The 144,179-nt window shown below is 39.3% G+C and overlaps 1 protein-coding gene across 1 annotated transcript; it reads right to left on the bottom strand.

The window, feature by feature from the left end:
* Window positions 1-79,990: 79,990 nt before the first annotated feature.
* Window positions 79,991-143,375, bottom strand: LOC124723056. The gene is made up of 2 exons (XM_047248235.1): window positions 142,074-143,375; window positions 79,991-80,315 (listed from the first exon to the last, which is right to left on the bottom strand). The coding sequence occupies exon 1, from the start codon at window positions 142,518-142,520 to the stop codon at window positions 142,104-142,106; it is 417 nt and encodes a 138-aa protein (XP_047104191.1). The 5' UTR covers window positions 142,521-143,375; the 3' UTR covers window positions 79,991-80,315; window positions 142,074-142,103.
* Between the last annotated feature and the right edge of the window lie 804 nt (window positions 143,376-144,179).

Raw genomic sequence — 144,179 nt, 5'->3', positions numbered from 1 at the left:
AACGCACATTGCAAGCATGTATTCGTCATCGCCATACTGGCATCTCACCCAGCGTGATGGTATGGGGTGCCATTGGTTACACATCTCAGTCACCTCTTGTTAGCATTGATGGCACTTTGAACAGTGGACATTACATTTCAGATGTGTTACGACCCGTGGCTCTACCCTTCATTCGATCCCTGCAAAACCCTACATTTCAGCAGGATAATGCACAACCGCATGTTGCAGGTCCTGGACGGGCCTTTCTGGATACAGAAAATGTTCGACAGCTGCCCTGGCCAGCACATTCTCCAGATCTCTCACCAATTGAAAATGTCTGGTCAATGGTGGCCAAGCAACTGGCTCGTCACAATACGCTGCATGGGCAGCTGTACCTGTACACGCCATACAAGCTCTGTTTGACTCAATGCCCAGGCATATCAAGGCCATTATTACGGCCAGAGGTAGTTGTTCTGGGTACTGATTTCTCGGGATCTATGCACCCAAATTGCGTGAAAATGTAATCACATGTCAGTTCTAGTATAATATATTTGTCCAATGAATACTCGTTTATCATCTGCTTTTCTTCTTGGTGTAGCAATTTTAATGACCAGTAGTGTAACTCATGTGCACCAAATACCTATATTATATAGGTGCATTATTCAAGAAGAAAATATCCATTAGTGACTCTTAGCTCCATGGAAATGTAGGAAATGATCATACACCCATCAGTTTTCTGATAAATCCAATTATCTAGACCAAAGGCTATGCTATAAAGCAGCCTGTCATTGTCATTTGCTTCAGACTGCAATTATCCAGCTTAATCTATAACTCTGACTATGCTGTGAATAATTCTGTCAGCACAACTGAGATTTATCACACTCAAACCTTGTTTCTAACACAATCCAGCAATCTGTTGTTCACTTCCAAAATAGCATATGTTCACACATATTCTTTAGTTTTTGCAGTGATTTAGCCATAAAATGAGTGACATCACTTATGTCAAAGGATGCCTTAGAAATAAATGTCACCAAGGGTTATTTTTACAGACTAAGTTGCTTTTCTTATGATGTTATGAATGTTAGCCATTCAGCAACATATACCCTGGGAAATATCAGATGGCCATTGCTACATTTACATGTGGCACAACTTCAGAGAGAAAAAAACTGAATTTAGAAAGCTGCTTTTTTCTCTTGTGTTTATGTGTTAAGGCTTGGTAATTCCAGCTCAGTTTCTGGCCTTTATCCTACACCAGTTATCATTGTAAGGTACTCTTTATTATCCATAAAGTTTCCAGCAATCTGTTGTCTGGCTATGTATTGAAATAGAGTCTCACATTATTGGAGACTTAGCTTTGTAAATGTAAATGAGAAACTCTGTATTGTCAGTTCAAAAGAAAAAGCACTGCAGTATATGCAACACCCAGTACCACAAACATTCAATGGCTACAACTACACCCAGAGAAACAAGGAAAATAACCAACTCCGTTAAAATCAATAATTCTCATGGAGCTGATAACATTCCAAGCAAACTATTAAAAGCATGTTCTTCTGATACTGCTAATGTACTCTGCCAGATCCAATAGTTAACGTATCACTCTCATGAGATATCTTTCCAGGTGGTCGGAAGTATACATTAATAAAACTCTTCAAAAAAGTTGTTAATAACTATCAACCAGTTTCAGTACTAACTTCCTTTCTAAAAGTTTTGCAAATGCTATTGTATTTAAGAATAGCTGAGCTTATCTGCAAAGATAAGATGCTGTGTCAGTTAGAGCTTGGATTCTAGAAGTATCTGTCCACTTAAAACACCATCTGTCATTTCACTATCCATGTTCTAAAATATCTGAATGACAAGATTTTACCTACCATTACATTTTGTGATCTGTCTACATCATCTCACTTTGAAAATCACAATACTTTTTTTTAGAAAGTGTATGGCTTTCAAGGTATAATAGATATGTGACATCTTGAGATTTCGAGTACTGTGCCAGATATCAGCTTCATACTTGCATGATATTTGAACACTGCTCATCGAGTGGAACAAGTCCACTATTTGTACCTAATCCCCCCCACCTCTTCCAATTGTCAGTTCCAGGCATTCTATCAGTGGTCCAACACCACTAACAGCATCCTAAGGAATTCTCTGTTCAGTTTGGAGCATATGTCTGTGCACTGGTGTTCCGTTTTTGGACTGCTTTTATTCCATATATCCTCTTTGTGGTCTACTTCCCCTACAAACAACATTAGGAGTTCCTCTTCAGTCTGGTGTGCAGGCCAAGCTCTGCCTGGTGCACTGGACTGAAGAGGGAACACCTAAGAACATTTCTAGTGAGAGCAGACCCTAGAAAGAATATGGGGAATCGCAGAAGACTGATAACAGAATGCCAGACCACAGACAGGTGCACTGAACTGAAGAGGGAATGCCTAAGGATGGTGTTAGTCAGACTGGACCACAGGCAGAATTCCTGGAACCGACAATGGATGGGGGGGAGAGTATAGGTACAAATACTGGATCTGTTCCACTCAATAAACAGTCTCAGGTAGTACTTGATGAAAATAATGAGCCACATTGTCAAAAATCGTGCAAGAATGATTCTGGTATCTGACAGAATACCCAACACCTCAAGATGTCAACAAATTGCTGGGAAACTCAGAAGAATTACAATACATAAGTGGTTCACTTCATATTTAAGAGATAAGAAACAAAAGTTCGTATTAGTCAGTTCATGCATTTCTTACAACAAATCCTCTTCTGATTAGGGACAGATTACTACTTGTGTTGAACAGGGTTCACCTCTGGGGCCTCTATAATTTTTATGTAATTCAAGAGTATTATTGTTGGTTCTCAATAGATGGTCTGTCACTTAAATCAGGAAAAAAAAAAAAGTTCATTCAGTTATGGGCATGACATAATATGTCAACATTTATAAAAGTATAGCATAGGGATTGAGTGGGTCAAAGCGATCCTTTGGGACACCAATAGCATCACATCAGAATACACCTTTATTGTCCAAAATTTTTAAAGCTATTGGCATATGTTGTTAATTGCTACTGGGTTTCTTTCCGTTTCCGTTTTTGAGACTGATTACACATAGGAAAAAGTTCAAAAAAAATTAGTACAATAAATAATTAATACTAACTATTAAGATAAACTTGCATTGCACATGAGGCAAGTGCAGTAATATTTTGAAAGCATATTCCTAGCAGTATATCCACTGTCAATTTGAATTAAATATGTATCTATTATTTGACCTTTACATTTTAAGAAATTCTGTACGTTGCTTAGCTTCTTGCCATATATTTGAAGGCTGTTTGTTGTTGGGCTGCCGTAACTTCTACATAGATAACCACATTGTTGCATCTACAGGGAAGGCTGATAATTTACTACAGTCAATTTTCCCTATACTTCATTAGTAGGTCTACTCCATTATTCCATTCATTGTTGCCTCATAGTGCGATATAGTTCATCATTATTTCACTGCTGATCTCGATACTCTTCATTGTTCTTTACGAACAACAAATGTTCTCTAAAGAACAACACTTCACTTCTCTTTCTTGCATAACAGACAAGACTGTTACTTGGGGAATTGTTACAGTAGTATATCACAGCTACTTTGAGTCAGTAATAAGGTATGGAATTGTATTTTTACTAAAACTTCAGAAAATCATCCTTAGAAATATGCACAATATAGGGCAAAGAAAATCATTCTGTCCACTCCTAAAAAATCTAAGTATATTAAGTGTTCCCTCACTATACGAGCTGATTACCTTTGTACAGAGTAACCCTGATTTATTTGTAGCAAATCATTTTCAACATGATTACAACACCAGAAATCAAAATAATTTTATTCTGCCCACCCACCATTTGAAACGTTATACCCAAAACCCACATTATATGGGTATGAAAATTTATAACAAAGTGAAAGGAAGAGAACTGCTCAGCATAAACTCAGAAACACTGAAAAAAATCCTTATATCAGAAACTAGGGCAGAAATGTTACTATTCAGTAGAAGAATTCATAAATGACAACCTGGAAATTTGATCAGGAAAGAGCAAGTATTTAGGAGTGTTAATTTTTAAAAGCTGTTAAAGTCCCAGTTTCTATCAAGATTCTCAAAGACCAAGATCTACAAGACAATAATACAACTTGAAGTCTTATATGGAGCAGAGACCTGGACCATCACCCAAAAGATGGAAAGAAAAAAAGATAACTGACATTTGAGAATGCCAACCTCAGACAGATTTTTCGGCCAGTTAAGGATGGAGATGAATGGAGGAAAAGAAAGAACAGTGATGTTGATGGACATTGTGGCAGTGATCAAAGAAAAAGACTGAAGTGGTATGGACACGTAATGCATCGAGAAGTCCAGATCATCAGGTAGGTAGTTGAGGAAGATATCAGAGGCAAAAGACCACAGGGAAGACCACGACTCCGATGGATTGACCAGGTCAGAGAGGTTATGTGTATACTGGAGCTGTCTGAAGAAGAATAGATGGACCAAGGACGCTGGAGGTGGCTTACTGGTGAGGCCAAAGACCGACTGCAGTTTGTATGACTAACACAGTAAGCAAGTAATTTTTAAAAGTTTGTTATTTTTGAAGAAAAATTATTAATTGCTCAATTAAGTAATTATTCAGTACCATATATTATATTACTGGTACATAAGGAAAATTGGAAACAATTTTTTTGTTTTTTGACAGGTCTCCTGTACATTAAATCAATGGCTTCAGATTGTATGTTACGAGACAATAAACTTCTATTCTATTCAAAAATCTTGTTTTCTGTACACATGCCTGAAGGCCCAACTTCTACATCACGACAAACTTTACTAGGTAAATTCCACTTATACCTTCTTATTTCAGCACAGAACTTCAGCAATATTACCATACACAACTGAAATTTTCTGTTACACCTGTTTCACATTCTGATTGTTCCCATCTTTAAAATTCCCTTAATTATTGTAGTTATATTTTCTGGTATATTTCAAAGATTATATGTCTGCTTATCTTTATTTTTAGTTATTTAGGCTGAAAGAATTACACTAGACTACCTAGAAATTTATAGTCATGAAAGACACAGACACAAAATCTGAACATTAACACATTTTCTGCAGTTTAAAACTAAAACCTCAAAGGTAAAAGAATTCTACAGCAGTTGTAGAAACCAAGAACTGAAAGAAGTGGACTGTGTTAAGCATTTAGGCATGCATTTGGACCAAAATGTATCCTGGTCTTCACACATAAAGTATTTAGCAAGTAAATTAAACAGCCTGACATTTGTAATGAAGATTCTGTCATATTCAACTAGCATGGAGACAACAAAAATAGTTTGCCACAGCTACTTTGAATCGGTTATAAGGTATGGCATTATTTTTTGGGGAAGCACAAGCAAAAAGACTTCAACCTTAAAATTACAAAAATCAATTGTTAGAAATATGTCTAATGCAAAACTGAAAATATCCTGTCACCCACTGTTAGAAAATTTAAAAATATTAAGTGCTCCATCTTCGTACATTTATGAAATGATTATTTTTGTATACAGTAACCCCAAGTTATTCATAGACAATAACTTTAAACATCAATACAGTACTAGGAACAAGGAGGATTTCATGCTTCCCACTCATTGATTAAAGCTGTTTGCACAAACCCCAGAATACATGGGTATGAAAATTTACAACATTATAAAAAAGAAACAAATCCTCAGCATGGAGGTGGGGCAACTAAAGCAAAAACTACAACAATTGTTAGTACAGAAATGTTGTCATACCTTAGAATAATTTCTTAATGATAATATGACAATCTGAGCAAGAAAGCAAGCGGCTGAAATTTTTTTTTTTTTTTTTAATTAAGCTCAGAAGTTTTATGTCTAATAAATTATTGTAATAATTATTCTCTCTTTTTACAGTAATACCGTTGTTAGGCTGCACACAGTCTTTGTAAATTATAGTTTGTTTCTATAATACGCATAAATGGTGATTGTACTATTGATGTGTCCCCTGTACACTAAATCTTGTGATTTAATTCTGTATGTTATGTGACAATAAAAATTCTGATTCTGATTCTGAAGATTAGCTTCCATCCTCTATGAAATTTCAATTTTTATTGTTATTCAGAATCTAATTAAATTCTTAGTCACAATACTAATTGTCCAGCTTAACAATAGTAGAATAACATTATTTTCTCTCAAATTTAGTGAAAGGATAGTAGAAGAATAGAATGAACCAAGAAATGAAGAATGGGAAACCAACAAATGCCAAATAGTGTGTATGCTAAAGAGCAGAGAACTCCCCATATTTGTTTCTCTATAGTTTTCCAGAAATATTCCCACTGTAGCCACAAAGGATATTTGTCCCAGTATTTGGACTAAATTATTCACATTATTGTGTTGTTGAGCAATTCTTAAAAATTTTACAGATAGTTTACGGTTTCTCATCTATCACATTTCACAAACTATATGTAATATATTGGACTTTGAATATAATAGTTGCTATGCCTTATAACAAGCAACCCTAGCAATAAATATAAGGGGCATACAAAAGGAAATGGGCCGGAGTCTGGAATGCGTAAACTGGTGACATGAGGGTAATATCGTGGCATGTGTAACGAGGTGTGGTTCCAACCAGAGCGTGGAAGTTCACAGCCCATTGCTAGAGGGCACGCGTGCACATCACATGACTATACAGAGTTATCAGTAGCATGCATCGACCATCCAATGCTGCCAGTCGCATTGCAAACAGTGACATGGAGACGTCAACAGAAGAGGAAAGAGGTGTTGTTTATTTTCTGACAGCGGAAGGAGTAGGACGACGAATGTCACAAGTGTACGATGAACACTGCATGTACCTTGCAAGGGTCAAGGCATGGCACAAGTGCTTCAGGGAAGGACGGGTGTTGTTAACCAATGATGCACAGTCTGGAGCACCACACTGCACTACTGATGACATCATGCAGCTGGTGGATGCACTCATTACCCTGGACTGCCAAGTGACAGTGAAATCCATAGCCAACATGGTTGGATTGAGTGTCGGAAGTGTTCACACCATCATGAAGGAACGACTGCACATGCACAAAGTGTGTGCCCAGTGGGTGCACCACAGCCTTCAACCACACCAGGAAGCATGTCAAATAGCCCACTGTCTTACTCATCTGCCGTGCTATGCTCGGGAAGGGAATGTGTTCCTGACATGAGTGGTAGCTGGAGATGAGTCATGGTGTCCTCACTTTGAACCAGAATCAAAACATCAAAGTCTCCAGTGGACGCATCCAGGGTCACCACCACTAAAAAAAGCCAAGGCCATCCACTTGAGTGCAGGAAATGTTATTCTGACATTCTTCTTTGACCAAGATGGCCCCCTTCTGATTCACTTCCTGCAGCACGAGACAACAGTGAATGCCCAGCATTACTCACAAACTTTGACCACCCTTCACCAGGTGATCAAATCAAAATGACAATGCATTCTCACCTGTGAGGTCATTCTGCTCCATGACAATGCAGAGCCTCATATGGCCAACACAGTCATGGCACTCCTGCAGAAATTCAAATGGGAGGTCCTCGGCCACCCTCCATACAGTTCAAACCTCTCTCCCTGTGATTATGCCTTTTTGGTCCACTTAAAAAGACTCTGAGTGGCCAACGATTCACCTCGGGCGATGATGTCCAGCTGTACATGCAGAACTGGCAGCCATGGGAATTTTATGAGACAGCCATTCACCACCTAGTGTCACAGTGGGACAAGTGCCTCAACAGTCAGGGTAAATACTTCTAATATACAGGTTCTGGTTTCTGTAATTATGCCTATGGCTCGTTTCTTTTTGAACACCCCTTATACATAACAATTTAGGTATTTCTGCATTTACTGTATTAGATTTTTCCTTAGTTTTCATCAAGACCAGACACTCTTTTTAAAACTAACTTATTTTCCTTTACCATCATGCCTGTGTTTTCTATACATGGCATTATGTTTCAACATATCTTTTGCCATTTATTCCTTTAGTTAATTCAGTTTAATTGGGAATTTTACTTACTCACTAACAATAATTATGGTAGCTTTTTTTATATATAATTTTACAAGGAGCAAGCCCCATCACTTCATTTCACAAGTTGTTTATTATACTTCTGAAAGTAATTCAGAAGAACTGCTTCTATACAGTAGAATAATTTATGAATAGCAGTCTAAAACAATAAAGTTAAATATTTCCCTATGTACCATGAATTTATAGCTAATTTATTCCAGTCCACAGATGTAAATTTTATTTTCCTTGCTAAGAATGTAAAATAACCAAGTTAAGTGTTATCTTAATGCCATAAGTTTTTAGCTGATTTATTGTCATTCTACAGATGCAACTGTTGTTTCTCTGATTATAAGTTAATTATAATATTTATACAAACTGTAATTGAGGCTTTTCTCATTTCCATATGAAACAAAACACCATTGGATGTTTGGTATCAATAATAATCAAATCAAATTACATAGTAGTATATGACTTGTCCATTTGGTCAGTTTTAGCATTTCTGATTGTATTGAATACAACTTAACATATTCCAAAAAACTGTCCAATATTAAAAACGTGTGTGTAGGTTGTGATCCCAACAGCACAAAAGCAATTAATTGCCCCGCAGAATTAGATAGTACTGAATGCATCAAACTTTTTATTGACACTTTTTTGTTTACTCTTTGTAACTTATCACAACTATATAATAAATTCTTTTCTTTTCTCCATAAATTATCAAATACTGCTATTTCTTATAATTTTACAACTATCTTCTCTGTTCCATATTGCTCATAGCTTTTATGTGTTTACATATCTGCATATTGATTGGTAGAACACAATTTACACTCCTGGTCATCTAAAGATTTATGTCTAAATAATAATCATTTGCAAATAGTGTATAGGGTATGTTGAAAGCTCAAGCAACACAGGCTGCCACTTGGGATGCCAGACTGAGAGGGACACAAGAGTAATCACAATTCGAAGATTTCTATGCAGGGCATATCACAATTAGTTGCAGCTGCTTGGGGAGATGAGCTGAGAGGGGTGCCCAAGATTCCCAGCTACAAGATTTGCATACAAGTGTATCACAATTGGTAAAAAAACTCTGGCAAAGGTGAAAATGTTTGAAGGGCAAGGGGGAGGCACCAAATGGTAAGTGAGTTGTGTTGAAACATGTTCTCAAAATGGCCCTCATAGTGTGGCATGCTATTTATTAACCGAAGGAAAATTCGCAGTGTTGTAATATTGCTCAGGTGTTAAGTTTTCATCTTTATGTTGTTCTTTATGTATGCATTTAAAAAATTTCCTTATTAGTTATTTATTTTTGATTCTCTCTTAAGAAAAAAGAATCTGTCATGGTATCTATTTTTATCCAAATTGCTAATTTCCCATCTTCTTATGAGCAGTCTAGACAAAGCATCATCCATGATGTTTTTCTTTTCTTTTATATATTTAGATTATTTATACACTGACTAATAAATGACTGATCTGTAACAAACCTTCTAAAAAATCCAAATTTATTTATTTATTTATAGCTCAAGCATTCCTTTTTTTAGATAAAGGAAAACACCGAATGGCTTTTAATTTACCTGGATCTTCATGTGTATCCCTATTATTAATCATATAACTTAAAAATTCTATTTCCTTTTCCACAAATTCTTATTTACTTAATTTCAAATTCATTCCATCTTGTTTAACTACATTTAATATCTGGCTCACTTCTTGCAATTTTCTTACCAGTTTGAACTGTCTATCAGGATATACTGGAACTTTATTTTAATTCTGGTCACAACATTTTTTTCAATAGCTCTAATAAATACACAGAGAGGTAGCTTGAGCCTAAAGGGTACCACACATTATTGATAACATTTACCTTCATGTTACAGTGTAGTATATGGTAACAAAGTCTTCAGCTAGATATGTATACCAGTAACAATTTTGATCACTTTCCTTTTTTACTATTTAATTTCGTTTTCTGCCATCCAGTGTCACCCTAGCACTTTGATTCTACTGTTCAATAATTACTAATTTCAATACTTTCTCTGCTTCCATCCTTATTATGGCACCTCTTTTTTGATAGAAGGAAACAGTATATATGTTTATAAAGAGAGGCTCTTGTGGTTTTAGTTCCAGTTTACATCCAAAATAATCCACTACTTCCAGTTTACCACAATTTTGTAGAATTTCTTCCAAGTCATACCTTTAGCCATCAGATATTCATTCTATGTTCTCTACTCTTTCCTTTCTTTTCCTTTTAATGTGGTTTCTTGGGTATTAGTCTTTCCATTTTCTATACTGTATCTGAATGGCAAATCCACTTCATTATGTTCTTCCATATCCATATTTTCCAAGAATGTTACTTCAATTGTTTCAACCCCAAGAAACCAACATAAACATTCCTTTAGAAAAATAAATTTTCCCACCCCACTTACACAAGAAAATCTGTTTCCAGGATTATGCCTATACTCTCTAATATCACTGGTATAACAGGCAACATTACCTCCTGTCATATACTCTTTGATATCTTCCACAGGTCAATATGATTTTTACTCTATGTACAGGTATAATAACAATTTCCTCTATATCTTAAATGAATTAAAATAAAAGCTTTGACAGGTTATTCAGATCACTATCTAAGAAGCATTTTGTAGGGATTGCTGTCATATTGCTTCCTATTAATCTTTTTTCATGCAGCAGATCTTTATTAATTTTTTTATTTGAAAATCTATCATCTGAATTTTCTAATTTGGTTTCCTCTTTTTTGCTGTCAGTTAATATAATGGATTAGTCTCCTCACTTATTCCTTGAGTCTGTAAGTCTATTCCTTCCTCAAAATCCTCATTTTTATTCAATTCATTTATCTTTTATTTACCTGATAAATTGTCGTTACTGTCATAACAAAATAACAAACAGGAAAAACAATGACTCCCTTCTCATCCTCCACATTCAAATTGTCAGTACCTTCACTAACACTACTATTTGTGTCAGTCTCACTCTCTTCTTATTATTGCTGCACCAACTCTTGTATATTTTCTGTGTCAAACAACAAAGCAAGGTGGTTTAATTGTTTATAGTTTTTATGTTACTATTTGTATTTCTTTCTACTACTGTTGTCTCTCTTTACGTACAATCTTCTACCACATGATATGGTTAATTCCTGTATCCAATATATTCCTCACATGATAATGGAACACAGGTACATTAGTTATTTGCATGTTCAGTAAGTCACAAATGGGATCTCTCATCACGATATGGAGTGACACACACACACACACACACACACACACACACACACACACATATTCAGAAATTCTTCTGTGGAGTTGTCAAGCAGATATTATTTAAGCCTGTTTTTGCAGTTAATTTTATTACGTTACATTCTTTAGGTACATGACTGGGTAGGTGCTCAAAAATTTTTATGACTGAAATCATCAATCCTTTCTGCACCAGAGTAAGGCTGAGTGATAGTTAGTTGAACTGTTTCCACTGGGAATATAGTTAATAATAATCATACATGGCGTTACTTCATATTGTTTCACAATCTCTAAATTGTCATTTACATTGTCCCCATTGATCTGAATACCTTCTTTTATTGTTGGCTCTTTAATTGCCTTTGCCATAGTGTGAGCCACAATTGGAGTAGTATTCAGTTTCCCTGCTTATTTCTGTGAATGTTCCTCTCCACATTTATATCATTGCTTATTGTGTGACTATCCATATGATTTGTTCAACACTCTGCCTCCTAGCCTGTTCTATTATTTTCAGAATTATATCCTGGACTTGTCCTGCTTATTTATGTTCACTTGATAGTCCATTTTGGGTGGGTACTGTGTATTTTGATTCCTTCCACTGTTCTTGACTGTAGAACTTACTCATTTTACTCTACCATAATGACTCAAAAATCCACTTTGATTAATCCTAGGTGTTGTAAGTAATAATTTTCTTATTCTGTGGAGCAGTTTTTTTCCTGAACCTGATTCACAATGTAGTGCTGTATCTAAATACTTAATTTTATCAATCCAATATTGACAATAACCTTTGATTGTGTTGTACAGGTGCCCATCCTGACATCACACCATCCTCTCCTCCCTTTTGTCTGCTGTTTATTTATTTTTATTTATTTTATTTATGTACATATTCCTGACATCATTTAATGCATGTGAGATACTAGAATGTGGAATGACTTATAGAATATACAAATGTATTTTCATAGAACATTGTAGTTACTTTACAAAAACAGACATAGGACATAATAGTTATTTTACAAAAACAGTTGCAGGTAAAGTGCATTACATAAGATATAATTTTACAAAAAAAGTTGCAGAGAAAGTACATAATATAAAGCTATAACAGAAAAAAATAAGCAAAGTGATAAAGACAAGGAATAACACATGTTTAAAATCTGACAAACATGCAGTGAATATGTATATCCAGATTTTATGCTTCACTGTCGAAAAATCTGTCTGATGAATAAAAAGCATTTTCAAGTAAATGTATCTTTAATTTATTTTTAAATAATGCTTTGTTACTATGTACACATTTAATGGAGTGTGGCAGTGAATCAAAACCTTTAACACTGAAGTACTGTACACCTTTCTACACCCAAATTAGATTTTTTACTTCACAATGGAGATCAGCCTTTCTCCTTGTGTTGTGATCATGAAACATTTCATTCATTTCACTGTGGGCAGAACTGTCAACCACAAAATTCATAATAGAGTAAATATGTTGGGACCTTGTAGTACGTATCCTGAGCTTTTTGAAAAGATCACAGCAGGTGGTTCTCGGGTGTACTCTGCACAGTATTTGGACCACATTCTTCTACTGCAAGAAGATTTTCTTTGATGAAGCTGAACTTCCCCAGAAGATACTTCCATAGCACATGATGGAGTGGAAGTATGCAAAATAAGTGTATTTTGTGACACTGATGTCTCAAATTTGTGAGATTGTCCTAATGGTCAAAGTAGTGCAAGACAAACATTTTATGTTTGGAGGATATGATGTTCCCAGCTGACCCTACTGTCTATAAGGAGACTTAAGAATCTGGCGCAATGTACCCTTTCTATATGCTGACTGTCATGTCAAATAGGAATCTCTTGTGGGACTTTGTGATCAAAGCTGAAGTGGGTGTAATTGGTTTTGTTCTCGTTTTACTGTGAGTGAGTTTACTCTAAACCAGGTTAAGAGTTCTGAAGGTAATTTGTTGTCTTCCAAGGAGACTAAATGTTTCTCAATGTGGGTAACCATTACACAGATGTAGGCAGCAACATATCAAATCTGTTATAACTGTAAAGATATACAGGGTGTTACAAAAAGGTGCGGCCAAACTTTCAAGAAACATTCCTCATGCACAAATAAAGAAAAGATGATATGTGGACATGTGTCCAGAAACGCTTAATTTCCATGTTAGAGCTCATTTTAATTTCTTCCACCTATGCTCAATGGAGCACATTATCATGATTTCATACGGGATACGCTACCTGTGCTGCCAGAACATGTGCCTTTACAGGTACGACACAACATGTGGTTCATGTACGATGGAGCTCCTGCACATTTCAGTCAAAGTGTTTGTACGCTTCTCAACAACAGATTCGGTGACCGATGGATTGGTAGAGGTGGACCAATTCCATGGCCTCCACGCTCTCCTGACCTCAACCCTCTTGACTTTCATTTATGGGGGCATTTGAAAGCTTTTGTCTACGCAACCCCGGTACCAAATGTAGAGACTCTTCGTGCTCGTATTGTGGACGGCTATGATACAATACGCCATTCTCCAGGGCTGCATCAGCGCATCAGGGATTCCATGTGACGGAGGGTGGATGCATGTGTCCTCGCTAATGGAGGACATTTTGAACATTTCCTGTAACAAAGTGTTTGAAGTCACGCTGGTACATTCTGTTGCTGTGTGTTTCCATTCCATGATTAATTTGATTTGAAGAGAAGTAATAAAATGAGCTCTAACATGGAAAGTAAGCGTTTCCGGACACTTGTCCACATAACTTATTTTCTTTCTTTGTGTGTGAGGAATGTTACCTGAAAGTTTGGCCGTACCTTTTTGTAACACCCTGTATAAACTAGGAAAATCAACCCATAGACTCTATAGAGAATGGGCAAAGGCTTTATTCAGTAGTAACTAGTCCAGTGATAGAAATATAGTCCCCCTATTTTCCCTACCTTCTACTAAATCAAGGTGAATTGTTTGTCTCATGTGCCAAGCACTACTAAAGTTAATGAGCAACAGTTGCAGATTATACCACACATTCCTAATAGCATTCCATAACATAGAAGTATGACAGTTACAATGACATGGGACCAGTGTACTGCTTGTTTCTTGACCATGCATAATTTTACTGGCAGAAGGGCTTGCATCAATGGTGTACAATAATACTTTGGTGTGTGATTCCACTGGTTAATGGTAAATAGTTTGAAAGAAAATATCTCTCAGTTAACAATATTTATTTATTTATTTAGCTCATTGATCATATGCATTACAGTGTACAAGACAAGACATGACTTGACTTAAATCTAGTGATTACAGAGAAAAGTAACCAAGATTATATGTAGGCCTACTTATTACAAATTAATGAAATTACCAGTTACATACAGGGTGTAATGGGTGTAAGTGCAGATACTATTACTGGTGACTGAGTGCAGTGTAATGAACAACATAACATCAGTATTTACTTCACTTGCAGATTAATAAAAATAATTATTGATATTAGGAGCAACATGTTTTTAGGCTGGTTAGTACCTCCACGTACATGTGGCAAGAGCAAGCCAGCTAGTCAGATTCTGACATGTGGATGCATGGACACAAAATTGTTAGTCCATACTGACAGGCATAGTCCATTTAGTAGTGCAGTTACAACCATGCAGAAAACATAAAGTTATAAATTTTGTGATGTGGCTGTGGGAGAGTTATTTGACACCCAGAAAAAACAACCAACACACTGATGTGTGTTATGGAACACATACAAAATAATATGCATTTAAGCTTGTTACACCCTGTTAATTGAAGTGTAGGTATTTGTTTACTAAATAGAAGCATTGGTAGTGTACATACAGATCTTTCAAATATATTTATATGTACAGGGTGAGTCACTAACTATTGCCACCATGAATAACTCTGAAAGTATGATAGGAGCTGAAACGTTTGTGGGACAAAAATGGCATGGGACAACGGGGGGCATAATATGATGTTGGTTTTTCTGTTGCTAGGTGGGGTCACTTCGGAGATACGGAGGTCAACTTTGTTTTTTTTTTTAAATGGATAACCCAACCCAACCCAACCCAACCCAAAACCCAAAACCCAACCCAAAACCCAAAACCCAACCCAAAACCCAAAACCCAACCCAAAACCCAAAACCCAACCCAAAACCCAACCCAAAACCCAACCCAAAACCCAAAACCCAAAACCCAAAACCCAACCCCCAAAACCCAAAACCCAAAACCCAAAACCCAAAACCCAAAAACCAAAAACCAAAAACCAAAAACCAAAAACCAAAAACCAAAAACCAAAAAACCCCAAAACCCCAAAACCCCAAAACCCCAAAAACCCAAAAACCCAAAAACCCAAAAACCCAAAAACCCAAAAACCCAACCCAACCCAACCCAACCCAACCCAACCCAACCCAACCCAACCCAACCTAGTTTGGCACTTGTTTTCTTATAGTGGCTATCGAGACAAATCCAATGATGTGTAACAGTAAGGTCTTCGAAGGTCAATGAAGGTCACAAAGGTGGCATGAACGTCCATTTATGGAAGGTGTTCGAAGTGATGACCATTGGTACCAATGCAGTGCTGCAGTCTTCCAATCATGGACTGAGTGGTATTCCTTATCATATCGGCACTTATTGAAGCACATGCTCTGAAAGTTTTCTCTCACATTTCTTCAGGTGTAGTTGGAGCGTGTTCATAAGCAATGTCTTTTATGAATCCCCACAAGAAAAAAATCCAGAAGCATCAAGTCTGGTGAACAAGGCAGCCGTGATACATCTCCTCTGTGTCCAATCCAATGATTTGGGAATTTTCTCTGCAACTCATTTCTAGCCATCAGCAAAAATTTGCTGTACACCCATTGAGTTGATACCAAATTCTGTTCCTTGTTCCTAAAGGTATTTCTTCCAATAACAGAGCTAATGTTTCTTGCAGGAATGTGGTGTACTTCCTCCCATTAAGATTTCCTTAAATGAAATAGGTGCCTATAATTCTGTCCTCCAGAATCCCACACCATACAATTACCGACCACGGTTTTTTTGTGCAACTTGCTGTGGCCAACATGGATTTTCAGTTGCCCAATAATGCATGTTATGCAAATTAACATTTCCATGGTTCATGAATGTAGCCTCATCAGTAAATAAAATCAATAAATGTGTCATCCTTCTGAATGTGAAGTTGAGCCCATCAGCAGAATTCTATGTGACACATACAATCCGTACCAGTTAATTCTTGGTGGAGACTGATATGGTGAGGATGATATTTGTGGTGATGCAGAACATGGACAACACTACTCTGGATCATGCCAGATTCCCTTGTAATTTGACGTGAACTAACACAAGGATCTCAAACCACAATGGCAAGAGTACCAATCTCCATTTCCTCGTTAGTAACATTCCCTTGTCGGATATGTTTCCAGTGCCTTAAAGATCCAGTTTTTCTCAATTTCTCATACACATATTTAAATGTACAATGTGTAGGGTGAGTACGTTGAATATATCTTTCAACATATAAGTCTCTAGCTCTCACTAAATTTTGTTGACATTCACCATAAATGAGAAGCATATCAACTTGTTCTTTGAAGGAATACGTCATTCACATTTGCTTCATTTGACGATACTAGTCTTACCATTTCTATTAGTGTTGTATTGTGAAACTGCCAAACGGTGTTTACACGTCAGTGGCACGTTAGATGGATACACCATATTCAGTGAATATTTACTATTTGCATGATAAATGAGAGACAATTGTCAGAGCATGTGCTTCGATAAGTGCCGAAGTGATAAGGAACACCACTCAATCCATGATAAGAAGATTGCAGCACTGCATTGGTACCAATGGTTATCACTTCGAACACCTTCTGTCAATTGACATTCGTGCCACTTTTTTGACCTTTGTTGACCTTCAAAGACCTTACTGTTACACATCACTGGATTCATATCCATCTCGATAGCCACTATCAGAAAATAAGTACCAAACTATAGCATCCCACTTTAAAAAAAAAAAGAACTTCATATCTCTGAAGCAACCCCATCTAGCAGCTAAAAACCAACGTCATATTATGGCCCCGGTTCTCCCATGCAACATTTGTCCCACAAACTTTTCAGTTACTATCATACTTTCAGAGCTATTCTAGGTGGCAATAGCTAGTGACTCACCCAGTATTATACATTTTAAAACATGTAGTAAATTGTTCAATTGCTTTATTCCCATATAGCATGTACATTGCTGATACCAACTTGTACTAACTGGGATTACAGATAAGTTGCATTTTAACCCAATACTATGATTATGTAAGTCACAATTTTCTCTTACATAGCTATCATTGCCAATTACATTTTTTGAATAAACATTAATGTGTCCATCTTAGTCCAGTCAACTAAGGAAAATTACATAATCGCAAATTTTTGTAGTGGCACAAGGGAGTGTCATAAACAACATAATAAAAATTCCCAGTGGTGGCATGTAAGTATGTGGGCAGAACTGCATTTAGAGGTCATGCTTTTATGTTTTTCTTGAATAATTTTAAAATCATGGCTTCTAAAGAAAATGTTTGCAGGTAAAAAATCATATTTTATCTAGGACTAATAATTATGGCATTGTAGGCGATGGGAAAACCACAAATTATTAAAAACAGCCTTTTAATGGTGTAAAATTAATGTTTACTGTTACATGATGTGGGTTTAGAACAAATGATGTGTATCATTCCGTGGGAGCACACAGACGAATAGTTGCACGTGCACAGTACAGGGGCAGCAGCAGAGACTCTAGTGTGCACACAATCATTTACTCTTTGCTTTGTGTTTGTTTTTGTCTTAGATGTTGTATGTTAATGTCTGGCTCATTGCTTCGCAATCAAGTTTAACATTAAGAATATGAACAAGTCTATATCATTAATAGAATGGAGCTATGTAGTGGCTACAATTCCAAAACTCAAAGTCTGCTTCCTAAGTCATTATCAGAAAAATGAAAAAAAAAACTGATGCCATTGTTAACAGTGCTCATATAAATGGAAATTATATTCTATTCTCATTAAAAATGACTCTAAGTATAAAATGCATTTGCACAAGTAAATAAAGTAACTATTTTGTGAGCTATAAGGTCCTTAAATATGAAGATGTCATGTTTTGGAACTAATTATTGAATATGTCGCCTCTTGGCACCAACAACAGTGAAAATGTTGGGCTTTGGAACTTCTAATAAAGCCATATGTCCAATTTTGGTTAAGAATGTTCATTTTATTCAAAATTTTGTACATAAAAACATTTAGTAACATATGTCATTCTCCTAAATTTAGGCCCTTTTTTATGTTTTCATTAGTTAATAACAAGTTGCACAATATTTCTATGCTCAGATTATTTTCATCTTCCTGTGGTTCACAGATAACACAGTCTGGATGTGGATGCACATTTTGCTCCTGCTCCTCCTCCTCCTCCTCCTCCTCTCCCCCTCCTCCTCATAAACACAATCTATCATATTTCTGTAAAACACCAAGGATTCCATCTGTCTTCAGCTACCTCCCAAATGTTTCCCCAGTAATTGCTCAACATCATGCGGTTTTTCTTATTTGATGATGGAAGCATGTATGGGAAATTCCGTTTTTTTCCATGTTAGAAAGTCTGTTTCCCCATTTTAGTATTCCTCTGTATACATTCAGGTCACTTCTGTAGTACTGGTCATCTGTTACTACAAATGCATTTTTCAACTTCTTTATCATAATTCTCTTGGGAAATTTCATTTTGAAATGCCAGGCACTACATAGTTTGAAAGCAGTTTGTATCCTTGTTTTCCAATCATAAACTGGACAGTCCACATAATTTGTTTTGGGAACCATAGTTACTTAATATATTGTTGTATTCTTGCTGTTTAGTAATGATGTCCATTTTCTTTACCTCCTTTTCAGTTCTTCCAAATACTCAGTCAGGTGGGATAAAAGAGTGGCCAACAACTGGAAAGACCAAGAGAAATCATGTCAATAATCATGCTGTTTTTATTTTTTCATGTGCAGCCTTCAGCAATTACCCTAATATTTTTTTTATCACAAAGTACTCAAGGTTGTTTAATTTGTCATAAAATGCTGACTCAATTTTGTTCAATCCCTAAGAGCAGCATGATTCTAGCCAAACATACATGTGCTGCACTTAGGCATGGTACATACTTTTTTATATTTGAGGTGAATAGTTCCAAAAGTCGACATCTAACATTTTGGCTTGAAAATGAGGTATGACCATTTGCTGTTTCTTTATCTCGAAATATGTCTGAAAACACCAGTGCACTCTCAGAGTTCTTTCCAAAACTCGACATATGTTCCAGAATCCAACATCTTTTCACATAATGATATTTATTTTACACAAGTTTGTAATACGACATCTTTATTATGCGCTTTCCACTGAAGGGAACATTAACAATTGAGCATTAGCTAAATGTCAGGTTATTATGCCGCATGACTGCCACATCCACACTTGTCTATCATCTCTCAAAGTGACTTGGTGTGTTATCCTGAGCTTATAAAATGAAATCTCATGTGCAAAAGGTGTCACCAGTAGGGCCAGGATGTGGAAGGAAGAGAATCTGTGATACAACTAAATGAACAAATACAGAAAACAAATAGAAAGGTAAGCACCAGGTATTTTGTATTGTTGTATTTTTTTTTTTTTTTTTGACCTGTTTACATATGACCATTAAACTGAATTTTTGTTTATGTTCTAATGTGTTTTTATTCATTATTGTAGGCACTCCTTGAAAACAGTCCCAGAGCTCCTATTTGTAAGCATAAAACAGAAGCTTTCCAATACAGTCTCTTATCTGTATGTGATATAAAGCATTTTCATAAAGTGTTTTATAGTGTTCCTAAAAAGATGGTTCAAGATGCATTCATTCTGAAATACACAGCAGTTGATCATCCAAGAACACAGAATAAAACACTACAAGTAACAAAAAGAAGAAAAAGCAGTCTCCATTAAGTATTTTGTAAAAAGAGCAGTGAGGTATCCAGTGACGAAATCACTTTCTGCCCCTGTATGCCGGCAAACTTTCTGCAAGTGGCATTTAGAAACTGGGCTATCACCAGTATAAAAAAGAGGAGGTGATAGACATAGCAAGAAAGATGAGATCATAAAGGTGGCTATGAAAAATTTCATCAAATAGTCAGGTACTGTAAGTGAACTCCATAAGTGCAGAGGCCACCAGTACTTGAAAAGTGATCTGAATATTACCAAACTCTGGAGAATGTCCAATGAATCAGTTGCACATGATATTAGAGTAAATAAGGTTTATTTCTGACATTATTTTCATATAAATTATAATACAGGCTTTGAAAGTCCACTTGTTTGACACTGGAAGAAAAAGTAAAGGGCTCTAAACCATCCCAAGACAAATTAAAAGTGATGAAAAGCCTGAGCTTTCTGTGACATTTTGTTAAAGGAAGAGACCAATGAACTCATTCTTAGTTATGATCGCCAAAAAGATCTGGTACTGCTGACAGTTCGAGATCAGACCATTTATTACTACTGGCAATTGTACTTGAAAAATTTCACTATTTGTGTTGGTTCACCTAGTGGTTTAAGCCCTTTTAGAAAATACTATTAAATTTTGACTTATTCCACAGAAAAACTAACATGTACCTCAGGCATTGCCCCTTCTTTAAGAAATTATTCAAACAGTCAAAGTACACAAGAGGTATACATCAGATAGATACAATTTATGCTTAATTATGAACAGAAGTCCTTTCTACACCCCTTTTATCAACCAATGTTCAACCCCTCCTCATGAAAAGCAACACTACAAATTGGTCTCCTTCTTACAACAATTATCTGAGCAGCAAAAAACACACAAGGAATACAAGGGAATACACTATATTAATGGCCCTTGCCCTTTTTATCATAAAACAATCTAATAATCAAAACTTCCAACTCTATAGACCATTGTATAATAAGCAACTCAGCAGGTGTCACTCTTTCAAGAACACACAGTCAATGCTAAGCTAGACATCAGGCAGTGACCTTTTTTTTCTTTTTTTTTTTTCAAAAAATAATCAGAACAGTTAGAAAAGACAGGATATGTTAAGCTACCATGAGTTAAATTCAGTAAATACTTCACAGCTGAACAGATAGGAAAAGAAATTTTACGGGCATAGCTAACATCTAGACAAGAATTCAGCAAGCAAGTGGGTTAAGCGGCATAAATGTACAGTGGTAGACAGTCAAGGTAAGCAGGGCATGTTATAGAATTTACTTTGCCAACCAGTTGCTAAGTACATACATACATATACATGATTATAAGCTGTCCTGAAGCTGAGCCATGACTTACAGCAGCATTAAAGTAAATTTCTGTGGTGTCTAACCAGCCATTGGATTTGAATATGAATTTGTTCACCTTTGAACATTTTACATGTTACTGGTATAATTACATTGTTTGATCAAAAGTATCCAGACACCTGGATGAAAATGACATACAAATTCATGACACCCTCCATCAGTAATGCTGGAATTCAATATGGTGTTGGCCCACCCTTAACCTTATGACAGATTCCACTCTTGCAAGCATACGTTCAATCAGGTGCTGGAAGGTTTCTTCATGGAGTGCTGCACTGGGGAAAGGTATCGATGTCGGCCATCAGATCACCACATTGTGTACCATGATTCATCACTCCACACAACATTTCTCCTCTGCTCAATCATCCAGTGTTTATGCTCCTTACACCAAGCAAGGCATCGTTTGACATTTACCAGCACGATGTGTCGCTCATGATCAGCCGCTCAACCATGAAATCCAAGTTTTCTCACTTCCCACCTAACTAACTGTCATAGTACTTGCAGTATATCCTGATGCCATTTGGAATTCCTGTGTGATGGTCTGGATAGATGTCTGCTTATTACACATTAAGACCCTCTTCAACTGTCGGTGGTCGCTGTCAGTCAACAGACGAGGTCGGCCTGTACACTTTTGTGCTGTACATGTTTCTTCATGTTTCCACTTCACTATCACATTGGAAACAATAGATCTAGGGACGTTTAGGAGTGTGGAAATCTCATGTACAGATGTACGACACAAATGACACCCAATCACCTGACCACGTTCGATGTCCAGGAGTTTCACGAAACACCCGATTCTGCTCTCTCATGATGTCTAATGACTACTGAGGTCGCTGATATAGAGTACCTGGCAGCAGGTGGCAGCACAATGCACCTAATATGAAAAACGCATGTTTTTGAGGGTGTCCAGATACTTTTGATGACATAGTGTATTTACATATAAAGCTAAGATACATACAGTACATAAAAATATATTTACATAAGTGACCCACTAGTAGATAAGACCACAGTAACTGAACCCAGCTCATCCCTTCATGCTCTTGCACCCTGTCCACACTTAATACCAAGCAAATTTGCACAGGTTTCTACAACAGAGGAAACACATAGTGAAACACCATACAACTTTAATGTCCCCTGAAAACATTACAACATAGCCACATTCATCTACACAAACCACTGCTTATAGTCATTTCGCTATATGCATAAGGCACTCATGCCTTTTTAACACAACACAATCTAGAACAAGCAATTTTGCAGTACTGCAAGCAAGGGCAGTTGCTTGTCTCAGTTCCACAATAAATTCTTAAAACTGCTCACAGAGTAATAGTGACCCTTCTCAAGCAGAGTATACATCGGCATGAGGTGTCTCCCATCAAAAATTAGTCTGATACCCTGTAACCTCAAGAACTTAGCCTAAACAAACAGAACAAACAGACTAACTAAAATCAGAATCAGAGTACAATGCATAAGCCTATTCATCCAGCTTGCCACTTCACTTCCTGAGCGGACAGCAACACAGCAACTTGCTCATCCACAAGTAAGCCCAACTAGCTGTTGGCAGATAATGAAAACTTTCTGTACAGGTTCACAACATGGGCCCAGCAACCAACCACCAGCTAGATATATAGTTCTCTGTGGAACTGAAGAAGGGTGGTTAGCTGTCAAAACAAGAGCAGATGGGTTTTTTGACTGCAGTGTGTATTGAAAATCAATGCACACTGATTTATACCTGCTAACTATCAGCTGTCATCAATCAGTGCAGAAGAACAGAGTGCTAAGGACATTGGACCACAGGACACACACCTTGCCAGACTAATATAGTTTGACATCATAAGCAGAGCACCTAAACCCAGTCTTCTACAAAATATATACACAGTCAGAATGATTGAGAAGGCCACTCAACCAGCCAGTGGACAACATGACAGAGAAGAAGGGCAAGATGAAGCAAAGACTGTGGCTTTCCTATCTTATTTTGGATCTATTTCTGCCAATATCAAGAGGATTCTCAAGAAACATGAGATTAAGTTGTGTTCTGGCCATTTCCCAAAACAAGAGGTCTACTGGCAAATGTGAAATATTACCTAGGTTTACTAAAGCCAGGAATTTACAATATACCTTGCCAGTGTGGCATGTTGAATAGTGGCCCAACAAATACCACTATGAACATTTGATGCCAAGAACATCAGACACACAGCTGGCTGAAACAAGCAACTAAATCAGTCATTGTGGAGCACTGTCTGGAACTTAATCGTAACACGATTATGAAAAAATGAGGGTTCTAGTGTAGACCTCAACTATTGTGATAGTGTTATAACAGAGTCAATGGAGGCAAAGGTGGCAGAGTAACAACTCAGTAGAGCCTGGGAGCCTGTGGTGGAATTGCTAAGAACACAATGGTTGCAGCAGCAGAACTCGACAAAAATAATAACTGAAAATGTGGAAATAGTGAATGAACCCCAAACAGAGCACCAGGTACACCATATCAAGAACAGAATGCCAGATCTCTGTCAGGCACACCAAACCAAATACAGAACATCATCTCACCATCAAGTGAAACTGAAAAAAATGGAACATCTCAGGACAACTCCATTGGGAACAGACTGCAGACAGAGTTCCTAACATGAACCATGGAATAAATATGAGATCCATTCCACTCAACTAGCAGTCTCATGCAGCACCTGATAAAGACAATGAGTCACATTGTTCAGATATTGTGCATGTATGACAATGATGTCTGGCAGAACACCCACACCTCAAGTTGTCAAGCTTATTGTCCCTTATTTCTTGAAATTCATCAACCCAACAGCACAAGATACTATACCCCTCTACAAAAGATACAGAATGCAGGGGTAGGGTACTCTGCAACAATATCTCCATTACAGGCACTCTTAACTCCTGTCTCTAAATGCATCCTCGTATCCAGCAGAAAGGTGGCTTGTTACACTGCCTTTGTTGATGGACAAGGGAGTCTTGTATGACTTGAACTTTGGACTTTTTTTCTTTACTGGGTTTGTGCACAGAACAACTGAAGGACACTCATAAAAAAAGAGAATTTTTATTGCATAACATCATTTGACATTGTTGTGCCTGCTACAGTACTTTCACAATCATATATAACTAAACATCAAAAACAGTGAATGTAGTTGGTAAGTATTCAAAAAATATGATACAACTTCCAAGGTTATTCATTTACTTAGATGTATCCACAAATAATGTAAAAAATGCACACAGTAGTTACTAGAAGTATGATAAAATATAGACTTAAAAACTTCTGGACAATAGAACTTTCTGCACTCAAATGCCTCATCAAAAGCCACACTTGATATGTTCCCAGCAATTCTTATGGACTGCACTTGATCATCACCTAGTGCCATTGCATCTTCATCTGTATGGATACCACATGACTTCATCATACATGATCAATTAACAGAAATTTGCTCAATTTGTGGATCAACAAGAACTAGAAATCAGGTGATTGTGGGTCAAACAATATATTGTGCACATGATGCACTATGAGGTGTTACTGATGAATGACAAGTGTCACTTAGTGACAGCAGATGGGTACTGAAATGATTTTAAATGTCATTGTTGTCAGTCTAATCTACCCACAGTGAAAACTGTATAATACTGAAAAATGATGGACTACACAAATTGTTTTGTGGTCCGTATTTGAGCTGAGATCACACAAAATCTGTCTAGAACTATAGTAGTCATGTTTTGTATGCTTCCCATGGATTATGACTAAGGCACTTCAGGTTGCTGACTACACTTAAACATTGGACCCCACCCCCTTTCCCATACCTGTTTACAGCAGCAGTTACATCACTTTTATCACTGAAAGTGAGTCCCAGAAATGTTATTAAATTTCTACAGCTCATAATTGTCATTCATGCAGATTTTGGATAAATTAAAAACATGAGGGGAATTGTTAAAATTTGAATATATACTTTTTCTCTCATGAAGAATTACCCACTGTTCTGGATGCATAAATGCCAATTACAACTGTCAGGTAGTGATTCATGTACTGATGGAAAAGAAAAAGTTAGAGAATAAAATATTCACAATTAGGGAGTACTTAATAGTTGTCTTCACTGTGGTCCATAGCCATTTATGATTTAGCAAAATAGTGTCACCAGTATAGGCCTAGTTTGTTATCTGCAGATTCCATGCATCATAACTGTGATCTCTAATTATGATGTGGAGTGAGGCAGTTTACAATTATACAACACTTTCTCAGTGAAAAGGTGGTAATATGCTGACCACTTATATTAATATTAAGGTATCTTAGGTTTTTTTTTTTTTTTTTTACATACAACAATTCATACATGGTGTTTGCAATTAAACTTTTACTGCTTGAGCTAATGCAGACCAAAACCAATTTACCATATCGATGTCTAACTTTACAGGAATTATGTTCTGACTGTGCACTGCAGGATTTCTGTTGTTAGTAGTGTTAATCTCTGGTGCTGGTACAGTCATATAGGATTGAAACACAAACATCAGTGTGCATTACAGTTTCAGACAGTCAGCATGGGTCTGAACAAGGTAAGCAGGACTTTATTCATAAAGCTGTTTTGCTGAAATACAGCAATAGTGCTGCTGCCCTTCCTGAGTCTTGACCCATTAAAAGAATACAGAGAGGCCCTCTTTTCACATTGGGGTTGAAGAACATGATTCAGAAGTTGGACTTAACTGGCAGTTTGGAAATTGCTGCTGGGAGAGGATGGTTGCCAATTGTTCCACAAATTGTTGAAGTGGTTGCTGTCACCATGGCTGAGAATGGTGGACATAATGTGTGATCTCCAAGCACTGTGCAAGCTGTGTCATGACAACTGAACACTCCATGGTCCACTATTTGAAAAATTCCTGTGAACACTCTCTAATGTGCTTCCAGGCTGTCGTGCATACAGATGGTCATCACATTGGGAAATATTTATAGCCTGGAAGGTAAACATAGTATGCAATTAACAAGTGTTACCCTCTAATGTAGAAATTAAAATGTGATTCTTTCAATGGTTTATCTGTTAATTCTCCTCTGCAGGACCTTACAAATGTTTCCACAAAGTTGCAGTGTCCTACAATCACTTGCTTTTGATAAGGGCCCTCTCAAGTAGCAAAAGTGTGAAATAATCACCCTGTACTTAGCTACATTCACTCACTCCCCCCCCCCCCCCCCCTCTCTCTCTCTCTCTCTCTCTCTCTCTCTCTCTCTCTCTCTCTCTCTCTCTCTCTCGCTCACACACACACACACACACACACACACACACACACACACACACACACACACACACGCACACAAATATATATATACACTCCTGGAAATGGAAAAAAGAACACATTGACACCAGTGTGTCAGACCCACCATACTTGCTCCGGACACTGCGAGAGGGCTGTACAAGCAATGATCACACGCACGACACAGCGGACACACCAGGAACCGCGGTGTTGGCCATCGAATGGCGCTAGCTGCGCAGCATTTGTGCACCACCGCCGTCAGTGTCAGCCAGTTTGCCGTGGCATACGGAGCTCCATCGCAGTCTTTAACACTGGTAGCATGCCGCGACAGCGTGGACGTGAACCGTATGTGCAGTTGACGGACTTTGAGCGAGGGCGTATAGTGGGCATGCGGGAGGCCAGGTGGACGTACCGCCGAATTGCTCAACACGTGGGGCGTGAGGTCTCCACAGTACATCGATGTTGTCGCCAGTGGTCGGCGGAAGGTGCACGTGCCCGTCGACCTGGGACCGGACCGCAGCGACGCACGGATGCATGCCAAGACCGCAGGATCCTACGCAGTGCCGTAGGGGACCGCACCGCCACTTCCCAGCAAATTAGGGACACTGTTGCTCCTGGGGTATCGGCGAGGACCATTCGCAACCGTCTCCATGAAGCTGGGCTATGGTCCCGCACACCGTTAGGCCATCTTCCGCTCACGCCCCAACATCGTGCAGCCCGCCTCCAGTGGTGTCGCGACAGGCGTGAATGGAGGGACGAATGGAGACGTGTCGTCTTCAGCGATGAGAGTCGCTTCTGCCTTGGTGCCAATGATGGTTGTATGCGTGTTTGGCGCCGTGCAGGCGAGCGCCACAATCAGGACTGCATACGACCGAGGCACACAGGGCCAACAACCGGCATCATGGTGTGGGGAGCTATCTCCTACACTGGCCGTACACCACTGGTGATCGTCGAGGGGACACTGAATAGTGCACGGTACATCCAAACCGTCATCGAACCCATCGTTCTACCATTCCTAGACCGGCAAGGGAACTTGCTGTTCCAACAGGACAATGCACGTCCGCATGTATCCCGTGCCACCCAACGTGCTCTAGAAGGTGTAAGTCAACTACCCTGGCCAGCAAGATCTCCGGATCTGTCCCCCATTGAGCATGTTTGGGACTGGATGAAGCGTCGTCTCACGCGGTCTGCACGTCCAGCACGAACGCTGGTCCAACTGAGGCGCCAGGTGGAAATGGCATGGCAAGCCGTTCCACAGGACTACATCCAGCATCTCTACGATCGTCTCCATGGGAGAATAGCAGCCTGCATTGCTGCGAAAGGTGGATATACACTGTACTAGTGCCGACATTGTGCATGCTCTGTTGCCTGTGTCTATGTGCCTGTGGTTCTGTCAGTGTGATCATGTGATGTATCTGACCCCAGGAATGTGTCAATAAAGTTTCCCCTTCCTGGGACAATGAATTCACGGTGTTCTTATTTCAATTTCCAGGAGTGTGTGTGTGTCTATATATATATATATATATATATATATATATATATAATGGAGGGAAACATTCCACATGGGAAAAATATATCTAAAAACAAAGATGATGTGACTTACCAAACGAAAGCACTGGCAGGTTGATAGACACACAAACAAACACAAACATACACACAAGATTCAAGTTTTCGCAGCCAACGGTTGCTTGTGTGTGTGTGTGTGTGTGTGTGTGTGTGTGTGTGTGTGTGTGCGTGTGTGTGTGTGTGTGCGAGTGTATACCTGTCCTTTTTCCCCCCTAAGGTAAGTCTTTCCGCTCCCGGGATTGGAATGACTCCTTACCATCTCCCTTAAAACCTGCATCCTTTTGTCTTTCCCTCTCCTTCCCTCTTTCTTGAAGCAACCGTTGGTTGCGAAAGCTTGAACTTTGTGTGTATGTTTGTGTTTGTTTGTGTGTCTATCAACCTGCCAGCGCTTTCGTTTGGTAAGTCACATCATCTTTGAACTATCTTCATACTGAAGAGTGATTGAAGACACTTTTAAAAGGATAACTTCATTAACAAATGAAACTCAATTTTAATGCCCTAATATCCACACAACTACACTCCTGGAAATTGAAATAAGAACACCGTGAATTCATTGTCCCAGGAAGGGGAAACTTTATTGACACATTCCTGGGGTCAAATACATCACTTGATCACACTGACAGAACCACAGGCACATAGACACAGACAACAGAGCATGCACAATGTCGGCACTAGTACAGTGTATATCCACCTTTCGCAGCAATGCAGGCTGCTATTCTCCCATGGAGACGATCGTAGAGATGCTGGATGTAGTCCTGTGGAACGGCTTGCCATGCCATTTCCACCTGGCGCCTCAGTTGGACCAGCGTTCGTGCTGGACGTGCAGACCGCGTGAGACGACGCTTCATCCAGTCCCAAACATTCTCAATGGGGGACAGATCCGGAGATCTTGCTGGCCAGGGTAGTTGACTTACACCTTCTAGAACACGTTGGGTGGCACGGGATACATGCGGACGTGCATTGTCCTGTTGGAACAGCAAGTTCCCTTGCCGGTCTAGGAATGGTAGAACGATGGGTTCGATGACAGTTTGGATGTACCGTGCACTATTCAGTGTCCCCTCGACGATCACCAGTGGTGTACGGCCAGTGTAGGAGATCGATCCCCACACCATGATGCCGGGTGTTGACCCTGTGTGCCTCGGTCGTATGCAGTCCTGATTGTGGCGCTCACCTGCACGGCGCCAAACACGCATACGACCATCATTGGCACCAAGGCAGAAGCGACTCTCATCGCTGAAGACAACACGTCTCCATTCGTCCCTCCATTCACGCCTGTCGCGACACCAGTGGAGGCGGGCTGCACGATGTTGGGGCGTGAGCGGAAGACGGCCTAACGGTGTGCGGGACCGTAGCCCAGCTTCATGGAGACGGTTGCGAATGGTCCTCGCCGATACCCCAGGAGCAACAGTGTCCCTAATTTGCTGGGAAGTGGCGGTGCGGTCCCCTACGGCACTGCGTAGGATCCTACGGTCTTGGCGTGCATCCGTGCGTCGCTTCGGTCCGGTCCCAGGTCGACGGGCACGTGCACCTTCCGCCGACCACTGGCGACAACATCGATGTACTGTGGAGACCTCACGCCCCACGTGTTGAGCAATTCGGCGGTACGTCCACCCGGCCTCCCGCATGCCCACTATACGCCCTCGCTCAAAGTCCGTCAACTGCACATACGGTTCACGTCCACGCTGTCGCGACATGCTACCAGTGTTAAAGACTGCGATGGAGCTCCGTATGCCACGGCAAACTGGCTGACACTGACGGCGGCGGTGCACAAATGCTGCGCAGCTAGCGCCATTCGACGGCCAACACCGCGGTTCCTTGTGTGTCCGCTGTGCCGTGCGTGTGATCATTGCTTGTACAGCCCTCTCGCAGTGTCCGGAGCAAGTATGGTGGGTCTGACACACCGGTGTCAATGTGTTCTGTTTTCCATTTCCAGGAGTGTACATACAACAGAAATATTTCTCCTGAGACATTGCCTGTGACATGTCTACATGATGAACACTAGGGTCATGGTAGATGGTGGTGTGAAGACCTTGGACATTACTGGGACAGTACTGCTGGCATGCGATGGCTGACATGCTGCTGGTGCAGACCAGCATTAACTGGCCCAGGTCTGCCAGCATGTAGTGCTGACATGAAACTGCTGTTACTGTCAACTGGTAGCACTGGAACTGAACAGCTAGTGCGGTCAGACAGATCTGCTGGTACTGCCGACTTGAAGCGTAGGGCATAACTGACTTTGCACGATCTGGTGGTGGCCTAAAGAGTTGTGAGCAGATGGGTATCTGTGTGGTGCTGTGAGGGCATGTGACCTGGCATAGGGAAAATGTGCACTGTCGACAGGGCTCTCTGCTGTGAAGGGCACACCGCATCTCAGCAAGGTTGGTGCCCTAGACACTGTGGAGACAGCATGTAACTCTGTGGTAAATAGACCAGGCCATACAAGGAAAATATCTCAATGTTTATGAGAGCAATTTACACGTCCTCCTGGCAGGGAGTCTGCCTGCATGACCTGCCTGGTGTTTGAAGGAATTGGCTACCAACCAGACACATTCCTCTCTCCTTAAAAAGAGATGGTGCTGCCATCTTGAAGATGAGCCACACTCCTGGGGGGAGGCAGCTCACCACCAGCACTGACTGTCCAGGGAACTGGAATGGTCAACAATACAGTCAGCAAAAAGAAAACATGTGCCTGGGAATTGAGCAGAAAAATACAGTTTCAGAACCTTGCATTCCACACGCACTGAAATTGTGGGGAAAAATCAAAAGGGAAAGATACCACACTGCATATATAAGAGCATTGGAAAGCACATAACCTATGAATAAGAACGCAAGAGACAACTAACAAGACTGCTGAGCATGGGTGTAGGACCTGTGACTTTTGCTACATAAGAGTAGTACAGAAACTCTGTAAAAGCTCAGCACCAGGAACATGAAAATACAGAAATGAAACACTAATTAACACAAGAAAATGATTCCAATAAAACAAGCATGCAATTTCTATGAAGGGTAATGGTAAATGTCGTCCACCACAAGCAGTAATGGAGGTGGGCTGGGTATCGGAGGAGCTTGTGGCAAAACATCCAAGAAGGTGCAACCCAGGACCAAGAAGAACCCACAGTTGGGTCAGCATCATCATTACAAATGGTGAGACAGATGGCTGGGTCAGCATCAACAATTGGAGTAACCACGTGGGCGGCTGCAGTGATGCCATCGGGAATGACTAGGCTGGCCACATGGGTGGTGAGAGGACCAGCAGTGGCAGGGCTGGCATTGAACACACTAACAAGACAGTTGGCATCAGAATCAACAAGGCTGGCAATTCAGGAGGGCTGGTCAGAATAGGTCCACAATTGCACAAGTATTGGTCGGGACATGGCCAGTGATGGACAAATGAACAACAGGCCCAAAGTCATCACAGACACACTTGGAGACAATGGTGGGCCCAATCAGCACAGAGTTGGTAATGGCATGATGAATGAGAAGGCTGGAAGTGGCATTGACAGGATGGTCAATGAGTCAAGAGCCTGCCAGGACAGGGTTGCCAACATCTGACAATAGGGTCAACATTATCACACACAGGCAAACAATGACACTAGGGCCATCCGTGACAGGGCCAGCAATGTGCAGACTGATTACAGGACTCATGTAATCACAGACAGGCTCAGTGACAACACTAGGGCTGACAGGGTCAGTGCTCACAGGAGGGCTGACCATGACAAGGTCGGTAAAAACGGGACTCATGCTGACAACAAGAGCGTCAGCATCTGATGGTGTCACTGGCATGGGCTGGGCCAAGAATGGTGTTACTGCCATTGGAGAACACTGAGAACAATACACAGAGTGCCAAATGGCACTACAACAACCTTGTAAACAACCAGACTGAAGTGGACTCAGTTTTCCACACACATAAAACTTGGATGCCCTGTACAGGTACAAGCTCATTTGAATATTGTGAAAAAAGATCGTCTGACATTAACTTAAGATGTGGCACATGTATTGTGCAGCTGGAGGCAACTGACATAACAAGAATGTACATTTAACTGTTCCACCAACAAATCAAAGCCTAAGTTCTTTAGGTGTGAATCAGAGAGAAACTGACAACACAAACAAGAAATTTCTGCACCTGAAACTGGCAAGAAAATGAGCATCCATATCTTTGATGCCATAGGCAATAAAACGCAACTCCAACTGTTGACAGTATGGGTCCCAGACATCTTTCTGACCATAAAACACATGAAAAAGTGGTGCAATAGGGGAGTGGCATATTGAGATGCAGTGGTAGTAGCCAAACCCTGAACTGAGTTACACTGTCTAACAACTTCTGAATTTGCTGCTACTGCAAGTGAAGAGCTTGAGACAATAGCAGCTCTGATGATGCGACAGACATTATGATACATGTGAACATGCAAACTGAGTGAGCAAACACTGTCATCAAATTGCAAACTCAAAGCATGCAACACTGAAAACAGCTTAGATTAGCAGTGCGAATGAGAATTCACACTGGTACACACTTTAATGAACCGCGTGAGACTACCAGAAAAGACAATAACTACTAAGAAACTTGCAGCATAGACTGAAAATCATATCCAAGAGTAAGATTTGTGAATGCAAAGAACACTGCCTTTTGACTGGGGAAACAGAACATGTGGGAAAACACTACCCCAGAAAAACTAACTAGCACACTATGAACAAACAAAACCTGCTCCAGCAAACAAACCAATACACAGAAAAACTCTAAAACCAGACCAAAAGAACACTGAAATACAAAAACAGTGAGAGATGATGTCAAAACACACTTTTATCATGTCACCAGTGAAGCATGGCATATGAGAGGAGAGAAGACAACAACAACAACATACTTTAACACACGTGGACACAGATTCATCATAACTGACATATGGCAGATGAGAAGAGAGAAAGTAATGTCAAATCCACATATCCCTCATGGGAGAGACAGGAGCCTTGCCAATGAAGAATGGTGGATACACTAGAACAACACTGAGAAAACCCTTTTCCTCTTACTGAGATGTGATCAAAGACACTTTCTCAGGAATAACTTCATTAACAAATGAAACTCAATTTGACATTCGTCAAAAGGAAAATCTGTGAAGTCAGTGTCAGTGTTGCTCCACATTCGCCACGAATCCTCTGCTGAATCACTAGAAACATGCACATTGTCACTGTTTTCTTCATCATTGTCACTTGAATTGTTTTGAAACGAATCACTATCATAATCAAAATAATTTTCACTCTCGTTTTCACTTAGAGATTGCTCTAAAAGATCTAAAAATCTCTTCCTCAGAAAGGACTGTACGTGAAGAACTAGCCATTTTGAGCGCGTGGACTCAGACGTAATAATTACAATCTTTGAGTTAACACAGCTGCTACTGTTCGACACCGAGTTAACACTAGTTCTCCTAGATGGCAGCACACTGCAGCAATAATGCCTAGTAGACTCAAAATACATCTGAGAGCTTCGAAAAGTCGTGTCGAATGAGGCTCAACATTGGAGTGGAAAACAAATTTCGCGATGTCGAGTGGCACTCGACATTGGAGTGGAAAGGGTTAACGTATTAGCGTATCTTGCAACTTTTGCTGCCATGTGATTATTACAGTCCACAATCAATCTTGGTGAGTAGCTGCACTTTAATTATAATCATCTGGTATTATGAGAAAGCTATGGAGAATGATAAATTACAAGACTCTAACAACTACTGTTCCATTCATACTAGGCAATGACCCAAGTCCTACTAAAAGACAATATCAATCTGTAGCTGCTTTCAAGTAAAGGTGAGTAATAATTAGTTTATTTATTTTGAATACTTACCTCCCCTACTGAAAATATCACATGCCACATTAGTGTTGCACTTAGCTAGAAGGGCACTGTTACAAAATAAAATCTATGCAACATATAAGCATTACTGTGAAATCTTTTGTGTGTATGAAATATTTTTAAAGTACCACTTATTGGGAAAGCTCAAGTATTTCATTGATTTGCTCATCTGGGATTTATATACGTATCGCGGATGCAAAGAGGAAGACAGGATGTTTCACTTTCAAGAAAATTTCATTTTAATTTTTAAGTGTTGACTGGCACCGATATGATGGTGAGAGGACTGTGTTGTGAGTAATGAGAGATTTCAGGATCCCGAGCGTCAGGTAGAGCTGAAGGTGGTGTAGTGGCATTCAGAACAGGCGTTGCCGGCACACAAGGCCGAAGCTGGTCCGAATGACGCACTGCAACGCCTGTGTCTGTCTGGATTTCATACAGGCATTGGCCACGGTGTCGTAAGATGCGTCCAGGGCTCCATTTTGGCCGCCTGCCATATCCTTGTACTCATACAAGGTCGCCGGTGGTGAACCGGCCAAGTGAAGGCACCCGCGGCCTTGAGGTGGAAGGTTGCAGAAGATGAAGTAGCGTGCAGGGTTGTCAGCCGTGTGAGAGGTCAACCGGGCTGTGGTCGCCCATGGGGGTGAAACGGTAAGAAGCCAGAAATTGGAGAAGCGCATCATCAGCAGCAGAAGAAGTCAGGCGTTTCCTCATCTGAGCCTTAAATGTGCGGACCACTCGTTCAGCCTCACCATTTGACTATGGATGGAACGGAGGGGCCGTGACATGCATGATGCTGTGACGGGCATAAAAATCTACAAAATTGGAAGAGGCAAATTGCAGACCATTATCAGTAACAAGAGTAGAGGGAAGGCCTTCCAAGGTTAGGCTGAGGCTGCACTTGGGAATGTACTGCGGCCACGTCAGCTGGCAGGGACACGCCACACGCTTCGTCAACAGCACACAGAGCTTGTATTTCCCCGACGTCACCCCATGCCTCTATTCACACTCCAGCAGCGCGAGAAATTTCAAAAGACTGAGCGATGGATAGGACTTCATCTAGAGTCAGATTTGCCAACTGAAGGGCATGTTGGCTAACTTCTTTGTCGGGCGCCGACCGGATAATAGCATCCCGTACCACGGAATCGGCGTAGGATTCTTTGTGAATTTCAGTAAGAAATTGATACTTTCTACTGAGGTCATGAAATTCAGCAGCCCAAGAGCGATAGGATTGATTTGGTTGTTTTTGACAATGATAAAAGGCAACACGAGAGGCTACCACATGCATATGCTTTTGAAAATAAACGGACAGAAGTGAGCACATTTCAGCAAAGGACAAAGACACAGGATCTTTCAAAGGAGCCAATTGTGACAACAACCGATACGTTTGAGGTGAAATCCATGAAAGGAACAGAGACTTACATGTTTGGTCATCCGTGACATGAAATGCCAAGAAGTGCTGTCGAAGACGTTTTTTGTAATCAGACCAGTCTTCTGCCGTCTCGTGGTAATGAGGAAAAGGAGGTAGAGACAACGACGAGAGACGCCCCACATTTGATGCCGCAACGAAATCACGAATCACATTTGTGAGAAGCGTTTGCTGTTCTATGAGACCTTGCAATAGTTGCTCTAAAGTAGCCATGGAAACACGTGGGTCAACGGTGAAAAAGAAAAAATCCCATCCTTGTCGCCAATTGTTATAACTTCAAGTTGAACAAATATATTTCAAGGACGATACAATACATGAAAGTCACAGATCAAGTAAACAGAGTAAGGCGTGTGTGTCACTTTAACAGTCAAATCATAACTGAGTCCGAGTCTAGCGGCCGCTGGCTGGCTGGCCGCTTAGGTGGTGCTGCTGCTGCATGGCTGGCAGACAGCGTCGCATGTAGAGGATGCGCGTAACTGCGCGGCAGCAGTTTGAAAGATCGAGGAGTCAGAACAACTCTATTGGTCAACATCAGAGCCAACATCTTGTTACATCAATAACTTTCTCACCATCCACATACTACTTCCTGTGGAGTGCATCTTTCATTGAGCCGAACAGCTGGAAGTCATAACGTACAAGATCCCTGCTGTAGGGTGGATGAGAAAGAATAATAGAATGAAGTTTTGCGAGCTTTTCTTGTGTGCACAGAGTTGTGTGAGGCCTTGAGTCATTATGGAGAAGGAGAAGCTCATTTGCATTTTTTTGGTAACAAACATACTGAAGTTGTTTCTCGAATTTCCTGAGGGTAGCACAATACCCTTCAGAGTTTATCATTTCACCATGAGGGAGGACATCAAACAGAATAACCATTTCAGAAGACTATCACCATGACTTTACTGGCTGAGGGTGCAACCTTGAATTTTTTCTTACAAGGAGAGGTGGCATGGCGTGAATCTGTGAACTGCCGTTTTGCTTCTGTTTCAAAGTGTTGAACCCATGTTTCATTGCTGGTGACAAAATTGTTATGATCAGCCTTGTAAGGTGCAAAACTCCCTGCATAGATGGCCCTTAGTTACTCTTTATGGTCTTTTGTTAGGTGGTGAGGAACCCAGCGCGCACACACGTTTGTTACCCCAACTGGAGAGTGTCAGCAATACTAACAGAGATGTCCAGTTGAGCAGCAAGGTGTTTGATTGTGATCCACTGATCACCTCAAATCAGTGTGTCCGCACATTCTAATAGCTGTGTGAAGCTGGCTGGCATGCACGATATTGGTCAGGTTTGTGCAACCTTGTTGCAATGATGACAGATGCCTTGCCCAATGATTACAGTGCTTTTGTTCATTGCCAGGCCTCCGTATCCATTCTGCAAGTGCCTATGAATATCTGTGACGTGCTGGTTTTCTGCAAAAAGAACCTCAATGGCAGTTCTCTTCTTGGAATGCATCTCTGTTACAGATGATATTTTGAAGGTTATGCATAGTGCTGCCACCTATCAGAGCTTCTTGAAACTACAGGACTGAAGCAGGAATATTCTATGATGTCCCATACAAATTCTGCATTTTTCAGCTGACATTGACTAAGAAAAAAATGTGGGGCATTACTTATATAATTATGGTTATTCCTCATTCTGAAGATACTGTTTTCTGGTGGATTCCAGCGGCTAGAGGAAGCAATGAGGTGCTGGAGTGCAAGACTCACACATCCACTTCATCATTGGACTTACTTGAAGGTGCTTTGCCAATCTTCTTCTCAGGATAGCATGCTGTGACGATCTGCCCAACTTCTTCTCCGAAGATATGATGCTGTTTGGAGGAATTTTCTCTACTCTTAAAATGATTGCGTGCAATCAGTATACTTTTAAATCAACCCTACTACATTTCACTCTCACAAACAAAACACCACATATTTGGTAAATCCAATGACTTCCAGTCTGTCAGAAACTACTGATTACTTTTACAATAAATACAGTTCCAAAAATCTCTCAAAGTTCTCTCAAGTCCACCAGCCACAATTCTAGCGAGTCAGTAAGTAAGTGTAAGTAAAAATAAGAGTCTTTTCTTTTCTTTCACACAATTCAGCTGTTTACAATAATGACTGATGTAGCACCGTCACGGAGTAAGGTGCGCTTGCTCTTAGTGCTTGTCATGTAGCTTCTGTGACAAACACGGCAACCACTTGCCTGCACTGATCGACCATCACTGTTGTCGTATCCTCTTGACACATGTCCACCCTGCACACACAGAAAACTGCTGCGAGGTAGACACTCTCCCGTGTCTCACACTCGCACATAAAATATTGGGTGTTCGAGATGGTGGAAAGCCGAGGGTCTCTAGAATTTGCGTCGAAATTCTCGAGGCACTACATATCCCTCCCCTTAGCTCAAACACTCGATATTTAATACATATTCAGTATGTACATTGACACAAGATAATAATTCGTTACCTTCTAACAGTGCCGTGCATATTTGACCACAATTACAAACTGTGAACCTTTCAATCCATGTTGGAGTTATCTTTGTTTTCTGTTCCTCTTCCATTTGTAAATTCCAGGTGCACATAACTTATGAATATTCTGCTGCTTTGCTCTTACTTCATGTACCACTTTTTCTAAGTATGTACTAAATCATTACTTGTTATAATCTGGAGGAACTCTGGGTAAAATAAAAGTGTCCCCTTCTTGGACATTTGTAAACTTGACAAGGCTAGTGGAATAGAGAATTCAAACTTACCAGAATAATCTCTATAAAATTGTGTGACTTCTGTCATGATGCTGTCCTTCCCTTTAGGAACAGTACCTATAGCTTATATGAGTTGATCCTAGGAGTACCCTTTCTCCTTCTGTTTTGGTAGGTACGTCCCTTTTAATTTCCTAAGCTATGGTACAGGTTGATCCCCTTCTTGGTGACCCTGCCTGCACAGTATAGGTCAGCCTCTCTTTGGTCTGCCTATGTGCCCTTTTTTCCATTCAATAAATGGTGGGTGCACCCTCCTTCTCCTTCCTGAGTAGGCCTCCTGGTTCATTGCCTGAGCATACATCTTTATGAATACAATTCTTAAATACTCTCTGGTAAAATTACACTCTACTTTACACTCATATTCCACTTTATAATACATCATCTTATGCCCTAGAGTCCTCTTTCACTCCTCACTTTTACTGTATAAATAGATATCCTGCAATTTCATAAGATACAATGCCTTTCCGCCAAGGACCATCATGGCACAAGTAAATATATATTTTAGAGTGAAAAAAAAAAAAAAATAATAAAAAATAACGATGCAGAACTGTCACATATCCAAAATGTAATATGTGAATCGATTCAGATGTACATGTATCAAGAGCAACAAAAATAACAATGCAGAACCATCACATATCCACAATGTAATATGTGCATCGATTCAGATGTATATATATCTATATTCCCCTACATCCCTTGGCAGTTCTGACATCGCTTTAGGTTTCTAGCTCATAATTTTTATGTTTGTGTCTAAGTGCAATTTTGTGCGTATGTTGATGTGTGTTTGAGGAGCCTGATTCTTCGGCCTACTTATGTAAAATAAGTTGGAGGTTACAGGAAACCATGGAAAGTAAGAAGGACTTCAGCAATAGAAGTGTATGCATATGGAAAGAGGGAAAGATAGACCGGTACTCAATAGAGAAGTAAGAAAGGAAAAGTAGAAACGGTTGCTAAGATCAAAGAAGTGAAATAAGATAACCCCAAAGAGAGGAAAAACTTTCCAACTCCCGTTCCCCACCGGTACTTGAGTGAGAAGCCAGAGGAGGTATGATGTTAAACATCTCCTACAGAACGGACATTCTCACCTTCACCTTTGAAGTCCTCGAAGAAAGATCTTAGCAACTCCTATGGAATGGAAAATGGTGAAGAATCAGTTACACTTGTCGGCGAGGGTCATTTAAAAGTTATGGTGTGTGTGTGTGTAGTTTTAGTCATGTTTGTACCTATACTACCCACCTTTCCAAAAGTGATACAAACCCTCCCATTTACTTTGCATCTCACAAAAGGTATAAAATTTCTCTATAAAAATAGAAAATTATACACTACGATAGCACAATTGTTTATTCATTCAGTTTACACTATTTTTCTTACATACATAAAGTACTTTGCTCAGTTTATGATATCTAGATATTACTTTGCTTGAATAGTACGATGATATTACCTTTATGCTAGTACTATTTCCTATTTGTTTCATTCCATGTTTAGATATCACTGCTCATTCGTGAATCTCTTCAATTAGTCACTATCTTGTAGTCATATTTGGTCACTTAAATACTAATATGATAGGATAGTGTAAGAGGTTATGAATAGATTACAGAATAGTTGAAGATTTGAAGGGAATTTAGTGTGGGAAACTAATGTGGAAGTAACACCGAAAACAACTCAGGGACCAACAGTCGTCACTCCACCCATTAACACAGAATGTTAACATCCCTGGAGTACAGATGTGACTCCTCCTGGATCCCATGGATCTGACATTAACCTCACTTGATTATTCACAGACCAATATTTCTCATTAAATTTCGCGTGAAAGTTTCCGCACAATGAAACAATTACCATTTTATTAGGAAACACAAAACTAAGTAAAGTTATTCTATTTTCTACTCTGTCATGGACAAGTTTGAATTCTTCATCCATAACCTTGCTAGGATCATTAGGATTCAAAAAAGCAACAGTCGAAATGTTTCCGGAGATTTTACTCTCGGTAATTTCTTGATCTATAATTATCTCAAATGGTTCCGCCAGAATACTTACATTTATAATGTCAAAGTTGGCTAATTTTTCTTTAAAATTTTGTTCTACATTGTTTATTCACAAACTGACAGTTCATATACTAACACCTGGAATACTCGATTGAATAATCGATATTAATTCCTTAGGCCACTCTGTTCTCTCTTTTAAGACAGTCATTTTCTGGTTTACAGAATTACATTTAACATTACATAAAGTTTCACAAGATTCTAATTTTTTGATGAGATTGGGGTCTTTATTATTACATTTAGCGTCGAATTTAGTTTCCAAAGCAATCGTGCCTTCACACAGATTACTCAATTCTTTATTCTGAGTGTCTACTTTGACATACAACAAAGTGATGTTTGTTGCTTGGCTTTTGCGAATTTTATTTGAAGCCTGTAACTGAGAACTTACAGATTCTACCTCTTTACTTAGAGTTGCACTTAAAGCTTTAGTCTGGTCTTTTATAGTTGCAGTCTGGGTATCTATTTTAGTACCGATTGAGTGTATCAAGTCTAGGGTTTTCTTGAAATGATCATCTAAATCTTTTCTAAAAGCATTTAAAAATTCATCCTGGGCTTTGAAATGATCATCTAACTTAGCATCTAATCTAGTTAGAGCTTCACTCTGGGCTTTAATTAAATTTACTATTTCAGACAAGTCATGCCATTCTTCAGCAATTTTCATAGCCATGGCTGGTTCTGACTTCTCCCCAACTGGTTGTATATTGTCCATGCTTCTATAGATTTTTGCTCTTGTGAGCATCTAATACTACAGGGTGGTGCACAAAATGTGTCACCATTTTGTTTTTGAATATAAACTTTATTGTCAATACAATTTGAAAGGAACATATACTACAATGAAGAGCCGTCCATGGAGATTATTTCTAACTCAGCACATGCTCAATATGTCCACCATTTCATTTCCTGACTTCCTTCAAATGAACACTGAAGTTAGTGATTACCCTACAGCACATGTCTTCCGTAATTTCACTGCAAGCTTGAAGAATAAGTCTTCTGAGGTCCATTAAATCACTTGGATGTTTCGGGAAAATTTTTTCCTTTAGGGTCCCCCAAAGAAAAAAGTCACATGGATTAAGGTCTGGACTATTGGGGGGCCAATTTTGTCCATCATTGAAGCTTAGGCAAGGTTGCTTCACTTCCAATACTGTTCCTTCCTATACAAATTTATCGTACAACCTGCGAATGGTCTTATTGCAAGGGACCCATCGTGTGTTAAACTGTTGTCGAAAATGCCTCTGAGTCACAATAAGGCCTTTTGTTTCATGAAAAAGTAACACCATTGCCGATCGTTGCTGTGTTGTCAGTCTTCCATTGTCAGCCATTGCTGCTTACTAGTCTTCTAGCGGCAGTATCGTGAATTACATGTCATTTCGTAACTCATTTGTTTTTCCAAGCTCTGCTGATACTGCTGTAGAGATCCCAGAGGGATATCTAATGTGCGTCGTAAATTGTGAAAGAAACAATTGGTAACACATTTCATGCGCTATGCTGTAATTTCAATTATACCAATTACACAGTAAAAGTTTTCATCATAGTATTTTGTAACACGTCTTACTAGAATAATAAAGTTTTTATTTCACACTCACCTGGCATAGAATTTTATGCTGTGTCTATGAGCAGGTGCAGTATCAGCAACGGTGAATAGCACAGGCTCCGGCAGCTTCGAATGGTTGTTGCAGTGTCGGCGAGAGGACGCGAAGTCAGCAATGGTGAACGGCAGTTGCAGACAGAGACGGTGGCTGGTTACCATGTTGGTGTCATTGGCAGGATACTGCATTGACGTCAGGGCTGGTTACTGCATCAACGTCGGCTGGTTACTGCATCAGTGTCGGCTGGGTCGACGTATGTGTGAGGACTGTTTACTTCCTCACACCAAATCTTCTTAATTGAACTATTCTCTGCGTCTTCCTTTGTTCAGAGCTTATTAACTTTTTTGCCCTTTTTTTTCTTTTAGGTAGAATCCAATTCTGTGTAATGGTTTCTTTGTCTTGTTACTCTCAGTTGCTACGACAACTCAGTATCTTCTTATCTCAATTTCTGTTGTAAAATTCCTCCTTTTTGAGTCGTGTGATGGTCACCATGTTCTGGCAGTTTCCTGCAACTAGAGGAAGTAATGAGGTGCTGGTGTGCGAGACTCACATGTCCTTTTCATCACTGGACTTATTTGGAGGTGCTTTGCCGATCTATTTCTCAGGATAGCGTGCTGCGACAATCTGCCCAACTTCTTCTCCGAAGATATGATGATGTTTGGAGGAATTTTTTCTACTCTTAAAAAGATTGCATACACACAGGATACTTTTAAATCAACCCTACTATATTTCACTTCCACAGACAGAACACCACATAACAGTTTCACATCAATGAATGATATTTCATAAATCCAATGACCTCCAGTCCATCAGAAACTATTGATTACTTTTACAATAAATACTGTTCCAAAAATTTCTCAAAGTTCTCTCAAGTCCACCATCTGCAATTCTAGTGAGTCAGTAAGTAAGTGTAAGTAAAAGTAAGAGTCTTTTCTTTTCTTTTACACAATTCAACTGTTTACAATAATGACTGATGTAGCACCGTCTTGGAGTAAGGCGCACTTGCTCTTAGTGCTGGTCATGTAACTTCTGTGATAAGTGCAGCAACCACTTGCCCATGCCAATAGACCATCACTACTGTCGTATCCTCTTGATACAAGTCCACCCTACGCACACAGAAAACTGGTGCGAGGTTGACACTCTCCTGTTCCTCACGCTCATACGTAAAATATTGGGTGTTCGAGATGGTGGAAAGCCGCAGGTCTCTAGAATTTGCATCGAAATTCTCGAGGCACTACAGTTTTGTTGTGTACACTCTCTGGGTTTCTTAATGTGACACTCTGCATTCTCTATTTAGATAGTGTGAAAACCAGTTGCCACAATGTCTCTGCTTCCCTAGGAGAATACTGTGGACTGCACAATCAAATGCATTTGAAAAAAGCAGCTCTATGATCAGCCCCAGAGGACCAAATGATGCTAACAAGCTGCCATGTCATCCTGTGCCAATGGTGGCATTTTGATGTGGTATGGGGTGTATGGACTCAGCATACTGTTCTCCCACCAGTTATCAGTTTTCCAGACCTTGGAACCATTACTTCTCATTCAAGTAGCTCCTCAGTTGGCTTCATGAGTATCAGTGCACCCTGTTCCAGATGTCCCACCAAGAAAAACATCCCTAGCAGTACCAGGAATTGAACCCATGATCTCCACACAGCAGGTGGACAAATGTTTTTGAAGAGTTGCAGCAAATATCAGTTCGCAATATTTTGTCACTTAAATTTCATATGATCTGATTTGTGAATTGAAAACTAGCATGCCCTATGAATCCTTCTGCAGTACAAATTACGATGGACTAATTATCGTATTTTGGATCAGGCATATTATTTTTCTTGTGTAGGTCATCTTTTCACTACCTTAGAGGAGGAAGTAAACAGCAAGACTATTCAGCAACTTTTATTTTGTATCTATACTTTATGGTCTTCATTGGACCACTCTAGTCAATTAAACAAAGGTTTGTTAATATTCAGTAATAAAATTCAATTCTTTAACAATTCAATAACACAGTTGAATAATGCAATGGCTATACAAAGGATTATTTTAATTTATTGTTGTATAAAGGATTTTTCTGTATTCTGTATGCCCAATATTTCTTCATTCTTTCAGATATGTTTTTTTTTCCTTCATTTGAAATCACTATTCCTCCAGTCCTTTTGTTGATCTTCATTTGTAATTGGATTTGTGTATCTTGCTGTATTTTGGTTTTGTCTGTATTCTTTTAGATCATCTACTGTAATTTTGAGTTCTCTTGTGTCTTTCTTAAGGTCTGTAATTCTGTGATGTTGCTCTTTCTAGTCCACAGTTCTTCTATTATTCTCTCATTAATTTTATTTTCTGGTTTTATGATCAGATTTCCAAAGAATGCGTTTCTTCTTCCAGTAACTTTCAGGTTTGCAGCCGGATCCCATCAACATTCTGCCACCATATTTTGGCCAAGAGACATCCGGCCATCCTCAGGTGATTAGATGAAGTAATGAAGAGACCTGATGCAGTTATGGTATTTATAGCATATTCTGCACATGTGAATTGTACTGGCAGGTTACGGCGCAGGTGTTAGGAGGTGACACGCATGAGGCAGCCGAGTAGTGTGTGATGCCCTCAGTGGTGAAGAATGAACAGTCTAATCACTGAGTATCGACTGAGCATGTCAATTCTGCTGTGACCGCATAATTTTAATAATTGGATTCCAATTTGTATCCAGCTGAAAGCTGTTATTGTGATTTATTAAATTGTCAGCAAGATGTATTATCATGGATTCTTTAATTACAGAGTCCCAGAAGCTGGAAACCGGCGCTAAAATTTTGGTGTTATTGTATTCCATTGAATGTCCCATGGAAATGCAATGTTCTGCTACTGCTGATTTTAAGGGTTGCCACAGATGGGTGTGTCTTTCATGTTCTACACAACGTTCCTGGACCATTCATGCCATCTGACCTATAAATGCCGCACCACACTAACAGAGAATTATATAAACACCTGCCTTCCTCAATTGTAAATCATCTTTAATGGATCTGACTAAGGCCCTGCTCTTTGCTGGTGGATGGAAGATGATATTGATATTATTCTTCCTAAGCAATCTGCCTATATTAGAAGATACGTTCCCGGCGTATGGAAGGAACACAGTTGATTTACAGTCACGTCACCTCAGAGCATTGCTTCTTGTCATTATAATTGTGCATGGCCTTCTGTATTTGATGCAAAGTATAGCCATTCTATTTAAAAACCTTCTCCAGATGCACTAATTCTTCGTGAAGGCTATCACCGTACAATATTACATTCGCCTGATGAATTAAAGTATTGAGAACACCAGCAGTTTGTGCGGAGTGATGGCAGCTGGATGCCTGAAGATATAGATATGTATGTCTGGCTTTTCTGTACACCGAATGTCCCAAAGACCCGTCATTCTAAAAAGGGTAAAGTCCCATCTTTCTCAATCTCCATAGTAAACTTGATGTTCTCATGTAAAGAGTTTGAATGACAAAGGAATTTTTCCAGTTCTTGACTGCCATGAGGCCAAACAATGAAAGTATCATCTATATAACACCAAAAAACTGTAGGCTTTAAGACGGCAAACTCACGAGCTTTCTCCTCAAAGTCTTCCATAAAAAGATTGGCCACCACAGGGGACAAGGGACCCCCCTGGCGACACCGTCAGTTTGTTGAAAAAAATTGTTAATAAATAAAAAATACGTTGAGGAGAGAGTATGCTCAAACAAAGCCATCAAATCATCACTGAACAAGTTACCAATAAGATGTAACCAGTCAAATAAGGGCACTTTGGTAAAAAGTGAGACCACATCCAATCTAACTAGTAAATCCAACCTGCTCAGCTTAACAGTCTTCAAATGATTGATAAAATCCTTGGAATTATCCATGTGGCGGCAGCACTTACCCACATACAGCTTGAGTAAGGAAGCAAGATGTTTTGCAGTTGAATAAGTAGGAGCACCAATATTACTCACTATCAATTGTAGTGGAACACCATCCATGTGAATCTTGGGCAGCCCATACAGTCTTGGTGGAACATCATTGTGTGGTTTTCTGATATCTTGTTTAGGTAAAGAAATATCGTTCAAAAGAGAAGCAGTCTTTCTGGATATATGGCTCATTGGGCCCTTATCAATTTTGCGGTACATAGAATCACTTAAGCTGTTGTTGTGGTCTTCAGTCGAGAGACTGGTTTGGTCTTCAGTCCAGAGAGTGGTTTGATGCAGCTGTCCATGCTACTCTATCCTGTGCAAGCTTCTTCACCTACCAGTACCTACTGCAACCTACATCCTTCTGAATTTGCTTAATGTATTCATCTCTTGGTCTCCCTCTACGATTTTTACCCTCCACGCCGCCCTCCAATACTAAACTGGTGATCCCTTGATGCCTCAGAACATGTCCTACCAACCGATCCCTTCTTCTAGTCAAGTCGTGCCACAAACTTCTCTTCTCCCCAATCCTATTCAATACCTCCTCATTAGTTATGTGATCTGCCCATCTAACCTTCAGCATTCTTCCGTAGCACCCCATTTCGAAAGCTTATATTCTCTTCTTGTCTAAACTATTTATCATCCACGTTTCACTTCCATACATGGCTACATTCCATACAAATACTTTCAGAAGCGTCTTCCTGACACTTAAATCTATACTCAATGTTAACAAATTTCTCTTCTTCAGGAACAGTTTCCTTGCCATTGCCAGTCTGCATTTCATTCTCTGGACTGAAGACCACAACAACAACGACAGAATCACTTAGTTGACTATATATCTCCATGTTGCAGGATTCCTTTGTTGAAAGGACTGTAGCATTACCCTTATCAGCAGGGAGTGTGACTGTACCAATATCTTCACGGAGATTGCGAAGAACAGCTCTTTCTGCTGGAGAGTTGTTGCTCTGTTGCGGCACACATTTCAGCAAGATATGACATGATTCCCGTCGAAGTTCATCTGCAGAATCTGCGGAAAGAGGTCTAATAGCCTCCTCAATAGAACTAATGAAAGCCATTAAAGGAGGTGAAGAAGGTGTAGGAGCAAAGTTTAAACCTTTCACAAGCACTGACATTGTTGCATTGTCAAACGATTTCTCTGTGAGATTCACAGTGGATTGTCCAGAAGGGACTTCTTGCGGTTTACGTGTTGCGAGATGATTAAACTTAGTACTTTGTCTGTCTGTACTATCCCTGTGGGCCCAGTCCACCTTGGCCGAAGTTACACCATCAATCCAATCGCATCTAAGGGAGGAGCATCTTGCCACAATCTTCAGATGTAAATAAAATAAGTCTTTGGAAATCACCTCTAACTCTCAACATGTAAAACAGATTCGTTCTCTAACCAAGGCCATACTTGCCCTGCACTTAATCTTATTTGCAGCAATGCTATTAATAAAATGAACAACTCTAGCAAACATTGGAATCAAATTATTTTCTCTACATTTCAATAAGAAATTTAATGAGCACAGTAACCTGGCTCTTTTCTCATGTAATTTATCCAGTCTGTGGATATCCTGAACCATCTCCTCCCCACAGAGGTATTTTTAGCACAGTTTCCACCTTCTGGGACTCTGTAATTAAAGAATCTGTGGAAATATGTCTTGCTGACAATTTAATAAATTGTGATTACGGCTTTCAGCTGGATAAAAATTGGAATCCAATTATGAAAGTTATGTGGTCACAACGGAATCAACATGCTCAGTCGATACTCAGCGATTAGACTGTTTTTACTTCACCACTGAGGGCAGCACACACTAATTGGCTGCCTCACGCATGTCACCTCCTAACGCATGTGCCATAACCCCCCAGTACCATTCACATGCGTGGAATTCGCTATAAATACCATGACTGCATCAGGTCACTTCAGTACTTTGTCTACTCACCTGAAGATGGCCGGACATCTCTGGGCCGAAATATCATGGCAGAATGTTGATGGAATCTGGCTGCAAACCTGAAAATTACTGGAAGAAGAAATACGCCGGGAAAATTTCAGAAGTCACATCAATGTGTTTCTTCCTGATCATGCACATTACCTGTTCTATTTTCCTGTATAATCTTTTGTTTGAGCTATTCTCCAATGCCCATTAACTTTATATTTTTTATTTATGCATATCATAATTATTCTTCATTCTATCTTAAGTTTCTGTCAATTTCTGCCCTGTTAGTTGTTTTGAATATTGTTTCAGCTGCATATGTTATTCCTAGTTGTGTATCTGTCTTATAATGTTTTAATTTTGCAGCTATTGACAGTTTTTTGTATGTGTTTTTCTAGTAATGTAGTTTGCTATGCTCAGTGTTTTTATTATATATTGCCGTATCAGATTCTCATTTAGGTTGTAGTTTAGGATTTCACTTAAATATTTATATTTATCAATAATTTTGATTTCCGGTTTTTCTATTGTACTTTCATTTGCAACTGGTGGATGAGTTAGCATAATCTCTGTTTCTTCAAATAATATCCTAAGGCTGATTTTTCTGTGCTGTTTCTTGTAGCAATTTAACTTCTTGTTGGGTTTCTTGACCATTGTTAGCTAGGAAAGCAAGACCATTAGCAAATCCCAAGCAGTTTAAACTTATATCATCTTTACAGTTTCTAATTTTTATATCCTTTGGTTTATGCTTGTAACATTCTCTTATTACAGATTCCAGGGAACAGTTGAATAGTAATATTGACAGGATATCAACCTGTGTTTTTATGAGGAATAGTTCATAAATTCCTCCTCTAAACTTTACTTTTGTGTTGGTTAGAGTAAGTATTATCACTTTCATTAGTTTTGGATAAGTCCTAGATTCCTTAAAATTTTTGATACTGAAGATCTAAGGAGACAATCATATGTCTTATTAAAGTCTACAAATGTTATTGCCAGAGTTTTGCTCTGTTTCTTGTAATATACCATAATTAATTTTAAACTAGTGATCTGCTCTGCACGTCTTCTTCATTGTCTATAACCTCCTTGGTATTCCCTAACTCCTGTTCCAGTTGTTCCTTGATGCTTCCACACAGGATCTTGGATAAAATCTTGTATGAAAGCCTAGGAGAGAGATTCCTCTGTAGTTGTCCAGATTACTCTTAGCCCCCTTCTTGTATAGCTGATGGATGATGGCCATAGCCCAGTGCTTGGAGAATTGTTCAGTTATCCAAATTTTTGCTAGAGCCACGTGTGATGAGGGTTTGATTGTGTCACTTGAATATTTTCACATTTCAATAAAACTTAATCTTCTCCATACGCCTTTTTCTACATATACATCTACATCCATACTCCGTAAGCCACCTGATGGTGTGTGGTGGAGGGTACCTTGAGTACCTCTATTGGTTCTACCTTCTATTCCAGTCTCGTATTGTTCGTGGAAAGGAAGGTTGACAGTATACCTCTGTGTGGGCTCTAATCTCTCTCATTTTATCCTCATGGTCTCTTCATGAGATATATGTAGGAGGGAGCAATATACTGCTTGACTCCTCGGTGAAGGTGTGTTCTCAAAACTTAAAAAAAACCCGTACGGAGCTACTGAGCTTCTCTCTTGCAGAGTCTTCCATGGAGATTATCTATCATCTCCGTAACGCTTTCACAATTACTAAATGATCCTGTAACGAAGTGCGCTGCTCTCCATTGGATCTTCTCTATCTCTTCTATCAACCCTATCTGGAACGGATCCCACACCGGTGAGCAGTATTCAAGCAGTGAGCGAACAAGTGTACTGTAACCTACTTCCTTTGTTTTTGGACTGCATTTTCTTAGGATTCTTCTAATGAATCTCAGTCTGGCAACAGCTTTATTGATGATTAATTTTATATGGTCATTCCATTTTAAACCACTCCTAATGCCTACTCCCAGATAATTTATGGAATTAACTGCTTCCAGTTGCTGACCTGCTATATTGTAGCTAAATGATAAAGGATCTTTCTTTCTATGTATTCACAGCACATTCACTTGTCTACAAGGAGATTCAATTGCCATTCCCTGCACCATGCGTCAATTCATTGCAGATCCTCTGCATTTCAGTACACTTTTCCACTGTTACAACCTCTCAATATACTACAGCATCATCCGCAAAAAGCCTCAGTGAACTTCTAATGTTATCCATAACGTCATTTTTATATATTGTGAATAGCAACGGTCCTACGACACTCCCCTGTGGCACACCTGAAATCACTCTTACTTTGGAAGACTTCTCTCCATTGAGAATGACATGCTGCATTCTGTTATCTAGGAACTCTTCAATCCAATCACACAATTGGTCTGATAGTCCATATGCTCTTACTTTGTTCATTAAACAACTGTGGGGAACTATATCAGATGCCTTGCGGAAGTCAAGAAACACGGCATCTACCTGGGAAGCCGTGACTATTGCCCTCCGAGTCTCGTGGACGAATAGCGCGAGCTGGGTTTCACACGATTGTCTTTTTTGAAACCTGTGCTGATTCCTACAGAGTAGATTTCTAGTCTCCAGAAAAGTCATTATACTCGAACATAATACGTGTTCCAAAATTCTACAACTGATCGACATTAGAGATATAGGTCTATAGCTTTGCACATCTGTTCGATGTCCCTTCTTGAAAATGGGGATGACCTGTGCCCTTTTCCAATCTTTTGGAACGCTACGCTCTTCTAGAGACCTACAGTACACTGCTGCAAGAAGGGGGGCAAGTTTCTTCACATACTCTGTGTAAAATCGAACTGGTATCCCATCAGGTCCAGCGGCCTTTCCTCTTTTGAGTGATTTTAATTGTTTTTTTATCCCTCTGTCATCTATTTCGATATCTACCATTTTGTCATCTGTGCGACAATAGAGAAGGAACTACAGTGCAGTCTTCTGTGAAACAGCTTTGGAAAAAGACATTTAGTATTTTGGCCTTTAGTCTGTCATCCTCTGTTTCAGTATCATTTTGGTCACAGAGTGTCTGGACATTTTGTTTTGATCCACCTACCACTTTGACATAAGACCAAAATTTCTTAGGATTTTCTGCCAAGTCAGTACATAGAACTTTAGTTTCAAATTCATTGAACGCCTCTCGCATAGCCCTCCTCACACTACATTTTGCTTCATGTAATTTTTGTTTGTCTGCTAGGCTTTGGCTATGTTTATGTTTGCTGTGAAGTTCCCTTTGCTTCCATAGCAGTTTTGCTATGTTGTACCACGGTGGCTCTTTTCCATCTCTTACGATTTTGCATAGCACATACTTCTCTAATGCATATTGTACAATGGTTTTGAACTTTGTCCACTGATCCTCAACACTATCTGTACTTGACATAAAACTTTTGTGTTGAGCCGTCAAGTATTCTGAAGTCTGCTTTTTGTCACTTTTGCCAAACAGAAAAATCTTCCTACCTTTTTTAATATTTCTATTTATTGCTGAAATCATCGATGCAGTAACAACTTTATGATCACTGATTACCTGTTCTGCGTTGACTGTTTCAAATAGTTCAGGTCTGTTTGTTACCAGAAGGTCTAATATGTTATCACCACGAGTCAGTTCTCTGTTTAACTGCTCAAGGTAGTTTTCAGATAATGCACTTAAAAAAATTCACTGGATTATTTGTCCCTGCCACCCATTATAAACGTTTGAGTCTCCCAGTCTACATCTGGTAAATTAAAATCTCCACCCAGAACTATAACATGGTCAGGAAATCTACTCGAAATATCTTCCAAATTTTCCTTCAGGTGCTCTGCCTTAACAGCTGCAGAGACGGGGCCTATAGAGACATCCAATTACCATGTTTTCTTTGAGTGCTTTTTCTGCTCATTGTTTGGAAGTCTAATTTATTCGGTTTGGTTCTTATCAGGGCATTTACATTGATTTGTGAGAGTTATTGGTGTTCTTCACAGCTCAAAAGTTTATTAAATGCTTTTGCCATGATTTTAGCATTTTCTTTGTTACTGTGTATCTTTCTTCCAATCTCCATCTTTCATTATTAGTGTAGGGTGTTCATATTGTTGTAGCTGTTTCGAAAAAGGTTTTGTAGTAAAAGGTACATTCAAAAAGGAATGTGCGAGAGGCTGTAGAATGAAAACTACTGAAGGGATCATAATGCCATTGCCTACAGAAGAGGGTGTGGTCTCTATAAGAGTGCTGATCCTCTAAACTATGCACTAGAAGGACACAGGCTCGCACCCACATGGCAACAGAGCAAGCATGTGCACACATTGACTATACACTGTACTTAGACATGGAGACTTCAAAAGAAGTTCATGTCCACTGCAAGAGTCATGGCACAGCATAAAAGATTCCAGGATGGAAAAAAATGTTATGTACCAATGATGCACAATCTGGAACGACACTCCGTATTAGGGGCACCACTGTCCAGCTGGTGAATGCCATCATTATTGAAAACCAGCAGCAGCCATTGTGCCAGAGGTCAAATTGAGCATTAGAATTGCAATGAACATGCAGTGCTCTCCTTACACTTGTGCCATTACTTGATGAATTTCTATTCCCCCCTCTCCATCTGGTGTCACAAAACACACTACAGCCCTTTGATGTTCTTTTGAAGCTTCCATTTCACTATTTTCAACATGAATGAGTGCACATGATGTTTGACAGGTGCCCATGATTGCTCTGTGATAAGGTGTCCACAGATTTTTAGAGGATCAAATTCATGACCTTTTCATGACTTTTTCATTACCTCCATTATTATATTCACGACTTCATGAAGCTGTGTGTGGTACGATGACAAAAACACTTTTATATGAACCTGAAAGCTGGTTGAAATAAAAGATGAATGTAATAATTCTTATATTACTCAACTGTATATCTGCATGAATAATGTAACTGCGTATGACTTGTAATATTTCAATCATCAAATGCTATAAAAATATTAAACTCTTACATAGGATGGCGTATGACTATTTTCAGACATATTTATCATCACATCAATTAAAATACAAATTGTTTTAAAGTAGTAATGTTGAAAACTTACAATTTTCCTTAAGACAACAAACAATTTTGACGTACAAAATGTACATCAAATGTTAAACTTCACAGTAAAAGAATCAATGTTTAAGTTTCATAGCTAAATTTGAAATTGCAGCATCTAAAACTTCAACTTCTTCTTTTGTCATTTCTATAATCATTCTTTTTTATTTTTGAGTTCTTTTATTTCTTGAATTGTCCTTCTTTTAAGATACTTCCTCAGCAACACATGAGATGGCAGCACTGTCATGGGACAGGTCATGCATCCTCCTACCACCACCTACTCCAGTTCAGTTAGGAACATCACCTATCCTAACAAAGGCAGGTCTACCTGTGAAACCAGTCATGTGCTCTACAAGCTAAGCTGCGCCCACTGTGTTGCAGCATTCTATGTGGGTGTGACAACCAAGAAGCTCTCTATCCGCATGAATGGCCAAGAAACAAGTGGTCCACCCTGTTGCTGAACATGCTGCCAAGCATGACATCCTTTATTTCAATGACTGCTTCACAGCCTGTGCCACATGGTTCCTTCCCACCAACACCAGATTTTCTGAACTGCACAGTTGGGAACTCTCCCTGCAATACATCCTATGTTTCCGTAACACTCCTGGCCTCAACCTTCGTTAGTCACTGTCCTCATCCATCCAGCCTCTCCCCTGTTCTCATTCCAGCACTGCACAGACGTCATTCCACCATCACACTCAGTCTTTTTACTTCTCTCCTTCTCCACTACTTCCCCCCCTCCCCCCCCCCCCTCCACCCTTCACTGCCCACCATCTAACCTGCAGCACTTCACTGTCTGCCATCCCCCACCATACTATCCCTCCCCCTCCCCACCTCTGCTGTGTGTGTGTGTGTGTGTGTGTGTGTGTGTGTGTGTGTGTGTGTGTGTGTGTGTGTGAGACGAAGGCCTTAATGGACAAAAACTTTATTCATTTACGACAGTCACTTTGTTGTGCCTACCTGCAGCTCAGCACCTCCACTATATGGTGAGTAGCAACTTTCCTTTTCATGCTATTGTTACATTCCTTACTGGATTTTTCATTGTTTAATTACTGTATCTATTATTTTTGTATTTTTGTTACAAATTGGGGACATGACCCTCTGTCTTGGTCTCCTATAAAAAATTCTATATCCTTGTAATTTCAATAGGTATTCTGTCATGTCTTTAGGTCTCACTGTTAAAATTTTGTGTTTATCTAATTTGTCTGTGAATTTTTTAAGTTTTCCAGTTTAAGTAATGAGCTTATTATGTTGTTTGTTGTTATATAGTTTATTTGTTTACACTGAATCTTCTTTTTGTGTGTTAAATGGCATTTGGGTGACCAAAAATGCTCTGATCCATTGTTGTCCTCAAGTTGACTAAACCTGAATCATTATAGTCTTTATCTGCCATTTTAGTGTCTTTTTTTAATAAAGTCCTTTCAGTATTTGACTTACAAAAGTTATTAAACTGAGTTAACTCCAATAATTTACAATTATGGTTGTTAACCACAGAGTTGTTATTTCATTAAATAATACATAGCATTCCCCCCCCCCACTCACCATGAACCATGGACCTTGCCATTGGTGGAGCCACAACGGAGGGGTATCTGTGGAGAGGCCAGACAAACATGCAAACATGTGGTTCCTGAAGAGGGGCAGCAGCCTTTTCAGTAGTTTCAGGACCAACAGTCTGGATGATTGACTGATTTGGCCTTGTAAACTCAACCAAAAAAGCCTTTCTGTGCTGGTACTGCGAATGGCTGAAAGCAAGGGGAAACTTCAACCACAGTTTTTCCCGAGGACATGTAGCTTTACTGTATAGTTAAATGATGATGCCGTCCTCTTGGATAAAATATTCTGGAGGCAAAATAGTCCCCCATTCAGATCTCCAGGCAGGAACTACTCAGGAGGGTATCATTATCAGTAGAAACAAAACTGGCATTCTACGAATCAAAGTGTGGAATGTCAAGTCCCTTCATTGGGCAGTTAGGTTACAAAATTTAAAAAGGGAAATGGATAGGTTAAAGTTAGATATAGTGGGAATTGGTGAAGTTCAGTGGCAGGAGGAACAAGACTTCTGGTAAGGTGAATACAGGGTTATAAATACAAAATCAAATAAGGGTAATGCAGGAGTAGGTTTAGTAATGAATAAAAAAATAGGAATATGGATAAGCTACAATGTACATTATTGTAGCCAAGATAGACACCGAGCCCATGCCTACCACAGTAGTACAAGTTTATATGCCAACTAGCTCCGCAGATGATAATGAGACTGAAGAAATATATGATGCAATAAAAGAAAATATTAAAACTGAAGAAACTGCAAAAAGGTACGAATTTCAAGAGGTGGGACCTGAATAAACTGAAAGAACCAAAGGCTGTAAACAGTCTCAGAGAAAGCATTAGGGAATGACTGTCAAGAACAGGGGAAAGAGATACAGTAGAAGGAGAATGGGTAGCTTTGAAAGATGAAATAGTGAAGGCAGCAGATGGTCAAGTAGGTAAAAAGATAAGGGCTAGGTAGAAATCCATGGGTAACAGAAGAGGTATTCAATTCAATTGATGAAAGGAGAAAATATAAAAATGCAGTAAATGAAGCAGGCCAAAAAGAATACAAACATCTCAAAAATGAGATCAACAGGAAGTGCAAAATGGCGAAGCAGGGACGGCTAGAGGACAAATGTAAGGATGTAGTAGTGTGTATCACTAGGGGTAAAATATATACTGCCTTCAGGAAAATTAAAGAGACCTTTGGGGAAAAGAGAACCACCTGTGTGGATATCTAGAGCTCAGATGGAAAATCAGTCCTAAGCAAAGAAGGGACAGCAGAAAGGTGGAAGGAGTATATAGAGGGTGTATACATGAGGGAATACTATGGAAATGGAAGAGAATGTAAATGAAGATGAAATGGGAGATATGATATCGTGTGAAGAATTTGACAGAGCACTGAAAGACCTAAGTCGAAACAAGGCCCCAGGAGTAGACAACATTCCGTTAGAGCTACTGACAGCCTTGGGAGAGCCAGCCACGACAAAACTCTTCCATCTGGTGAGCAAGATGTATGAGACAGGTGAAAGAATAGTAGAATATAATAATTCCAATCCCGAATAAAGCATGAGCTGACACATGTGATAATTACTGAACTATAAGTTTAATAAGTCACAGTTGCAAAATACTAACATGAATTCTTTACAGACAAATGGAAAAACTGGTAGAAGCTGACCTCAGGGAAGATCAGTTTGGATTCTGTACAAATGTTGAAACATGCAAGGCAATATTGACCCTATGACTTACCTTAGAGCCGAGCGGGATTAGCCGAGCGGTCCAAGGCGCTGCAGTCATGGACTGTGTGGCTGGTCCTGGCGGAGGTTCGAGTCCTCCCTCGGGCATGGGTGTGTGTGTGTGTGTTTGTCCTTAGGATAATTTAAGTTAAGTAGTGTGTAAGCTTAGGGGACTGATGACCTTAGCAGTTAAGTCCCATAAGATTTCACACACACAGACACACACTTATCTTAGAAGATAGGTTAAGGAAAGGCAAACCTACATTTCTATCATTTGTAGACTCAGAAAAAGCTTTTGACAATGTTGACTGGAGTACTGTCTTTCAAATTCTGAAGGTGGCAGTGGTAAAATACAGGGAACCAAAGGCTATTTACAATTTGTACAGAAACCAGATGGCAGTTATAAGAGTGGAGGTCAATGAAAAGGAAGCAGTGGTTGAGAAGGGAGTAAGACAGGGTTGTAGCCTATCTCCGATGTTATTCAATCTGTATATTGAGCAAGCAGCAAAGGAAACAAAAGAAAAATTTGGAGTAGGAGTTAAAGTCCAAGGAGGATAAATAAAAACTATGAGCTTTGCCGATGACACTATAATTCTGTAAGAGACAGCAAAGGACCTGGAAGAGCAGCTGAACAGAATGGACAGTGTCTTGAAAGGAAGATATAAGATAAACATCAACAAAAGCAAAATGAGGATAATGGAATGTAGTCAAATTAAATGAGGTGATGCTGAGGGAATTAGATTAGGAAATGAGACACTTAAAGTAGTAGATGAGTTTTGCTATTTGTGGAGCAAAAGAACTGACTATGGTCACAGTAGGGGGGATACAAAATGTAGACTGGCAATGGCAAGTAAAACGTTTCTGAAGAAGAGAAATTATTTAATATTAAGTATATATTTAAGTGTCGGGAAGTATTTTCTGAAAGTATTTGCATGGAGTGTAGCCATGAATGGAAGTGAAACATGGACAAAAAACAGTGTAGACAAGAAGAGAATAGCTTTCGAAATGTGGTGCTACAGAAGAATGCTGAAGATTAGATGGGTAGATCACATTACTAATGAGGAGGTATTGAATAGAATTGGGGGGAAGAGAAATTTGTGGCACAACTTGACTAGAAGCAGGGATCGGTTGGTAGGACACATTCTGAGGCATCAAGGGATCACCAATTTAGTACTGGAGGGAAGCATGGAAGGTAAAAATCGTAGGGAGACACCAAGAGATGAATACACTAAGCAGACTGAGAAGGCTGTAGGTTGCAGTAGTTATTCGTAGATGAATAGGCTTGCGCAGAGTAGAGTAACATGGAGAGCTGCATCAAATCAGTCTCTGGACTGAAGACCACAACAACAACAACAACAACATAGGATTATCACCACTCCTCCTGCTATGACTCAATATTTTTGCTATTTGGTTAGTTTGCATTTTTATTACTCCTAAATTATTCACATTTTGCCACAGCTACCGTTACCATATTTAAAATGGCAAGACTTTGTCAAAAGCCCTCCATGAGTAGCTTTCCATAGATATTGTCTCTCCCAGTATTGTAAGTCTTCTATAGCTCACAAAGTCCTGTCTTTGTAGGGACCTTTGTTGTTTACCCATGTTCCTAATTACATACTTTATTTCCATTAGTATCCAGCTGCATAATCCTAAATTTTGACATTTCATTATCAAATCATTTGTCAACCTGAAGCACAATGTGGCACACACAGTGTTATATGGGGCATGCCATTCCCTTCTTCTGGGGTAAAGCCAATTCACATACAGTTAAATTATAGAATAACCTAGAGAGTAACATAGAAGCTGAACAATGATGTTACTGCTGTAGTTATTTTTGGCATGTACAAAGAACCAGCAGTACCAGGTATCTAACACAGACTGTTCATCATGATACTCTCATATCAACTTACAGACATGAGTATAATACATGGCTTGTTAATTTCACAGTTTTTTCAGACCAACTGAAATTATTGTCACTTTCAGCGAGTCATTTTCACTCATCCACATATGTGAGATGTGTGTGATACAGAGGATATATTGATGTCATAGCCCATAAATGTGATTTGGTAGTGGACAGTCAACAGTTATACGTTGTAGATTAACCAAGGTTTATCTACAGACACACAGTAGTCACCACATATAACACTTACCTTGACTTGACTCCACAATTTTGCCCGTTAGCCACACCAAGTGCAATAAATGTTACTGTAGCAGCTCACAAATAACTCATAAGGGCAAATGTTAGAGATGAGGAGTCACTACAAAACAGCCCTCCAGGTCCTATTCCGAATTACTAACTGATCAATTTGATACATTTTACAGGGTTTATGACGAGGCCCTAGAAACACCACACAGTTGTATTAGGAATTTGGGAGTGTGGTCATAACTACTGATATGTAAATTAAACAGCCCTTGAGGAGCCCTGTAACCTCTGGAGGGCGCATCAGCAGGTAGCAGAGAGGGGAATGTCCCCCACATATGGGTGGTAGGGGGAAATCAAATACCTCCCATGGACCAACAGGCACACATCAGTGTCTGACCAAAGTCTTATGAGCCATTCCCTGAAAATATTTCTAGAAGTCATGCATCAAAGGTTATAGGAAATATTTTAGAAATTCATTGGTGAAACTATAAAAACTTTAGATACAAGAGAAGCAATAGTTGCACTAAAATTTTAGTTCAAAAAAATGCTATGATTAGTATAAAAAAGTAGGGCTTAATTTTATTGTGGCACACATTTTCAACTGTCCCCATTGACTTATATCTACGCCAGTATGCAGCTAGGGATATTCATTTCACTGCAATTACAAGCTATTTTGGCCAGCTATTGGCCAAAAGCAGTGCTCATACCATAGCTGTAGTTCTCTTATCCCCATTTTCCCACTCTTGCTTGCTGTGACGTAAATATCCCCTACTGCCCTTGTTAGATCACACACATGAGAAAGAATTATAGGGGGTAGAGCACCTCCAACTTCTCACAGCACAATAAATAACTTTCTAGCCAATCTACCATCCAGACTAACAGTTGGCATATTTGTAAATGAATGCATTAAAGCACTGATGTTAGTTGATCTTGATACAATTACCTGGGTATCTAATTTCCAAGGTTCCTTTCATATGCATTTCCTCTTCAAATCCCAATTGATCAGAGTTGAAAACCGATTCCTTACTGAACAATGGAATAAGTTTGTCTATCTCATCTACAAATTTTTGGGCCAATTCTACAGTTTGCTGTGCATCATCAAGTTGACACTTTGCTTGAAATTTCGTTATCTTACATCTTCCAGTTCTGTAGCAATGTTGAATTTATGCAACCATCCACTGCTTACCTTGAAATCACTGTAATCTAAGTCACTCACAATTTGATGTGCATAGCATATTAGGTCACTGCCATGCACATCCTGTAAATTGTATCAAGCATCCTTGAAATGTGCAAACACAAGTTTTTGTAATAAGTGTGCCTTGTCCTCCCTTGAATATCAGTAGTTTTTCTTATACATGACATTGTCATATTGCTGCAGACTTATTCAAAATCTGTACGCAACAGTTTTTTTACTGTGCTGCGAATGGTCTTCCACATACGTAATTCTGTTTAGAACCTGCTCCTTCAATGGTTGTCCTTTACTACGTTTCAGTGGAGAGGGAATTTGTGGCTCCCTGTCTGCCAAGGATGATGAACTACATGGCTCATCACCTGTTTTAATATCATTTTCTATTTTTAAGCACACATTGTCATCACTGTATTCCTCATGTACATAGTCCACAGAGTCGAGTGGGTACACCACACCTTCCACTGACTCATCTTGCAGAAACACTAATATTTCATCTGCCACTTCTTTTTCACCCTGCAAAATTCCTTGGGTTCCTTTCTGACAAAATGTCAATATCAGCAACTGTTGTTGTAGGTACAATGCAATGTTTTCTTTGTTTATCATTCCATTGCTCTGCTTTGTATCAACACACCACTAGCACTGTAGAGATTTACTTGCTGACTAAGCAGAAATGTTAACAATGTTTAAAAGAAAAAACTAAATACCTAGGACATAACTTACTGAAGATAAAATATATACTTCTAAAATTGATAACAAAAGGGAAAATTGAGGTTAAAAGAAGAAAAGCGTAAAGAAGAAGAATGTTTTGGTTAGATAATATAAAACAGTGAGCGCAACTCAGCTGTTAGCAGTTCATGGAATAATGATGCATCGTGGGGTTGCCAACATCCATTAATGAATAGGTAGCAGAAGAAGAAATCAAACAGCTGTTGCATCAGACAACATTCATTAATGTCACTTACCACGGGCAGCTGAGGAAACACAAAGAATTACGTGCTAACATACTATGAGTTAGAACTGACATGCTTAGCACAGAAATTGCAACACATGAGTGGCATTGAAATGAAAACCGAATACCTGCAACAATGCAACCATGGAATGACTCTATTCAAAAGTAATAATAATAATGTCACGTGACGAGGGCCTCCCGTCGGGTAGACTGCTCGCCTGGCGCAAGTCTTTCGATTTGACGCCACTTCGGCGACTTGCGCGTCGATGGGGATGAAATGATGATGATTAGGACAACACAACACCCAGTCCGTGAGCGGAGAAAATCTCCAACCCAGCCGGGAATCGAACCTGGGCCCTTAGGATTGACAGTCCGTCACACTGACCACTCAGCTACCGGGGGCGGACATTCAAAAGTAATCACCCCATGCATTAAGACACTCATCCCACTGGGGGATGAGAAGATCAATTCTTGTTTCGTAGAACACAGTTGGCTGCTGATGGCTCCACAACCAAACCAACTCTCTCATTTCCTCATCCACCTGAAACTGATATCCACATGTCTTTCTTCAGGTCACCAAAGATTTAAAATCACACAATGACAACCCAGACTGTACAGAGGATGTTGCAGTGTTTCCCTACCAAAGTCCTGTAGCGCAGCCTTGATCCAAATGGCAGTGCAGGGGCTAGTATTATTGTGCAACAGAATGATTCTGTCCAACAGTATTATTTTGACATCATGAGGATAAATGGCAAAGCCAACAGTGGAAACATCCCCCCCCCCCCCCCCCTGCCAAAGAAATCCAGAGCTGTTCACACAAGTCATGATGACCTCCTTCTCTAACTGCAGGGGCAATCTGCTCATTGAGTTCCTTGGATGTGGACCACAATCATTGCGCAGTGCTATGAAGACACTTTACAGAAACTGCAATGTGCCATAAAGTCAAAACATCCAGGAATGCTGATGGATGGAATCATCCTGTTGTATGATAATGTCCGCCTCCACACTGCCAATCGAATGATGACTACATCACAGTGATTTAGTTCGCAAACACTGCAACATCCTCCATATAATCCAGATCTTTCACCATGTGATTTTCACACCATCGGAGAACTTAAGAAAGACATACATGGACGTCAGTTTCAGTCAGATGAGGAAGTGCAAGAGTGGGTGTGGTTGTGGGTCAGTCAGTGGCTAGCCACATTATGTGAAATAGGAATTGATCGTCTTGTCTCCCAATGGGATACATACTTCTTAATGTGTGTCATGATTATTTTTGGATGGAACCATTCCATGATCCCATTGTGGCAGGTGTTCAGTTTTCATTTGACTGTTCCTGATATGTCCCACACACAGCTTCATACTAGACTCTTCTGCATATCTTTGTCAAATGAAGTGCCATTAGTAAAAGCAGGCATGTCACTTAACAGCCAAAATGCTTTTGTGGATATCATTTTACTAATTTCTTTCTAACCAACAATTATTCCATCTATCAAAATAGTAAATACAAACAGAGCAGAGGTATGGTCATGGAAAATAAGATAATAACTTTCACATGAACCACTTATAAATAATTAAATCAGTAAGTAGGGAAACAAGTTATGTCAGATTATTTATTTTTTAGGGTTTTGAAGAATCTGCATTTGTTAGACCTAACTAGATACATTCTAGAACGATATGCAATACAGGCAACAATCATATTTTGCCTTTCAACATTATGAGGTGAAATGAATTATGTCAGCAACATAGTCATTTTCTTCACGTTGCACTGACCATTTCGTACAGTTGGTGCAACAGCTGTAGGAACATTTCATCTGTCAGAAAATACTGCAACCCAATTATTGTTTCAATTTTATCTGTGGTTTGTGCAGCCATCCAAGAGAAATCAGAATGAAAGTAGGGCAAAAGAAAGATAGATCAATTTGAATGCCAAATGAAGGGGATTAAGGAAGCAATGACTCAGTTTTATCTACAGTAGCTTTAGATGAAATGATGTTCCAAGAAAAGCACAGACAGTGGCATAATACCATTCCCTGCACAACTACTTGAAGTTGCCAGAGGTGATTCTTGCTCTTGGGGGTCCCATAGTACTGGCACATTAGTCTCAGCCCTATAATGGCCCAGGTTTTACTACATTTAAAATGAAATTTTATAAGTTAAAAAATTCAACAAAATGTTTTTGATGGGTTTGAGTTCAGATGCAAAATGCAGAGAAAATGTAGTGTTCCAACAAAAGAAACAATAGATGCATTTCAAACACACACTGTGTGACTGGTTAGTTACCCACCCATTTTATGATATAAAGGAATTTATCAATTTTAATATGGTACTGTAATGTTAATAACTAGCCTGTATTTTTTTTTAATTATCAGTTGTACTGTACCATGTGTACCTTGTTGTCTACTGCCATAGTGTTTTAGTGACAGTAAAATAATAATAATAATAATTGTTACTATTATTATTACTATGCCAACAGAAATTTTATAATCACATTCAAGGGTCAAAATGTATTGAAATTCTTCCACAGTCTTTAAAAACTATGAATGAAAGAAATCATCATATACATATATAAAGAGCACCTTTTTTGCCACATGGCAAACAAAGATGGCCGAGAAGAACAGGCTTTGAACTTTGAAATTTAAGAAAGAACATTTCTTTAATATTTTATGATTTCAAATGATATACATATTTGTAAAAGTCCCTTCTTATGTTTCCACAGTGTTTCACAAAAACGGATCCTCCACATAGGAAAGTATTAGTCTAAGGCAAAACATGCAAACATGTGCAGAACAAAAACCTTGCCCTACTAAAAATTCCTGAAAATTGCAAAGGCCATCGATTCCTAATATGGAATTGCATATTTTATACTTTTAAAGGAAGAATACAGAAATTGACCAAGAAAAACACTCCTAAGGAAAGTGTGAAATTATAGCAAATAACATGTTTGTCAAAATAGTTCATGGGTGAACTATTTCAACATGAAGTGCACCAGGAGAAGCTGAAGAATCACAAATAATATGTTACAGTGATTTTGACTCAGGGTGAAGATGGAATGGATTTCATTTCATGGTGGCCTCTAGAAAATCAGCCAACAGGTGGGTACTTCATAACAAAGATCAAAGTTGTACCATTTCAAAATTAATATTTAGATATAATCCATCCAACTATAGAACACTGAAGTTTATCCTTTTATAAATAACTGAATCATGATTTCTAATAACTGATTCCTCCCATCTGATGAACCTGGCTTTAAAGGGTATATGAAATGGGATTAGTTAACACCATTTAACATAAAACTGATGATATTTAGAAACTGTTGACATACATATAACTAGATGAAGTACAACTCTTTTACGGTGAAAAATTTAACTGGACAACTCTTTTTGTTTAAGGATCCCATTTACAAGAATGTGATTCTGTTGTACCTTTATACTGCCTGCAGTTAGTGTAAACACACATTCTTAAAGAAACAAAACTCTAATGAGAATAGATCATTCTTGTAATTACATTCTGATTCTTGTTTATTGTTATCACAAATTTTCCATGTAATTTTCATAGTTTATCATATAAATAGATTTAAAAATTTGAAACTTGTCAATTTAACACTTTAGCTACAGAATAGTTTTTGGCTCCTTAAAAAGGAGAAAAGACTTTTATTAGTGGTTGTTACTGTGATTTTCATTTTAAAATATGACATCATCTTCATTAAGAAAAGATAAAATTTGGTTTTATTATAAAGTTTTGTTTTTACTTTTGACATATTTTCATTACAAAAAGATAAAGTTGGTTTTAGTATAAGGTTTTGTGTTAGACTGTTTGTTTGTTTGTTCTAGCCTATGCCTGTTTGTAAACAATGGCTCATGTAATGCTTCCATGCACTGCGTGTGGCACCATAGGTGTTGTCTTATTCATAAATTGGCACCCTGTTTTGATTAAAGAAACTGTAAGAAAAAAAATTAAGTATAATTTCTTAGCAGTGTGACTTGCTCACTCCTATATTTATTATTTTGTTGTACTGATGATGATTATGGTATGCGACAAAGACTACGCTAAAGGTCTGATAGAGGTGCCACCTGCATGAAAATTTCCTCTTGCTGACTGAGGTGGGAAGATACTTTAATGGCAATGCTAAAATTTAAGTACAAGATAAGATTGTTTCCCATCATGCACCCTCTTTTTTTTTTTTTTTTTTTTTTTCTCATCAGTCTTCTGACGGGTTTGATGCTGTCCACCACAAATTCCCCTCTTGCGCTAATCTCTTCGTCTCAAAGTAGCACTTGCACCTGACGACCTCAATTATTTGTTGGATGTATTCAAATCTCTGTCTTCCCCTACAGTTTTTACCCTCTACAGCTCCCTCTAGTACCATGGAGGTTATTCCTTGATGTCTTAATGCATGTCCTATCACTCTGTCAACATTCTTCTGTAGCACCACATCTCAAATGCTTAAATTCTCTTCGGTGCCAGTTTTCCCACTGCCTATGATTCCTTACATCATCAACTAACTTCTTTAATGGTGTTAGTATTTCATTATAAAATGTATGAGGATGATGCCTTCTTACAAAAGATATTCCCAACTTAACACTATATCACCCTTCCACCACTACGCCAATTTTCTAATCTTTCTTTACTTTTCATTATGTCAAACTTCTGCAACTCTTTCACTACTCTGCACCCCTTACTGTTACTTTCATATCTGTCTTAGTGCCAAACCTTTCCCATAAGGTATCACTATTAGTGCTTCCTACAGGATTTTATTCATAAGCTGCAATTCATTACTTCAACTGGACTTTCTGTGCTCTTCCTGCCAAAACATTAACACAAATGCTTCACCTCTGGCAGTGGTAACTCACACTCAACTATGTGTTTAGTTCCTCCCAATGCCTGGCACAAAGATAATACTGATCTTGCCAGCTGATGGTATATTATCCAGTTTTTTCTATTTTCCACCCACCTACCCACTCCCCGTCCCACACATATTCTAACTTTAACAATTATTTACACCAATCCAATAAAGAAAATAGTGTTTGTCTTCCCCTTCTTAACAATTGCAATATTAAATTTTTACTTCCTGTACCTCACTGTGATGTCCTTGTGCATTTCACAACCTCTACCTGCATGGGCAAAATTCTGGGGAATGAACATCAGTAACAACACAACAAAAACATATAAATAATACATTTAATCACAACATACACAAAATACAATGAAAGCCACATTTAAATCTTATGAAACAACAAATTTACAACATCAATACATATATTGAGCACTATGAACACAGATACACATTTCTGTACAGTATCATCAAACTTCAAGGTTACAAAAATACTTGCTGAAGAAGATAACACATTATATTTTAACAAAAGTAAAAGAAACATTTTTTGTTGTACTTCAAAAAATTAGTATACACCTTGCTTTAAAAAAATTATTTCTTTGAATACCATAAAATATTGAAAGACTAGAGATGGAAAAGTGGGGAAACTTTGAAGTGTATCAGTATTACAGTGTTAACAGAGGCACAGCCAAGACCTGAACACACACATACACCCTTCTCGTAAGCCATGTTATTGCTACGAACACCACCAAAAGAGGTCATATAAAAACTGTGTCAGAGGAAGAGCTACACATAACAAATTGAGCTGAGACATCTGCATCAACATTTTAATGGTACAATGCAGATCATATTCCTGTTATGGTATTGTGACAAATATTTTATATAATTATTCCATTCATTTCTTCACAATTTCTTTGGTCATCAGCATGTAAAGTGTACAATGATTGATACGACACACATTTAACTCTGAAATACTTAAACATATTTTGCCAATTTCTGGGATTTATTTAAGAGATTCTGTATAAATTACATGCAAGTAAAGCTGCCATAAATTACATGTAATGTACAAGTAAAACACACACTTTGAAAGTTCACATGAAATATGTTGTATGCTTTGCTTGCACCTACCATTTATAAACAATTTTGTATTAAAACACACCAAGAATGACACAGATATGTTTCTGTCATCAGGAGTCTAGAAAAATGTTTGCATCTGCAAATAAAATACTAATTTTTACTTTGAAACACTGTTATTGCAGCACAAGTGCAGCTTAACAATGATCTTCATTAAATGAACCAACTGAACAACTAGAGGCAAGAACAAAACTTACAGTTTGAATGATTTAACAGAAAAAAAACAAGAACAAAAGCGAATATAAATTCATTAATCACTCCTCAGCAATTTTACTGCAGAGTGGCTGCAAAATGACAGAAACAACAGAACAGTTATTAGATGTAATTCAAAATGTGGTTGGCATAGACATCTACAACAGAAGAGAGCAATAGTGAAATTTTTGGCCGAACGTGTAACACATGGTGGGCCACTATCATTGGTTAGAAAGGGCAAGGGCGGGAATACTTCACTTACTAACTAATGATGATGGCCCACCAATGGTAGCCACAAGAATTTTACCCAATAATCCCACGTCTCCTTTTTATAAGAGGACATGGCACTGGTCTACAACAGTGTTCAATCAACAGTGGACACCACAACATCCTGCAGCAGAGGGGTCAAAACTACTATCATTTAGAAGAAAATATGATGTGGTCTAACCACCCAGAAGATTTTAGTTCCAGTGGCAACAGCCACAAGATCCAGCATACATACATTTTAACCACAGAGATTCTTTTATGTATAAATACTGATAAACCCATTACTGGGTAAAATCCTCTTAATCTATCATCCTTACTTATCAGTATTAAAATATATAGTGATAACATAAATATATATACATATACTTTTCTCTTGAATATTTCACTTCCATTAGTCTGTATAAAATGCAGATGATTAAATGTGTGATAATCTAGAACACATTACAATAGTTAAGATACCTAATTTGAAAGTACACATTAAAATACACTGCAGTCCTTACATGATATACATCTTCAAAAATAATTTAGAGTTCAAAAGAATTGAGCATAATGACCACAAATGTGCTGTTTTTATTATATACATCTCTCTTTCTAATGTTTTCATGGATATCACACTTTATTTTTTTTATTTGGCATAACAAGCTTTGGCTTATTACACAAAACTAATGTTCTACTTCTCCTTTTACTCTCAGGAATGAGAGAAAGAGCAATGAAAGCGTTTATGCATTCCAAGTATGCACAACACGGTAAAGACTCTTCTCTATGTGAAATGTCTGAAAGACTAGAGACAAAATAGTACCCACATAGTAGAATTTTTTCAGTAGGTGAGTATTATAGGAAACACAGCCACAAACTGCACACCAATGTCCATCTCTTTGATTTATCTTCAAACAGTCTCCACCCTCTGAGTACAGAAGGTGAGAAACAAGACAACAGTGTGTCTAAATTATTTTCAGTTCCAATAAGGCTCTATCAAAATAACAACATTTAAATATGAACAATAACAGAGATAGATGGGCACTTGCAATTTTCCAGTTATAAAAATGCTATAAACTCTAGTTAGAGAAAAATGACATATTATTTTATCATCATCACTGCCCTAAGGCTTCCACAATGGTTCCTGTTAAATGTAATACGATACCTGTCAGAATTACACAATTGCAGTCTCCAGTTAAAGCTATGAAATATTTCTGACCACAAATCTGAGGTCTATTATAACCAATGATTGCATATTCTCTCACATTTTCCAGTAACAACAATCAGTTGGTCATCACAGAGTATAATTTTTGGTATGCAGATACCGTCCTGCATCTCTTTTCTCTAGCTCTTAATATTGAGTTTTCCAACAACCAAAGTCCAAAAGTTCCCTAAAATGTAAATTATGTTTTGTTCCAGAATAGCTCTGAAATAAAACATCTACTACTGTCATTTATGTAAATAGAAGACACTTTATGCAGTATTGACTCTGCAGTTATGCAATTTATGACTTTTCTAAGTGCTGAAAGGCAGACTATTGTCCTATGTTGTCCTTTAGATTCAATAAAATACAGCATAAATGCTACCGCATTTCTGTGCTATTGCTTGTGCTTCAAATGTTTGACTCTGAATATCTGGTGTCCAAAAAAACAATTAGAACATAAAATGGACACAGGTCTTCAGTCACGCAGTCAGTCTGTTTGTTTGTTTCATATCCCATGTATCATTTGCATGATAAATCATAACAATGTGGAATGAGTTACTTTATACTCACAAATTATTTTGTAAGTAAGGCTACATGCTGATCATTTAGAATGTCTTTTTTATTTGCTTTCTTCTCTTTTTAGGGCAATAAAATTATGACTGAAATGAAATCCCATCTGAGTGCAGCACCTGTTGCTACAATTGGGAGCTGGAGATATACTAGACATGTAGACACGGGCTACAACTGAATAGGAGAGGGAAAAAGAGGTTGGCTGAGCTTCTTGCAGATAATATACTGGAGCCACCACCACAAAAAGCAACATCCCTGTGGTTACTGGTGTCACGGACTTATCTTTTTAGATTAGGATCAGGAGTCAGGCACCCTGTTTTGAAAGAAGTCAAAATAACAGACGAGCACAAAATGTTGAAGAATGCACAGAGAAGTAAAGTTAGCTTATTTCCTCAACATATTAGAGAATTGAGAAATAAAGTAAAAGAGCTTCTTGGGTGGAAAATTTACAGAGCTCTGAAAAGATAGACATCCTGCATCTATCTGAGCATGAAATATGCACAGGGTTAGGTAAGTTACATACAAAAGATTACACCGTAGCAATTTATTCAAGCAGAACTAATACGGGAAAAGCAGGAGTTGTTACATATATTAAGACAGAACACATATTCAAACACATTGAGACAAGTATATTTTGAAGAGATCAACACACAGAAGTTTGTGTTTGTGAATTAATACTGAAAAATAGTTCACTTTTAATTCTTGAATAATACTGAAAAATAGTTCAATTTTAATTCTAACTGCATATAGATCCTCACTGGAAAATTTTGAAATGTTTAAGATAAATCACGATTCTTTACAATGCTACCTGTCAGACAGCAGTAAGCTGTTAACAGCGTGTTGTGACATCAATGCAGATTTTCTAAAGGATTCTGATAGAAAAAGTGATCTGAAACCTCGTGTGGATTTACAATTTGATCTCTGTTATTACATTTCCAACATGGGTAGATAAAGGCAGTAGGACCCTAATTGATAATGCTTTCTCAGTGAAGCTCAAAGCAAAAAAATAACTGTTTAACCAGTAACAAATGCTCTCTCTGATCATGATGCACAGTTATTGAGGATAAATAACATTGTGCCTCACAGTATGGATATTGCTCAGTGGAAATCAGTTAGAATAATTAAGGACTCCAGGGCAATTTTTTTTAAGTAAAGTTTACAAGATATAACATGGGATGAAGTTTAATCTATATCATTATTTGAAAATAGTTTTCAAACATAAGCTAATCAGAAAGGACATTCAAAAGCCATGGATCAGTACAGGGATTAAGTATTTTGGAAAGGAAAAGGGAAATGTATCGGCTGGCAAGAATAAGTAGAGACCCTGCAGTAGCTGTACAATACAAATACTATTCAAAATCAATAAGAAATTTTACTAAGAAATCACGGAACATGCACATAATGTTAGAAATCAGTCATTTCGATGACGACTTACTTCTATATGGAATGTAGTGAAACAAGAGACACGACACCAAGCCACAGAACACGATAACATCACTACTAAACTGAATGGAATGGCTATAAATGATGAGTCACAGCTAGAAAATATATTTAATAATCATTTCTTAAATATAGCAGAAAGTATAGAGACAAACAGTTCAGTCGTATGAATGTATCACCAACTTCTCCTACTGAAATTAAGAAAATTTTATATGCTCTCAAGTATATAAGCTCCTCTGGTTTTGATGGTGTTTGCAATAGAATACTAAAGATTTGTTCCCATACAATAAAGCTGGTCTTATCTGAAATATGTGCTGCATCACTAACTCAAGGAATTTTTCCAGAAAGGCTGAAATGTGCCATAGTCAAACCCCACTTTAAGAAAGGCAATATGAGAGATGTCAATAACTACTGACCTGTTTCATTGCCCACATAATTTTTCCAAAATTTTTGAATTCATGTATTCTAGAATAGTATCTCACCTGAGCAGCAATAATATCCTCAACAAATCACCATTTGGCTATCAGAAGAGTTGCTCTACCAAGAACTCCATTTAAATGTTCATTCATCAAATTTTACAAACATTAAACAGTAAAACAGTGGTGGCTGCTACTTTCTGCAACCTATCTATGGAATTTGACTGTGTGAATCACAGTATTCTCTTAGAGAGAATCAGAGAGAACCAATTTATGATTTATTTTATTTTAAAATTGCATCATAAAGAATACATACCAATGTCCAGAATTCATACAGATGGATGGAAGAGGGAGGGAGGGCAGGGGGCAGGACGGGTGGATAGGGAGGTGAGTAGGAGGGAAGGAAGGGCATGGTGGGGTGATGGGGGTGGAGGAATGGGGGACTGTAGGGAAGGGGAGCAGAAGGAAGTGAGGGGGCACAAGGGGGGGGCAGGGGCAGAAGGAAGGGGAGGAAAAAGAAGGGGGGGAGAAATAATGGGGAGTAAAAGGAAGAGGGAGGAGAATAAGGAAGGGGGCACCAAAGGGAAGGAGGTGTGGAAGAAAAAGGGGGGGGGGATGCAGCAGAAATGGGGAGCAGTAGTAAGGGGAGAGAAGAGGTGCTATATAGCTGTTACGTTTCCTAATAAAAAGATTCCACCTCCCTCCCTCCTCACCGCCTACTTCCTTCCTTCCACCCCCACCCCCCTCCCACCAACCCTCTAGTCCCCCATTCCTACAGACCCTCCTCCCACCTAACCTGCCCTGCCTCCTTCCTACTCACCTCTCCCCCACATCACCATCTCCCTCTTCCATCCATCTCTCAGAATTCGAGGCTTTTATTATGCATACTTTATGATGCAGTTAACCCTCAAGTGGGTGAGCCTGTGTATAAAGTGTGCCAGCCATAAATAACATTGTCCTTTACTGTTCAATTGCTAGTCTGTATATATTCCTTTGTTATTGTTTCTTTTAACACTGCGATAAGTTGTGCCATATGTCCAAGAGAGCAGCAAAGGCATGCGACTTCTCATGGTTAACAGCTTCAGAAATTGTATTTAATATGTACACCTCACATGATGGTCTGTACTTTGCTTGTACTGCTTGCTAGTGTGTGCATTTTTGACCAATTTGCAAGCACTTACTTTTCGGTACGAGTTTCATTCTTGTTGCTACTTGATTTTTCTTTGTCATGTATCTTACTTATGAATTATGCATTGCCTTTTATTGCCACTGTTTCCTGAAGATGATGTATCAAAAAGCGTCACAATAAGTAAATCCATCTGCGACCAAGACATCTCTCAGAATTTATTACAAGTGAAGGTTGAATGGTCATGTACCTAAACTGATGATGAATTTTCCAGTCAAATGGAAAGAATTTCTTCCAGTTAAAAATACAACAAGCAACTATACTGATGATTATATAAGGGTCAGTCAAAAGAAAACTGAACACCCACAACAATGGGACCATGAAATTGCTACATTCAAAAGTAATCACAACACACTTTAAGACATTTATCCCACTGGGAGACAAAATTATCAACACCTGTTTCATTCGCTGACAGAACCACAATCACACTCACGCTTACACTTCCTCATCCAACTGAAACTAGCACCCACACATACTTTTTCAGGTCACCAAAGATGTGAAAATCACACAGTGAAAGACCACGGCTGTACGGAGGACGGTACAGAGTTTCCCAACCAAATTGCTGAACCTCTTCCTATTGGCAGTGTGGGGGGCGGAAGTTATCGTGCACCAGGGTGATTCCATCTGAGTGCATTCCGACGGCCCAAGGCCCAATGGCAAAGCCAACAATGAAAACATCCCATATTTCCCCTGCCAAAGAAATCTCCTCTGCCAATCAAGCTCCTCTAGCTTGGAACCACAATCAATGCGCAGCACTATGACGAAACTTTGCAGAAAATGTGATGTGCCATAGTCAAAATGCCAAGGAATGTTGTTAGACTACATCATCCTGGTGCATGATAACCCCACATTGCCAATCGGTTAAAGGCTGCACCTCAGCAGTTTGATTGCGAAACACTGCAACATTCTCTGTACAGCCTGAATCTTTCATCATGTTGTCTTCACATCAATGGTGGTTGATGAAAGACATGCATGTCAGTTTCAGCTGAACGAGAAAATGCAAGAATGGGTGCAGTTGTGGATCTGTCAGTGGTCAACCACATTCTATGAAACAGGAATTGACTGTCATCTCCCAGTGGGATAAATGTCTTAACATGTGTGGTCACTGCTTTTGAATGGAACCATTCTATGGTTTTGTTGTGGTGGCTGTTGCTTTACATTTGACTGCCCCTCATAAAAGAATTAATGATGAAGGACATACGCAGAATAGACCATGAACACTTTCCCACTCACAATCATAATGCTCCAGATTGACATCTACCATCTTGTTACAACCCAATAATTTACAGCCAGACAACGTGATGACCTGTGTACTGGAACCATATGATCTGCCCGCAGAGTACGCATTATACATTAGTGTAAAGTATTTGCTGAACATATCATGAGTGCAGATTTCAAAAATGTGAAAATCACTTGGTGAAATGCCTTGGCTGTATGGAGGACATTGCAGTGTTTCCCATCCAAGCTGCTGAACTGTAACCTCATCCTGTGGGCAGTGCGGGGGAGGGAGTTATCATGCAACAGGATGATTCCGTCTGAGTGCATTCCGAAAGCCCAAGGGCCAATGGCAAAGCTGCCAATGGCAAAGCTAACAATGGAAACATCCAATATCTCCCCTGCCAAAGAAATCCCCTCTGCCGATCGAGTTCCTCTAGCAGGGAACCACAATCGATGTGCAGCACTATGAGGAAACTTTGCAGAAAATGTGATGTGCCATAGACAAAATGCCCTGGAATGCTGTTAGACTAAATCATCCTGGTGCGCGATAACCACACACTGCCGACCGGTTAAAGGCTACACCTGAGCAGTTTGATTGGGAAACCCTGCAACATCCTCCGTACAGCCTGAGTCTTTCATCGTATTGTTTTCACATCAATGGGGGCTGAAGAAAGACATGCTTGCATGCCAGTTTCAGCTGAATGAGAAAGAGCAAGAATGGGTGCAGTTGTGGATCCGCCAGTGACCGATCACATTTTACAAAACAGGAGTTGATGGTCTCATCTCCCAGTGGGATAAATGTCTTAACATGTGTGGTGACTGCTTCTGAATGGAACCATTCCATGGTTTTGTTGTGGTGGGTGTTTGCTTTTCATTTGACTGCCTTTCATGAAAAATTGATGAAGGAAGTACCCAGCATAGACTAGGAACACTTTCCCACTCACAACCATAATGCTTCAAATTGACATCTACCATCTTGTTCCAATCCAGTGATTTACAGCCAGACAATTTAAAAAATGAAGAGGTTTGTATAAAAGGTGGAAATATTTCTATCCCACATGCTTTTTCATGAAATTGTGGCAATAGCTGAATGAGGAAGATAGTGATAAAAATTGCCACGATGAAGACTGTTGCCATAAGGATACCACTGATTTTAGTGGTCAAATGTCTGATCTATAGTGAAGAATAAAGTGTCAATATTGAAAAAGAGTATAATTGCCAAGACAAGTTTTAAAAGAACAGTTAGTACAAATGAATCACACAATGCTGTTTCTTTTCTAATCATTGACAAAAAAACCTCGAAGTTGAATTAGTATCACACCAAATCAATAGTTGCTCCAGACCTTGCAATTTCCAGTTTTTTCTGGAGCTGCCTCAATGATAGACAAGATACCTGTTATACCCATGCATGAGAAGTCAAGTCCCAATATTGTTAATCACAATGATAAAAGAAAGATTGACTCAGGGCTTGGATGGAGAAGCAGGCATATTGCTGTTTTGTTATCCCAGGGTGTTGGTTAATATGTATGGTTCGTGGTCAGCCAACTTGAAAGGGAAGATTAGTTTTTAACATACCACTGACATCGAGGTCATTAGAGATGGAGCACAAGTGTGGATTAAGGAAGGATAATGAAGAAAATTGGTCATGCCCTTGCAAAGGAGCAATCCAGGCATTTGCCTTAAGCAATTTAGGGAAATCTCGGAAGACTTAAATCAGGACGGCCAGAGGGGGATTTGAAATGTCATCCCTCTGAATGTGAGTCCAGTGTGCTAACCACTGAACCACCTCATTCGGTAGTTGACATGAGAAACAATTTACCCATATGTTTGTTTGAGAGGGTACTGTCAGATACACCAGATGTGATGTGTTTTGACAGTTGCTGTTAATACTGCCCAGGTATCTTATTAAAAGGCTAACAGAGCATGATACATGGAAATACACATATGGATGTAGGAGAAGTATGACACTGAGCCATAATAATAAGTGTGACAGAGAGCAACAGGTGAGAGAAAGAAGGAAAGAGAGACCAGAAAGCAATCTCCACATTATCACCTGGGGCCAATGAAAGCAGGAGGTATTAACATTATGTCATCAAGCGTCAGCAGAGATCAGAGCTCCTCTCCCCACCCCCCTCCCCCACCTCAACCCCCCACACCACCTCAGGACATGGGAAAGACAGGAGGAATCAGATAGGAAAGGATATCAAATTGTGAGGATAGTGGCACTGAGGGGCCAGTGGTCAGTCTCAGTAAGTGAGAGAGAGAAAATAACTTTGAACTTTTACTTTTGTAGTCTGACATTTATCCATCATTTCACACAGAACTGATTACATGCATTTTGAAACAGAAGCTATTGCTGTGGAAATATAAATACTTCGGTGCTCTAAACGGAAAGCTCATTTTGCTGTTTTTCAGTTTTCCACCGTGTGAAGAGTGTGAATCTGAAGCAGCATAAAACAGAAACAGACAATAAAAGTTTTTATTTAAAAACAGTCTAGGATCGCATGTAAGTTGTTAAACACTGCAGTGTTTATTGTCACTGCATAGAGGGCTGTTCCTCGCCGCTCTCTCCAGCTGTCATCATGGAGCTTTAATAGTCTGATGATCATACCCAACAATTGAAACCGGTCACCTGATCAACAAATTTTAACAATTTACAGGCAATCCTAGACTGTTTTTATTTAAAAACTTTTAATTTAATGATCACTGTTTCCCAGGAACAATGTCCCAAATGATACTTATAACTGGCTGTTGTTCACGGAAAGTTTCAGTTGATACACGAGAACTTTCAGCTTTGCAGCTTTTAATCACTGCCTATTGTGATAATGTTTACATGCTCTTCCCTTAACCAAATATCTTATGAAGCAGCAGTTGACTGTAATCCAGTGGCAAACCTCACAGATATATATGAACAGAAGACATCGATATTCTAGGCATTATCTCATAATACTGGGTCATAATTTGAGAGGGGGGGGGGGGGGGGGATGTACAGCAATGATCAAAAGCCTTTCTTTTAATGGACAGCCAAAGAATAGAGTTGAATGGTATATACAGCCCCAATTACAAAAAGTTAAAGTAAACGAAGAGTGCTCATCAAAGCTGCACTGGTGTCTTGTGCAGTTTTCTAGTGTTTTGTGCATGTTGAGTGAATCAAAGGTATGAGCAGCAGAGCAAAAAGGAAAACAAAATGTTAAACCTAAGCTCAGAGAGCAAAAGCACAGACATGTGAAAAATTTGATTCTAGAGTTTCTGAGAAATATAGAAGACAAGACACAACAGGCTATACGAACAAAAGGATGAAAACCTGATTGAAAGAAAGCACAGAAGTAGTTCATTAAATTACTCACACAAAGCCAATAAGCAGCACAGGGAAAGCTAGAAAAGGAGAGGTTGAAAGTATACAATTTATTTTAAAAACTGAAGGCAAACTCAAGAAAGAAATACCAGTTTTTTAAGAGGGAAAATGAGAGGAAAAGTTTGTATGTGAAAAAGAGAAGAAACAGCAGAAGCTCAGCAAATTTTTGCAGGATGGCAAGGAATAATGAGGGGAAATAAAATTATCTTGAAATGCAGGTGAGATCTGAAGAACAAGAAGGATGGAAGGTAATAAGAAAGGAAGATCAGTGTTTAGCATACTGTCAACAACAAAATAATAAGACACAGATATTTGGAGGGTCTAAAGACACAATGGACTAAGAGGAAACAAGTCAAAAAGAATTCAGAAGTTATGAAGTACGAAAGAGACATCATACGAACTGAGTCTCCCCATGGTTCAACCTGGCTCAAGAATGGAAGACCACTGCCAGTAAAATGTCAAATGATTTTTTTAATTGTGCAAAAAAAAAAAAAAAATTAAAAATAAATTACAGTCTGATCATAACTAATGACCTCTTCTACAAGGCAAGATGTAATCTGTGTATGATACAACTACTCAACACAATACATGGCTCTTAAGAATAATTAAATAACGTAAAAACTTATTTCATATGCAACATTTTAAAAGCAACTAGAGACCTCTTTTTCAAACATAATATTCAAAATTCTGGAAATCCCATATATCAAACATAATTCAGTTTTTAATCATACTGATATCAAGTATGGTAACCACAAACCACAACTACATGCATGTATAGCTTCTGAGAACTATGATGATTATGTAATACAATACTTTAAATCAGATTTTCTGAAGATGTGTTCACATGAGAGAACTGTGCAAAATTCTAGTGCATAGTGCATCCGATGGATAAACATTTACAGCTAAATGTCTAGTCCTTAACTGACCTGTAACAGTATCTTTTTTATTTATATTTTACAAAAATAACAAAGTGAAAATCCTGGGAATCTTACTCCACAGCCACACAGTATCCAGAAACACATTTTGTACTACAATAGGAAATAATTACACTACTGCCCACTAGCAGAGCAATCACAGCCATTGGTTTGTCACAATGCTAGTATACTTTTCATTTGACACAACATGAGTACCTTTTCAATTACACACACAAAGGACAACAGTAACAATTGTAACAATTACAGCCTTTTAAATTATTTTTCACAAATTGAAAAAGAACAAGCACTAATAAACTACAAAGTAGTAATCATTCTTTACACATAAATCTTTGAAAAATTTTAGGCAGACTAACAGACAAAGAAAACATCCTATTTCATAATGAAAACAAGTTAACAAAACCTAAATAATTATGTTTTGTCAGTAAGTTCGAGTAACGATACAACAGAATACTTAAGGATAAATAATTTCAGTCATTTCAACAGTTAATAAATCCTGCTAAAAATGCTTGAAATGAGAAGAAACATGAATATCAGTATATATGTTTCTTGTCTTGAGTTTTTAAGAAAAAACAGATGTAGTAGACATCAGTTTATGTACAGAAACTGAGCAAGCAACATTCAGAAGCAAGCATCCGTGTGCCAGTAGTAGAATGACAGGAACAGTTCTTTGTGATGAATCACCAAGAAAGTCATTCAATTTAATAAAAGAGCGTGTTTCTCTCAACAATGCTCAAAATCAAGATGATGTATCTGGTTAGTGAAAAAGTGTGGAGGAGTTACAACTGTTCCAAGCAGCAGATGGAAAATGAGAAAGAAAAGAAGTGACTGATATGAATGAGGAGGAATGCAATCATAACATGAGGGGAGAGGGGGGGGGGGAGAGGAGAGGGAGAGAGGGGGGAGAGAGGGGGGAGAGAGGAGAGGGAGAGAGGGAAGGGGGGAGAGGAGAGGGAGAGAGGGAAGGGGCGGAGAGAGGGGGGAAGGGGGGAGGGGAGGGAGAAGGGTGTGGCAAGTGACTCCATAATCAGTATGCTCACTGATATGCACAAACAGATATAACACTCATTATAACACCATATCAAAAGGAAAAAAAGAACAATAATAATCAGATTAATAGCTTTTGAGAATATTTGCTTTAAGAAATTATTAACTGAAACTGTACTTATTTGCTTTTGGGAAGTTAGCTGCAAAATAGAAACACAGTGTCAGCACTATGCGAAATCCCCTGTAGTTGATTCAAAATGTCTAATCATTGCACTACTTACCACCAGAGGTAGAACACATTAGTTTTTAGGATACCACTGGAGTTACAACAAATTATCAATATATGGCACAGCATAGATCTAAATTGGGAAAATATTATTCTGATTAATATTGTATAGTGATAGCTTTTTAATGTAAATCGTTACCATTTACCATAAATTCTGTCATCCACTCAGTCTGACACAAGACAATTTTTCTAGTCTTCAGCTTCGTAGCTGCTTAAATTCCATAACATTAAGCAACTGAAGTGGCATTCATGGACACCGATGTATATTATATTGTTGTGTTCATCAAATTGTTATAATTACATTCAGAATTAGTACAACATGTCTAGATTATATTCTGGTGCCAGTAAATTTCTGCTTGCTTTGTTTCCTGGGTTTGATGCTATATTGTCACCTTTTACAGTGAAAATTAATACTATCTTCAGTTCTTTGAATAGTCAATTCTGAATTATGTCAACATTGCAATAATCTTTGGAGTTTTTCCATATTAACTTAAAAAATTATGCCTTGTAGTCAGTATATTCTCCAATAGAAAATTAATGCTTTGAAATAATATTCCATAACTCATTTTACATCTTGTGCAAAATATTTAGTACCACTGTTACTTAACAGATATATTTTATCTTAACAAAATTCATAAAGTTCACAAACTTGTATAAGTAAAATCACACAGAAAAGATCACTGTGGTCCCTATTACACTTAATCTTTCAAAGTGTATTCAAGTTTACTGATACTGTACTATACAATTGTTTCTAATACACTATTTTATACATAGGGCAACCACAGCCAAAATATTCCATGATTTGAATAAATAAGACCACTGCAGTTGTTAGAATTTTTTATTGGAAGACAGACAGATAGCAGTTATTTGGCACTGCCAACAGCAACGCTTCCTCCTCAGGCTGTCTACAGTGGAGGTTGGGGCTGGCCTTAGTTCCCAATACATTTTTTTCATAAATGCACACGTATTTGTGAGTCAGAAGTTTTAAATACTTGGACATAAATGTCGGGGATGGCTCTATCTGGTTTAAATAGAAACTTTAATCTCTTGACTTGAAGCACATGAAGACACAAATTGAATTTGCAAAACTGATAATGTTCTCCAACAAAGAATTCTAACAGTTGCAGGGGTCTTGTTTATTGAAATCATGGAATATTTTTTCTAACTATGAATGTTAGGGAAATTAGTAAACTGATCTGGTAATCACACCATCAATCTGAGCAGCACATTTGTGCAATTCTTTGGTTGAGGTAAACACTCAAACAGTACCACATTTTTGTCAAAAATACATATTTAAAAAGCTGAACAATAAAGCAAATGTTTCCTACAAGTTGACATATTTCAGTCTAGATTCGGAAGTCAACACTACATATGGGATTGAATTTTTTTAATCTTTAAAATTAGCAACAAAAATATGAACTGGGAATGGGAGGACAATAAGTTCTTAAGCTGCTCAAACATGAGTAGAAGGAGATGTGGGAAAGTGCATAAGGAACATGAAAACCAATATTGTTTTGTTTTTTTCTTTTTAGATACAAGCATTAACTAATGGAGAAAAGTTTGTTTTACAAATATTCAGTGGGAAAAAAAAACTTTCATACTGTCACTGTGAGCTAAGCAGAGGACTGACAATGTATACTTATTTCTGTATCTTATATTCATGTAGAAGTAAATGTAGAAGACTGTGAAACTTTGAGTACCCTTTCAACATCTGTTCTTCTTTTTCATCAGACACATTGTTGATTCAAACACATGGTGATGTAATGCAGCCTCCTGTTAGGTACTTAATGGGGTGAAATATCTCTGTATCTCCAAAGTTCTCTCTCTCTCTTTCTTTCTTTATTAGAAACACATTGATGATAGGCCACTCAATAGTAATGCAGAATTTCCAATACTAGTTTCGGGTGCATTAATTTGATAGAAAATGAAACAAAGATTCTTGTTGTGCCAGCAGTGAGAAACCTGAAACAAGAAATACTGTAAGATAATAAAAAGAGACAAATGAAAACAATGTAATAAAGATTTTGTGTGTCAAAGATAGACCTTACACAATAAATGAACAATGTGTATGACAATTTCTGTCTTTAATAAATTCAATTATTTTTATGTATTCATTTAATTGAAATATTTTTATGATGTCAGTAAATTAAATTATCTTTATATAGTTGTAGTAGTAGTAGTAGTAGTAGTAGTAGTAGTAGTAGTTGGCTCTAAGCACTATAGGACTTAGTAGTAGTAGTAGTAGTAGTAGTAGTAGTAGCAGCAGCAGCAGCAGCAGCAGCAGTTGTAGTAATAGTTCATTCAGAAATACCAATATGATTGTATAATTTTAGAAAACCAATAAATGTAAATTAACATAAAATCAAAATTTTAAGCTTAATTTTAATCTTCACAATACCTACTCCAATCAAAACATAAACTGACATATAGCAGGCTCCAGCAGATTCAGACCCGACCAAAGGATAAAAATACTAGATTTCACAACTCGAGGTTTCTTCATACACCAAAGGAATGAAATGGACGGCAGGATACAAGACAGTCGAGTATTATGGAGGAAATAATCTGGGGCCATTGGTCATGGGAGAGACAGTGAAATGTAAGAAATAGAAAGCTACACAGTGAAATATCACAAGTTAGAAAGCCTCTCCTTCACTCCAATAAAACACAACATGGAGTGTTTAGAAGAGCATGCAATTTACCTGAGTCATTTATCCATTTTCTGTTTCATTTACAAAAAGCATATGGGAGAAGTGACTGGTTGCGTGTATTCATGTACGCAGTCGACATGTCAGAAATACAAGAAACACAAGCAAACTAGCAGTAGAAACAAGACAAATATTTGAAGCAACGGCAAGAAAAGAAGTAAGTAACAATGTGCTAAGAAACAGCAACAAAAACATGGCACACACTAGAGAAGGTGCTGTGCTATATGGAGAATATGAAACTTTCTAACAGATTGAAACTGTGTGCCAGATCAAGATTTGAGCCCAGAACTTTGCCTGGATATCCAGACCTGGACAGCTGAGTCAGTAAGAGCATTATCTACAGAGGGGAGGTTCCAGATTCAAGTAGCGGTCCAGCACACAATTTTAATCTCTCTCAAAATTTCAAAACAGCACTCACTCCCCTGCTGGATGAGACATTTGCACTGGATTTCTCTATATTCATTCCACTGTTTGTATTCCAGTACAGAATTTCCAACATTATATAGACTCCATGTCTGTTTAGCCCAAATATGTAATTACTTGGTTCATATGTTGGATCATCCCTAAAATTCTGAATGTGGAAGTTTCTGAATCTTCTAGGTAGGGCATTTTCACTGAGTGGGTCAATTTGATTAGTTAAGATCAATTCTCACAGTGACGCAACCAATATTCAGAGAGTTTCAAATAATTATTTCACAGATGGAAGTCAGACAAGCATAGCCTAGTGATGCTTTGATTTGACAGAAAAAAGTAGACAGATGGACTCAATAAACTACAAATCAGGTTTGTGACACTAGTGTTGTAACATGTAGAAAAGATGACAGTTCGCATACATTTAGAGGTGTAAGAATCAATAACTTTTATTCACTAGTAACCATTCACATTAAACAGGCTTTGTCAATGGTACAGTACAAGCATTTCAATGAGCATATCAGAAAACTCAAAACTAAAGTCAATACTGTGCATGTCATAGAAATCTTTTCTACAGCAAAATCAGTTGTCTGGCAGATAGTTTCATTGTTTTATTTTTGTATTTTTCAATAGCATTGATCCGTCACAGAGAGGTAACACATTAGACATTCCAAGGATGTAATTGGTGATTTTAGTTATACGGACATTAGCTATAGTCTAACCCATGTTTCTGTAACATTTCATCTCCTAATGCTAGACACATCTTCAGAGGTTATAAAGTCTTTGTTGGTTGATTTGTAAACTCAAACAAGCTCAGTGAGGCAAACCGTTTATATGTAACAACGCAATGGTCAGGTTATGACATTATTTGATCACTACCTAAGCATGCAGAGTCATGCCAGCATGTGTTATGGAGCTCGTACCGCTGAAGAGTTGGTGCTGTTCATTTTATTTAGCACTTTGGCCCTCAACTTGCGTAATTTCAGTCCTTTTCTGTTAAAGGTGTTTTTTTAACTTCTATGGTGTACGTACAGCCTGGCATAGCATGCATTTAATTGTTCTGAGGACACTCAATTCATCTGAATTCCAGTTTGTATTTGCTGATACTTTTCCTTGGTTCTGGCACCATGTTGGTGAATTTCTTTTCTGGCAATGACTTGTGTAATGTTGTTCCTGACATTGAGAACAGAAACACAAATATACAGTGTCACAATTGTAGTAAAAAGAGAACAACAGGGATCTACAGGACTAGCCTTACATACTGTATGGACACACTTTTTTGGGATCAAAACCTTTAAGCTGAGATCCCAGTAAAGTTAGCCTACTGTGTCTTCATTATTCAGAGACTGTGTATGACTTCAAATATAAACCTCCAATAATTTCCTCTCTCTTTGCTGTATGAAGGAACCTCAATTCAACTAGTTAGTACTGAAGTTAGTTTTTTTTACGTGTGTTAGTCATCCATCGACTGATAAATTCTTTTACTTTTATTTAACTGCTGTTACATTTTGGAATTTCCTTTCTTACTTCACAATTAAAAAAAAGAGGCTGCCAAAATAGTAAATAAAACCAGTCACTCCTGAGCATTGCACTAAGAGCATACAAAGTCACAATTTCAATGACAAATTAAAACTGTGTGCCTGACCAAGACTCGAACTCGGGACCTTTGCCTTTCGCGGGCAAGTGCTCTACCATCTGAGCTACCGAAGCACGACTCACGCCTGGTACTCACAGCTTTACTTCTGACAGTACCTCGTCTCCTACCTTCCAAACTTTACAGAAGCTCTCCTGCGAACCTTGCAGAACTAGCACTCCTGAAAGAAAGGATACTGCGGAGACATGGCTTAGCCACAGCCTGGGGGATGATTCCAGAATGAAATTTTCACTCTGCAGTTTCAAAATCTGGTATTTTCTAACACAGCAGAATTTCCATTCAAAAGGTTTATCTGCTGCTGGTGATTATGGGTTTACAGAGACTAAACATCCAAGGTCATCAATCTCTTACCCATCCCACAGGATAGAATCAGTGTACCCCACCTGTTTGCGTCTTGAGTAAATTCTATGTCCAAGTGTGAGAAAGTTTTCTAAATGTTTGTGTAGGACATATCTGATGCTAAACATGTGTACCAGGCCAATATTCACCAATTTGGATGTGGGAATCTGCATAAAAACCACAACCAGTGTGGCCGGCAGGGTATTGCGAGGCGGCGTGTGTACCTGTGTACTGGCAGGGGTGCTTTAACTTGCACAGCTATCTGGGCAGGAACCTGATATGTTGACATTATTAATTTGTAGATAGTTAAATCTATAAAGATTAGTTTGTGATTAACCAATATCCTTTAACCCTAGATCACCAGCTTATCATTTTGATGATGCACGATTGCTTAATCAGTTATGTTTTTCACATCACACTGCTATACTTCATTGTAGCTTCCTAGCTTTTGAAATGGTTGATTATCGAGTATTCACTGTTGAAACTCACTGGTTTGATTTCACAGTACTAAGTGCTATGTCATAAATTTTATGAGAATTTGTATCTACATATCCAGAATTACATGCGGTAACTTCAAGAACCAGAACTATTTCTAGCAATAACATTGGTTCAGTACATATATAAAACAGTATAATGAGCATAATGTGTGCCGTCAAGCATTTGAATTTTTATTTTATTTTGGATGAGTATTCTGCATGGAGATGACCAAAATTGCACAGAAAATCATGAAAATTCTTGGAAAAAAATAGATGAAAGTGGATTTGACAGTGATTCTAGTTTGAACAAAGAAATTAGAGTCTGATGAAATGGTAATGCCCCATTCAGATCGCGAAGATATTCCAGGGCCAAATAATGACATGAGTCGAAGCAGTCCTGAAGACAGTCTTGTGCTTGGGCAATGTGGACAGAAATGAAAATGGCTTGAGTCTGAAAATTCTAATGAATCCACATCTGAAAGTAAAGAAGATCATACAATTTCCTCACCATCAAGGAACACAAATACCGTGTTGGGGGGAGGGGGGGGGGGGAAGGAGGGGTAATAACAATTACCGCTGGTCCGTAATATCTGCCAGTTGTTCAAGTTGTCACACACCAAACAGAGATGTTATCCTCCTCATTCAGGCGCCCATTCAAAGGGCTAAGCCAGTGAAGACACCTCTGGAGACATTTTCTTTCTTTTTCATGTATCAGATGATAAACGCTATAGTGGCACGTACTAATGAAAAGAAACCGATAGGAGGAAATCAAGAAATAAAACATTGACACACACAAAACCAAACCTGCCTAGCAATAATAAAGGCCCTTCTTAGAATCTTTGTAATAGCAGCAGCTTTTTTTAAAAAAAAACAGTCATCTGTCTGTAAGAGAAATGTTCAATACAGATTAAGTTGGTTCTCTATACAAAGCCACAATGAGTTCTGAAAGGTTTGAATTCTTAGTCTCATGTCTGAAATTTGATAACAAATTTGTCAAGCTACAAGAGAAAACTATTATTTCACACTAATAAATTTGAGAACAGTTTACTCAAAACAGAAAGACCTGTTATAAACCGGAGCCATTTGTTACTGTAGACGAGCAACTGTTGTGTTTTCATGCAAAATGTCCTTTCCACTTTTACATCCTAAACAAACAAAATAGATATGAGATGAAAATAGTAATGACCTGTGACACAAAAACAAAGTACATGATCGACACATCTCCTTACCTAGGAAAATGCAGAGACACAATTGGAATGCCTCTTGGGGAATTTTATGTAAAGTAAATGACAAGACTCTGAGTGTCAAACAGAAACATTATGGTAGACAATTGGTTTACCTCACTGAAACTGGCAGGTGATCTTTCAAAAGATAAACTCACACTGGTGGGCACTATTCACTCCAACAAGCCTGAAATACCCTGAGCTACTGTCCATGAAAAACAGAAACATAGGTACATCTATGTTTCGCTTTGACAAAGAAAAAAACCTCTGATTTCATATACAGCACAATCAAATAAAATAGTTGTTCCGCTGTAAACTGCTTATGACCAGCCCACTGTCAATGGCATCAGTAAGAAACCACACATAATAGAGGATTACAATGCTACCAAATTTGGAGTAACATGCTGGACCAGATGTGCAGCACCTATTCATGTAGCTGGAAAACCAGAAGACAGCCACTAAGTGTATTTTATGGCATGATAAATATTGGGTGTGTGATGTGTGATGCTTGGGGTATCGATACCTACAATAACCAGCAGCAGAGAACCAACAGATTGCCAAGAAAAGACTTTTTATACACTTGGGTGAAGAATTCGCTAAATTCTGGATGACTAAGAGGCTAGAAAATCCCAGCCTACAAACACACTTTTGAGTAGCCATACAATATGTCCTAAACTAAAGCGTCACCATCACAAAGGCAAGAACAACCTACCACTGGCAAGAGAACTCTTTGTCACATCTGCCCTTCTAAAAAAGAATGAGACTCATACATTGCAGAGAATGTCTTAACACTTACTGCAAAGAACACTGAACAGACCTGTGCACAAACTGGTGTAAATGAAGAAATGTGAACTGTAAAAGAACAAGAAATTACTTAAAGATGCGATTTTGTTTTGAGTTATAGCATTTTATTGCATTTTCAATTTCCTGTAGTGTGTTTCTATGAACATCATAAAAAGAAGTAAAAATAAGTGTACGAACACTTCAACTGAAATGTGCAGGAACTCCATCGTGCATGAACCACATGTTGTGTCGTACTTGTAAAGGTACATGTTCTAGCAGCACAGGTAGAGTATCCCGTATGAAATCATGATAACATGCTCCATTGAGCGTAGGTGGAAGAACATGGGGCCCAATCAAGACATCAACAACAACGCCTGCCTAAACGTTCACAGAAAATCTGTGTTGATGACATGATTGCACAATTGCGTGCGGATTCTCGTCAGCCCACACATGTCGATTGTGAAAATTTACAATTTGATCACGTTGGAATGAAGCCTCATCCGTAAAGAGAACATTTGCACTGAAATGAGGATTGATATATTGTTGGATGAACCATTCGCAGAAGTCTACCCGTGGATGCCAATGACTTGCTGATAGTGCCTGCACACGCTGTACATGGTATGGAAACAACTGGTTTTCCCGTAGCATTCTCCATACAGTGACGTGGTCAACGTTACCTTGTACAGCAGCAACTTCTCTGACGCTGACATTAGGGTTATCGTCAACTGCCCGAAGAATTGCCTCATCCATTGCAGGTGTCCTCGTCGTTCTAGGTCTTCGCCAGTCGCGAGTCATAGGCTGGAATGTTCCGTGCACCCTAAGACGCCGATCAATTGCTTCGAACGTCTTCCTGTCGGGACACCTTCATTCTGGAAATCTGTCTCGATACAAACGTACTGTGCCACGGCTATTGCCCCGTGCTAATCCATACATCAAATGGGCATCTGCCAACTCCGCATTTGGAAACATTGCACTGACTGCAAAACCACGTTCGTGATGAACACTAACCTGTTGATGCTACGTACTGATGTGCTTAATGCTAGTACTGTAGAGCACTGAGTCGCATGTCAACACAAGCACTGAAGTCAACATTACCTTCCTTCAATTGGGCCAACTGGCGGTGAATCGAGGAAGTACAGTACATACTGACGAAACTAAAATGAGCTCTAACATGGAAATTAAGCATTTCCGGACACATGTCCACATAACATCTTTTCTTTATTTGTGTTTGAGGAATGTTTCTTGAAAGTTTGGCCGTACCTTTTTGTAACACCCTGTATAACATAGCTCCAGAATGATACATTCCTCTTTTGCATACATTTGTATTTACTGTGTTACTGTGTAAGTTCACCTTCTGTCTAGTTTCATGTGTCTGTATCTCATAGTTGTGTTTGATAAGATTTTCCTTTTTTAAGATGCTGTCTTTTGTGAAAATTAGTATTTCGTATATATACAAGCAAGGCAGTGGCAATATTTTCAGAGTTTTAAAAAGGGGTCTACAGGAATCCTTACAGTTAGCTTTTTTTATCACCCTGATAATCTTTTTCTGCATTTTAAATGTTCTTGTAGTATTTGTGGAATTTCCCCAAAAAATTATTCCATACATAAGTAGCGACTGTATACTGCAGTGATACATTGTCAGCACTGATAAGCAGCTTGTATTTTGAGTGAGGATCCTAACAGCATATGCTAGTGAATTCAATCTCTTATTTAAATTGTTTAGGTGTGCCCCCCACTTCAGATATGCCTGAACATGTACACCTAGAAATTTTGTATGACTGACCTTCAACACATTTTTTTCCTTCGATTGTGAAAACAGGGTTTGCAGGATGGAGGTTTTGTGTGGTATGGAAGTTAACTGGCACAGTTTTTTTCAGAATTTATGGTGAGCCTATTGGTCTTGAACCAGTGTGTTAAGGTACGCATAACATACTGCAGCCTCGTGCAGATTTTCCTCATTCTGTGATTTAATTAGAATATTAGTGTCATCTGCAAACAGTACAGTGGTTCCATCATGTATTTTACTAGCCAAGTCATTTACATACAGCAGAAATAGAACAGGTCTTAGAACTGACCCTTGTGGGACTCCATACTTGATTTTTTGCTCATCATTGTAAAAACTAGAAATTTTTTGTGTTTCACTATCTTTGTGTTTTATTTCTGTAATCTGCTGACTATTACCAAGGTATAACTGGCTCCACTTTTCAGACTGACCTCAAATTCCATAATTACTTAATTTACACAAGAGAATGCCATGATCAATTACATCAAAGGCTTTACTTAGATCCAGAAATATGCCAGATACATGTTGTTTATCATCCACTGATTTTAATACTTCATTTAAGAAGGCAAAAATTGCTGACTGAGTTGACTTTCCAGTTCTGAACACATGTTGGGAGTCACTTATCAGCCTCTCTTTAACTTTGGAAAACTGTTAATCTTCTAAGGAACATTTTTTCCATAATTTTGCTGAAGCCTGAAAAAACTGAAACTGGTCTATAATTAGCAAGATCACTTTTTGCACCATTCTTATGCAGAGGTGTTACTTTTGCAGTTTATAGATTATTTGGAAATACACCACTTTCAAAAGATGAATTTACTACATCTGTTAGTGGTTCCACAATAAATGTTGCACTAACTTTGATAATAGCACCTGGAATCTCATCAACACCCACTGAATATTTATTAGGTAATTCTTTTAGGAGTCTTGACAGTTCCTTGGGTGTTGCTGGATACAGGAATAACGTGTTTGAATGAATTTTTTGATTTGAGTGACTGGTTGGCTGTTAGTCATGGTGTGTATTTATTAATTGATGTGCTATATTTGAGAAATAATTGTTGAAAGCACTAGCAACATGTTTGGGGTCAGTTAGTTTATTTTTATTCATAATCAGCTCTATATTACTGTGATTAACTGGCCCGGTACCCATTTCTTTCCTTATAATTTGTCAGGTTACTTTAGTTTTATTCTTGGAACCACACAATATTTTGTCATTTCCTAGTTATTTTGCTTTTGAAATAACTAGTGTTAGTATTCTTTTGTATCTTTCGAAATATGCAATAAAGTCAGGACTGGTATTATAATTGGAGTACTCATACAATCTCCTTTTATTTTGACATGATATCCTTATCCCTTTTGTAATCCACTTGTTTGTTTTTTGAATAGAGTGCCACATAGTTGTTTTCTTAGGAAAAGCCATTTCAAAAAAATGTTTGAATGTAGCCATAAACTTATCATATTTCTCATTGGTCTCTTTACAGTCATATACATATTTCCAAGTTTCACCCTCTAAGAGAGAACAAAAATATGCCACATTTTTTATACTGAAATTCCTTACAGTGTGTTGTATTCGACTGGGAATTTGGTGTCCTGAAACATTTATTGCAAGAATTTGAGCATAGTGATCGCTAAAACCCATGTTTAAAACTTTTGTGTTATAGGCATATTTGCACGTATTTATCAAGATCTGATCAATAATAGATGCAGAGTTAGGTGTTTCTCGAGTTGGTTCAGTTACTGTTGGACTGATGTTGAACGACTATAGTAAATTTATAATGTCATCTCTGAATTTATTGGATTTCGAGAAATCAATATTAAAGTCACCACATATAATTATATTTTTCTTGGAGGAGTGAATTTCTTCCAAGAGTTCCTCCATGTGATTGTAAAACGCTTTTTTGTCTCCATCTGGTGACCTGTATACACAAATAATAACTGTATTTTGCCTTGGTAGTTCAGCAATGGAGAGTTCTCTATCTTTTTCACAGGACAGTTTGTGGTATTTAGTTAGCCTACACTATTGAATTCAATATTTTCTTCAACATATATACAAGTACCCCCATGACTCTATATTTTCCTACAAAACATGCTTGTAAGTTTGAACTGAGGAAGGTATGTTTGCTCTAACATATCTTGTTTGAGCCAGTGTTCTGTAAAGCATAGTACAGAAACATCATTTAGATCATTTAATATTATTTCTATTTCATTTAGTTTATTTGGGAGTGACTGAACATTTTGATGGAATGTGCATTGCTGCAACAAGTACTTGTTCATCTGTGATGGATGAGGGAAGAGAGTACATGTCTCCTCCTCTCTAGCTGTGTTCCAAATGTGGTCACCTTTCAGTGGAAACTGTACCTACTTAGTACAAGATCATTAGTATTTTGAAAATGGCTTCTATGTAGGCACAAACACAAGTCTCTGCTAAACACTTCAGTTTTTCTGTGTGTATTCCTGAACTCATTATTGTTCCACTGGGTTGCAGGATCATATATTGCAAAGGTCTGCCAGTATTGCTGAGCTCTGTCTAAGGGTGGAGTTTTGGTACTACACATTAACACATCTGAAGTACTTTAAGTTCATTTTTGTAAGATGTTTCACCCATTTGGGTCTTACAAAAAGCTACAGAACTATGCAGTCTGTCCCTGCAGAGCGCAATATGCCTGGGTAAGCCTAGAACAACTGGAGTTCATCTGTTGTGTCAGATTGATTGCCAATAACTTTTATATTGAAATAAAAGTTATTGGCAAGCAACACCATTTATGTTAAGTGCAATATAAACTTATTTATAAAGAGACTTATGCCAGTTAGTTAAGAAAACAGTGAAACAAATAAATTACACTCCACACCAGCCTGCAACAGTCCATGTCGGCCTGACTCTTAAGCACAGTGGTCCTGATGGTGAGTTGTGAGCATTTGGAACACAGTGATTGAGTCACAGGGAAGCTAGTTGGCACAGCAATAGCATTGGAAAGGGCAAATGTATGTCCAGACCATTGGCAGATTAGAGGAAAATCGCAATCAGCACAAAGTGGGACAGAACTTTAATGTCATTTGGAGTGTCTTCTATAGCTGCAAAGCACTCTCATCTCAAAACTGTTATTTTGCGATTAAGTAATCAAAGGCATCCAATCAGCAGAACAATTACTCTAGCTACAACTTTCATGGCAACATCTGATCCACACATGTTTCAGAATCTGTACTTTTGATTATAAATGAACTACTACATCACACACTGCTGATAGTGACAAGAGTATACAACCTCATATCACACAAATTTTGATCTGTAAATAGAATGATCTGTTGATGGACCAGGAAAGAATGTGGTATGCACAAACTGTTTAAACAGAAGTTCAGAAGTACCGTGATATTTGAGAGGTCGCTTCTGGAACAGTATCTTGCATCTCACTGCAATTTGTTGCCTAACTTTCCAGTTGCTGGAATTTTTTTCTCACACTTACAGAACTATTGTACCTTTGATATTGGTATGAAAACGTCAGTGTTGAAAACGAGAATGCCGCAATACATAAGAAGTAACAGTAGCCAATGATGTGTGAAATGAATCTACTGATAATTTTGTTTTATCAGAAGTGAAAGTACGGTGGCAGTGAAATGTTTTAAATTTCTACTGATTTTTTAAATGTTAGCATAAACATAAATGCTTTACATTTGTCATTCATGTAATGAATACAAAAATGGAAGAATAATTGAAAGGTCACCTCCTGGAGATACAGCTTACCACATTTTTGTATCCTGTTTTCAAATATTGGATTGTACAATAGACCCTTCTGACAGGAACTCACGAATCCAGTCACACAACTGAGACAGTACTCGATAGGCACATAATTTTATTAGAAACCACTTGTAATGAACAGTATCAAAAGCCTTTTGGAAATCTAGAACTAGGGAATCAATTAAAGAGCCCATGTCAGTAGCATTTATTACTTTGTGAGAATAAAGAGCTAGTTGTGTTTCACAAGAACAATACTTTCTGAATATGTGCTGACTGTGTCAACAGATTGTTTTCCTTGAGTTAATTCATAATATTAGAATGTAGTATATGTTCCAAACTCCTTTTGCAAATTGACATCACTGATATGGGTCTATAATTCATTTGATTACTCCTACTGCCTTTTTTGAGTATTGGTGTGACCAGTGCAACTTTCCAGTCTTTAGGTACACATCTTTTGACAAGCAAGTGGTTGTATATGACTGTTAAGTACAGAGTCATTACATCAGCATACTCTGAAAGGAATCTAACTGGTATATACAATCTGGACCAGAGGACTTGCTTTTATTAAGTGGTTTCAGTTGCTTTGCTACATCAATGATATCTACACTCCTGGAAATGGAAAAAAGAACACATTGACACCGGTGTCTCAGACCCACCATACTTGCTCCGGACACTGCGAGAGGGCTGTACAAGCAATGATCACACGCACGGCACAGCGGACACACCAGGAACCGCGGTGTTGGCCGTCGAATGGCGCTAGCTGCGCAGCATTTGTGCACCGCCGCCGTCAGTGTCAGCCAGTTTGCCGTGGCATACGGAGCTCCATCGCAGTCTTTAACACTGGTAGCATGCCGCGACAGCGTGGACGTGAACCGTATGTGCAGTTGACGGACTTTGAGCGAGGGCGTATAGTGGGCATGCGGGAGGCCGGGTGGACGTACCGCCGAATTGCTCAACATGTGGGGCGTGAGGTCTCCACAGTACATCGATGTTGTCGCCAGTGGTCGGCGGAAGGTGCACGTGCTCGTCGACCTGGGACCGGACCGCAGCGACGCACGGATGCACGCCAAGACCGTAGGATCCTACGCAGTGCCGTAGGGGACCGCACCGCCACTTCCCAGCAAATTACGGACACTGTTGCTCCTGGGGTATCGGCGAGGACCATTCGCAACCGTCTCCATGAGGCTGGGCTACGGCCCCGCACACCGTTAGGCCATCTTCCGCTCACGCCCCAACATCGTGCAGCCCGCCTCCAGTGGTGTCGCGACAGGCGTGAATGGAGGGACGAATGGAGACGTGTCGTCTTCAGCGATGAGAGTCGCTTCTGCCTTGGTGCCAATGATGGTCGTATGCGTGTTTGGCGCCGTGCAGGTGAGCGCCACAATCAGGACTGCATACGACCGAGGCACACAGGGCCAACACCCGGCATCATGGTGTGGGGAGCGATCTCCTACACTGGCCGTACACCACTGGTGATCGTCGAGGGGACACTGAATAGTGCACGATACATCCAAACCGTCATCGAACCCATCGTTCTACCATTCCTAGACCGGCAAGGGAACTTGCTGTTCCAACAGGACAATGCACGTCCGCATGTATCCCGTGCCAACCAACGTGCTCTAGAAGGTGTAAGTCAACTACCCTGGCCAGCAAGATCTCCGGATCTGTCCCCCATTGAGCATGTTTGGGACTGGATGAAGCGTCGTCTCATGCGGTCTGCACGTCCAGCACGAACGCTGGTCCAACTGAGGCGCCAGGTGGAAATGGCATGGCAAGCCGTTCCACAGGACTACATCCAGCATCTCTACGATCGTCTCCGTGGGAGAATAGCAGCCTGCATTGCTGCGAAAGGTGGATATACACTGTACTAGTGCCGACATTGTGCATGCTCTGTTGCCTGTGTCTATGTGCCTGTGATTCTGTCAGTGTGATCATGTGATGTATCTGACCCCAGGAATGTGTCAATAAAGTTTCCCCTTCCTGGGACAATGAATTCACGGTGTTCTTATTTCAATTTCCAGGAGTGTATTTTTAAGTTACTCATGTTGGCAGCAGTTCTTGATCTGAATTCTGGAAAATATACCGTCTCTATTTCGTCAAGGAACTTCTGAAAACAGTACTTAGTGACTCAGCTTTAGTGGCACTGTCATCAGTAACATTACCATCGCTATTGCACAGTGAAGGTATTGATTGTCTTGCTGCTGGTGTATTTTCCATATGACCCAATCTCTTTGGATTTATGCCAGATTTCAAGACAACGTTTCATTGTGAAGCCTGTTAAAAGCATCTCGCAAAGAAAGTTCACACTAAGTTTTGATCTCCTGTAAAACTCTGGGAATCGTTGGGAATTTTTCATTCTTTTAAATTTAACATGCTTTTTCCATTGCTTCTGCAACAGTAGTCTGACCTGTTTTGTGTACCATGAGGGGGAGGCATCAGTTCCATCTCTTAATAATTTATTTGGTATAAACCTTTTAATTGCTGTTTATAATATTTCTTTGGATTTAAGCCATATCTGGTCTACACTTTCGTAGTTGGTTCAGACGGAATGGAGGATGTATCTTAGGAAGGCATCAAGCAAATTTTTTGTCTGCTTTTTTAAATAGATATATTTTGCATTTATTTTTGGTAGGTTTGGATGTTACAATATTCAGTCTCACTACAACAGCCTTGTGCTCACTAATCCCTGTATCTGTCATGATGCTCCTTATTTGTGTGGGATTGTTTGTTGCTAAGAAGTCGAGTATGTTTTTGTGACAATTTACAATTCGAGTAGGCTCCTGAAGTAATGATTCAACACAATTTTCGGAGAAACCACTTATTAAGAATCTGGATGATGCTTTACACCTACCACTGACTTTAAACATGTATTTTTGCTAATATATCAAGGGTAGGTTGAAGTAATCACCATGTATAATTGTACAAATGGGGTACCCATCTGAATTGAAACTCAAGTCTTCTTTGAACTGTTCAGAAACTGCATCATCCAAGTTGGGAGGTTGGTAAAAGGAACCAATCCAATAATTAATTTATTCCAGTTTTCAAGTATAATCTCTACCCAGAGTAATTCATAGGAACTACCTACTTCAACTTCACTACAAGACAGACTACTACTAACTGCAAAAAACATTGCACCACCAACTGCATTTAAACGATCCTTTCTCAACAATGTTAAGTTCTTTGTAAAAATTTTGGCTGGGCTCATCTCCAGCTTTAGCTAGCTTTCAGTATCTATAATGACTTGTGCTTGTGCTTTATATGAGTGTCTGGAACTCTGGTTCTTTCCCAAATACAGCTATGACAATATACTACTATAATACCTATGGTTCCTAGGTCAACCTTTGTCCTGTGTTTGACCTGCACCCTCTAAGACTGAAACCCTTTTTGTTCTTTGTTGAGACACTCTACCCTAAAATACCATCCACTCCCCTCCGCACAGCCCACATTATCCGTGCAGTCATCTCCTGTGTGTAGTGAACCTCTGGTCTATTAAGCTGGACCCAATACCACACCACCCTATGGCGCAAGTCGAGGGATCTGCAGCTCACTTGGTCACAAAACTGTCAGAACCTCTGATTCTGACCTTCTTATCAGCCCTGTACCAAAGGTCCACAATTGGTCCTGCTGATGATGCTACAGATGTTGAGCTCTGCCTTCATTTTAGAAGCAAGACTGGCAGTGTTCATCAATTCAACTAGTCAGAATCTGTTCCAATCCAAAGCTGCACACATCATTAGTACTGACGTGAGCTATCACCTGCCCCTTCTGCTGTTCATGGCACCCAGAAGGACTCCACATTTGGATGACTTCCCCAGTATGCACACAATATTTCTTCTCCTCCTTGGTAGCCATGTCCCTAAGGGACACCATTACATGCCTAAAATTAGAGCTCCCAACTTTAAATAATCCCACATTCAGTGACTGCCCAGATCTTGCAGGTTGAGTGGCTTCCTCTATAACAGGACAAGCAACTGCATCTGGCTCAGCCACAGATAGCACCTTAAACCCATTTGTCAGATAAACCAGGGAAGCCTCTTGATCCTCCCCCCCAGAAAGTCTTTCACTGCCTGCCTTGGGACAACCTGCCACTCAAAAACTGGTGAGGGTTCAACCTCAGTGTGTGGGCAGTAACCGGGGCATCAACAGTAGTGGACCAGTTGGGCTACATATGGGACATATTGGACCTACCCCAGATCCCCACATCTGGTCCCCTACAGCGATGCCCATTGGCAACAGCCTCAAGCTGGGAGATTAATGCCAGCACTGCCTAGAGCTGTGAGAGAACAGTCACTATCTCAACTTGCATCTGAACACGGCATTCACAGCCACTACCCTTACTAATGTTGGCGGACCTCTACACTGCACAATTATTAAAATGCTAAACTGCGCATAGCAAGCACACAAAAACAGAACAGATTTAAGAATTAAACTAGTAACCACACAGGTAACTGAAAAAAGTTGCTCCTATTTCGAGCTCATAAAAATAATTCACAAAAAAAGGACGCTGGGAAATTTGTTGAAAACTGTTGCAAACAGTCAGGGAATAAGTACTAGGTCTCTCAACACTCCATAGCAATGTCACAAGTATCTTTGTGAGAGTACTGCATACAAACCACTTCACCCCTTTTGAATCCACAAAGTGCAAGCAATGCTGCTGGGAGACTACCAACAGACTCTGTTGATTATAAATCAGCAGCTGCAAGACTACTATTTCTCAAGAATGATACTCTTCACAGCTAGAGCCTGATTCACAAGGCTCCCCCACAGCCCAAGTTCAGATTGAGAGAGGATGAGAAACGAAATCAGCTATGTGATTTTCAAAGGTATCAGCCCAGTATTTGCCTGAAGTGATCTATGGAAACCACGAAACACCAAAATCTGGATGGTCGAATGTGGATTTAAACAGCCGTTCTCCCGAATGAGAGTGCAGTGTCTAAACCACTGTGCCACTTTGCTCAGTTATGTATCTTGAAGGAAGTAACACATTTCTCAACTCTTACTGGAGTAGGGTACAAGTACCTAGGGATTCTGAAAGTTAGACCATTCATGAATCATAATACCTTTCTTGTGTCCCACTGCAGTTTGTTGGGCATTTCAGTCACATTCTTGTGCTTCAGTGACACATTTTGTACCTCTACTCTGAATCTTCCCCCATCCCTTCCACAAACCCAACTTTGTAAGACCTGTTCACTGATGAACATCACCCATGAACAGTTTCAATGAGGATTTTCTAAGTGAATTAAATTTCCTTGAGTTCTACCAATAAATTTCAAGACTGGCCTCTGCCTTCCTCACAGGTTGATTTATGTTGTGATTTAATTGCTCAGGGCACATACCACACATATTTGACTGCTCACAAATTGTGTCATCAAATGGCTTTAGGTCTTTTGTCCCTCACGAATCTTACATTATAATATATTAATTTATGTTGATTATTGGCTGCCATTCTTTATATCAAGTGCTTATCATCAACAAGTCTTCCTGCATTTCAGAACAAATTTTAATGACATTACTCCTATGTACATAACTGTGTCACATGTGAACAACAAAAGAGAACTACAAACGGTTACCTGCAAGTCATTTACATATGTATCACTTCCTACATGTACACTGGACACCATATTCTGATTGCTAGGTTTTCTTCAATCAGTAGTCCATTCATTCTGATATTACATTATAACATTTTCTCTTCACGACAGCAGATAGATGCATTTTCCGTGGACCTGTGACTTCTCACTATGATGTGGAAGGTTTCAGTTAGTTTATAATTACAATACATGTGCACGGATTACATGTCCCCACCTCTCGCCATATGAGGGTATGTTCAGCACTGCTAAACATGATTGTTTTCCGGTCTAGGTGTTATGGTGTGGGGAGGCATAATGTTGAATGGGTGCACTGATTTCCAAAGTACACTCATTGGTAAGTGTTATTGTTACACTATACTCCTTCCCCAAGTGCATCTTTTCAGGCGGGCATTCGACCCCGACTTCATTTTTTTGGATGACAATGCGTGACTGTATCAAACACCGGAGGAAGAGGAGGTGGAGGTCTTGGAATGAGAGGATTTACAGAGGCCGGCAGCACCCTACAGATGCCTGAATTGTTTGCTTTATTTTGATTGAACCACCACTATTAAATTATGTAAATGTAATTCAGTACCCCTACAAAGTACCTAGCATCATAATGGACAAGGTCTCAACGTAATTGTGAGTTGTTTTTAATCAGTCACGTGAGACTGCTCTGAAATAACTGGAGTCACAATCATGAAAAATGCATTTAGCACGTATAAAGTGGCATTACCATACACAAATAAGTAAATCATAATGAGCTGCCTGATTTCAGCAGAATCATAATGAATGACATGGTAGTTTCTAATAGACACAGGTATAGGTGTAACTTGAAAGAGGGGAAGCAATTGCGCCTCCACCTTCCCTTTTTACAAGGATGTGATCTTCACAAACTGAGCTCAAATCCTGACCCACCATACAGATGGACATATCAACTAAGATTAAGTTTGAAGAAAGGCAGAACATGCAAAGCAAGTTTACTCAAAACCATGTCATGTGTCATGAAATCTCAAAACTATTTTAGCATTCACCATGAAATTAATGTGGGTTGCTCCCTCCAGGACAGAGAGTGCACTGTTGCATCACATACTACAGTATAACAATCATAGTGCTGAAACTGATTTTATTTTGTCTGCTGTGGATTGTCTATGCAAATTACTCCATCATAAATTTAAAAAAAAATGTTCACCAGTCGTAGCACACAAACTTGCTGTAACAGCACATGATATAAAGATTCTTAAAGAAGAAAAATGTAGTAGCCCACCAGTTGCTACACCTACTGCGGATGCAAGTTGGGCCACTATGGCAAGCATAGTGTGCACTGACATTCAAATAGAATACCCACAGACACCCTTGGTGGCTGCCAGGGGCAGCACCCTCATCAACCACAGTCAGTGTTTACAAGAAACTGCTTCGCCAACATTTGAAGGTTTTCTGAGTGGTCCACAAGGTTGTCTGTAAAGTTCTTTTCTTATATTTGTTTGGTAAATAAAAACACCTTCTCTTGCTGCACTTTTCTCCCAGTCCAATTTTGCCTTTTATCACTTTTAAGGCATCATCAGTGGAACCTGGAATATAGTTTTGTTTTGACGTGTGTTACTTGTACATTCTAAAACAGTTCATGTTTCTTTTTTATGTAAATAAGCAATTACTCACAGTTCTTCATGTTTCTGGTTGGCATCTGTATTTCTGCCATCTGGTCACATGCTAGAGATGTTACTATGACTGATAGTGCATCATGACAGTAAGGGCAAACAAGATCAAAAGTGGACAGAAAAATGTCTCATCTTGTTTGCCCTTGTTGTCATGATGCACTATGACTGATAGTTCATCACAGCAATAAGGGCAAACAAGATGAAAAGTGGGAAGAAAAATGTTCAGAACATAAGAAAATGCTTATGTTTCGTAAACAGAGGAGTACTACAACATCCAGCATGTGACCAAATGACAGGAAATGCAGATGCCTGAACTAAAAGTGCGAACTGTTTTATAATCTACAAGTATTACAAATCAAAACAAAACTGTATCATTCTAAATCCCACTGATGCTGCCTTAAAGTAAAAGCAAAGGCAAAACACGTCTGGGGCAAATGAAATACAGCACAGCAAAAGAAGCTGCTTTTTATTTACCAAACAAATATTTCTGTGCTTGAGGTGCAGGATGGCCACACAAATAAACTTTTTCTTTTCTTATCATGGATAACCCCTCCCATATGTATCACTTTGCCAGTTACCTCTTCTGCAAGAACCGGCATCATTTGCTTTTGATAATATGTGCCATTTGCTATCTACGTACTACCGCAAGTGTACACATGAGGTCACTGTACGTGTTGAATTATACTAATGTTGCATACAGCCAGAGCAATCTTCATTATGCTTGGGCAGCTGAGATTCATGGGCGCAGTCATAAGTGTCGGTTCATCACGGCTAAGTATCAGGAGTTGTATGCAGACACCATGGTCAGAGACACAATCATTTGTTCATACCCAGATACGAAGGTGCATAAACATGCCCTTCAGCTCTAGGACCCTACATTGAAGGTGGATTTCAATATTGCACAGTCATTCAAGGTCTCCACATTGCAGACCACTAATAAGAGGCTTGGAGTGATGTTACCATTGTTTACAGTGTGCAGCCCCAGAGCGTTGAGCACAGGACACTGGGGGAAGAAGAGGTAGCCACGGTACAAAAAGTCCAACCAGGGTAATGTGGACAAACACGTCATCAGCAGCAAGCACAGCAAATGCCACTTCCTTTGTGCTCCCTTGTTTCGTACAGCATGAGCGAACAGCCTGCCCCAAGCGCTTGATTTCTTGCTGTGTAAATGTAAGGGGAGAAAAAAGGTCCCATAGCCATGGTATGTCAATGGCACAATCTTACATGGACTTTTGTACACACAATGGCGGTCACCATGTCACAGCACCTACCTTCCATCTGCAGTCAGTGAGGCACAACACCTTGTCTGAACATTTAAGACACTCGTGCCCAAGTGCGTGGAAGATTTATGGCTAAGGAGGATCTCATACTTTTTTTAAGTTCTTACAGAATGACACTCATCGTGGCTAAAAGTTCTGCTGAGCTCCTGCACAGCTGTCAGCTGCCAACCCTGCTCAAACTCTTGCAGTTGAGCATGCATCCCCCAGCAGTGCCAGTTTCATCAACGCTTGTGCGTGGCATGCCAGTCTGGACCATGGATTTCAGATGGCACTCTCACTGGATTCTGGTCACCATCCACAGCCAGCATTGTCACAGCATCTTCATGGTTCACACCAAAGATCAACTCGTGGCACACCATCGGAACCAGTTGTGTCCAAGGATGGGTGAAGGCCCTTCCTCAAGCTGTGGGCCTGGTGTCCTGTTCCTCATTGGCCCTGGCCACTCTGGGGGTCAGGCAGACCTCACCTCTAAGGCACTCAATGCTCTGTCAGCACTCATGGTGTGTTTGCTTCCTGCAACCAGTGCTGTCTCTTCCCATTGCACTGAGCAGCTGCCACCATCAGCAGGGACAGAAGCCAGTTCTACATCACCAGAGCCTCTCCTCTCGAGTCCACCATCATCACTACATGGTCCAACACCACCTCATCACGGACTCTGATGTCCAGATGGCTCCTGCCCCTGCCCCCTCCTGGTCGCGTCCTGTCCACCAGCTGCCATGGGTGGCCTCGTCCCAATCACTTTCGTCCATATGCGTCAGTCGGGATGGATCGGGAACTTCTCATGTCTTTGGCTGCCACTGCTGATGCTGCCACCAACACCATGGATGTGTCTGCAGTGACAGCACCATGGACAGCGAGACCTGGTCCTTCCCACTGAAAGGAGGTAGTGTAGTAACCCACTGGTTACTATACCTACCATGGACATGAGTCAGCCCACAACAGCGAGCATATGGCTCTGAGCACTATGGGACTTAACATCTGAGGTCATCAGTCCCCTAGAACTTAGAACTACTTAAACCTAACTAACCTAAGGACATCACACACATCCATGCCCGAGGCAGGATTCGAACCTGCGACCGTTGCGGTCGCGCGGTTCTAGACTGAAGCACCTATAACCGCTCGGCCACCCTGGCCGGCACAGCGAGTATAGTGTAAGGTTAGTTTGCATGTTGAGGAATTTGGGGAATGATGGTGAAGCAAGGTTCAAGGTTAAGAAATTCTGCAAAGTCGACAGGGGATGGTTTGGAGGCAATTGGGGTGGATCACGGTTGGATGGAGGAGTTAACTGAATTAGGGAAAGTCCAATATTGGTCTTTGGTTGAGTCTGATTGGTAGGGTTGGTGGCAAAAAAGTATGTCCACTGTAGGCACCAGGAGAAGGTCTTTAACAAGCCCTGCATGACTGAATTTGGGAGTGGGGCAAAAGGTGAGGCCTTTGGAAGGGACTGATATTTCTGTGGGGCTAAGACTTCTGGAGGAAAGGTTCATGACTGTGTTGCAGGTTTGTTTACGTTCTGGATTCTGTGTGGTGGTGGGAGGGAGTTTTGGAGGGTGAGGTACATCTAGTAAGTCTGCAAGACAGGGTTTGTCAGCTAGGAGGGGTTGTGGAGGAGGTTTGGAGGTTACTGTAGAGGTTGTACTACAAGGTGAGAGTAGGAAGTGAGCAGGATGGAGAGCTTTTTGAGGTGACATTGTGCATGTTGTTTGAGCATGTCTCATAGAACTACTACACTTACCCAACGATCCAAAACTCCCTCCCACCACCACAAAGTATCCAGAATGTAAAAAGACTTGCAACACAGTCATGACCCTTTCCTCCAGAAGCCTCAGCCCCACAGAAATATCAGTCCTTTGCAAAGGCCTCACCTTTTGCCATACTCCCAAATTCAATCATGCAGGGCTTGTTAAAGACCTTCTCCCCTTCTCCAAGTCCCTGCAGTGGGAGCACTTTTTCACCACAGCCCTACCAATCAAACTCAACCAAAGACCAACAGTGAACCTTCCCTAACTCAGTTCACTCCTCCATCCAACTGTGATTCACCCCCACTGCCCCTAACCCAATCCCTGTCAACTTCACAGAATTTATTAACCTCAAACCTCGATTCATTCCCCAAATTCCTCAACATGCAAACAGCAGATGCGCAAAACTATAGGCCTATATCTCCAACATCGATCTGTTGTAGAATTTTAGAACATGTTTTTTGCTCGTGTATCATGTCATTTCTGGAAACCCAGAATCTACTCTGTAGGAATCAACATGGATTCTGGAAACAGCGATTGTGTGAGACCCAACTCGCTTTATTTGTTCATGAGACCCAGAAAATATTAGATACAGGCTCCCACGTAGATGCCATTTTCCTTGACTTCTGGAAGGCGTTCGATACAGTTCCGCACTGTCGCCTGATAAACAAAGTAAGAGCCTACGGAATATCAGACCAGCTGTGTGGCTTGATTGAAGAGTTTTTAGCAAACAGAACACAGCATGTTGTTCTCAATGGAGAGACGTCTACAGACGTTAAAGTAACCTGTGGCGTGCCACAGAGGAGTGTTATGGGACCATTGCTTTTCACAATATATATAAATGACCTAGTAGATAGCGTCAGAAGTTCCATGCGGCTTTTTGCGGATGATGCTGTAGTATATAGAGAAGTTGCAGCATTAGAAAACTGCATCGAAATGCAGGAAGATCTGCAGCGGATTGGCACTTGGTGCAGGGAGTGGCAACTGACCCTTAACACAGGCAAATGTAATGTATTTCGAATACATAGAAAGAAGGATCCTTTATTGCATGATTATATGATAGCAGAACAAAGACTGGTAGCAGTTACTTCTGTAAAATATCTGGGAGTATGTGTACAGAACGATTTGAAGTGGAATGATCATATAAAATTAATTGTTGGTAAGGCGGGTGGCAGGTTGAGATTCATTGGGAGAGTCCTTAGATAATGTAGTCCATCAACAAAGGAGGTGGCTTACAAAACACTCATTCGACCTATACTTGAGTATTGCTCATCAGTGTGGGATCTGTACCAGGTCGGGTTGACAGAGGAGATTGAGAAGATCCAAAGAAGAGTGGCGCATTTTGTCACAGAGTTATTTGGTAAACGTGATAGCGTTACGGAGATGTTCAGCAAACTCAAGTGGCAGACTCCGCAAGAGAGGTGCTCTGCATCGCGTTGTAGCTTGCTGTCCAAGTTTCGAGCGGGTGCGTTTCTATTTATACCTCCCGAGGATATCACGAATGTAAAATTAGAGAGATTAGAGTGCACACAGAGGCTTTCCAGCAGTCGTTCTTCCCGTGAACCATACACGATTGGAACAGGAAAGGGAGGTAATGACAGTGGCACACTGTTGGGTGGCTTGCGGAGTACACATGTAGATGTAGAGCCTTAAACCCACAGAAAGAACCACAGTCCACAATCTAAAATGTGATCCTGACCTTATAATCCTACCTGCAGACAAAGGCTCCACCACTGTTTTGAACCACAAGGATTACCTGACAGAAGGACTCCACCAGCTGTCAAGATAGATCCACCTACAAATCTTGCCACAGTTACCCCATTCCAGTAATCCAACAAGATCTCCACTCACTACTCAAATCCCTAGGTCTATCCCAGAACCTCTCCCAGGAGTCCATCTCTCTACTCACTCCTACCATTCCCCGCGCTCCTACCTTCTACACTCATGCTCATAAATTAAGGATAATGCTGATACGTGGTGAAACAACACTCTGATGGGTGGATTGCGGGTTCAAATCACCTCAAGGTATGATCATGCAGTGCATTTGACCTGCGGTCGTCGCCCAGTGGCGCTGGCAGTAGTCCACATACACAGAGATGTGTTGGTGCATGTCAGAGTACGATGCAGTGAGTAATTGTGCAGACATTTACAGACGTGCTAATGATTACTGTGTGTTGAAAATGGTTCAAAGAACACATATTGACGACGGTATGAGAGGGCGACCGGAGGCCGCTCAAACACAGCAGGTCGTAGCACAGGCCCTCCGTGTGCCACAAAATATGATCTCAAGATTATGACAACGATTCCAGCAGACAGGAAAAATATCCAGGCACTACAGTACGGGATGTCCACAGTGTACACCACCACAAGAAGACCGATATTTCACCATCAGTTCCTGTAGATGGCCATGGAGTACTGCAGGTAGCCTTGCTCGGGACCTTACCGCAGACACTGGAACAGTTGTCTCCAGACAACGAAACAGACATGGTTTATTCGCCCGAAGACCTACAAGATGCATTCCACTGACTCCTGTTCACAGGAGAGCCCATAAAGCCTGGTGTCAAAAACACAGTACATGGTCATTGGAACAGTGGTCCAGGTTATGTTCACAGACAAGTCTAAATATAGTCTGAATGGTGATTCTCACCTGGTTTTCATCTGGCATGAACCAGGTTCCAGATACCAACCCTTTAAGGTCCTTGAAAGGGGCCTGTATGGAGGTTATGGTTTGATGGTGTGGGGTGGGATTATGACTGGTGCACATACACCCCTGCATGTGCTTTGACAGAGGAACTGTAACAGGTCAGGTGTATCGGGACGTCATTTTGCACCCGTATGTCTGCCTTTTCAGGGGTGCAGTGGGTCCTACCTTCCGCCTGATGGACGATAACGCACGGCCTCACCGAGCTGCTATCGTGGAGGAGTACCACCTTGAAACAGAAGATATCAGGCAAATAGAGTGGCCTGCCTGTTCTCCAGACCTAAACCCCATCAAGCACATCTAGGATGCACTCGGCCGACGTATCACTGTACGTCTCCAAACCCCTACGAAACTTCAGGAGCTCAGACAACGCTGGTGCAAGAATGGGAGGCTATATCCCAGCAGCTGCTCGACCACCTGATCAAGAGTATGCCAACCTGTTGTGCGGCCTGTGTACATGTGCATGGTGATCATATCCCATACTGATGTTGGGGGTACATGTGCAGGAAACAGTGGCATTTTGTAGCACATGTTTCAGGATGGTTTTCTCAACTTATCACCAATACCGTGGACTTACAGATCTGTGTTGTGTGTGTGCCCTACGTGCCTATGCTATTAGCGCCAGTTTAGTGTAGTGCCATGTTGTGTAGCACCACATTCTGCAATTATCCTTAATTTATGAGCATGAGTGTATATGATTCCTAAAGTCTATAAAACTAACCACACAGGACGCCCCATTGTGGAAGGTTACTGTGCCCCCACTGAGAGAATCTCTGCTCTCTCAGACCAACACCTTCAACCTATTACCCGAAACCTACCCTCCTATATAAAAGATACCAACCATTTCCTCCACCAACTCTCCACAGTTCCTGTCCCTTCACCACACGGTGCCCTGCTCGTCACTATTGATGCCACCTGATTGTACACTAACATTCAAAATGCCCACGGCCTTACCGCTATCGAACACTACCTTTCCCAATACTCGACGGATTCCAAACCCACAACCTTCTTCCTAATCACCATGACCAACTATATCCTCACCCACAATTACTTCTCCTTTGAAGGCATTACCTACAAACAAATCTGGGGTACCACTATCGGCACCATCCTATGCCAACCTATTCATGGGCCATCTAGAGGAATCCTTCCTAAACACCCAGAATCCTAAATCCCTCACCTTGTTCAGACTCATCGAAGGTGAGGACACCCTATCCTCATTCCTCCATAACCTCAACTTCTCTCCCATTTGCTTCACCTGGTCCTACTCAACCCAACAAGCCACTTTCCTAGATGTTGACCTCCAACTCAAAGATGACTACATCAGTACATCTATCCATATCAAACTTACTAACCACCAGCGATACCTCCACTTTGACAGCTGCCACCCATTCCATACCAAGAAGTCCCTACCGTACAACTTAGCCACTTGTGGTCATTGCATCTGAAGTGATGAGCAATCTCTCTCGAAATATACCGAGGGTCTCACTGAAGCCTTCGTGGATCGTAATTATCCTCCCAACCATTTACAAATACAAATCTCCTGTGCTTTATCTTTCCAGTCTCCCAAAACCTTCCAAAGTCCCACCGTCAGCCACAGAGGAGCGTTCCTCGTAACTCAGGACCACCCAGGACTGGAGCAACTGAATAACATTCTCCGCCAGGGTTTCGATTACCTCTTGTCGTGCCATGAAAAGAGAAATGTCCTGCCCACTATCCCTCTCACAGTGTTATTCTTCCATCCACGAACCTACACAATATACTCACTCCATCTTTACACAACCCCTGCTCCCAATCCTTCACCTCACGGCTCATACCCCTGTAATAGGTCTACGTGCAAGAAGGTCCCATACATCCTCCCACCAACACTTCCACCTACTCCAGTCTGGTCACTAACATCACCTATTCCATCAAAGGCAGGGCTACCTGTGAAATCAGTCATGTGATATACAAGCTAAGCTGCAAGCACTGTGCTCCATTCTGTGTAGGCATGACAACCAACAAGCTGTCTGTCCACATGAATGGCCACTAACAAACTGTGGCCAAGAAACAAGAGGATCACCCTGTTGCTGAACAAGCTGCCAAACATGACATCCTTCATTTCAATGACTGCTCGACGGCCTGTGCCAAATGAATTCTTTCCACCAACACCAGCTTTTCTGAATTGTGCAGGTGGGAATTTCCCTGCAATATATCCTACATTCCCGTAACCCTCCTGACCGCAACCTTCATTAGTCACTGTCCTCACCCATCCAGCCCCTTCCCTGTTCCCATTCCAGCACTATACAGCTGTCATTCCACCATCCCATCTCAGTCAGCCTTTTTACTTCTCTCTTTTTCCACTACTTCGCCCCCACCCCCTTCCCCACCTCTCCCGGCCCTCCGTCTAACCTGCAGGACTTTACTGTCCGGCCCCCCACCATACTATCCCCTGCCTCCTCCTTACCCTCACCCAGTTGCCACTCGCATCATGCACTGGTGCTGATGCTCACAGTGTGGTTTCAGTTGCCTGAGACTGCAGTCTTGTGTGTGTGTGGGCGCGCGCACGTTGTTGACGAAGACCAATGGCTGAAAGCTTTCACTGTGTGAGTCTTTTTGTTGTGCCTATCGGCGACTCAGCATTTCCACTATATGGTGAGCAGCAACTTTCCTTCTCATAATATTGTTACATTCCATCCTGTATTTTCCATTGCTTGATTTCTTCAGTCTCTTCATATCTGCAGAGCTAGTTGTAATATAAACTTTTACTACTGTGGTGGCTATTTGCTTAATGTCTATCTTGGCTACAATACTGCATACACAATGCTGTCCATAGTCGCTTACCTGCATTCTGACTTTCTTAATCATTATTAGACCTACTCTTGCATTACCACTGTCTGATTTCATACTGATAACCTTGTACTCACCTGACCAGAAGTACTGTCCATCCCGAGCTACCATTTCCCTGTTTAGATTTTCTAGCCTGCCAGCATGATTAAGGGATCTAACATTTCACACTCTAACATATAGATTGCCAGTTTTGTTTCCCTGACAACAACCTCCTGACTAGTTCCCACCTGGAGATCCGAAGGGGAACTACTTCACCTCTGAAATACTTTATCCGAGAGGATACAATTATTTAACCACACAGTAGAGCTGCATGCCCTTGAGAAAAATAATGGTTGTAGTTTCTTATTGCTTTCTGCTGTTTGCATTACCAGCATTATAAGGCCATCTTGGTTGACATTACAAGGCCGGACCTGTCTATCATTCAGACTACTACCCCTCTTCAAGAATCACACATTTGTCTGGCCTCTCAACAGATACACCTCCACTGTGGTTGCACCTACAGTACAGCTATATGTGTTGTTAAAACATGCAAGCTACCCCACCATGGCGGGGTGTGGGTGGGGAGGGGAGGGGGTGATATGTGCTATTAATGAATAACACTAACACCGTTAAGCTTGTAACCATTATCATCGTCTGTACTGCGGAAGTTGCAGCCTCTTAGAATGACAGTATTTTTTTGTTTGTCTTCTCCATACACAAAGTTTTTTCTGTGCTAGGAGGTAGAACTCTTCCATACGTGTTCTGAATCAAATCATGCTTCACTGAATTGCAAGAGCCACTGATCAGTGATGGTTTACCTCCTCTTTTATCTCTGCCACGGTCAGTGTCATTGTTGCACATACTGTTGGTGCCGTGGCGAGCACAGCCACACAAACACAATGGTCGGCTACTGTGGCAGAGTTAAGCGGCGCCTGCAACTTAGTACCGGCGCGTTCCACCAGCCAGCGCTAGAGGCGTTCCCGCCAAACATTCAATCAGCCGCAAACTACACATGCACATGAGCCTTTTTCCAGCATCGATGGTCACACTATGATATCACCATCTGCCAATCAGGGATCACCAACGGCCGCCAATCATCACTCCGGAATCAGCGGAGGAAGACTGGAGCCGCCGTGTTAAATAGCCGGAGGATAGGAAAGAAGATGTCTTTCGACCTGCCACGGACTGCTGCCCAGAAGAGACTTCGACGCAGCCAGAACGTCCAGGTGCCACGTCTTTGCTATGCCGGCCAACGACCCTGGACTCTGCATCCGCTGGAAAACATCGAGAGAAAACCCAACAAAGGAACGTAAATTCAGTTCAGTTGCTAATATTTGAATTCAATAAGGTGGCATAATTCTTTGGCTTGTTATAAAATTTTGGTAGGAGAAGCAGCTTTTTGTTTTTGAAGGAAGTTATCTTTTTGTAAAATTAAGCCGTGGCCTTAATCCACCAAATAAAATTTTTTTGTTTGCAAATGTGTGTTAATCTGTGGATATAACAGTTGGCTCTGGAGAAGCTGAGGGGCTCGGAGGCAATTTTCCATTTACAGGTGCACCTATAAATACATTCACTTTTTGTCATCTGGGAGATTTGTTGCTTTTGGTGATAGGTAATTAAAGAACTGTTGCATAAGGGGGTGGAAAATTTTGGAGGCTGCACTATTTGGTTTCTGTCGCTCATCATAGGGGTTTCTTCTCACCTTCAGTTCCTCAGTGTTTGTTGGTTCATTGATTTAGAGTGAATGGAACTAAACTGCAAGGTTATCGGTCCATTAAACAGCAAACCAGGAGTTGTCTTTAAAAGTTCAGTCAAGACAAGGCATTAAAACCAAGAAATGAGAAAGAATAAAGAGGAATAAAGAGGTGAAAAGGGCAGAGACCAGGCTGGGCCAACGAGCAAGGGACATCCAGGGATGAGGGGGCAGACAGAGAGGGGGGGGGGGGGGAGGGGGGAAGGGTGATCCAGCAACCCTTCAGGCAGTCAATGCAGCCAAAAAGCCCTACCTTACAAGGTACAATATAAACCACCTTCGCAGGCAAAATGTAACACCGGATCAGCCTCTTTGGCATCATCTGCTAGCACCAGAGGTAGCATGTCAGGAACATTAAGATGGCACTTCAAAGCATCTGAATTCGGGCAGTCTGTGAGTATGTGGGCCAATGTCAGGCATGCCCTCCATCGGCAGTGAGGGGTTCCTCACATGGTAGAATGTGGTCATGGGTCAGCCACGTGTGGCCAATACGGAGTTGACAGCAGACAGTGGATTCCCCGTGAGAAACGTGCAGGGAAGGCTGCTACGAGGTCGTGGTCTCATTGTCCTCAGTTTGTTTGGGGAGATCAGGGCAGAACATTTTGAGTTTCAGACTTCTGCAGTCGATGGTGTACAAATGACCGAATGTCTGGTTCTAGGACCCCGATTTCCAGAATCTGCTTCCTGATGACCAGCTTGGCCAACTAATCAGCTCATTCATTTACCAAAATGCCAACATGACTATGGGTCCAAACGAAAATGACTGGTTGTCCAGCTTGATGGAGGTCAGAGACACGATCCTGGATAGCAGTAACCAGTGAGTGAGAAGAGAAGCACTCGTCTATAGCCTGAATGCTGCTAAGGGAGTCACTATATATTAGGATACTCTTGCAGTGCAAGAACGAACATGGCTAAGGGCTAGTTTAATGGTCAAAGAGAGAGAGCAATGCAAGAAATAATGGCAATACATGACAAACAATACATCAGATCCATTAGCGTAGAGACAGCAATGGCACTATTCAGAGCCAAAATCTTCCCAATACTGACATATGGCATAAAAATTATTGGACCACATCTTACAGTGAACAACCTAACAACACTACAAAGAGTGAAGGCAACCTAGATAAAGATAGCAATAGGAGTGTCCAAAACAACACGATCGAGACTTGTATACTTGCTGGCGAGGGAACCCCTCCTTATTGAAGACCTTCGTACAATCCTGATGCTACCCAATAGCAGCGCCGTGGAAAGTCTACTTAAAACATTGGAGGAAAAAAGAGAAGACATACCTCCAGAATTTTACAGCACAGGTGCCATGATTGACCGAATATGGACAAAGGAAAACTTCGAAATGAGACACATGATCACCAGATTGGCAGTCCATGGCTTCCAGCACCCTATTTGCAACAAATCATATCATGAACCAAACAAAATGTGTGAGTGTAAACTGTGTCACCAAATTTGCAAACATTACCATATAGAGCTCTGTACCAAAAGGACACGAACAATAAGTGACTATGCAAATCACAATATGTGAAATTTCTAATTTATCTTATTATTATCATTGTACATTGAATTTGTATTGCTATTTGGCTGCAATAAACTTATTATTAAAAAAGGGGGGGGGTGCTCAGTACAGGGCCCTTTGGGAACCCGTTCTCTTGGTTATGGGGAGTACTGAGTGAAGAACCCACTTGGATCTGGAATGTACAATCCAACAGGAATTTCTTGACAAAAATTGGGAGTGGACCCTGGATGGTGATGCCACATCGTGTCATAAAGCTTCTGAAAAAATACAGCGATGAGGTGCAGAGGTTGTCCGGATAGTGGACTCCAGGTGAACCAAACTATCAGCAGTGGAACAGCCTTTGTGAAAACATTCGAGCAACTTACAGAGAATGTCCGTAATGCTGATCGGGTGATAACTGTCCATGTCTAGGGCTTCTTACCAGGTTTCAGTATCTGAAGTATCACACTTTCTTGCCACTGGAATGGAAACTCGCCCTCGTTCCAGATCCGATTAAAGAGGGCAAGGGAGGGGGGAGGGCGTTAGGCTATGACCCAAGGCCATGTGCTACCACTGGTTGAGGCATCAGGGGATCCACTGATAGGTTCTGTGGCACATTGCCTGGGGAGATCTGGTGTCTCAGGTGCCACTGGGATCTCCATGTTGGGCACAGGAGGCCATGCAAAGTCTGGTGGCATCGCGTCCACCAGAGTTTCCTTCGTCTTGGAGGAATTCTGTTTGTCCTTGTCCTGCTACTCCTCAGAAGGCAAGGACTGTGAAGGTGTCCCTGAACTGGTTTCAGGAACAGAGAAAGAACAAGAAGTCTGACAGCCAGCAAACTGTGGTTCCTTCAGCCACCAGCTGGTGTCTGGCTGTGGACCAGCAGGAACCGCCTAAGGAAGAGTCCTGAGGGACCCCTTCCTAGCTAGAGAAGAAAGAGGAGGACGAGACATGATACGTAGATGGGGGAGAGGCACAAGTAACGTTCACATGGAACGCACTTCCACAATACCAGCAAACAAGAGTAACGGTGCAATGGGAAGGTATATGTCCGAACTTTATACACATGAAGCATTTCATAGGTGGAGGAACACAGTATTTCATGTCACACTGTAGAACATCACCTTGACCTCCTCAGGCAATGTATCATCCTCGAAAGCCAAGCTGAAAGCCCCAATAGCAACTACGTTTTTCCTTGGTCCCCTATTGACATGACAGATGAAGTGCATACCCTGTCGCTCTAAGTTTGTCCGCAGGCTCATCATCACACTGAAAAAGATCATGGTGAAAGCTGTTGCCCTGGACCATATCAAGACACTTGTGGGAAGTAAGTAGTGGGAACGTCACCCAGCTTTTCACAAGAGTGTAGCTCCTATGAATGGGCAGGAGATGACGTGTAAATGAGGAGGGAACTGCTCTTCATCTTAGAGATGGCTGAAACTTCCCCACTTTTATCTTCAATGTGTTCCAAAAATAAATAAAAATAAAGACTTTGTGGCCAAAAATGTATGTCGGTCCTGGTACAGACCAGGTATTGGGAGCTGGATTTTGCTCCTTGTTGTTTAGTCCTGTGTTCCTCCCACAGCATGGCCAGGGAAGGGAACACATTGGGATCATAATTTGTTGCATCACACAAAGGCCTTTCCATTTGAAGAGACTGCTGTGGCCGTGCGACCACCTGTTTGAGAAAGTTTAAGTCAATTCACATGCAAACTATCCACCATGGTGCCACCCAATCTGAAGGGGGGCACTCCCCATGGGTGCCACCCAGTCACAGCAATGTCTATCCGGCCAGTAATCCATTTCCAGGAGTCCCCATGCCCCAGTCATGATGGGCGCGTACTCCATGGCCTACATGGGGAAAGTGTAGGCAAGTGCCAACAGTGTGATCCCTGCGTTGTCAAGGGGCTACCATTGTGCAGGTATTTGATGACCCCCTCCCCCACTACAGGATGGATACTGTGCTGGATTTTGGGCATACTATGACATCAGGAAGGAAAGGGTGTCAGGACGGAAGGGCACCGAGGCAGTGCATGCACCACAGTGTATCGATGACACACACTCCTGAATAACTTGGGAAAGAGGGTAGGTCAAACCCAATAAAGGGTGCCATATAATTGTTAATGGAAGGTGGAGATAGCATCAGGCCTGAAATTATAAATCAAGACCAAAATCGTGAACTAAGTCCAGGCAGGTTCTGCACCAAAAGTACAATCCGACAAAGTCAGAAGAGGTAAGAGAGAGTATGTGTATGTTTAGAGCACAGAAAGAGGGAGTAGTGTTGCAAAGACTGGGCCCGTGGTAGCGAATCACGTTCTCACCAAAGAGAGGTGAGCTCCATGAGAGGTCCTCAATGTTTGTCTCGTAAATGTTCCACACTCAATAACCTGAGTTATTTACAGGTTGAGGGAAATATACATGATTCTTCTGCTTTATGTCCTGTTCCATATCTGCCACACACAGCTTGATTGTTACAAGCAAAGTTTGTACGACCACACTTAATATTTACAGTACCTCATAGGGATTTGTATACAGAGTCTAATTTCAGCCAAATAAAATTTTAAGTTAAAACAAATGCTATGCAGTATTTTATAGTGACAATCTACTTTTCTTATAATGGCATTCCTGTGATGAGTACATATGACCTGCTGTTCTTAGGGGTTAATACCCATCAAATGACAGAAACTACTCACTAGCCAAAACTATGGTTGTTACAATTTAATTTAAGTCACAATACAGTGTTGTCTAATTTTATGAATGCTGAAAGCTAAGACACTTTTTCTCTAATGTCTCAAAATTATTTGACTTGTTTCTAAAACCCAACAACTACATCCAGATATTTATAAATATAGAAAAGTGATGCATTTTTGAAGGATCTTTCCTCAATCTTCACTAAAATACATTAATTATGGCAAACTTTTGCCCTGTTTGTTTATTTAACATAAATTATATATAAGGCTCACTGGCCATTTGACCATCACCTTCTGTGCAGATGCACAAGCAGTGCCCGAATCTGCCGCGCGTTATGAATGTAATAGGCAGGGGCACTATGAATATAGTGCGGGACAATAAGTTGCGAATGTGGGTCTCACAGGAGGCATGCCAGAGATAAGTCCCTGGAGTTGCTCTATCCTCTGTGTCCTCGATGGCTCAGACGGATAGAGCGTCTGCCATGTAAGCAGAAGATGCTGGATTCGAGTCCCAGTCGGGGCACACATTTTCAACTGTCCCCATTGACTTATATCAACGCCTGTATACAGCTAGGGGTGTTCATTTCATTGTAAATGATTTATTTTCTCACAAGATCTGCCCACCTGACATCTCATTGTTGATTATTAGTAGTCTCAATTGCCCAAATCTCACTGGGATTTTATAGAGTTTGATAACATAAACCAATGCTCACAATAGCCAGAAAGAGTCGCAAATATCTGAGCATGCCTATTATGAGTGGGATGCATCAGTGCTCCAGAATTAGCCCAGAAGTGTGAGTTTTGCCTCAACAGAAATTATAACCTTGTGCAGTCCATTTTTAAGTTAAAGATTCTTTTAGAGGGATTTGCACCACCCTCACAAGCCGGGTGGTTAAACTGAGACTCCTGTTCGAGAGACATTTCATCAAAACGCTGCACAATGGCAGCTACTACATGTCCAGAGTCTAATGGATTTGTCATGCCTATTGGTAGCTTCTGCTGCCTGAGACACGTAGGGATTGAAAAAAAACTTGAATTCTCCCTTATCTGCATGCAACACACATTAGCTTCTTTAATGAGGCCTTTCCAGCAAGAATGAAGTTCCAATGATATGCCAAAACTCTCCTGACCAACAATGAAAGTCCCTATGACACAGGACTGACTAAACCAGAGGTTGTACAGAGTTTCAGGGAGAGCATAAGGGAACAATTGACAGGAATAGGGGAAAGAAGTACAGTAGAAGAAGAATGGGTAGCTCTGAGGGATGAAGTAGTAAAGGCAGCAGAGGATCAACTAGGTAAAAAGCCGAGGACTAGTAGAAATCCTTAGGTAACAGAAGAAATATTGAATTTAATTGATGAAAGGAGAAAATATAAAAATGCAGTAAATGAAGCAGGCAAAAAGGAATACAAACGTCTCAAAAATGAGATTGACAGGAAGTGCAAAATGGCTAAGCAGGGATGGCTAGAGGACAATTGTAAGGATGTAGAGGCTTATCTCACGAGGGGTAAGATAGATACTGCCTACAGGAAAATTAAAGAGACCTTTGGAGAAAAGAGAACCACTTGTATGAATATCAAGAGCTCAGATGGAAACCAGTTCTAAGCAAAGAAGGGAAAGCAGAAAGGTGGAAGGAGTATATAGAGGGTCTATACAAGGGCAATTTACTTGAGGACAATATTATGGAAATGGAAGAGGATGTAGATGAAGATGCAGTGGGAGATACGATACTGCTTGAAGAGTTTGACAGAACACTGAAAGACCTGAGTCGAAACAAGGCCCCGGGAGTAGACAACATTCCATTAAAACTACTGACGGCCTTGGGAGAGCCAATCCTGACAAAACTCTACCATCTGGTGAGCAAGATGTATGAGACAGGTGAAATACCCTCAGACTACAAGAATAATATAATAATTCCAATACCAAAGAAAAAAGGTGTTGACAGATGTGAAAATTACCGAACTATCAGTTTAATAAGTCACAGCTGCAAAATACTAACAAATTCTTTACAGACGAATGGAAAAACTGGTAGAAGCCGACCTCGGGGAAGATCAGTTGGGATTCCGTAGAAATATTGGAACACGTGAGGCAATACTGACCTTACGACTTATCTTAGAAGAAAGATTAAGGAAAGGCAAACACACATTTCTAGTATTTGTAGACTTAGAGAAAGCTTTTGACAATGTTGACTGGAATACTCACTTTCAAATTCTAAAGGTGGCAGGGGTTGGGAAGGGAGTGAGACAGGGTTGTAGCCTCTCTCCGATGTTATTAAATCTGTATATTGAGCAAGCAGTAAAGGAAACAAAAGAAAAATTCGGAGTAGGTATTAAAATCCATGGATGACATTGTAATTCTGTCAGAGACAGCAAAGGACTTGGAAGAGCAGTTGAACGGAATGGACAGTGTCTTGAAAGGAGGGTATAAGATGAACATCAACAAAAGCAAAACGAGAATAATGGAATGTAGTCGAATTAAGTCGGGTGATGCTGAGGGAATTAGATTAGGAAATGAGACACTTGAAGTAGTAAAGGAGTTTTGCTATTTGGGGAGCAAAATAACTGATGATGGTTGAAGTAGAGAAGATATAAAATGTCGACTGGCGATGGCAAGGAAAGCGTTTCTAAAGAAGAGAAATTTGTTAACGTCGAGTATAGATTTAAGTGCCAAGAAGTCGTTTCTGAAAGTATTTGTATGGAGTGTAGCCACGTATGGAAGTGAAGCATGGACGATAAATAGTTTGGACAAGAAGAGAATAGAAACTTTCAAAATGTGGTGCTACAGAAGAATGCTGAAGATTAGATGGGTAGATCACATAACTAATGATGTATTGAATAGAATTGGGGAGAAGAGGAGTTTGTGGCACAACTTGACAAGAAGAAGGGACCGGTTGGTAGGACATGTTCTGAGGCATCAAGGGATCACAAATTTAGCATTGGAGGGCAGCGTGGAGGGTAAAAATCGTAGAGAGAGACCAAGAGATGAATACACTAAGCAGATTCAGAAGGAGGTAGGTTGCAGTGGGTACTGGGAGATGATGAAGCTTGCACAGGATAGGGTAGCATGAAGAGCTGCATCAAACCAGTCTCAGGACTGAAGACCACCACCACAACAACAACAACAACAACAACAACAACAACAAGATACAGTAGCACTAAAAGACAAAGATGGAAATTATATTCCTTGAGCTAAAAAAAAGAAAGGAAAACAGAGTTATGAAGAGTGGTAAGACAATGTATCAGGTCTTCCCATTCACTAATTTCAAGATTCCAAAACTATATCCTTGATCACTTGTGCTTCTTGAAATCTTCAAAGCAGTTCTGTGTTGAAACTGACACCCACATTCAAAATCACTACTACTTTGCGGCATTATCTATGTGAGAATAGATCACTAGTTTATGTCTCAATATATATGTCGCAAGCCACAATACAGTGCATGACTGAGGGTTCATTATGCAATATTAGGTACTTCTTGCCCTATTTCACCTGCGTATGGAGTTATGAAAACCACTGCCTATACAGCTTGGTACATGCCATAATCTCTCTCACGTTATTCACTTTGTCTCAAATGTGATACATAGTGACAGCAGCAGAACTGTTGAGTACTCATTCCCTAAATTTATCCAAAAGAGCTTCTTGAGAACAATGACACCTTTCTTCAGAAGTTTCCATTTAAGTTCACTAAGCACCTCCATTAGATTTCTGTATCAGTTGTACTAACCTGTTATGAACCTAGTCAACATTTCCTGAATTCATTTGATATCTGTTGTCAAGCTTACTCAATAAGGACTACGTAAACACTGGAGCAGTACTCTAGAAATCATCACACTAGGGTTGTGCCTGTGGTTTCCCTTTACAGATGCACTGCTCTTTTCCAGAAGCTTTCAAACAAATGTATGTCTTACATTTGTATTCCCTACTACTGATTTCACATATTTTGTCACATTCTGTATACCCCTCAATGTTTGATACAATGTGACCCGCTCCGGACATTTTAAATTAATCTTGTAATCAGATGCTACTGGGTTCCTTCTTTCCCTTTCTTTTAGACATCATCTTGCACAGACCCACATTTGCAATTCAGAACGGCTACCGAAATACTGTTCAAAATATTTTACTTTTCTCTATAATCAAACAATGATAGTTCCTTGCAGATAACAGTATTGTATTGTCAGCAAGCTGATCATGTTGCTGACTCTACCCAGTAAACTAGGCCTTCATTGGCACACGTGCAGATAAATATCAATCTGGATGGGTGAAAATGATAACAGGGAGTGTGGTTCTTCATTTTACGGCATGGGAACAGACAGTAAAAGCCTAAAAGCCCTGAGGAAAATTGTAATGTGTGTGTGTTCAAGTTCTAAGTTGTACTGACCGGTAAAGGGATTGTTCATTTGCGCATGGTAAATGCTTGTGAGGAGTGTTGAGTGTGCATGAAGAAAATGCACAAGACTTGTTTCTATTTATTTATTTATTGTTCCATGGGACCACATTAAGGAGAAGTCTCCATGGCCATGGAACGAGTCAATACATGAAATTATAACACAATAGTGGAAACAGATAAAATGAAATATAAGAAACACATTCAGACGACAATTCGTAAGATTAAATAAAGAAAATCAACAATGTAACACTGGAATTTGCTTAATTTTTCAGCTCTTCCAGGAAATCCCCGACAGAATAGAAGGAGTGAGCCATGAGGAAACTCTTCAGTCTAGACTTAAAAGTGTTTGGGCTACTGCTAAGGAGGAGGAGGAGGAGGAGGAGGAGGAGGAGATTAGTGTTTAATGTCCCGTCGACAACGAGGTCATTAGAGACGGAGCACAAACTCGGGTGAGGGAAGGATGGGGAAGGAAATCGGCCGTGCCCTTTCAAAGGAACCATCCCGGCATTTGCCTGAAGCGATTTAGGGAAATCACGGAAAACCTAAATCAGGATGGCCGGAGACGGGATTGAACCGCCGTCCTCCCGAATGCGATACTGCTAAGATTTTTGAGTTCTTGTGGTAGCTTATTGAAAATGTATGCAGCAGAATACTGCACTCCTTTCTGCACAAGAGTCAAGGAAGTGCGTTCCACATGCAGATTTGATTTCTGCCTAGTATTAACTGAGTGAAAGCTGCTAACTCTTGGGAATAAGCTAATATTGGTAACAACAAACGACATTAAAGAAAACATATACTGTGAGGGCAACGTTAGAATTCCCAGACTATTGAATAGGGGTCGACAAGAGGTTCTGGAACTTACACCACACGTAGCTCAAACAGCCCGTTTTTGAGCCAAAAATACCCTTTTTGAATCAGAAGAATTACCCCAAAAAATAATACCATATGACATAAGCGTATGAAAATATGCGAAGTAGACTACTTTTCATGTTGAACTGTCACTTATTTCAGATACTGTTCTAATGGTAAATAAAGCAGCATTTAGTTTCTGAACAAGATCCTGAACATGGGCTTTCCACAACAGCTTACTATCTATCCGAACGCCTAGGAACTTGAACTGATCTGTTTCGCTTATAATATGCCCATTCTGTCTGATCAAAATATCGGTTCTTGTTGAATTGCGAGTTAGAAACTATAAAAACTGAGTCTTACTGTGATTTAGCATCAAATTATTTTCGACAAGCCATGAACTTATTTCATGAACTACATTATTTGATATTGTTTCAATATTACACACAAGATCCTTCACTACCAAGCTGGTGTCATCAGCAAATAAATATTTTTGAATCACCTGTAATACTAGAAGGCATATCATTTATATAAATAAGAAACAGCAGTGGCCCCAGCACCGACCCTTGGGGAACGCCCCACTTAACAGTGCCCCATTGGGACTGAACATCACTACCACTCGCAATATTGCGGAGAATTACCTTCTGCTTTCTGTTCTTAAAGTAAGAGGCGGACCAATTGTAAGCTACTCCCCTTACTCCATAATGGTCCAACTTCTGCAGTAATATTTTGTGGTCAACACAGTCAAAAGCCTTCGTTAAATCAAAGAAAATACCTAATGTTTGCAACCTATTATTTAATCCATCCAAAACCTCACAGAGAAAAGAGAATATAGCATTTTCAGTTGTTAAGCCATTTCTAAAACCAAACTGTACATTTCACAACAAATTATGTGAATTTAAATGCTCCAGTAACCTTGTATATACAACCCTCTCGATAACTTTAGCAAACACCGATGACATAGAAATAGGTCTATAATTGTCAACATTATCCCTGTCTCCCTTTTCATAAAGTGGCTTCACTACCGGGGTTAATCGGTCAGGAAATCGACCACTCCTAAAGGAAAAGTTACAGATATGGCAAAGTACTGGGCTAACATACATATAACAATACGTCAGTATTCTGCTACATACCCCGTCATATCTATGAGAGTTCTTGGTCTTTAGTTATTTAATTATTAACTCAATCTCCCTCTTGTTAGTATCATGGAGGAGCATTTCAGGTAACAGTCTCTGAACACTTTTTTCTACGAGTGCTATATGATTCCCTGTTGGGACTAGGTTTCTATTTAGTTCACCTGCTATATTAAGAAAGTGATTATTAAATACTGTACATATATGCGAATTATCAGTAACACGGACATTCCCACTACGCACTGATTCTATATCCTTGACCTGTCTCCGGAGACCCGCCACTTCCTTTATGACTGACCATATGGTTTTAATTTTATCCTGAGACTTAGTTATTCTATCTGTATACCACATACTTTTTGCCTTCCTAATAACTTTTTTAAGCACCTTACAATACTGTTTGTAATGGGCTGTTACATTTAGAGTGTGACTGTTTCTAACGTTTTGATATAATTGCCACTTTGTTCTACAAGATATTCTTATCCCTTTAGTCAGCCACCCAGGCTGCCTGTTTGTGTTAGTACCCTGTTTTGAACGTTCCAACAGAAAGCAACTTTCAAAGAGCACGAGAAAAGTCTTGAGGAAAGCATTATATTTATCGTCTACTGTATCAGCACTATAAACATCTTGCCACTCTTGTTCCTTGATAAGGTTTACGAAGGTCTCTACAGCAACTGGATCAGCTTCCCTAAAAAGTTGATAACTATATTTAACATGTGTTGCAGCACAAATATCTTTTAGAGTTAAAATTTGTGCATCATGATCTGAAAGGCCATTCACCTTTTTGGCAACAGAATGCCCTTCTAGTAATGAGGAATGAACAAAAATATTGTATATGGTTGTTCTACTGTTCCCTTGCATTCTCGTTGGAAAGAATATGGTTTGCATACGATTATATGAATTAAGGAGGTCTACCAGCATCCTTTTCCTTGCACAATCACTTATACAATTGATATTGAAGTCACCACGTATAACTAACTTTTTGTATTTCCTATAAAGTGAACCAAGAACTTCCTCTAGCTTTAGCAAAAATGTTGTGAAATCGGAGTCTGGGGATCTATAAATAACAACAGTAAGAAGTTTAGCTCCACTAAATTTAACCACGCCTGCACAACATTCAAAAACCTTATCTGCCCCCCCCCCCCTCCCCCCTCGCCCTCCCCCCCCCCCCCCCACGTGAAATGTTTCCCTCTATTTTATAATTTTCATTCATTTTCTGTCATCTGCTACTAAAACTTAGGTTCAGCAAATATCTGTGTCGTGTTTACATTCTCATGCTTTTACATCCACCTGCCACCTAAAAGTTAGCTAAACAACTCACCAATAGATAAGTTCTAACTAATTAATCAGATGGCTGAATCGCATTACCCACACTTTTCACTAGCCAACATATTTTAATGTACAGCAATTTTTTTTTTTTTTGTTCTTTATAGAGATTGGTAATTGGAGCCTACTTTTAGCACCAGTTTTGTAATAATATCTGTCAACTGGTGGTCAGGTTACATAGTCATAATAGGCCTTCAACAAAATCCATGCACACTACACATTAAGCGTTTGGTTATGAAAATTTACATGTTTTCCCAACAGACAAGAAATTTATATCCTCATCAATTTCATGTGATTATTTAATGTTTCTGGTTTGTCACTACATTTTAATTGCTTTAGTAAGTAATTGCGGGAAAAATGTGTATAATCTGGTTCTAATTTGTCAACAGTACAATGTATATTTTTGGATTAATTTTTACTGTTACCTTTCCTAAGTTATTATTTTTTCTGGATGTACTATGTATATTACTACTTATCCACACATTGCATTTTAGAGTAATTTTTATGGCCTACTTTGGATATATTGTTATTTTCTAAATCAGCTTTTATGTTATAATGGGTCCCACTGCTGTTATAAGACATGTAATAAAATTATCTCCTTCATATGAGTATTCATAACCGTTTGCTTTACAGTTTCATTTCTGTTGTATCAACTGTAAATGTATGTAAGATGGATTCTGACCCAGTGCTTGTGCAAAAGTGTATAACCAGAGTGCGATGTGTTTTTTTGGGACAAATCTTTTATAGTTTAAAGAGAACACTGTTTCCTTATACCCAAGTTTTGTTTGTATCATATGAGGAAATTTGTTCTATAAACAATAGGTGTGGGAGTGGAAGTTTCTACTACACTAGCGTATTTCATGCACTTGTGTCTGTAGCCAACATATCACTAATTCTTTGCAATTTGTAACAGTAGTTCTTACTGATGATTGCACTAAACGATCTCTGCATCCACAATGTGCTTTTATATCATTCTGCTTTTCATAATTATGATTTTTTTTTTGTAATTAAGCCTCAGAAACAGGTTCTAATGTGTTAACATGTCCAAACAGGATGAATGAGATGTGTGTATCATCATGTCGTTAAATATGATAAAAAACTGTTAGTCTGTACACTAAAAAAAAATTTTTTTTTTATAAAGAATATTGTGTTTCATGACATTTTGACCTGTTGAATTGTGGCATATACTGTACAATCACCACCATTTATGTATTTGACTTTGTGGTTTCAATGTAATATTTTACATAAATTAAGAACTTTGCACCTCTGACTTCCCACACCAGATAGTGGTTACTGTGTTATAACAAATTCTGTTACATTTGATGTAATGCTATTTGTATATTTTTCTTTTTTACTAGTCCTGTTATCCAACACCTTATAATTTACCTGTTGATTTTTATTCTTGCATGTTTCTTTAAGTTGTTTTGAAAACAACACGCCAGTGTATGTTGGCAAGATGTGCATTCCCCGTTCCTTTTTGCTATGTATTTTTAATGTACAATTTTAAATTTGAAACATTCAATTAATGATTTGCAAGTGCACATTTGGTATTTTGTGGTAATCTCTTGGCAAATAAAGTAATGTCAAGACTTCACGTGACGTGTCACATAGAGGGCGTTCCAAGCCCGTGTCACACTGAGGTCTGTTGTATAGGTGAATGTAAACAGCAGCCTCAGTTATTGTGATCATTTCATAGCTTGTGTTACTGCTAATAACTAAGACACCAGTGCCTACGAGCTTTAATTTGTACGCTAAACGTATGTTCTTACCAACAGTTGGTTTATACTCAGGTGTATTTGTTGTCTTTTGTTTCTTATTCACTGATCACTATGTGAAATGTTTAACTTCCAGCACTGAAGATCATTATGTGATCGAATATAAATTTTGCTGTTAATAAATCATCAAAATTACGGCCAATGCTGACCTTCCTTCTAATTTTATTTATTATATGGTCGTTGTACACACAGCACACTATGGAGTCACCAATCAAAATTTTACTTTATTACAGTTTAAGTGTGTGTTAATATTCTTTAGTTTTCTGAAAAGTAGATCATGTGCAACAAATGTAGATGTTTGCAGAGGTTGGTTAGTATAGAAGAAACAAGTCAGGGTTGTAGGTTCATGTTTCACTGGGGCGATTGTAGTGGGGAAGCCAGTAAAGTATCAGATGAGGCTCTCGCATGGATTATGTAGTCAAGACAAGACGATCCTGAATGGGGAAGAAAGATTTGTGCCCTTCATGCACATTAGAAATGATGTGCTTTGAATTTGATATGTTGAAAAGAGAAATACAATGGTAGATGGGAAATGGTAGCAAGTAATAAGCAAAAGGAGGAAACCTGAGAAATCACATTAAAAATTAAAGTTAGCAATAAAAATGATGTGTTACCTAGAATACAAGTAGAGCCTCAACCAGTTTTTGAACAAAGCAGAGATCAACGACTTTAAAACCAAGTCCATAGAAAAGCCAGGTAAAAAGAAAAGAATCCTGCTGCTAGGCAGCAGTCACAGGAGTGGTGTGGGCCAAATTCAACTGGAAAAGCTACATGCAGAATACCAGGGCACAAGCATCATGAAACCCTGTTTCAAGTTTAGCCAGGTGACAGAACATAGGGGCCTTCTGCAGAAATTTTGATGAAGAGGATCATGCACTTAAAGTATGGGGAGCAGAAAACAGCATGGGTAGCAACTTAATAAAGAGTATAGTAAAAAGGTGACCTGGAGGAAAGAGGAGTAGAAATGGCACAATTGTGTGGGGTTTATGAGTGTTTCTCAGTGCCATGACCAGCTCTGGATTAACATGGCTGTTAGCTGTGTAAACAAAGAGCTGAGTGGATTTCTTTTGACTCAAATATCATTTCTGTCATGCCTGTTGCTGCAATTGGGAAACTGGGATATACTAATCATGGCCTGCACTTGAATTGGAGGGGAAGGACACACTAGCTGAGCATCTTGCAGGAAGTGTAAGGGGGGCAGCATAAGCACTAAAGTCAAAATCCCTGCAATTACCGTAGTCAGTGGGGCATATTTTTTGGGTTAAAGCATGTTATAGAAAGATACACTTGAAAGAAATTAGAACAGGACTGTAAGATATGTAATAGTTACCATAAAAGTAATTTCTTTTATCGAAACATTAGGGACTTTAAAAACAAGATAAATGAGCTTCTTGTAGGCCTAGATGATGTGGGAAATTCTAAAGTGTGTATTCTGTGCCTCTGAACACCACTGTAGCCAAAGGGATGGTGAAGTTGAATACCAAGAATTATAGACTAGTATCCTTTTCATGTAAAGCTAACATAGAAAAAGTAGGAGTTGCAACATATGTAAAAGTTGAAATTAATGTTGAAACAAATATTTTCATGTAGATCAGATTGTAGAAGCCTGTGCATGTGAGTTGTACCTGCAGAATACTTCTCTGGTAATTTTAACAGCCTTAAGATCCCCTTTAAGAAAATTTTAACTACGAGAAATTTAGATGCAATATGGAGCTCCCGGTCAGACAAGAAAAACAATCATCAGTTCACAGGAATATAAAAACACAGGTTTCTTAAAAGATACGGACTGGAAAAATGAACTAGAATCATTATTTGGGCGTTTGAATCTAATTTCAGTAGTCAATTTTCCAACTTGTGTGTAGTAAGTAAATTGTCAAGTAGTATGTACATCCTGACAAATTAATAATGTAGATAACAAGATTAAAACTCCATAGGATATTGTCAAATGGGAGACAGTACAACGAATCAGTGTACAAGATACCATAACAATTAAATGACAATATCGTGATTTAATTGATAAGTTGTGAGTACTTATTACTTTCTCAATGCAGAAACAAAAATAGGATTAAATGGTTCACTCAAACAAGCAAGAGGGGTACCTTAAAACTGTCATTCCACAGAACTTTAAGCAAATAGAAGTAGCACTATCATCCTTCAAGTAAGTAACAGAATTGTGAAAATTCTCAGAAAATAAATGCTAGTCTGGTGTTGATGGGATTACAAAAGGAATTCTGAAAAATTGTTCCAAGTTAATAAGTAATGTCCTTCATGATATATGTAATGCATCACTGGTGCAGGAAATTTTTCCAGACAGATTAAAGCATCCAGTTGTTAAACCATTTTATAAGAAATGTGACAAAAATTATTGTCAGCCAGTTTCCTTATTGATACTTTTTCCCAAAATATTTGAAAAAGCAATGTACTCATGAGTAGTCTCACATTTATGTAGAAACAGTTTACTTAACATATCACAATCTGGATTTCAGAAGAGTTGTTCAACTGAGAATGCTATTATACATTTACTCACCAAATATTACAAGCCTTAAATATAGTCATCTGGTTTATTTTTTGATCTTTCCATGGCATTTGCTTGTGTAGATCATGTTATACTCTTGGAAAAACTAGTCTGAATCATACTTGCACTGCAAAATGTGCTAAATAATTCAGACTAAGTTGGAAGGGTAGAAGATTCTAATGAGGGGGGAGAAATCACAATCCACAGGGTTCAATTGTGGGGTCTCATCCTATTCTTCATGTGTGTGTGACCTTCCACTTAACATTCAACAAGCAAACTTGGTGCTTTTTGCAGATATTATCATAAATTCCACTAGAGGGAAAGCAACAGAAGAGGGTGTAATGATTTTTTCAAAGAATTATTAAGTAGTTCTCTGAAAATGGTCTCACCCTAAATTTTCAGAACACACACTATATTCAATTATGTACAAAAAATAGTCATACCAGCAACTGATGTAGCACATAAAGAGGAGTCAATAAATAGTGTAGAATGCTCCAAATTTTCGGGTGTACACGCTGATGAAAACTGAAAGAAGCATATCACTGCACTTCTCAAACAATTAAGTTCAGCTACTTTTGATCTTTGTACAATTGCCCATCTCGAAAACAAACGTATCAATCACTTGACATATTTTGCATATTTCCACTCAGTGACATCTTATGGAACAGTGTTATGTGGTAACTCCCCACTTACAAAGAAAACATTGATTACAAAAAGGTGAGCAGTAAGAATCACATGTGGTGTTCATCCATGCTCTCCATGTAGTTGCCTCTTCAAGAAGCTAGGCACTTTTACTGCACCATCACAATACATGACCTCCTCCTCCTCCTCAAGGATTAGACTGTTGCTTGTTCTGAATTCATCAAAATCCTTTTGGCTTGTAGTTCTGGATTGTCTGGGGAATTCTCTCACTTGCTATTCTCATGAGGAATTGTCTCCAATCTTCACAATACTTGTGGATTCATTTTTTAACATATGAATATATTTGCTACTGAAATTTCTGATAAATAATACCTCAATTTGAGAAGAACAGCGACTTTCATACCTATAATGCTAGAGGAAATAATGAACTTTTTTATTCATTATTAATGCCGTCAGTTGTTAAAGGGAAAAAAGAAGTAACAAAACTGTCTGATCATTTGTCCAATAACATAAAACATCTGACAGGTAGCAAGCCAAGTTTTAAATCTAACCTAAAATCACTTCTCTTGGACAACTTATTCCATGGACAAATCAAATTTCCACTTAAAAACTCTTACCGTGAAAAAAAAAACTTGCTTTTAAGCGTAGTTGCATGAGTAGGGCTTAAAAAAAAAGTTTTCATTAGAGAGAGAGAGTGTGTGTGTGTGTGTGTGTGTGTGTGTGTGTGTGTGTGTGTGTATTGGGGGGGGGGGGGGGGGGGTTCTGATGAAGGCTGTGGCTGAAAGCTTATGTGTGTCTTAATTGTGATTGTCTGCAACTTAGTATGTCATCTTGAAGTTAAGTAGCAATCTATCTTTTCCTACATTGTTGATATTCCAACCTGGAGTTTCCATTGTTGGATACAGAAAAAAATTATAGTGTGAACTTAATCATTGAAATATTGATCAAATACAATTCAGTCTTTGAGACTTTTGTTCAATCCCACATTATAATATCAGTATACCAACTGAGCAAATGTAAATGTCACTGACACATTCACAGACTTCACATAAATCCAAAAGTCTTTCAATTTCTAATTCAGCAAGGCAGACAGAATTTTAATATGGTTACATTTAACCCTTCTCAATTGTTCTCTTTTGGGTATTTTGACTGGGTTCCACTTATATGTCTGTCAGCAGGTCTTTGGATTTGTTTAGTTCTACACTGAAGCTTTCATTGCTTTGGAGCAACTTCCTAACATGGCTACTGAATCATGAGTCTTTCGCATGCTGTAGAACCCTGCCTGACATGTAAATGCCTAAACAATCTTGCATAAAACTAATTTTATCCACAGATACTCCACCTCAAATATCACTGTTTCATGTTGACTGTTCAGGTAACTTGTTTTCTTGTGGAACTTGCTAAGTTAAAATATTTTCCAGCCACTGTTAAAATTACTGTATATCTGTAATTACTGGTGCTATAACAGCTTTATGGTTCTCAGTTCCCTCCTCTAAGTGCTGTCACTACAGTTCCTGAGGCAGGTTGTCTACAGCATCATTTGATTACCATATTTGAGCCAAATTTCACATTTACCTTCACTCAGATTATATGCATTTGCAATTGATTAATTATCTCACTGTATACATACATATTATAAGGACAGATGGACATATGCATCTCTCACATTTCCTAAGCCACTCTACCAATTTCGATCAAACTTACATACATATCACTAACTGTTTGGAAAGAATTGCTGTGAGGTAAGAACCTCCCTCCTATCAAAGAGTTGGGGGGCGAAAAATCAGTGCAGCCCATGATGCATGAATATCCATACTTCATTCATTCATTATCAGAGAATGAAACCATTTACTTGCAAAAAACTTTACACATTATTGCAAACCTTTACAAAACTTTTTCTCATTACAACCCCCACAAAATTATGAAAGAAAAAAAGTTCATCGCTTACTACATTTTCACTGTTCATGCACTAAAACTTTCACATTATGTTTTAATTTATTAACTTCTTACTAATTGACTAAATTCATACCACATTTCACAGATAACAGCCATATATGCAATTGGATGCACTTGCAAAATTATATCATTGAAAAGGATTGGATTGGTAGAGAGAGAGGGGGGAGGGGGGGGGGGAAGCAAGGCATGGACAGGCTAGTTGCAGGAGGAAGGGATGAGGAGGGGGGAGAGGGGAGGGGGAGGAGGAGGGGGAGGGGGAGGAGGAGGAAGGGTTGGACAGAGGGGGTTGGAGGAGGCCAGGGGGACGGACAGAGGCATGGGGGAGGAGGGGATGGACAGAGGTGGGAGGGGATGGGCTAATAAAAAATTGGAATAAATACATACCTGGGCAACACCAGATACTCAGCTAGTATGACAATAAGGATGTTCCCACCATTCATGTCCAGCCCATCCTTGCGATATATATTCCAATCTGAGTTTAAGATTGCCCTGATTCTCACTTCAGATTTTAGACAGTTTTCTACTCATACGGCTATGTAGGTATTTTTATTATTAACAAATGAGACTAATTCTGCTCATTTACCATGGAAACTATGGCAGTCAGCTAGTATCTTATTAACATTTTTTTCTATTAATTCAGTCAACCAGTTAATGAAATCAAGGATAGATTCATAACTTAGGGACCTGCATTATTTGTAAACTTAAGTCACAACTGACAGCTGCCTGTACCTAGAGCATTCAGTAGTTGCTAGCAAAGCTTCCTTTGCATCTCTGACAAAACTACACATAGGGCACACTGGCTTTCCTTCTGGACCAGGCAGTTATTTTCCTACAGGACTCCATTAGCCACATCACAATGAAGCTTGAAATGACCAGCATACTGACAATCTCCGACTGTCTGGACCTTCCAGTCCCAAAAAGTGAGGCACCCCATGCTGGCTCAGATATTCTTTCAGCAATGGGGAGTACCTCATATCTGTTGCTAAGGTTTAAGGGGACAGCCATGCATCCAGTACGGTCATTTGTCTTCTGCACCAAGATTTGTGAATCTTGCGAATGTTTGTCATTCATCCACAAGGACAAACTGCACACATCATAAATGTCAGAATGTGCATTGACAATATACATCACAGATCACACCAGAGGTGCCACAGTCTTAGCCTCGGGTGCCTCAACACCACAGCAGCCTAATATCTGTCTACCAGTCAGCCCATCATCTTGTTTTTTTTTTCTGAACAGCAATCAATTCCCTTTTATCCTCCACCACATACAAATATTGAGTAGCAAATAAGAGGATACTAACTCAAATAATTCTAGACTAAATTAAGAGTACAGTGAAACTCCTGTAATAAGAGATTAAATTAAATGACTGATTCAGAAACATGTAGTACCAAAATTATGAACTACCAAATATTGAAACAAAAAATAAAAACAATCCTTGGGAGGTTTGAGGAGGCAATTACACTATTAACATTGTCCTACAAGTCAACAGGTACTCAGTGAGTATTACCCTACTGTACACAGACAGACAAATGAATAAAAATGCAAATTTCACACATCATCTGCATTTATATTTTTTATTTATGTAACAGCAATCATGAAACCAATCAATAACCTTATAAACAGAAGCACTGGTAAACAATTTCTTACTTGAGCCTGAGTTTCCACATGCAATAAAATTGCTGCCACTTTAGTGGTATAACAGCAGTTGCATGTGAAAACACTCAGATTCCTGTGGCATCATTCAGATGATGCTTCTTTTAGCCATGCCACTAAAGTTGAAGTCACTTTGATATCCACTTATGTTTCTCCACCACTGATTAACCTCATTTCACTGCCACCTCGTGCCTAAATTTTGAAGCACATTCCTGTATTCTGGTTTTCATATTAGAAATTTTTCAGTTTCTGTGTTTCACAGTACCCAAAAATGTCTAAAAGATAATCGTTAGCAACAATCATACAGTATATTCACAATGCCTAAATTAATAAATGGGGTAAAGTTTTAAAATTTTATAGGTGTGATGGGTCTGCAGGTCCATGTGGCACCCAGAAGGATTGATTTCTGAAAAATCATGTAGCAAATGTAGAGTGGTAAACAAAATAAATGGTAGTAAAAGAACTTGTCGCTTTGTGCGTATTTAGAAACAAGTTATCTCCATTCTCTTTAAAATACAAGTGTGAGTTTGCGACAGCTGGGTGGAAATAATGTCACTACATCTACATACATACTCTGCAAGCCATTGTACAGTGCCACATACCACTACTTAGTCATTTCCTTTGTAGTTCCACTCTCAAATAGAGCAAGGGGTAAAATAACTGTCTTAAAATCCTCCATATGAGCCCTAACTTCTCGTATCTTATCTTTGTGTTCCTTACACAAAATGTATATTGTCACCAGTAGAAACATTCTTATGTCTGCCTCAAACGCCGGTTCTCTAAATTTCCACTGCAGGACCTCATGAAAAGAGTGTCATCTTCCATGAAGGAAATCCCATTTGAGTTCACAAAGTATCTGCAGAATACTGTGCTGGTCAAACCTACTGGTAACAAAGCTAGCAGCATGCCTCTTGCTGTACTTTATCAACACAAAGAATTGATCATTTTATGCTGTATAGTAAGTGCACTGCCATAACAACAAAATGATATGCAGTATGATTTTGTTCTTTACGGTGAGTGCCAAGAAACTCTGACGTGTGTGTTTTTACTTTAGATAGTATGTACCTATTTCCATGACAACATTGTGTGTATTTTAACAGGAACATGATATTACCTTTCTCTGTTCAAGTTTACTGACAGAGGTTTTACCATGGCAGTTACATGAACAAAATGGTTATATCATGAAGGTATATGATATTTCTACAATTCCATGCATGAATAAGATGTGTGGAGTAAGCAAGTGTTACTGAGCAATTAGTTACATGTGATTTGTAGTTTCGCAGCAGCTTACTTAACTCTACAAATGGTGAATATTAATGGCAGTAATTTACATTCTAGGACAGGCAACATAAAAATGCGCCTTAACATCTGCCAAGTGAATTTTAGACAGAGATTAATAAGTTTTCTGGTGATAGTATAATTTCAGCTTGACTGCAGCTTTCAATAAAGGAACATGAGTAGCCATTCATAAAATATATTAGTGTCTTAGTGCATTTGCACAAAGCACAGCTCCAAACTTCAGAATAAAATCGCTTCAATATTTGTCTTATTTAACTAATGTGGGATCCATGAGTGAAAATATGAGCTTTCAAATGAGCATCCAACACATCACAAGAACATTAAAACTGTACTTTTGGGAATGTGGTATACATACTGGAGACTGGTAACCACCAGTAGTTTCACTCAAAACTAGTATGATATATCTAATGTATCAGATTTCTTAATAGGGGTTGATACACCCCTCAAAAAGTATTCTAAAATTTACTTTTGTTATCCAAAAGCAGTCTGCGAATGGATTTTTGTTTATGAGTGTTACTTCAATCATAAGTGTGTTTGATGCCTCTGACATTACTACACAACACCCACTTCAAAATCTAGCTTCTTCTTCTTCTTCTTCTTCTTCACTGGATTTCCAGTTCAATTTTAATGCCATAACCTGAATGACAACATTGTCTGTCCAAATAACCTGACCTGACAGCACATTAAAAATGGTGCAACTAAAATTTTGACAGTCGAATGTGGAAACAGCAGCACACAGTGCCATTGCTGTGTCAGCTATCACACCACCTGCTGTGGCATCACTTTAGTAGCATGGGGGCACCTGGTTTAAAGGTTTCTTGAATAGTTAAGCAGTTTTCTACCCAAACGTCAGTTTCAACACTCTATGCTTTACTAGACATGGCAATACCAGAAACAATAAGCCTTGTCTGTGTCCAATCTTTGCACTGGCTTATCCAGTCAGTTTTAAGTGGACCTATAGTTTGATGTTGACATCAAAGCTCACACCGTGAATAGGTAAATGGAATGCACAGCAAATGAAATTCACTGGCATCCCATGTATTTGCAAACCTTTTTTTTCCCTTTCTATTTGATGAAAAACAGATTAAATTATAACATGAGGCATTATATCTTTTATAATTGCCTGCTGAATTATTTTTTCCATTTATCTGGTAACTTTTAGTTTGAAAGTGCATATCATGGCATTTTAACTGGCACATTGGTGAAATAATTTCTTATTTTCTGACAATACACCTGAAGCAAACTAACAAAAAAGCTGGATGAACTCTTCTTTTATGAAATCTTACACTCGGTATCACCCTCTCTAGTAACTTTGTAGAAATTAATAAATCTTCGTAGATGCCAATATCTGGGTTACTAAGTTAGTTGTTTCTGTAATATATCTGAAATTAGTACAAACTAAACTACATAATAACCAATTTCAATTTATTTTAACTCCAAAATATGTGACGTCTTCAAGTGCATACAACTCAAAACTCCATCACCACATCCATTCATGTAAGATCGCTGTAATCTCCATTTTGGATTCACTAAGTCACATTCTGTCCAGACACAAAGTTACAAAATGTTACCTAAACAAAATTAATGTCAAATTGTTTTAGTACCCTTGTTTATCTTGTAGTACAAACACAGAGGTAACTCCCCACAACAGAAAATGACAACCAAAAAATGGAAGCTTTCAAAATTATTTGAGTGTGACCTATGCCAAAACAGTATAAATCACTTTAAGAAAGAGCCTTGACATTGTGGTTTATCTTTAATCCAAAGTGGAAGAATGGAAACTAGTCCATTCAAATCACCCAGTAATAAACACTTCGGTTGACTTATTTTTTTAATTCTTTCATATTTTGTTTCAAAACTATCTTGATTGCTTCCCCTTTTTCCACAGAATAGAATATTCATAAACAGTGGGCCTCTTTTTTATGAAGCTATTAGATTAGATTAGATTTACTTTCATTCCAATTGATCCGTAGTGAGGAGGTCCTCCTGGATGTGGAACATGTCAGAAAAACAACAATACATGACAAATATTTACAACTAAAACAAATAAGCTAATGTACCATTCCACAGGTCCCAAGTGGAATGATCGTCATTTTTAATGAACACTAAGAGTCATTTTACAAATACTAATGCACTGAATTTAAAATAAAAAACGTTTTTTATTTATTTATAAGGTAATAAACATGTAATACAACTACTGTAATAGTTATTTACAATGAACACATTACTGCACTGAAATGGTGCAGAAGTTAGATTATACTTACACACACACACACACACACACACACACACACACACACACACACACACAAATTTTCAGTGAACACATTACTGCACTGAAATTGTGCAGAAGTTATGTTGTACTTATATACAAATCAGTTGGTTTTACTAAGAAATTCATCAATGGAGTAGAAGGAGTTGGCCACCAATAAATCCTTTAGGCTTCTCTTAAACTGAATTTCATTGGTTGTTAAGCTTTTTATGGCTGCTGGCAAGTTATTGAAAATGTGTGTTCCTGAATAATGCACACCTTTTTGTACAAGACTAAGTGACTTTAAATTCTTGTGAAGATTATTCTTATTTCTAGTATTGATTCCATGAATTGAGCTGTTGGTTTGAAAAAGTGATATATTTTTAATGACAAATTTCATTAAGGAATAAATATACTGGGAAGCTGTAGTTAGTATCCCTAGTTCCCTAAACAGGCTTCTGCAGGATGTTCTTGAGTTCACACCACATATAATTCTTACTGCACGTTTTTGTGCCCGGAAAACTTTAGCTTGGCTTGATGAATTACCCCAAAAAATAATCCCATATGACATTATGGAATGAAAGTAAGCATAGTATGCCAGCTTTTTCATTTTTATATCCCCTACGTCTGACAAAATTTGCATTGCAAACAGAGATTTGTTAAGACGCTTCAGCAGTTCTGTGGTGTGCATGAATTCGCAACATGAGATCATAAAGATAATGTATGTATGTTGATTTTATGATTACAACTGTTGAAAATTTAGTTTGATCCAAAATAAGATTAGTGTGAATAATGAAAGTTTATAGTGCAGCCACAGGTGTATGAAGATGGTGTCATATGAACAATTACATGACAACCAATTCCAAAATTTTATAGACGATTTGAAAGAAACAGATGAGGTTAATTTGTCAAAAGATTTTTTGCTTTCCCTTTTACAATATTCCTGTAGCAGCAGGGGACATATGATAAGCTTGAATTATTCTATTCCAAACAAGTTTTAACCATATTATGTTATGATAGAAGAATTTTTTCCATGCTTCACTTACTGCTGTGACTTTTTGATTGTAACATCTACATACTGCTGCAAGATTTCATTATTTACACCAAATCAGAAAGAACTGGAGAGCTGGCACTCAGATTCTGTTTTCCTTGTTGACACATGAATCTCTGCAGCTTGTGTACCTTTTCTTACGAACTGCTTGGAGCTGATATAGAAACAATGGCAATATGACATCCTTCAGGTGTCTATGTACATCTATCACCATCTTTAATATCCTAAGTTGAGCCCTTTCATCAGTTACGAGAGGATAAATAGTAACAAAATATGCATTGTGATCAGCTAACATATCCTTACGAATTCACAGCACTAGTACATGTAGGTGTCAATACAACAAATGCATTATCAACATAGAACTGATCCATCACATTATATTACAAAAAATTGTGGTGCATAGTCCCCTACAAATGTTACATGTATTTCTCTCCTCAATACCTGTTTTGCTATGTAATATCAAAGAGGATATTGTGATAGATGAATCTGTACTGTAATGTTTAATATTCATAGTTAATAAAATTATAGTATTTGACCCAAGGGAGCCATACAACGTAATCAAAAATCACTGTAACTAAAAAAAGTTTAAAAATTGTAAGAGGCATCAAATTCTGTCCTTGTCTATATTTTCACAGATTTTCCAAATTAAAAGAAATATCATGTATATTTAATTCATACTACACTGAATCAATTGCTCAGATGAGGAGGCAGTGTCCCTTTAAGAATGCACATTTCAGTGACAGGCTGTATAATAGCCATTTTGGTATTGTTGCTGTTGTTGTTGTTGTTGTGGTCTTCAGTCCTGAGACTGGTTTGATGCAGCTCTCCATGCTACTCTATCCTGTGCAAGCTTCATCATCTCCCAGTACTTACTGCAACCTACATCCTTCTGAATCTGCTTAATTTATTCATCTCTTAGTCTCCCTCTACGATTTTTACCCTCCACGCTGCCCTCCAATGCTAAATTTGTGAGCCCTTTATGCCTCAGAACATGTCCTACCAACCGGTCCCTTCTTCTTGTCAAGTTGTGCCACAAATTTCTTTTCTCTCCAATTCTATTCAATACCTCCTCATTAGTTATGTGATCTACCCATCTAAGCTTCAGCATTCTTCTGTAGCACCACATTTTGAAAGTTTCTATTCTCTTCTTGTCCAAACTATTTATCGTCCATGCTTCACTTCCATACATGGCTACACTCCATACAAATACTTTCATAAACGACTTCTTAGCACTTAAACCTATACTCGACATTAACAAATTTCTCTTCTTCAGAAACGCTTTCCTTGCCATTGCCAGTCAACATTTTATATCCTCTCTACTTCAACCATCATCAGTTATTTTGCTCCCCAAATAGCAAAACTCCTTTACTACTTCAAGTGTCTCATTTCCTAATCTAATTCCCTCAGCATCACCCGACTTAATTCGACTACATCCATTATCCTCTTTTTTTTTGTATTTGTATTTTTTTGTATTTTTGGTATTAGTGTGTGCAATTTCTTTATGTATAAAAATATCAAAAACAAAATGTGGTTATGTCACATCCAGTGTGTTTCATGTGGCCCTCTGAAAAGGTTTGTACAGGAATGAAGGAAGAAGTTTAGCGTTCCATAGCTAGTCAACGATGACAATCACTGATGAAACAGATTCAGACTGAACAAGGCTGGGGCAAAACAGTGCACAGTCTATTTTAACTGCATCACCACAAAATTTGTCTTTAGTGATAAGCAGCAGCTAAAGAAAATATAAATCACGATGGTGCTCCTCCTGAAAACAAGTTCAGTGCACCATCTATCATTAGAGAACAACTTGTGAACTTTTCTGAAACAGCATGCCCAGGACAAGAGAAAAAAAATACATTAAGCATTATACTAGTGAATCTACAACCATTATCACTGTACAATACTATCTAATATAATGGCAGGGGTGAATGCAAATACATCACTGAAGTGTTCTATTAAACACATTGAATACAATACAATGCAATGTATAAGGGTGCATTGACTAGTGATGTCAACATGTCATGGTACAAGACTAATCTGTAGTGTAACTTGTGGTCTCTGTTGGCTGAAAAGTGATAAGAAGGTTGTCACTTCACATAGCCAATAAACGTGTCATAATATATATTACTGGACAGGAACTTTTTTAAGCTAATGAAGCTGTCACTCACACACACACACACACACACACACACACATATATATATATAATTTTTTTTTTTTTTTCTCAAGACACTGGTAACAGGATCATCTCCACCCCAAATTCCTGCAGTGGTTCCAACACTAACAGTTAAATTATATTAGTGAAACCAATGAAGTCTCATTTTATTACTGTTGTAATAGCTGGGTTTGAGTCCCCATGGTGTAGAATCTTGCCATCCCATCACTAACACCTGGTATGTCTTATAGGCAGGCTGTCTGCAGTATATGAGCTTATCTATGAGTAGTCAGGTCTATATTGGTAGGATAGGGTCAAATTGAGCATACAATACCACTTGTCTGCTTTGATCTGTGCTACATTGTGTGTCATGGTGGTATAGCATGTTTGCAGAGTGTGTGTTGGAATATGTGGTGGTGGGCTCTAGTGTGGGACATTTATGTTTCTAAATTGTTTTTTTTTACAGATATTAGGCTCATTGAGTTCTGTTTGTGATGATAGTGATAATGGGAGAGTCTGTGGCAGTTATGGCAAATAGTTTCATTTTTGGAAATTAAATTTTGTGTTGTGTTGTGTTAATTATAGTTGGGATAACAAAGTTGATAAGTCGGTCCCTGTATGTCACAATGGGGGACAGCATGTTGTGCATGACTAAATTCCTAGACTTATTTGTATGAATTACCAAGCACACAAAGTATTAAGTTTGTGGAGAAGGTATGAGAATGACCAAAGTTGTTGCATTTTGGACCAGGAACCAGTATATGTGGTGGTGGTGATGGTGTTCTGTATGAAAGAGTTCCTGGTCTGAGAATTCTAGGCTTCCTGGTTATGAGATTGTGTTGATGAAATATTGTTTTTGCTATCACAAGACAGCTAGTTTGGTGCATCATCTGAGTTGGTAGGTATTTTGTATGTTTTTTTCTATTTAGTATGTATGGTATCTGCATTAATTGTTTCATGTATATACAAATTAGTTTTAGCATAATTTTCTATGAACTTTTTGGTTGTGTTGTTAACAGTTGGCGATTACTTTGGATTGAGATCGGTAAAGGTATCATTTAGTGTATTTCACCTGCATGGGGTGGAGTCGGGTTTTAAAGCGTTAGTTATATGAAGAAGTTTTGATTTTGTGGTACCATGGACAGATTGATGTCGTCCATACTGTCTTACATCAGTTTTCATGATTTTTCACTTTGTGTATCTGTCATGTCTTTGGCTTTTTTTTTAGTGAGATGTTGCTTTTGATTTTTGTGTACATATCGCTCTTTAAAACTGAGCTACGTGGGTCACCACAGGTTGTCAATACAGAGTTTTGTTAGATTTTGCAATTTTCAACAGTTGTGCAGCACAACTTTTTTTAACATTTTTTTGTACTGATATTGGCCTTTCCATCTGAGCTATAAAGGTCAACTCAGGTTGTCAATGTCGTGTTTTATTATCTTTTGACTTTTCCCTGTAACTCGTTTTGTTGCTGCATTTATATATTTCAGTACTAATGTGATTTTGCAGTTACATTCCACAATAGTATCTCCCCCAACACAAATTCCATTTCTTACAGCTGTCACATTAGTTTGTCTATTATTAAGTATTTGCATGATTTTTATACTTCATGTTTATAGTTGGGTGCCATGGAAATGTTTGCGAGTAGTGGTTGCTACTTTGAAATCTTTCGTGTTGCACCTTGGTACGGCATTATTAGTCAAAGCTGACCAGTGATATTGTACACCCTGGTTTATCCTGCTGTACTCCATCAATACATGTGATACAGTTTTGCCAGTAGGCCAAACCGACAATTGCAATGGGTCCGTACAATTTCAACAAGCTCGTGTCAAACATTCTTGTACAAGCAGTCCACAGATGAGTAAAATTACTGTTACTACAACTGTGTGCCTACAGCATTTGTGTTCTTATTTTGTGTTTGAAGAACTGTAGGAGACAGACAATTTGGATCTGTGTGTCCCATCAGCAATAAGATACTCAGAGATGGAGCACATGTTTGGAAACAACAACAACAAGGCATCAGCTTTTCAAACACACCAATCTAGCATTTGCTTAAAGTTGATTTAGGGAAAATATGTAATCCAAACCCAGTTATTTTTATGAGAATTTGGACCATATTACTTTCAAACTTATGTGAAGTCCAAGCACTCACGCCCATTATGATTTTAGTATTGATCAAAAACTAAAATCATAAGAGGACTGAATGCTTGTTAGTCTCTTCTTATATCAAATGTAGTAATACCAAAACTGTACTGATTGCAAAATGTTTTATTTGTGTGCATAGCCGCACAGGATTAGCCGAGCGGTCTAAGGTGCTGCAGTCATGGACTGTGCGACTGGTCCCGGCAGATGTTCGAGTCCTCCCTCAGGCATGGGTGTGTGGGTTTGTACTTAGGATAATTTACGTTAATTAGTGTGTAAGCTTAGGGACTGATGACCTTAGCAGGTAAGTCCCATAAGATTTCACACACATTTGAACATTTTTGTGTGCATAAACTCTAAACTAGACTGATTTAATAGTTGCAGCCACAGTACACATTATTATTCACAAGCATTCACAGTGCTTCCCCTCTGCTCTTTAAAGGGTGCTAGTACAGTTCCACAATAATGTCACATTTATTTCTCTTTGTCAAAATCATATTCACTTCATTCAATGCTTGTCTTCAGCATTCAAAATCACTGGCAGTTGAGAACATTTATTCAGCCAGGACAACACATCTTCATGCTTAAAAATGTGCCTTTTTAAAGTACAGTCTTTGGTTGCAGCAGAAGGGAGATTAGGGCACAATATCCTGAGAAAAAATAATGTCCCACAGGACAAAATCAGGGTTAAAAGGAATACAGTCAAGAACTTTCAAGCCTATTGCATCAGAACAGCCTTTTAAAATTATTCCCTGGCGTTCAGTAAAACTGTCTTGGAGAATCCATTTGATGATGTACATAAGGTTGTGCAAATATCTTTAAGTGTGATACCCACAAATAACTGATTTTTCTAACAAGATTAAGATCCTGCAGGCTTGTGTTAACCACAAATTCAGATCAGCTTATGGACTTTTCTCACTGGTGATATGATATACTGGTTTTCTTCAAATAGTTTCTGACTGCAGCAAGATTCTCTCCATAATCACTGACTGAGAAGAATATTTACAGCACTTCATTTACCCACTTTCATTAACTTGTGCCTACTTAACCATGTGGATATGGTGATGCTATGTGTACAGCTTCATAAGAGCCCAGCATACTGTTCTGGTAGCAATTTCCCCCCAACAGCACTCAATTATGCAGAACTGCCCAACACGTCTTTATTTCATTGTGACATATCTAAATTTTAACAGATGAAAAATTTCTGCAGAACTAACAGTTATGTAGTCTCTCGCCCACCCCCTTGCTATTTTTCATAGTTTACATACCTAAAGCACAACAAAATACATTTTGGTAATTTGTCTATTATGTAATATGGCTTTTTCAGCTCAACTGAATCTACTGATATCAAAAAGGGTCGCTCCATTCAGAAACATAATGACGCAGTGCACAAAGGTATGTGTGTGCAAAAAAGAACAGAACACTGACAATATGTCATCTGCATTTATATTAGGTTTGGAATGTAGGCTGTGGCAACAAACTGATCTGTTGATAGCCTGAGACCCAGGTCAGGTTGGAAAGCGACAATTTGTGGGTTGGCAAAGCCAACAAATATTAATACAGATTCTTTGATGTCATGGCATATTGATCTGTAGTTAAGGCAAAGGTCTAAGCTAGCTTGAAAGTTGATAGTACATATGCACATTGTCTAAGCAGTATCTAACCTTTCAGTTAATCCACTTTTTCTATTTTGCAGTTTTATTTATTTATAACAAAAAATATGTTAAATATGTGACAAATGTAAACTTTAGGCAATGACACAAATCAATTTCTGATGACAACGTTTATGTTGTATTCACATTCAATGGTTTCACCAACTATCAATCAAATTTTCATCCTCCAACTAAATAAGATCCTGAGCTACACTACAGCTATATGTCACCACTACTAAGATTTCAACACAAGACACTACCACACACTAAATGCACATGTACCAACATTCTGATAACTTGTGTCTGTATCCTCACACCACATAACATTTCTAGTATGGTACGTTTGATACAGGGTGTTTATAAATTAGTTGTACTACAGTAACATTTATCGGGTCGACAGAAGCGTCCGATCCCAGGCGTCTGCTTTGACCCGTGACGTAAGGGTGTTGTGTGTGACGTCATGACGGCGCGGAGTTTGGTTTGAGTGTGGCTGTCTCCAGTTCTGTTTTATCTTATTTTATTTACTTTTCTGATCTGTTCGTTCTATCCCGTGAGATTTTTTTTTTTTAAAAAAAGACAAAAAACACTAATCAGCTACTGCAGCATCTTTATTTTCTATGGGTTGCAGGGGTTACGACCCCTGGGGAGGTGGGTGGGTATTCATGCACGGCTGTCTTCACTTACACGTTGTAGCTACGCAAGGCGTCTAAATTTGTTTATATTTAGTTTGCCCCCCACCCAAAACACCCCATTTCCCGCGCTTGTCCCGTTAGTGTCATTAGGCTTCTTGTGGAAAGTGTGTGTGTTTGTATTTGTTTCCGCCATATTTGTGACGTCATGGGTCAAAGCAGATGGGTGGGATCGGACGCTTCCGTATTTCCCATTTATCTATGAAAAAGGTAAATAATTTACAGAAATGTTCAATACAGCACTGAATGCACAACATATTCCAGTTTTATTTACAAATTTCAGTGTTACTACCTTTTGTAGTGACACTAATGTCCTATTTGTAATTAATTTCATGCCAAATCCTACCAAGCAAATCTCTATGTATGGTGACAACTGTGTGTTATTTGTTGTCACACCTCACTAACATTTCCCAGAAGTAGAGGAACAAACACTGCCCTTAATGAAACCCCATACACAGCAGTCTATTGAGGTTAAATCAGGTGATCGTATTAACATTGTTCTGCACTGTCCAGTCTAAGTCAGGACATTCCTACAGAGATAAGTAACAGTTCCAACTTGTAGTATTTGAATACCTTCCACACTGTAACTCTAGGCATATTCTATTCTAAGCTGGTATGTCTCCGTTTACCTGGACTACAAATTTAAGACTGCCAACCTTGTTCAAATGGTTCAAATGGCTCTTAGCACTATGGGACTTAACATCTGAGGTCATCAGTCCCCTAGAACTTAGAACTACTTAAACCTAACTAACCTAGGGACATCACACACATCCATGCCCGAGGCAGGATTCAAACCTGTGACCGTAGCGGTCGCGCAGTTCCAAACTGAAGCGCCTAGAACCGCTCGGCCACACCGGCCGGCCAACCTTGTTCAATTGCTGCATCAGATACTGCTGACTGACTGACCGGCTTCCTGTGCGATACATGGCCAGTTTTGGTGAGATTATTGTACCAATTAATAACAGTTTGTCTTTGAGATGGTGGCTTGCGGTGTTTAGTCCTGAAATATCTCTGAAATCCAGTAGGACTAGTGGACTTAGATTGATGAAACCATAAACACAGCACATGCTCCACAGCCTTATATGACTCCATGATGACTGTTGCAGTAACTCAATTACACATGTAACCTAGTGGCAACATCAGGAAGGCAGAAATAAAACTTTACAATACAGTGCGTTTAGTGCTGTTTCGAACATTTCTGTAAGTTATTTAGCCTTTTCACAATACTCTTGCATAACTTATTCATAAACATCCTCTATTTTTTTACTCGTTTATACATTTTAACCTCACCCCCAATTAGGCCTAAATGAAAATAAACAGAAACTACTATGTATGAGATGATAAATTCAACAATGAAACTTCTGTGTGTCTCAGATCTACTTTTAATTCAAGCACACACTACAAAGAATCAAAACTTAAAACATGCCACAATGTTGTGACTCACCCGTATGATTCAAATTCCATAACCGAATGTTCAAAGGCCGTCGTCATTGTCATTGCTTGACAGCGGTGACACGGGAGATGGCACACCCACTGCTTCCAATAATATGCTGTCAACTAACTGTTCTGTTGCAGTTTCATCCCAGTCATGTGGAAGACTAGTTTCTGTGATTTTAGACACATTTGAATTTTCCACTGGGGGTGAAAATTTATTACAGGAGACATTTAATGGAACATTTTGTTCAAAATCTGGTGCTAAATTACTCTGCTTTTTATCATCTGGGCTGGGTTCAATATGTGCAAACTTGTCTGGCTCTTCTGAGGCAGCAATGGCATAGACATCTTCATCTTCACTACTACCATTTGTTGTACGAGGAATCTCCTCAGGGTGACAATGGCACTGTGTTGTCTCCCCTAGACGGAGCTGGTTTTCTTTAGAATCACTTGACATTTTTTCCAACAGTGCTGCGTACTTTGAAATTGCCAGAATATATCAACCATTAATTATTATGGCCTGGCTTATTCGAACACTTTGCACCTAAAATTATGGGTACTTCAAGTACGCGTGTATCCGAAAGTACAATACAGATAGTTGCATTCACATAAAAATGTTGCAATCAATCGTACTTGCTAAGAGCAACAATATCATTATGATCATCATTTATCTTGGGTCGATTTTTAATTTTATTCGCCACCAGTTTAAAAATGAGAAATTAAGGCAGTTTACATTTGACAATGACGAGGAGAGAGAATCTGGTACGAGCCTTCTTAAGGAACCATCCTCTTACTTCTATTCAAACAAATAATTTTCCAGCCTTTATATTTTAGTTGCTTTTTTATGGTGGAACATACCTGAGGTTGTATGATTCATGCCTGATGAAAGTCACCAGTTCTCTATTTCGAACTGGGCACGTTTCTTGTAACAAATGCTCCTGCTATTGGAAGCCGTAACGCATTTTCACCTCGTCCAGTGGTGTCTATTTTGCGTCTTTAACTTCGAAATTACGAGAGCCAGCGAATGCAGAGATTCATTTGCAGACAACGCAGCACTGTTTATATAAATATGTTTGCAAGTGTTTGGAGTCGTTTAAAGTTGAAATCTAACTTCGCCGGGAAAACCATTTGACTTTTCATATCTTCTTGGATAATTTAACATGTTCCACCGATAAACATAAATTTGGCAAAAGATTTTTCCAATCCCAGCAACAGAACTTTAGCCAGACCACAACACTTCAGTTTTCCCGCAAAAAAAACAACAATGAATGATTGAGATTCATGACAACTCAATTCACCACTACTGTCATTACCTTCCACCTCCCACCTTCTAATCCCTCACACAACAAAATCGATTAGAAGCTTCATTACCAAAGATATTGCACACTAATAGCCAGCGTTGCCAACCCAAAAAGTATTCCTTTTAAGTGAAGTTAAAATTCCAATAATTGTTTATTATTGTCATTTACCTTCCTAAAAATGAAATTTCGAAGCACTGATAACTTACAAAGAAATTTTCTGTCATCTCCATTGCATATTCTTCTTCTTCTTCTTCGTATTATTATTACTATTCTTGAGGGTATTTTTGTTCTGTCGTTGCAACTAGAAAAATGCGTGATTTTTTTTTTCGCCAGACGTGTTCCGCTTTATTGAGGTAAAACATCATCATTTCGTTAAGAATAAGTTAATTTGTATTTAAGGTGATTTTTGGTTGATTTCTCGTTTACATCGGGAAATGCCGTCTGCTAGCACATCGTCGTTTTCTGCGTTAAACACTCATAATTTTCGTCTAATTTTTAGTTTTTCTGCAGTACTATGCAACAAAATTATCAGTTTCTAACGCAGAAAAACAACTATGTGCTAGCAGACGGCATCTCCCGATGTAAGCGAGAAATCAACCGAAAATCACATTTAAGTACAAATCAACTTATTCTTAACAAACACACATATAAAAGGAATAGCACTCAGAGACGAAAATGCTGTCTGCAATGGCAAACTAACCAACACCTGGCATGTAAATATCATCTGCATACACGCCACTCTTCCAAGATTTTATAATCTTGTTGTAATTGTTGATATAGGCGTTTCGAATAACTAATTTTTAGTCTAACAGCTG

The sequence above is a fragment of the Schistocerca piceifrons genome, chromosome X (genome assembly GCF_021461385.2).
Source record: "Schistocerca piceifrons isolate TAMUIC-IGC-003096 chromosome X, iqSchPice1.1, whole genome shotgun sequence".
Classification (NCBI taxonomy): Eukaryota; Metazoa; Arthropoda; class Insecta; order Orthoptera; family Acrididae; genus Schistocerca; species Schistocerca piceifrons.
Note: the sequence above shows the minus strand (reverse complement) of the source record. Positions and strands in the feature narration are given on the sequence as shown.

What these genes read in the sequence shown, in the direction of transcription:
- LOC124723056 (XM_047248235.1), bottom strand. Translation starts at nt 142,520, where the DNA reads ATGTCAAGTGATTCTAAAGAAAACCAGCTCCGTCTAGGGGAGACAACA.